The sequence below is a fragment of the Musa acuminata genome, chromosome BXJ2-4, assembly GCF_036884655.1.
Source record: "Musa acuminata AAA Group cultivar baxijiao chromosome BXJ2-4, Cavendish_Baxijiao_AAA, whole genome shotgun sequence".
NCBI lineage: Eukaryota > Viridiplantae > Streptophyta > Magnoliopsida > Zingiberales > Musaceae > Musa > Musa acuminata.
This window is the reverse complement of record NC_088341.1, coordinates 2,972,501-3,088,549: the sequence shown is the minus strand read 5'-3', so window position 1 is coordinate 3,088,549 and position 116,049 is coordinate 2,972,501. Positions and strand designations below refer to the sequence as shown.

At 38.3% G+C, this 116,049-nt stretch overlaps 15 protein-coding genes and 2 long non-coding RNA genes across 25 annotated transcripts in view; 6 read left to right on the top strand and 11 right to left on the bottom strand.

The window, feature by feature from the left end:
- The first annotated feature begins 10,770 nt into the window (after positions 1-10,770).
- Positions 10,771-14,728, top strand: LOC135609504 (protein EMSY-LIKE 3-like). 5 transcript variants are annotated; one of them, XM_065102843.1, is made up of 11 exons: positions 10,771-11,118; positions 11,211-11,268; positions 12,313-12,515; positions 12,619-12,728; positions 12,845-13,085; positions 13,174-13,401; positions 13,482-13,550; positions 13,620-13,865; positions 13,957-14,025; positions 14,119-14,180; positions 14,346-14,728. In XM_065102843.1, the coding sequence occupies exons 3-11, from the start codon at positions 12,390-12,392 to the stop codon at positions 14,425-14,427; spliced, it is 1,233 nt and encodes a 410-aa protein (XP_064958915.1). In that variant the 5' UTR covers positions 10,771-11,118; positions 11,211-11,268; positions 12,313-12,389; the 3' UTR covers positions 14,428-14,728. The 5 variants fall into 5 exon arrangements, with proteins under 5 accessions (XP_064958915.1, XP_064958916.1, XP_064958913.1 ...); XM_065102844.1 differs by lacking the exon at positions 11,211-11,268 and having other exon boundaries at positions 12,350-12,515; XM_065102841.1 differs by lacking the exon at positions 11,211-11,268 and having other exon boundaries at positions 10,772-11,118; positions 14,372-14,728.
- A 781-nt stretch (positions 14,729-15,509) lies between these two features.
- On the top strand, positions 15,510-17,587 carry LOC135608905 (protein neprosin-like). The gene is made up of 7 exons (XM_065101965.1): positions 15,510-15,669; positions 15,757-15,843; positions 15,939-16,139; positions 16,271-16,438; positions 16,594-16,638; positions 16,708-16,854; positions 17,047-17,587. The coding sequence occupies exons 1-7, from the start codon at positions 15,520-15,522 to the stop codon at positions 17,419-17,421; spliced, it is 1,173 nt and encodes a 390-aa protein (XP_064958037.1). The 5' UTR covers positions 15,510-15,519; the 3' UTR covers positions 17,422-17,587.
- A 1,096-nt stretch (positions 17,588-18,683) lies between these two features.
- LOC103980475 (protein neprosin) lies at positions 18,684-20,938 on the top strand. The gene is made up of 7 exons (XM_065101964.1): positions 18,684-18,835; positions 18,922-19,008; positions 19,104-19,304; positions 19,512-19,679; positions 19,969-20,013; positions 20,092-20,238; positions 20,432-20,938. The coding sequence occupies exons 1-7, from the start codon at positions 18,686-18,688 to the stop codon at positions 20,804-20,806; spliced, it is 1,173 nt and encodes a 390-aa protein (XP_064958036.1). The 5' UTR covers positions 18,684-18,685; the 3' UTR covers positions 20,807-20,938.
- A 1,260-nt stretch (positions 20,939-22,198) lies between these two features.
- On the top strand, positions 22,199-27,251 carry LOC135609503 (protein neprosin-like). The gene is made up of 7 exons (XM_065102839.1): positions 22,199-22,817; positions 22,892-22,978; positions 23,075-23,287; positions 23,835-23,999; positions 24,215-24,268; positions 24,338-24,484; positions 26,631-27,251. Exons 1-7 carry the CDS (start codon positions 22,614-22,616, stop codon positions 27,006-27,008), a joined length of 1,248 nt encoding a protein of 415 aa, XP_064958911.1. The 5' UTR covers positions 22,199-22,613; the 3' UTR covers positions 27,009-27,251.
- Positions 27,252-27,766: 515 nt separating this feature from the next.
- Positions 27,767-34,307, top strand: LOC135581755 (uncharacterized). The gene is made up of 4 exons (XM_065102838.1): positions 27,767-27,932; positions 28,080-28,130; positions 30,951-31,230; positions 33,237-34,307. Exons 3-4 carry the CDS (start codon positions 30,953-30,955, stop codon positions 33,298-33,300), a joined length of 342 nt encoding a protein of 113 aa, XP_064958910.1. The 5' UTR covers positions 27,767-27,932; positions 28,080-28,130; positions 30,951-30,952; the 3' UTR covers positions 33,301-34,307.
- Positions 34,308-34,573: 266 nt separating this feature from the next.
- LOC103980476 (dehydrin Xero 1-like) lies at positions 34,574-35,225 on the bottom strand. The gene is made up of 2 exons (XM_009396917.3): positions 35,013-35,225; positions 34,574-34,866 (listed from the first exon to the last, which is right to left on the bottom strand). The coding sequence occupies exons 1-2, from the start codon at positions 35,175-35,177 to the stop codon at positions 34,669-34,671; spliced, it is 363 nt and encodes a 120-aa protein (XP_009395192.2). The 5' UTR covers positions 35,178-35,225; the 3' UTR covers positions 34,574-34,668.
- Positions 35,226-36,356: 1,131 nt separating this feature from the next.
- On the bottom strand, positions 36,357-37,865 carry LOC135609502 (bZIP transcription factor 11-like). The gene has a single exon (XM_065102836.1). It carries the CDS (start codon positions 37,084-37,086, stop codon positions 36,634-36,636), a length of 453 nt encoding a protein of 150 aa, XP_064958908.1. The 5' UTR covers positions 37,087-37,865; the 3' UTR covers positions 36,357-36,633.
- Positions 37,866-43,522: 5,657 nt separating this feature from the next.
- On the bottom strand, positions 43,523-49,903 carry LOC135581742 (mitogen-activated protein kinase 4-like). Of its 2 annotated transcripts, none has more exons than XM_065102835.1 (3): positions 49,496-49,903; positions 48,575-49,025; positions 43,523-44,434 (listed from the first exon to the last, which is right to left on the bottom strand). In XM_065102835.1, the coding sequence occupies exons 2-3, from the start codon at positions 48,995-48,997 to the stop codon at positions 43,757-43,759; spliced, it is 1,101 nt and encodes a 366-aa protein (XP_064958907.1). In that variant the 5' UTR covers positions 48,998-49,025; positions 49,496-49,903; the 3' UTR covers positions 43,523-43,756. The 2 variants fall into 2 exon arrangements, with proteins under 2 accessions (XP_064958907.1, XP_064958906.1); XM_065102834.1 differs by having other exon boundaries at positions 48,575-49,000; positions 49,496-49,901.
- Positions 49,904-51,270: 1,367 nt separating this feature from the next.
- On the bottom strand, positions 51,271-59,536 carry LOC103980143 (mitogen-activated protein kinase 9). Its single transcript, XM_065102832.1, has 11 exons — positions 59,197-59,536; positions 58,132-58,540; positions 57,906-58,033; positions 57,747-57,806; positions 56,315-56,464; positions 54,162-54,315; positions 53,909-54,048; positions 53,756-53,829; positions 52,951-53,052; positions 52,578-52,824; positions 51,271-51,639 (listed from the first exon to the last, which is right to left on the bottom strand). Exons 1-11 carry the CDS (start codon positions 59,212-59,214, stop codon positions 51,565-51,567), a joined length of 1,557 nt encoding a protein of 518 aa, XP_064958904.1. The 5' UTR covers positions 59,215-59,536; the 3' UTR covers positions 51,271-51,564.
- Positions 59,537-60,804: 1,268 nt separating this feature from the next.
- Positions 60,805-64,797, bottom strand: LOC108952700 (uncharacterized). The gene is made up of 2 exons (XR_001977801.2): positions 64,548-64,797; positions 60,805-60,984 (listed from the first exon to the last, which is right to left on the bottom strand). It is a non-coding gene; the product is annotated as an uncharacterized LOC108952700 (long non-coding RNA).
- A 554-nt stretch (positions 64,798-65,351) lies between these two features.
- LOC135609500 (uncharacterized) lies at positions 65,352-66,041 on the bottom strand. The gene has a single exon (XM_065102833.1). It carries the CDS (start codon positions 65,931-65,933, stop codon positions 65,496-65,498), a length of 438 nt encoding a protein of 145 aa, XP_064958905.1. The 5' UTR covers positions 65,934-66,041; the 3' UTR covers positions 65,352-65,495.
- A 13,992-nt stretch (positions 66,042-80,033) lies between these two features.
- Positions 80,034-80,631, bottom strand: LOC135608904 (uncharacterized). The gene is made up of 2 exons (XR_010485639.1): positions 80,497-80,631; positions 80,034-80,366 (listed from the first exon to the last, which is right to left on the bottom strand). It is a non-coding gene; the product is annotated as an uncharacterized LOC135608904 (long non-coding RNA).
- Positions 80,632-86,610: 5,979 nt separating this feature from the next.
- On the bottom strand, positions 86,611-90,719 carry LOC135609496 (protein DETOXIFICATION 12-like). Its single transcript, XM_065102829.1, has 7 exons — positions 90,454-90,719; positions 87,798-88,342; positions 87,618-87,704; positions 87,484-87,540; positions 87,167-87,405; positions 86,851-87,056; positions 86,611-86,735 (listed from the first exon to the last, which is right to left on the bottom strand). The coding sequence occupies exons 1-7, from the start codon at positions 90,586-90,588 to the stop codon at positions 86,673-86,675; spliced, it is 1,332 nt and encodes a 443-aa protein (XP_064958901.1). The 5' UTR covers positions 90,589-90,719; the 3' UTR covers positions 86,611-86,672.
- Positions 90,720-94,089: 3,370 nt separating this feature from the next.
- LOC135609497 (26S proteasome regulatory subunit S10B homolog B-like) lies at positions 94,090-99,160 on the top strand. The gene is made up of 10 exons (XM_065102830.1): positions 94,090-94,371; positions 94,476-94,595; positions 95,802-95,938; positions 96,076-96,237; positions 96,425-96,511; positions 96,592-96,678; positions 96,897-97,034; positions 97,857-98,048; positions 98,140-98,238; positions 98,857-99,160. The coding sequence occupies exons 1-10, from the start codon at positions 94,272-94,274 to the stop codon at positions 98,929-98,931; spliced, it is 1,197 nt and encodes a 398-aa protein (XP_064958902.1). The 5' UTR covers positions 94,090-94,271; the 3' UTR covers positions 98,932-99,160.
- A 319-nt stretch (positions 99,161-99,479) lies between these two features.
- Positions 99,480-100,769, bottom strand: LOC135609499 (probable ribose-5-phosphate isomerase 2). Its single transcript, XM_065102831.1, has one exon. The coding sequence runs from the start codon at positions 100,650-100,652 to the stop codon at positions 99,780-99,782; it is 873 nt and encodes a 290-aa protein (XP_064958903.1). The 5' UTR covers positions 100,653-100,769; the 3' UTR covers positions 99,480-99,779.
- A 7,569-nt stretch (positions 100,770-108,338) lies between these two features.
- LOC135609495 (LOB domain-containing protein 41-like) lies at positions 108,339-109,651 on the bottom strand. Its single transcript, XM_065102828.1, has 2 exons — positions 109,268-109,651; positions 108,339-109,171 (listed from the first exon to the last, which is right to left on the bottom strand). Exons 1-2 carry the CDS (start codon positions 109,455-109,457, stop codon positions 108,543-108,545), a joined length of 819 nt encoding a protein of 272 aa, XP_064958900.1. The 5' UTR covers positions 109,458-109,651; the 3' UTR covers positions 108,339-108,542.
- Positions 109,652-111,190: 1,539 nt separating this feature from the next.
- Positions 111,191-116,049, bottom strand: part of LOC103980150 (caffeoylshikimate esterase) — a 5,342-nt gene continuing 483 nt past the window's right edge. The window contains exons 2-8 of one of the 4 annotated variants that reach the window (XM_009396433.3): positions 116,017-116,046; positions 115,230-115,359; positions 114,999-115,145; positions 114,779-114,909; positions 113,665-113,802; positions 112,229-112,327; positions 111,191-111,570 (exon numbers count right to left, since the gene is read on the bottom strand). In XM_009396433.3, the coding sequence (XP_009394708.2) occupies positions 111,352-111,570; positions 112,229-112,327; positions 113,665-113,802; positions 114,779-114,909; positions 114,999-115,145; positions 115,230-115,359; positions 116,017-116,046 (894 nt within the window). In that variant the 3' untranslated portion in view covers positions 111,191-111,351. Of the gene's footprint in view, positions 111,645-112,228; positions 112,328-113,664; positions 113,803-114,778; positions 114,910-114,998; positions 115,146-115,229; positions 115,360-116,016; positions 116,047-116,049 lie in introns of all 4 variants that reach the window. The other 3 variants (XM_009396434.3, XM_018824177.2, XM_018824176.2) reach the window with 3 other exon arrangements.

The window sequence follows — 116,049 nt, the reverse complement described above, 5'->3', positions numbered from 1 at the left end:
CATCTCTCTTCAATGCTCACTTTTTTAATCTTTAAGAGAATAATGGCAGGGCAATTTGGATGGCCTTCATGGCAACCGCTGCAGCCATGCCTATATCTTAGGATGGGATTTGGGCAAAAAGAGGGAATATCTGCGGTCTGTTCTTGTGATTGACAAAGATAAATCTGAGCTTCCTATTTCTTATTTCATAATGATTCTTTTGATTATTTTGACCATTTGAATGTTTAAAATCATTTAATGCCTGATCAAGGTTTACTACACCTGTTTTCTCCATTTCTTTCTTTTCTAGGATCAATTATTTTTAACGTATTCGTGGCATATTTGTTAAGTTGTGTTATTCTTTCTGAGGATTGGATGGAGTCAATATAGAAAAAAAAAGTTATTTGTTAAACAAAATGTTATGTTAATTTGATTTTTGTTTCAGTATTCATTTGACATTCTTAAATGTTTACATGTTTTATGTGCTTTCATAATTTTGTTTCCAGTTTTTTTTGTTCTCTGAGATTTGCATCACTTTAAGCTTGTATGAGAAGTTTACATGTTATCTTCAACTTTATGTTAATTTTAATACTTTTAAGGATTATGATCACATTGTTAAAAATCATTTTGAGAAAAAAAAAATAGCACTGAGGTTGTACTTAAAAATCATGTTTAGTACATCAATATTGTTTGAAGCAAAGAGGCATTTAATGGAGAGCGCATGTAGTTGTTAGGATTGTTATTGCTATTTTCGATATTTTGTTTCTTTTGTTTGCCATTGTGCTACTAGTTGTACTTGGTTATTCAGAGCTTGTATGATATGCCTCATACAACAAATGATTCCTTGTACTGTTTGCACTTATGTTTGTTCAGGTAGTAGGGATTTGGATTATGTAAAACGATCATTGTCTGCTGCAAACAACATATCATTCTCTAGTTTTTTCCTTCCCTTTTAGGATTCTTATTTAGTTGATCTGAAAATGTGGATGGTTGCATCAAAAGATAGAGATATATTGGTTTTAGCAACATTTTGGCATTTTATGGATGTTTTCTAGTAAGTGTTTTTCTTTGAATGATCGTATTCAATTATGCCACATTAGGGATTGTTTTGAACACATCCATGACTGAATGTGTAGTGATGAAACTTAGGAAAATAATTCATCGAATTTATTGTTTGGGTTTACATACAGATGTTAAATTCCACTCCCTCATGATTGTGCAGGTGAGTTAAGCTAGTTCGTGTATTACATTTATTATTACTACAAAAGTAATCTCATATTAAACGCACCTCTTATCATCCATATCATGTGGTTGCTATATAATGGTTTGTGTCAAGATGTTTGATCGCCTTAGGATCTCAAGAAATATTATTTTGTGCATTTTGTTGAAATGACGTCTGGGCATATTGTGTGACAATAGAGGTCTTATTTTACAATTAGTTATGTTATGTGCACATGTTTGATATTAGTCGGGCTCGTCAATTTCTCGGTGAGAATTTTTGTGCTACCCTAATACCGTTAGAACTTAGTATGGAGTTTGTTGTGTGCTATACTTTGATATTGATTTGGCCTTATATAGAAGTTACGCATTGACTATAGTATTGAATGAAATGTTATTTGGATGAAAGAGCCTAGATAACTTTAAATAATAACAGTTATTTGGATGAAAGGCGGTGTGGGGAGTCTTAGATTTGTCATGGATAATTGCATATTATCCCCTTTAGTTGATTAAGATTAGCATCTCGATCTTTATATTTTAAATAATAACATTGAGATTTTTACTTATGAAAGTAAAACATTTAAACCTTAATTCTCTTTATGTCATCAATTTTGTCATGAATGGAAAGGGTAAAAGGAAAATTTCATTTAAGCTTTCCTCCCTATGGACAGCAGTGGCATCGGTGGGGTGTGAGGCCGACAACGTTGGTGGCATGAGAGTCTAATGTCTGAATCTCCTTTGAAATGCTACTCTCGTGTGCCTTCAGTTGCGCAACAGACGACACACTAACGACAATGTCGGCGGCGTATGAGGTCGATGCTCGGATTTCCTTTGGAATGCCATCTCGTGTGCTTCTGGTTGTGTTGTGGATGGCAGACCAATGGTGGTGTTGGTGATGCATGAGGGTGGCATTCTAGAAGAGATCCAAGCATTAGTCTCATGCACCATTGATACCATCGTTGGTTGGTCGCCCGTAGTGTAGGCACGCAAGGCTAGCGTTCTAGAGAGATCCAGGTGTCAGCCCCACGGCTTATCGATGTCATCATTGGTTTGTCGTCCGCAATACAGTTAGAGGTGCGCAAGGGTGGTGTTTTAGAAGAGATATGAGCATCGGCTTGATCTTGGACATTGTCGTTGGTCTGTTGTTTGTAGGGGATGGAAGTTTATATGAAATTCTTGGAAATTGATTACCTTATTTGTTAACTTTTCCACTATCACCCCAAAAAAAACCAAACTCTAAAGTTCTCGGAGTATGATTAACCTTTCTTTTTACGGTTGACAAGATTAATCCGAGCCTCCCATTTGTAATTGTTTAATTGTTCTTTCTTTTACCTTTACCCATTTCATGCCTGATTGATATCTACTATTCTTGTTCTCTATTTACATGTGCTTTTTCCCGTGTTTTTTCTTTTTTAGGAATGTTGTGATGACAACTTTTTGAAAAGTTTGGTGCGAGTATTATTATTTACTTGTCGGTTTAAAACTTTTTTGTTTTGTGGATTTTGCTGAAAAAATCCTTGGTAACTATTGTTTACCTTATGTTCACCATCAACATGTTAGGAGTTTTTTCATGCTGAAATAGTGATAAAAAACATGTTACAATGTTAGTTTAAAAATCATAGGGATTGCGTGGCCGGACGAAAAAATTACTTTTGACCGAATCAATTTACTTATTAAATCATCATCATTTATAAACATATCAAATTCATAATTATAAAATTTAGGCCAAATTGGTTGGTTGGTTCTATAAGAATCAAGAATTGGACTCTTGATCAGCTTGATCTATAAATCTTTAATTTTTTTTAATGTTTTTACCAAAGTTTCTTTAATTGTTTATTGTAAGAATAAAAAAAAATGCTATTATATATATATATATATATATATATATATATATATATATATATAATTCTTTGTTTCCTTCGACATGTCTAATTTCTTGTTGTTGCCTATTTGACCAATGTTCTTTATATTTATTTTTATAATATTATTTGTATAATTTGTATATGTGTATGTGTATATTTATGTGTATGTGCAGTGCATGTATATATTGTTTTCTAACCACTTGGATCAACTTGGCTTTGTAATCTTTTCAAAATTATATATATATATATATATATATATATATATATATATATATATATATATATATATATCTCTCTCTCTCTCTCTCTCTCTATATATATATATATATATATTCCTGTATTACTTGATTTCTGATATTGTTACGGTTGATATCTTTTTAATGTGTTCTTAGATTCTAAGATTTTTGTTTTATTTGGTTTTCAATTTTATAAGTTTTTAAAACAATTTTAACATGACAAATAATTTTGCGTTGTTATACTTTAAAATATTTTTAAAAATTATGTCGGATAAGTTGATCCATTGGTCTAATAAAGGGACATTGTCTGATCACAAAATTAACAAAATGTGAGGTTGAAGAAGTATAAAAGAGATGAGAGAATAGTGCATATACCACATATCTCGTCATAGTTTTAAGGCAACACAGCTTTTGAATTGATTATAAATTCTGTTTTTTGGCCTGTGTGCTGTTTCTGCTTTAAACAGGTTGTGCATCCGACCCAAAATTTGTCTCAGATCTTTTCAACCACCAATCATCCGCAATCATCTTGATCAGATGCTTCTCGCTTTCATGAAATAAAATGCAACTAGATCGAAACTTGATCAGAATTATTCTATACCATACAACACACCCGTTTGGATCTTGGAGTTGCTTCATAAGTCGGATGCACAACCTGTTTAAAGCTGAGTCATCCGGTTTGCGTAGAAACTTGTCACTGTAGAAATTTTTCTTATGTAGTCAAATTCAGTCAAACTGATTTTAATTCTTGGCTAATATTTCCATAGGTAAAATAACACTAATAAGTATACTATACCTTGCTTCTAGCCTTGCTTTACTTGCTTATGAGCCTGACACTGCTTGCTTTGAAACCAACACTATTACTAAGAATAATTAAATAAATGGGACTACCGCGTCACATTATACGTTACTTGGTGGGAAACCAACTACCAATTCTGAGGCTTTGACTCCCCTCTCTTAGCCCGGCACTCCTCGATTGAAGTCTGGAACCCAACATACACAATCAGGCTCTTGCCTTGCCTTCATTCTGTATGGAAAGTGATTTTATGAAGGGAACTAGGTTGAAAAACAGCAAGTGATTTTGAATTGAATTAAAGCAATGGAACAGCTCTACTTTGGATCTTAATTAAAGCAAACAAACAGCTCTACTTTATTCAGAGATAGGTCGGTCGGTTGGGCAGGGCAAGCTTATAGACGAGGCCGGGCAAGCTCATGGACTGACTTCCATCCCTGTTCGCTCAAGCTTATAGACTGACTTCCATCCCTGTTCGTTGTTGTTCGACTTGCCGTGGTAGGTGTGTTTACGTTCATTGACGTCGACGTTGACCCTAATCAACATTGCCCGGTCCGCTCAAAGAATTATGGGCACATGGTTGCTCTAGCTCTAGAACGAGTGGGTTTGGCGCATGGTTGCTCTAAGAAGGAAACTTGCAGAATGATTGTTTTGACTTGAATAATTAGTGGTTATGCTTTACGGTCGCATGGTAGTTATAGGGTTTCGTCCGAAGACGGAGTTACCCTACGTTAAGAATCAAATAGGTAGTATGTTACCCTACGTTAAGAATCAAATTAGTAGTATCAATACAATATAGCACATGGTCAATGCTGACCAGGCTGCTCTCACCATGTTCACAGCTGCATGGGGAGGAATCTTGTCTGTGTCATTGGGGTCACTGAGTGGTAGAAGTGAAAGAGGGAAAGCTGCCATGAAACAACCCTCAGTTCATGCACACAGAATGAGACATTAAAAGGTGGAGAAAAGAAACTGAGTGGGAGGAGGATGGTGTGCAGGCAAAGAGGAGGATGGTGTGTTTTTTGTTTCGAGGGATGGATATCATAGATCTCTGTTTCGAGGGATGGATATCATAGATCTCTCTCTCTCTCTCTCTCTCTCTCTCTCTCTCTATATATATGTATATATATATATATATGTATATATATATACATATATGTATATATATATATATGTATATATATATATATGTATGTATGCATATATATATATATATGTATATATATATGTATATGTATGTATATATATATGAATGTATATATATATATATACATATATATATATATACATACATATATATATATATATACATACATATATATATATACATACATATATATATATATACATATATATATACTCTTGATCCTTTCTCTTTTCTCTTTCTTAGATACATATTACATAACATTTTTAAAAAAACGTCTGTTTCAGCTCCTAGCAACAAAATTTTAAATAAAAGTAGCTTAGAAATGGTCAATCTTTATAAATGTGAATTAGTGCTCTCAATTAGTGCTTAGAATCAAATACATATTACATAATCTTTTTAAAAAAACGTCTGTTTCAGTCTTTAAAGCTCTCAATGGAGGTTTCAAAAAACTAGTAGAGTCCAGCTTTCATATTAATATTTAGAATAATCATTTGTTTACATATATTCCTCGATAAATGGTCAATCTTTATACTTGTGTATTGATATAATGGAGTATCTGAGCTTTTGGAAGGGTCATTGGAATCTTTGAGTTCCTTGAACCTTTTTCATCCTTCACTTATTTGTTAGGAAAGCAATCGGCACTAAGAAGGGGGGGGGTCATCCTTCACTTATTTGTTAGGAAAGCAATCGGCACTAAGAGGGGGGGGGTGAATTAGTACAGCAGTAAAATAATGTCAGTTTAAAAACTTTCGTACGATAATAACTGTTTCCGACGAAAAGTCATTTCGTAAAGATAATAACTTTGAAAGTGTATTCATAAAGATAACTAGAATGCAGTAAGCACTTAAAGAGGTTTGTAGTAAGGTAATAGCAAGAATAAATGCAAACCAGAGAAGACGACAATTTATAGTGGTTCGATCAATCGTGACCTACATCCACTCCTCCGATTTCTCTTCCATCGAGACCACTAGCATCCACTAGAGGCCTTCCTTCAATAGGCAAAGGCCAAGCACCTTTTACAACTCAATTCTTCTTTTACCGGGTATAGGAGATAACCCTTACACCCCATTCACTCCTCTTTCAAATTATTCTAACACTTAGAACTAAGAGAGGAGCTCACACAAGATTACAGCAACGTTTCTATACTTTTTTACTCTCAATACTTGTAGTTTTTAACCATTGATGAGAGGGGTATTTATAGGCTTTAATCAAACTTGGAGCCTAAAAATCTCATCCCGAGTTCCCCGGGCATGGGCGGTACCACCGCCCAGTGTCAATTTGGTTGACACAGTCCTAGTCTGGCGGTACCATCGCCTGGGAGGCTGTGTTGGGTGGTACCACTGCCCAGACTGGCGTACCACCGCCTGGCACCCTGTTAGTGGCGGTACAACCGCCCAGACTAGCGGTACCACCGTTTGACATAGTCTCGAAGACTGTGCCACGATGAGAATTCTTGGGACACTATTTGGGCTTCTTATTGGGCCCAACACAATTCTTATATGGGCCTAGCTGACCCTTAATTGGGTTGGCCCAAATCGAAGCCTAATTACGTGCTAACTACGATTCCTAAGACATATTCTAAGCTAAACACGTTCGTAAGTCTTGGTTCTTCTAGCGATCTTCCGACGAACTTTCGATAATCTCTCGGTAATGTTCCAACGAACTCTCGGCAAGCTCCTAGACTTCACGACGATCTTCTTGGCGAGTTCCAACGAACTTCTTGGCAAGCTCCACGACTTCTCGGTTGGTTCCGCCAGAACTTCTGAACTCTCAAACTCCCAACGATGTCGCGTCCTGGACTCCGAGACTTCATTTTGCTTTATGCTTTGCTCTTATAGTTAATCCTGCACATGTAAAAATATACTTTAATTTAGATAATTAATATTAAGCATTAATCAAATTGTCCGGCATGTCATTGGTCATATTAAGCATTAATCGACGCTTTGTTCGATTCTTCGGTGCATCGTCCTCTCTTGCGGCCTATTGCCCAATCGACCAGTTGACTCCGTAACTCCGATATCCTTAGCGTAATATCCGCTCTTCTTGGCCCGATTCTCGAATCTACGACTCAAAGCCTTTTATCGATACGTCAATCGATCCACCGGCCCGACGTTCAATCTTCTGACATGTTCCTCCGGCCCAACATGATTTTTTCTGTTTTAATTATCTCATCCTGATCGAAGTATCCTACGTGACACAAAACGTAGATTAAAACATAAACACATATCAATTGGTTTCATCATCAACATACGATATTCAACATTATTAACTTGATTAAAAATATATATTCCTTTTAAGAACTAATTATGATCTTTGGATTTGATCTTTTCATCCTTTATGTATTATTGTAACCCAAAGTGTTTATACTTGCAACATCTCGGAAATATTTAATTATAATGACAAAAGAGAGGTTGGACGATAAAGTGGATAAGGTTTCTTCGGAAATCAAAACTTCTCTTTAAAATTTTTATGGGGGCCTCCCTACCTCACCTTGGTTTGCCAAGATTTTTAACTCATATTGGCAACTATTTTAATATATATTGTAATAGCAATTTTTCTTCCTTCGGCAATTGGCATGTAGGGTCTTAGATTACTAAGAGGCATGACCTTGACAAAGATTCTACAAGTAGATTACTTGCACTACTAATTTTCTATGGATTAGTTAGAAACACCAAAATGAAAGCCACTTTTGCAATCACTTTGTTAGCAAATGGCTTAGAATCCTATGACGAGAATCCTTCGCTTGTTGAATTTGTGGATTTTACCTCACAAATGCACCTGGATGACTTTTATCATACACCTTTATCTTATCAATTTTCTCTAGAATACGTTGCTTCCTCGGTATTTTCTATTGCAATCGCAAATTTGAGTTTCATTTTAAGAGATGTAGATGGAAAAATTCTTTAGGCATGATGCAGAGTCCTTACAATTTCATTCAGCTCTTGAAGGAGAATTTCAAGTAATATTGTTCGGACTTAAAATGACAACTAGGATTGGATATTGTAATTTATGGGTTAATTATTTAAAGCTATCAAATTTTTGAACAAACGCGAAGACACTATCCTTTTAATAGTTTGTTGGTTGACAATCAAATAAACAATGTAAAACGATGTTTTTTTTATATTGAACCCAAAACAAGGATGCTCATTAGGCTATAATCCACAATGTTTTCAATTCTTTGAACTATTAGGACTCCAACTATAATGTATTCTTTGGCATCTTGAATGCCAATAGCTTAATGCAATATTTTTTCTTTCGTTTTGTTAAAAGAAATCAAATTTATAATCAAATTTATAATCGATCAATCGATCTGGTCTGGATTCAGCTAAATCTTGGAAGGTGAGCTGCAATGGAACGACTTCATGGGGTTTGTGGTGCTCGGTGAGGATGGATGTTGTTGACTTATAAATGATCCGCAATTTCCAACCTCACGCAAATACAAGATGACACCGAGGAGGCCACAATACAGAATCATTTTTGGATTTATGCCATAGATCGATTTCGGGAGGAAGATTGTTGGCTTGACCTTATCAAAACTTAAATTAATTTTTTTGGTAGCGTTAAGTGTCCTAGATCCGTTGTCGGTGGGTCGACATTTATACCTCTCCCCAAGGGTCGATCACACGCAAGTTGTCAATGACCGTCGTACTCTAGGCGATCGGTTAATCTACTCCGGACGACACAAGCCAATTATTTCAGTTCTGCACCGTGTGGGCTTGCTTTGTACGATCTTGGACACAGTCCTGCTTCCCTTCGAGATCTTATTATGTGTATATGCCACGTCGACTTTGAGACACTACGTTGATTCTGAGATGATTGTCGGTTGTCGCTATGGGGTGTAACCAAAATATTCTTTATCAGGATCTTCTTCTATCCGGTGAATCGGAAGCTTCTCCATCTCTTAAGAAGGTACATCTTATTTTTATTATTGAGATTATTTGGTTCACTGTAGACATCAAATGTAAAAATAGATAACTCTATTTTTCTTTTTAATGTATTAAGACAAATTGTTTTATCTTAAAATTCAGAGCATACTAAATCAATTTTTTCTTAATTTAATTTGATTTAGACCAAATAACGGAGAAGACTTAGAAAGTTGCCAATGAAAATTGCAACTATTTGTGTTTGACAAAAGTAATTTTTTTCTTGTTAATCTTAATGAACTTGTCCTGTATTTGCTTCCCAGAAGAAAATATTTCAAATCTATAATTATTGATGGCTTAAAGAGTTGAGCATATTTCACTTTGGAACCTTCAAACGAGTATCTAATGAACATCAAATCAGTGCTACAGAGAAAGAAAAAGGCTACAAAAGGTTAGAAAAAGAGAATTTTCTTTGTTGCATCAATGCCCATGCAAACCACCAACTTGAAATGTAAATTTATCTCTTTAAGTTATATTATTAATACCCAAATCTATATGCAAATTTTATGAGATTTGAAGTTTGTATAGGAAACACTAATAACACATGTATGTGAGCACTCCCTCATCTCAAGAATTCTCTTAAGTGTGACTAAAGAAGGATCAATGCCAAAGTAGTGTATCCATTTTACTATTCTCATTCATACTCTGTAGATACATGTCTATTATTTATAGTCAAGTTTCAGTATCCAATCCAAAATTTCACTTTCTCAACCCTGAAGAGACTACTATTCCTGGTCTCAAGAAATCTCTCTTTTTGCCATGAATATCGAAGGATTGATTCAAAGTGGTTGATTCATTTGAGTTAGATAAACATCTTCTCCATCAAATCAACTTATATTGGTCACCACCTGCATATTCTGGTGAGAAAAAAGACTGATTTCTGAGCACTGATAGAAGTCCTTCTGTACTAAGCTTTTGCTTCTCTTGAGAGGCAAGTTAAGTAACTTGTTTGTAGCCTTGGCAATATGTGAAGCTCTTCATCTTTGTGACAACTCTGTGATTTGTATTCAGCAGCAGGAACAGCAGTGTTAATTTAGTTTGATGGAGATGTTTCCGAGTTCACATGGGCAGAAGAGAAATCCAATGAGGGCATCAGCTTCCATGGAAAGCTTGCACAAAGCTTGGGCAATGTCAGCTGTGGACCAAAGCTGCCTTCCTCACCTGTATCTGCATGTGGAGAAGATGCCAAATTCCATGCATGAAGAAGAAGAGCTCACCTGACCTGACTGAAAGAAACATCAGCACACACCTCACTTTATTTCTTTTGGTACAGAAGAAGAGATGCATTCCACAGTCTCCTTTCCATATCATGAAGGCTTTCATCAAAATTTGGATTCACTGATTAATCTCACAGTCTCGTGTACCTAAAAAAAAGGTCATACGTAAATGTGTTGACAATGAGAACAATGAATCGCCCATACGTCGTTCCTTTGTCAATTAGTTTATTTTATTGCGGGTACGGGCTAAGCAACGGCGGCCCGAGTCCGAAATTATCGGATTTTTGGCCTTTCGGAGCCCCACTTAAATATGATCCGATAACGCGCTGAGACTCCCGCAGCCCACTCGATGCGGTCGGAACTCAAAACGGATTTTACTGTAAAAAGCTCCTTTTTAAATCGCATTTGGCGTCCGACGGGTACCCCCCTTTCCCCTTCATCTTCCCTCCTCTGCCTCCCTCCGGATCTTCCGAGCACTCACCGATTTCCTCCGGCGCGACTCGATTTCTCGGTCCAATTTGGTCTTCCGTCCCAAGATGGATCGCTTTCTTCAATGGTTCGACCAAAGTGGTTGTGGAAGTGGCGGATCTCTCGTTTTCGGCCTGGATTTGTTCTAGCTGGCGAAAAGAGTCTCTCTTTACCTTTGAGGTGGTTTCAGTGCGTCCGAACATATTTCATCTCGTGAGAGCATTTTCTTGCCTGAGAAAGGTGATCCATGGAGTATGGCCCTTATGATAGTAGCGGTAAGTGGCATTGAGGTTGCTCATCTTGCAATGGCGATTTCTTATGCTGATTCTCGGTTTTTAGTGTAATTTGGATCCATCTTCTTATAAAGGTGTTCATTACTTGGGGGAGTTGGGTGTGGAGGCTTGCTTGATTAGCTCGGATAGTTAGTAAGTGATACAAGATTGAGAAATTAGGTTTCTAGCTTGATTAACCGCATTATAGATTGAATTCTTTTAGTTTCACATGGAAGTTCTGTTTTTATGTGTCTCTGCTAGTTTAAATGCTTCGTTGTGAAGCCAGAATGGAGTAGGCTTCATCTTCGAATGGGATAAGGTTGGCACTTAGCTTCCGCATATTTCTGTGCCTCTTATGCTGAATGAGGATCCAACTTCCCCTTGGTGTGGAGTAAATTCAAGTTCTTCGTGGACGTTGAACAGTTGAAGTTGTTTGGATGTATCGTCATTAGTAAATTCAAGTTCTTCGTGGACGTTGAACAGTTGAAGTTTTAGAACATTTCCAAAGTGGAAGTCGGTCCCTATAATAGATATGATTATGGACATATATTTGATCTTGACCTGATTTTATCCTAGGAGAGAAAATTATAAAAAATTCTAGCTTCGGTTTAGTCCCTTAAACCAAATTATGTTTTCATCGGTTCTTATTTAACTTGAAATCTTGAATCATGAGGTCAAGTATAATTATATAGAGGAAGCACATATAGTATTTCAGGAGGTAAAATGGGTCGAGCTTGCTGTTGATGACAATGAGGCTATAACATCAAACAATGTGTTACATAGCAAACTGGTCCTTTCAAGTGTTGGAAGATGGCTGTTAAGTAGGACTCCAACAATATGAAGAGTAGTTCAACTTAATATTAATAGGCATTAAGAACATTTAGAGTGGCATAAGTGAATAGAATGTTGATTAACCAAGATAAAACACTTAACTAAGAAGTGTGCTCATCCTTAGTATCGTAGAAGAGCTTAGATGAAATCTGTAGATACTTTCTTAAGTCCTTTGGAAGTTGACATTATTGCATAAGTTGCAATAATATCTGTGCTTTCTACACAGTCGTGCAAATCTATAGAGGCCATTTTTCCATGACCAAGCACCTTATCTATAAATAAAGCTAATTGTCATGCTTCCTTTAAATTTTCTTTTGTTGAATTCTCAATATGGTTTTGATTTTATTAGTGCTGCATTGGCTGCAGGAACTGATGATGATCTTCCACCATCTCATTATAATAGGGGTGCAAGAGGAGTATGTGTGAATGGGAATGGAAGAGCGATGATTGGTGCTATTCCATATGCTAACATACCAAATGATATGGAAGTTCAAATACATCGGCTCGAGCAAGATGCATATAGTTCAGTTCTTCGAGCGTTTAAGGCTCAATCTGATGCCATTACTTGGGTAGTAGATAACCTAGATTCCACATTAATGTAACTCTGTCGCTGCCCATTAATTTACTCTTGTATCCTTTTTTATTGATGTATCATGAAAAGTATGTGTTCAGGAGAAGGAAGATCTTATAACTGAGCTCAGAAAGGAGCTGAGAGTATCAGATGAGGAACACAGAGAACTATTGAGCAGGGTTAATGCCGATGACATTATTCAGAGAATAAGGTCTGTAACTGAATGTGTTCTGAGTCTATATTTACAACTATCTAATTAAAACATGTTTTTAACTTTCTTTATGCCATCCTCATTTCTTGTGCGTGCTGTTTGCCAACTTCGACTAGAGAATGGAGGCAGGCAGGTGGACTCAAAACTGGAATGCTTGGTAATGCTCAACCAGATGTAGCAGCGCCTAATGTTTCAGCATCTCAAAAGAGGCAGAAGATATCTCAGCCTATATCTACTGTCTCAGTAGGTGCACCATCTCCTGCACTGCACTCACAACTTGCTGCTTCCATGCAGCCTTCATCATCAATTGCAAAAAGGGGAGCTGCTGCAGGAACCAAATCCAAGAAGCCTAAATCAGTAAGTTTTTGAGTTGTAATAGTAAGTTATTTCTTTAATCATCTTTTTTTGTTTCAATGTTCTTCTATTAATAATCTCTAAGTTTTAGGGTTGGACATTATCCGGTGCATCTTCGGTGAAATCCATGCAGTACCCTTCTGCAGGTCCTAGTGGAAGGGTCCAAATTTCCAATAGGAAATATTCTGTTGCTTTTGCAGCAGGTGAAACTCCTGAGCCAGCATCACTCGATCCACTAATTGGGCGGAAAGTCATGACTAGATGGCCCGAAGATGATAATTTTTATGAAGCTGTTATAACTGATTATAATCCACTTGAGGTGTGTTTATTAGTTGTATACATTTTATTTTATATGATAATGTAATAGTCGTCCTCATCTTTTTTTGGGATTGTTGCCAGGGTCTGCATGCTTTAGTTTATGATATTGGCACGGACAATGAGACATGGAAATGGGTCAATCTCAAAGAGGTGAGCTAGTAATCGTATTACCATAGTTTATGATATTAACACAGATAATGACAGTTTTGATTGTTGCAGATTTGTCCAGAAGATGTAAGATGGGAGGGTGAGGATCCAGGTATCACTCATCAGTCTGGTCAAGGTCCACCACATCATGGGGTTAAGAGGACCACAGGCCACGGTGGTGGAATTCCAGGTGCAGGAAGGGGAAGAGGATCCCTGAAGAGTCAGACGAAGAGAGATTTTCCCCCATCCCAAAATGGCAATGCGAAGAAGAGCACTGGTGATATTGAAATACTCCACACTGAAACTCTAATAAAGGAAGTATGTGCTTAGAAACTGACTGGGATTGTTGATCTTGTCAGGGAGAACACATCTGATATATTTTTTTTCATGTCATTCTTGTGCATCCCAGGTAGAGAAACTTCTTGGTGAAAGTCATATTGATACTCTCGAGATTGACAAAGCCAAGAAAATGTTGAAAGTATGTGGTTATAATTATAAAAGAGAACTTTACTACTAATGAGCAGTTATCTGTCTCATGAAAAACTAATCAAGGCATTTCGTTTGCGTGCAGGAGCACGAACAGGCATTGATGGATGCAATTGCAAGGCTAGCAGATGCAACTGATTGTGAGAGGTAAATTCTCAATTCCATCCTTCTGTTCAATTTTCCATGTGATTCTGAACATGTCAAAAGTCCAATTTTATTTTACAGGTTAATCATATTTCCTGTGTGCATCTTTAAAGCTTTCTAAAGGTTGATAACAAAGTAGATTGATGCTGGTTACATTACTGCTTTGAGCCCCATTGCGGCATCTTGTTTTGCAGAAGAGGCCAAGCACCAGTTCTCACATGGCCAACCCGTCGACCGTGATCGAGAATGAACCGGAAGAACCAACATGAAGCTAATTACAACAATGACATGGCTGTCAATTGCAGAGAAAGATATGAGGACGACTGAATGGTTGCACGCTGCGCTGTAGCCTTTGGTTTACCAACACGATGGCAATGTCAGTGACATGTAACTTGTGACCAACCAGTAACGAAGCTACCACCACCTAGGATGTCGAAGGTGGCCCTAGGTAATGTAAAACGCCCTTGCTATTACGCATGGACTATTAATGGTGTCTTCATCTTTCGAGGAACACATTTCTCGTGCAAGGGATTGTCTTTTTACCATCGCAAGTTTCTTTATGCGTTGCTGGGAAAATACGTGCCTCTGTGATGTTCAACCATGAATTCCAATTCCTCGCATCTCGATAGTAATAAGGAGACAGTTGCTACGAAATTTTAACGAAAGCACTAAGATCCTTACAAGACACAGGAAAAGATGAATATTCCGAGAAGTTTGCTGACTAAACCAGTTGTCGAGCAAGGGGAGTTCCCACCGTTGACTGAAATTATCATTGACATCTTCCTTCCACGACAACGCTAAGATCTTTCTTTTCTTTCTTTTTGCCGGTTGAATTAATTAGTAGCTGAGTTGGCCCAAACAACTTGCGCTAATACTAATAAATGGTTTTGATGTTGGGATAACATCGAGTATTGTTTGTTGACAATTTATGCAACGTCTTATACTTTCATGTACACTTAATGTGATTGGAGATGCTAACGAAGGTCATGTGGAACACAGCCTTTGTTTAGGTTTAGCAGAAGGGGTTTCCACACATCTATAGAATTCCGGTGTGAACCGAGTAAGAGTCTTGGCATCCCATATTCTGAGCTGACCAGGACGTCTACGAAGGGGAAGAAAGTATTAGGAGGGAGCGCTGATCACGTACGCTGCAATAAATTACGACTTCTCGAGTCTTTTCACAACAGGAATTGACTTTGTCTTGGTCCAAATAGAAATGGTCAATCTGCCGTGGAGAGCATGTCGAGAGAGAGAGAGAGAGAGAGAGAGGACGCAGCCTCGGCGATCAGTTTTTATATAAGAACATGGCCACAGGAGGAAGACAAGCAACCCGAGAGTTGTCATGGCTTCTAATGGATGCAGGCACTCTCTTTCCATCCACGCCATCGTCTCTCTCGTGCTTATGTTGCTTGCTGCCGCTGCTACCTGTCTCCCGGCTTCAGCAGCAAACAGCCCAAAGCAGTCGAACAAGCCTTCTCTGAAGACAGTGCAGGTACTTAGTTCTCTCGTCCTTCGTCTTCTTCTTCTTCTTCTTCGTTTGGTAGGGAGCATAGTAATCCTGTTTCTGCTGTTCTCACAGAGTCCAGATGGCGACATCATCGACTGCGTTCCCTCTCATCTCCAACCGGCATTCGATCATCCCAAGCTCAAAGGACTGAAACCCTTGGTAACCGACACGCATATTCAAGCACGTAAATAGTAATCACATGCATTCACCTTAGGGTTTCATCAACTCTTCCTTCTTCTCAAACGTTTACACAGGAACCGCCTATGAGACCCCAAGGCCGCAAGGCCAAGTCCATGGCCGGTGGCATAACCCAGTTGTGGAGAGCCTCCGGGGAGACGTGCCCACAGGGAACAGTTCCGATTAGAAGAACCACGGAAGAAGAGGCTCTGCGAGTGAGGAAGTATGAGAGGAAGCTTGTAGAGGGTGCAGGAGAAAGTCCCTCCACTAATCATGAGGTTAGAATGGTTGGTGTATTGGTCGTTCATCAAAAACTAATATTAGGAGGAATCTTTGAGGAATCAAAAACATATATATATATATGTATAGATGTGGTGTTTATTATTCATATACAATGTGTGTGTGACAGTATGCATTTGGCACGGTGGAAGATGAAAACTTGTACTACGGTGCAGAAGCCACCTACAACGTGTGGGCGCCGGCGGTGGCCAACGAAGGCGAGTTCAGCTTATCACAGTTTTGGCTCACGTCTGGCACTTACGCCACCAACCTCAACACCATCGAAGCCGGGTGGCAGGTAACTATTTCCTCCAAACCACTTCTATGTATACACATATTTAAATGAATTGACACCACTAAAAAAAAAGTAGATGATATATATAGGGTGATTGTTACACTCATAGTGTGTCTTCTTCGATCCATTTTTGTGATGCAACATATAATTTTTCTCAGGTTCTATACGGGAATAGCTATCCAAGATTCTTCATTTACTGGACGGTATGGCCTCCTCCTCCTCTTTGCCCCTCCAAGTGAATTAGAGATTCCTTATATCCTCAAATATCGTAGGCCGATGCGTATCAGTCCACGGGTTGCTATGACCTAACATGCCCTGGTTTCGTCCAAACCAACAACGATATCGTTGTCGGAGGTTCCATCAATCCAACATCGACTTACGATGGCCAGCAATCCGAAATGAAGCTACTGGTTTGGAAGGTAATTGAATTATGTTGACTCGTCGCGCGATTGTAAATTCATTTTCACGAAGATTATATCTGAGATTTATCTCATGAACCCCCCTTCGACGATCAAATCAGTGTTTATTCGTTCGCTATAGACGAAATGCATGAGGGTTTCGGCTTAAGCGCTATTAAGAAGAAAATCGTATATGCTTTGATGGTGCAACAGGATCACAAGGATGGGAACTGGTGGCTGGAGTGGGACTCCACCGTGGTCGGCTACTGGCCGTCGTCCTTGTTCAGCCACCTCGCGGACAGCGCAACCTCGGTGCAGTTCGGCGGCGAGATCGTCAACAACGGCACTTCCGGCGTCCACACCGCCACCCAGATGGGCAGCGGATACTTCCCGGAGGAAGGCTACCGCAGAGCTGCTTACACTCGTAACCTACAAGTGGTGGACGCCAACAACACCCTCTTCCCGGTACAGAGCCTCAGCCTCACTGCCGGAAAGCCCAACTGCTACAACATAACCAAAGGCGTCAACAGTGACTGGGGAACGCACTTCTTCTTTGGAGGCCCGGGAAGGAGCGATGTGTGCCCTTGAGCAACCGGAGCATCTCCTCTCTCATCTACTGCTCTCTTCTCCGATGGTTGCGCCTGTGTCTTTGTGTGGAATAATGGTGGTCTTTGTTGTATTTGCTTTGGTCTAATACACGCAGATCATGCGTATACTACAGTAATAAATGCATTATCCAACTGGTTCTTTAGAATCTTTCCCTCTGTTATATATACTTCAGGAACAAATATTACGACTAACCCTTCAGCTGTTGAACGATCGGTTTTGCAGAGACTTGAACTTTATTTCGAAATCATTGACTTCAAAGGAAAAGAAAAGAAAAAGAGAGAGAAACATGATCAGTTTGCATAAGAATGGATCGAAGAATCTTCCGTCACAAGATGGACATCAGATGCCATGTTCGTAATCGTCGGTAGCTGAGTGTTCATTGCAGAAAAAGCAACAAGTGAGAACCGTGGTGAGCTGACGTTTTTCACCTTTATTTGGCTCAGCAGTAGGAAGATACCACAGAAGCGCAACATGCTGGTTTCGGGCATGGAAAGACGTTGGAAAACAGCCGTCGGCGGCAGGGGGAGGGGGGCGGAGAGGAAGCAGGGGAAGTGGCCAAGAATAATCGGTCGACGGTATCGGATACGTAACCTTCCCGACAAGCAGATTGTGAGATCGAGGTCCTAAAACTATGTGATTTTTAACCAAAAAAATCTAAAAATATATATAAAGAGGAAGAAAATAAAAAAGTAAAACAAAGAAAGATAATGTATTATAACTTTGTTTAGGGATTCTTACAAGGATGCATCGTCTTAGAGCGAGAAAATACGGGAGCAGCTAAACAGACAGAAAAGGAAGCATGAGCCTAAAAGCGTAGGTTAGAAAATATTCGCTGGCGTCAACCTTTCACGAACACGCTAAGATCTTTATTTTCTTTCTAAAGTAGCAGATGAGAAAGGAGATGTATCACCGCCTAACCAAATAACACGCGCTACTCTTAGTGGTTTTGATAGCGACAACATTATATGTAATGGCTTATCCTTTCAAGTGACACTTGAGCGATTGGAAATGCCAAAGAAGGCCATGTGAAACACAACCTTTGTGTAGATTTAGCAGAAGAATGCAAGAGGGATCTCCACTTAGCTGAAGTGGTGGTCCAAATAGAAATTGGCATTGACATTGTCCAAATAGAAATGGTGAATCTGCCGTGGAAAACGTGTAGAAAGAGAGGAGGCAGCCTTGGTGATCGGTTCTTATATAAGAACATGGCCGCAGGAGGAAGACCAGCAACCCGAGAGCTGTCATGGCTTCTAACGGATGCAGGCCCTCTCTTCCCATCCATGCCATCGTCTCTCTCGTGCTTCTGCTGCTTGCTGCCGCTGCTACCTGTCTCCAGGCTTCAGCAGCAAACAGCCCAAAGCAGTCGAACAAGCCTTCTCTGAAGACAGTGCAGGTACTTAATCCTCTCGTCCTTCGTCTTCTTCTTCTTCTTCTTGTTTGGTAGGGAGCATAGTAATCCTGTTTCTGCTGTTCTCACAGAGTCCAGATGGCGACATCATCGACTGCGTTCCCTCTCATCTCCAACCGGCATTCGATCATCCCAAGCTCAAAGGACTGAAACCCTTGGTAACCGACACGCATATTCAAGCACGTAAATAGTAATCACATGCATGCACCTTTGGGTTTCATCAACTCTTCCTGCTTCTCAAACGTTTACACAGGAGCCGCCGGAGAGACCCAAAGGCCGCAAGGCCAAGTCTATGGCTGGTGGCGTAACCCAGTTGTGGAGAACCTCCGGGGAGACGTGCCCACAGGGAACAGTTCCGATTAGAAGAACCACGGACGAAGAGGCTCTGCGAGTGAGGAAGTATGAGAGGAAGCTTGTAGAGGGTGCAGGAGAAAGTCCCTTCACTAATCATGAGGTTAGAATGGTTGGTGTATTGGTCGTTAATCAAAAACTAATATTAGGAGGAATCTGTGAGGAATCAAAAACATATATATATATATATATATATATATATATATATATATATATATATATATATATATATATATATATATATATATATATATATATATATATATATATATGTGGTGTTTATTATTCATATACTATATGTGTGTGACAGTATGCAGTTGGGACGGTGAAAGATGAAAACTTGTACTACGGTGCAGAAGCCACCTACAACGTGTGGGCGCCGGCGGTGGCCAACAACGGCGAGTTCAGCTTATCACAGATTTGGCTCACTTCTGGCACTTACGCCACCAACCTCAACACCATCGAAGCCGGGTGGCAGGTAATGTATCATAGAAGATGGTGAGATATAGAGATCATAAGGTCGAGTGATGATGAATAAAAATATTTCAATTTAATGCTCTCTTTTCAGTTTAATTAGAATACACTTTGGTCGAGTAAACACACAAACAAAAGTGCTTTAGAGAAAACGTACGAGTTAAAATAAACGTTATTTTGTTGCTTTAATGTTGGATTTCATGAGAAAAGAAATTGTTATATTCATTGTGTCTTCTTCTTCGATCCATTTTGTGACGCAACCTATAATATTTCCCTCGTTTGATTTTTCTCAGGTTCTATACGGACAGAGCTATCCAAGATTCTTCATTTATTGGACGGTATGAACTCCTCCCAAGTGAATCTGAGATCAATTTAGAGATGTCTTATTGTGTATGCCATGTCCTCAAATATTGTAGGCCGATGCATATAAGTCCACGGGTTGCTATAACCTACAGTGCGCTGGTTTCGTCCAAACCGACACCAATATCGTTCTCGGAGGCTCCATCAGTCCAACATCAACTTACAACGGAAAGCAAATTGAAGTGGAGATACTAGTTTGGAAGGTAATTAAATTATATGGACTCATCACAGTAGTGTATGAAAGTCGAATTTGATCGTCATTTTGATAGATGAAGATTTCGTTTAAGCTTTATTTGATAGAACGGTGAAGTCAGTGTTTATTCTTTCATTATAGACGAAGAAGTGTAATTTGCTTGAGGGCTTCGGTTTAAACATGATGAGTTGATGGTGCGACAGGATAAAAAGGATGGGAATTGGTGGCTGGAGTGGGACTCCACCGTGGTCGGCTACTGGCCGTCGTCCTTGTTCAGCCACCTCGCGGACAGCGCAACCTCGGTGCAGTTCGGCGGCGAGATCGTCAACAAAGGCCCTTCCGGCGTCCACACCGCCACCCGGATGGGCAGCGGATACTTCCCGGAGGAAGGCTTCGGCAGAGCTGCTTACATTCATAACCTACAAGTGGTGGACGCCACCAACACCCTCGTCCCGGTGCAAAGCCTCAGCCTCACTGCCGGAAAGCCCAACTGCTACAACATAACCAAAGGCGTCAACAGTGACTGGGGGATGTACTTCTTCTTTGGAGGCCCGGGAAGGAGCGATGTGTGCCCTTGAGCAACCGGAGCAACTCCTTTCTCATCTACTGCTTTCTTCTCCGATGGTTGTGCCTGTGTCTTTGTGTGGAATAATGGTGGTCTTTGTTGTATTTGCTTTGGTCTAATACAAGCAGATCATTAGTATACTACAGTAATAAATGCGTTATCTCATTAAAGCAATTCTAATTTTTTGATCATCAACCCATACTACCGTCTACAAAGCTCGATGATTCAGATCATCAACCGATAATTTCATGAAGCTGTCCTCTACGACATACCTATCTAGTAAATGTTAACCTTATTTATGTAGAGATATAATTTTTCATTCAAATAGTTTTTTTTTCTACTAACTTAAATATCGGAAAGATCGATATCGCATATGCTTTATTTTGACTAGGTTGATAGCCGTATGTCAACACATCAATCTAAAAAAGTCGGGGGCAATTTATATAGCAAGAACTATAGAAATATGTTTTCTCAGTATTATTGAGATTTTTTATCTTAAACAAAAAAAAAAAGAAGCCCTATCGCATGCACTAAGACTTCTTCTATTATTAAGCTTTGTGAATGGCAATATTTGCAGGTGAATGACACCTAGCTAGGTATGGTGTGGCGCGAAAAGAAAGGAAAAGGAGGGGACAATATAGCTTAGAATCCTACCGAGTTGTAGCATTTCCGGGTCATAATAATTGACTGTTTGGTCAACTATTTCAAGCTGAAGTAAAAGAATAAAATATTTTTTGTTCACTGTTCGGTGGGTATAGAATCTAATGTTACAGAGGAGAGGTGCAGCAACTGCAATGAAATCTTGTACTTGTGACTCTAATGAGTGAGGACCATTTTTCCAGTCATCTATGCACCTTTTCGTATGCTGCATTGGTGGTTTATGGGTCATGCACATGATCGAAAGGAAATTCTCAAGACAAAGATAAAAGGAGGGGTTCATGGAAGTAGCACTCTCCATTGCTGGGATCCACTACAGCAAGCTTAGGTCCCCCAGTTGATGCACTCACAACAGTCGACTGTTAGCCAACATCATGTTCTTCCATTCATTTCTGATGGGCTCAATCAAATCTATATATAGAACATTGTAACCTGCTTTGTTCAAATCTCCTCTGAGCAAAAAGTAAATAGAGGATGGTGGGCATCTACAGTGAAGTAGCTTTAGTTTACTGTTGAGAATGATCAGGAATCAAAGCACAACACCTGGGAAACTGAGACATGGAGAATGAGAGATGAGGAATTGGCTCCTCCTGGAACAGCAGAATGAATGAGAGGAACCACAGGTGCACAAACGAGGGTGAAAAGAAGAGTAGAAGGGCTAAAGATTGAATGCTTGGCCTCCTTTTCTCTGCCCACCTATAAAATCCATCATGTCAGAGGCAAAGGAAAACCAAAGAGAGAGAAAAAGAACAGACCTATTGATTACTACTCTTCCAGCCTACACCCACATGGATGGAGTTCTATAATAACAGCTGCATACCAACCCGTCCTTGTTATTACCTCAAGCTGGAGAAATATGCCCATCAGAACTTGGCCATTCCACACCCTGAAGCTCGCCAGAAGAGAGGGGAGGGAGACAGGATATAAATAAGGGAGAGCTGTTCAGAGACAGTGTAGTAAATTCCGCGAATACCTAATCTGGTCTCTCAGAGAGAGAAGGGAGGGGGGAGAGGGAGAGGGAGAGGTGCAAGCTGTGTTTCTATGGGGATACAACACGAAGGGGGCCAATCTGACGGCGCAGGAAGAAGACAAGCACACCAACTCACTTAGATACGGACAGCTGATATAGAAGAAGGATCTCAGTGCTCCAAAATCCCACACAGATGGCTTCTAGCGGCCGCGGACCTTTCTCAATCCATGTGGTGGTCGTCGTTCTTGTGCTCCTTCAGCTGCTTGCTGCCGGTGCTCCTGTCGTCTCGGCGTCAGCAGCGAACAACACGTTGCGTCCTGGCGAAGAGCTTCCCAAGTATCGGAGGATAAGAGCGCATCTTAAGAGGCTCAACAGGCCTTCTCTCAAGACAATTCAGGCACTCCCTGATCCACTACTTCTTTCCTTCTTCTTAGCGGGGTACAATAAGCTTGGCTTTTGCTGGCTGCACAGAGTCCGGATGGCGATCTCATAGACTGTGTTCCCTCACACCTCCAACCGGCATTCGATCATCCCATGCTGAAAGGATCGAAACCTTTGGTACCAGCAATTTTCTCCAACATATACATATCTCTGAACACTTCACAGCGATTGCAGATCATGTTTTCCTCAATACATAGGTTCAAATGTTTGCAGGATCCACCGGAGAGACCCAAAGGCCATAAAGCCGGTGTCCCGACCGACGACAACATCCAGTTATGGAGAACATCGGGAGAGACATGCCCAGAAGGAACGGTTCCGATCCGAAGAACCAAGGAAGAAGACATCCTGCGAGCCAGCCCTGCACGAAGATTCGGAAGAAAGCCAGTCTCAAGAACACGGAGAGATTCCGAGGGCAGTGGACATGAGGTGAGTTTGGGACTTTTGATGCTCAAAAGTAAACATCTTTTTTACTAGGATGGAAAGCAATAGAAGTAGAACAATACAACCAAGATGGACATCCGGCGGACCGACGGCCAAACACGCATCATGTCCTCCCTACCAATCCGCTGCCACATCATAAATCAGATATTAATGAACTCAACAACTCCTACGATTAGCTCCTTTTCATTTTCTTTTTTGCTTTTATGAGCATTGAAAAGAGCTCACCTACTTGATTAAAAGCTGAGGACTTCACATTTTCTTTCACCATTTCTGCAAACTCCTCCATAACGATAACAACTACAAGAAGAAGATCTACGACTCAACATAAGATCTAGATGTCCATCTTCCACGGCCCAACATGTTTAGAGAAAAGCCAGTTGACTTGAGTTCATTATTCTACTGCCGTTACAGTTTGCAGTCCGAGCTTGACCAAGGAAACTGGATCGGCTGCAGTTGTCTGTGGATATTGACTTAAGATGACACACCCACCAACACGAGATCACAAGCTGATTACAGGCTGTTGTGGTTGCAGCATGCTGTAGGGTATGTCGCGGGAGATCAATATTATGGTGCAAAAGCCAGCTTGAATGTGTGGGCACCGCGGGTGGCCAGTTCTTCTGAGTTCAGCTTATCACAGATATGGGTCATCTCCGGATCATTCGGCAGCGATCTGAACACCATCGAAGCTGGATGGCAGGTACTACTACTAACGAGTCAAACTCTTCCATCTTTTCTATCCAAGTCAAAGTGTTGCCCTTTCATCCACTTCGATGCATAGGAACTGAAAAGAACCCACAAACCCAACAAAAAGATGTTCGGCTTTAACAGCCTTTTTCTGCATGGATATACTATTATTTTCCTCGTTATTTTTTCTTTATTCCATCATTTTCTTTCTTTTCTTGTTTCTCTCAGGTCAGCCCGCAGCTCTATGGAGATAGTTCTCCAAGATTCTTCACTTATTGGACGGTAAGCACTCTTGACCATGAATCTATGAGACACACTAGACTCAAACTATGCTTGAATTCTGTTCTACAGACCGATGCGTATCAAGCAACAGGCTGCTACAACCTCTTGTGCTCGGGCTTCGTCCAAACCAGCAACAGGATTGCTGTTGGAGCTGCAATATCTCCCACCTCGAGGTATAATGGGATGCAGTTCGATATCAGTCTACTAATTTGGAAGGTATGTTGCGTGAACTCAGACCCTATACCGAAACATAGTCCTACATATGCTAGCTAGGCCTACATTGGATGTATAATTCTTGGAACCTTGGCAAAGATGATAGATCGAGTGTATAGATGAAGGATAGAGTGTAGCTCACAAGTTGGATAGCCACATGGCAGCTGATCTTTTTGAGGGAGTTGATTAGGTCACACTAGTACAAAAGGTGACGATGTTGTCATGGCAAGAGACATGCAAAACTAGCAAAGTTAAAGGGCTGTCTCCCTTTAATGCTGAGAAGATTTGGTGGATGAGATAATTACTGAAGGACTAACCCAGTGGACAAGGAAATATCTCTAGAAGTCTTACAATTGACTTTACATTTAGTAATAAATGTGTTATTCCATTGTAAAAGAAATTTTCTGACTTATTTTTGTTGGAAAATGATGTCTTAAGATGATTCATTTTATCTTCTTGAAAACCTCATCAAAGGTGGTGGGATTATTAGGTTTTCAAGTAAGGGTTCTCTACATATCTATCCTTTTATATCTTGGAAGTAGTATATGTGTCCCTATAAAATTTAATATGACATTTACATTCTTCAGATGTTTAGATCCTTTTTCATATGGAACTCTTGTTAACATTTATCAGTAAATTGATTAATTACTAGAACTGTGGTTACCAATATCTAACTTGAGTTAAAATTACAAAAAAAAAATAAAATATTCAAAATATCTTTTATTATTCTTATCGTTCATTTTATTTTCTTATTTCCTTCATCACATTAGAATTTTCCTTTCCTTTTTCTTTTTTCTGTTTCATTGCATGTTTGCATCTCTAAAAACAAAACGGTATTCCAAGAATTATTAGATCTTAAAAGTTGCAAACTTAGATCTGATTGGATGCATTATAAAACAAGTTTAAAACCAAATTAAACTAATAGTAACATTGATATGAGTTTTAATGTCATTGTTTGATCCATCAATTGATGAATATTAACTAATATGCCAAAACCATAAGTTTTTGCATTTTGCATTGGATATATAACATTTAAACTTAAAGGGATAAATACGAAGATTACTAACTTTGAATGTATACATAGAATAATTAAACTAATATTAATGTCGATATGAGATTTAATGTCATTATTTGATGAACAATAACTAGTATGCCATAACAATAAGTTTTTGAATTTTGCATTAGGATATATAAAATTTAAACTTCAAGGGATAAATATGAAGATTAATAACTTTGAACGTGAGGTTATGAACGGAATATATATATATATATATATATATATATATATATATATATATCGAGACCAAAAATTTCAAATAAAAAATAAAAAATATAATAATTTAAAAGTGTTTTTTGTGTGTAGAATCCAAAAGTTTTATATGCATAGAGAATGTTTGAAATTGTCATTTTCTTACACAATAACTCCACACATGGTCCTTTATTGTAGTCAATAAATATGGTGTACTTTGTTTTACTTTAATATTTAACCTTGTAGTAATTTGAAGTGCCATCATCGATGCATGTATTTTGCTACCAAAATATGGAGCTCATGATTATTTGTGGAGCCCAATCCCATGTGCTATCCTGCGAATATTTAGGTTGGAAGTGGTTCCAATTGGAACTCACTTTCAATAGTGGATCCCCACACTTGTTTATGAGTCTCATAATTGCAGTCATCTCCCTTCCCATAAGACTTTGAAGTTAACTCTCTAGAGAGAGCTGGTGGTGTACACTGCTGTCAGGGGATTGTGGTGGACCTTCGAGAGGGAACAAAGGATCCATCCCTCGGTGCACTCTTTGGATTCCACAAGCCACTTCTGACTACCTTTACCTTTAAGGATTGGTCTGTGGCTGTCAGATGTCACTCGTTCGTGCATTAAACTTAATCTTCTTTTGCTTTGAGGACTCTTCGTATCAATCAGATTAGCTAGCAATCTTCAATGCAGCATATCATTTCTATTGTAATGATTTCATCTACAACATGTAGCAGAATCATGAATTATTAGACTGAATGTGTTCAGCAAAGTAGAAGATTAAAATACACTTGATGAGAGAACTCAACGATGATCGACTTCTTGTAAGTAGCTTCTGGCATGGAGATACTATGTTCTTTTTCCGACTTAACGTTTGCATGCTACAAAAACTGCAGGATCCAAAACATGGAAACTGGTGGCTGGAGTTCGGCTCCGGCGTGCTGGTGGGCTACTGGCCGTCCTCCTTGTTCAGTCACCTGGCCGGGCAGGCCACCATGGTGCAGTTCGGTGGAGAGATCTTTAACACCCACGCTTCGGGGTTCCACTCCTCCACCCAGATGGGCAGCGGCCACTACGCCCAAGAAGGATTCGGACGAGCTGCTTACTTCCGCAACCTGCAGGTGGTGGACTGGGACAACAGCTTGATCCCGGCGGCCAACCTCAAAGTCCTCGCCGATCACCCAAACTGCTACGACGTGCAGGCGAGGCTCAACACCGCCTGGGGAAACTACTTTTACTTTGGAGGACCAGGAAGAAGTATCAGATGCCCTTGAGCGATCTCCTTATTCTTTGCCTGAGTGGGTCGATGCTGTTCCTCTTTGTCAACCTACAACTTTTAGGTTCTTTCCAGAAAGCATATCTTCTTCCCAATGATTCTTCTTTACCTTCTCACCTGTACAAGTGTGTATCAGATGCCTGTAAATTCCGAGAAAGGTTAAGGTGAAAGTATACAACCAGTTCTGCACTTAAAACAACTGCGTCCAGTTCAATTCTTTTCCTTGTGATTTAGACTTGCATTTCCATTCCAAACCAAATAAATGTCCTTATCCATGTAGTCGAGAAGTCAAGTATGGATCCTACAACATTTATTTACTACACTTAATTCAAACTTCTCCACCAAACTCTTTGTGGCACTCTGTCTGCAACAAAATGATAGATGACAAGAAAACCTCTCATTTCTTGCCACTGCACCAGTTTTATTTACCACACGGTCTATGGTTCATAGCCCGCTGTCACTGCAAGCCAGTTTGATTTACCACAACGCCTATGCTTCCCTCCTATTGGTTGTCATTCTAAAGCAATCTAGCTCAGGCCCTTACACTAGCTATACCTCAAGGCAAATGCACTAAAATGAAGGACAGGGCTAAACTTAACATTGACGATTCTCCTTCCTCTTTGCAGGACGGAGAACTTGGTTTTGTCTCGCCTAACTATGTGGGAGCTTTCTTAGGAGTGAGATATATCAAAGAAGGCCTACTTATTGTAAAAGAAGCTGATCTTATATATATATATATGTCGAATCAAACCGGATCTTAATTTTCCGGTCGGGTCGAGACAAGACAACCGGACCGGGGCGAAAGGCAAATGGGGTTTCTTTCTCCCGTCTCTGACCCCGTTCGTTCTACAGCTCGAGCCCCCTTGTAGCACCTCTGGATACTCTCTCTCTCTCTCTCTATCTGTCATAACACAGCGAATCGGTAGGCAATTGTTGTCACCGCGCGAATTCTTCGACCTTTCGTCGGATTCTTGCCCAGAAGCACTCTACGATTTTTTTCTGGTTTCCTTTTCGTTCTGAGTATATCTTGATCAAAATCCTTACTTTTCGTGTCTTCTGTTCCCCACAGGGAACCAACTTGTCTGCCATAACAGAGCTCAACCACCAGAGCGTGGGCAGCGTGCGTGTTTGTCTCCTCTCTCTAATTCGTTTTCTTTTGTTTAGCATCTTTGTATGTTTATGGTTCAGTGATGCCCTTATCTGGAACTAAAAAGTATCCGAAAAATGAAGTTTCTTTGACGTATTTCTTTGGAATCGGTTGATTGCATGACACGGTCGATAGTATGTCTATGCTACTTTTAATTGATGGTGGCGGCAATGGGATCGAAGACAACCTGTGGAGACTATAAAGTTGGGATTTTTATGTTGGCTGATAATGTGATATGCGGAATCGTCATTTTCAGTTGTTGTTTTGTTGGAGGAGTGAGGGATTGAGATGTCAGTGATTGTTTGTTCTAAAGCATTATCTGTTGGAAAATAATTCTACGAAGAAATCCAGTGTCATCTGTATTGGTGTAGATAGTGTTATATAAGGCATAAGATGAATGGTTGATAAGGATTGAATCTAATATTGACTCATTAGATCCGAGAGATAAATATGTTGGAACTTGGAATTCTTCCCAGTTTTAGAAGATTCATAGTCTGTCCTTGATCTGCTTGCAATGGATAAAAGTCCTGACTGTAATGAACTCATAACTATAATGAAGGCTTCAAAGGTTCTCACAAGTTTGGTGTACTTGATCATAGTTCTGACTTTTTTTCTCACTCATTCAATTCAGATATTACATAATACACATAGATCTCTTGACTGCACACAAAACACCTTAAACACTAGGATATCTCCTCAGACGTGTATGCTTGTGTGTGTCTATGTTTTGCTTTCGAAGCTCTTGAGGTTTCCAATATATCTATTTCACAAGTAATGCCCTTCTAGGTGTGCATACTGTATTGTTTTATTTTCCTCCATCTCATTCTTCTTAGCTATATGAATTAAAAATCTCTTCTTGATATCCGTGTTTTAGAAGTTGGATGCCCGTATATATCGGTTAAGACAAAAGCAAATACTGCATGTAGCACTTATAGGTGAAGTTGTATGACTATCTGATTACAGTTGCTACTCGCATTTGAAACTGAGCTAGAGGAGCTGATGGCAGGTGCTTGGAAAGGAAGAAGAGGTATAAGAAGGGGTAGGATGTACCTGAACACAATTTAAACTTGCAAACTACTATGCAAGTATGACATACACCATTTTATATCACAAATTTGCTTGTAACATAAAAGAGTTAGTTGCACATATACATGCCACAAGTGACTTGCATGCAATCAAATATGAATGTGGTACTTGCTGCAAAAATATTTCTTACTCATGGGCAATCCAATGCCCTGTGCATCAAGGTGATATTCCAGCTTTTGGTAGATTCTCAAAACATTTTGTGCCAAGAGGACATTGGTTCAAATGCTTTGACCCTTTATAAATGCAGCTTGAGCTCCATTTACTGACTGCTTCCATGTTCTTTTGCAGATTGTTTGTGATGATCCCTATGGTACATTTATAGCGAACAAGCGATGGGCATATAATCTGCAAAAGTTACTGGGATGTGGTAGATATAGAAGAGATCTTAATGGAAGTCTGGTGTAGCTTCAGTGAATATAGCTTTAGTGAAGCCCTCAATAGCAGGTCAAGCTAAACCCTGAAGAAGCCATCTGGGATTGGGGCTGTCCCTTTTGATTGCAAATAAGACCTCTTTAGCTTAAAGGGGAATAACATCTGTACTAAGCTAATGTCTTACCTCTTCGTAAATGACAGAATCAGCTTGAGCCCTTGGAAGAAACCTGAATGCCAAGCAAATTTTGGTAGAAAGAGATACACTCTACGGCTACATTTGCCTCATCGATTAGTTTGACTCCTCAAGAGTGAACATGAAAGTATTATAGTGTCTCTTAATGCCTTAATAGAGGTAATTATTATTTTCCAGATGTAACCAATGGATTCTAAACTTCTGCCTAATTGTGCTCTCTTTGGCATACAGAGAAGAGTGTATTCGTGTTAAGCATTTTTTGTCCCATTGATTACAACTCGATATTGTCAGGTATTATGCCGTTTCTACTATAGTGGAACCATTTCTGTTTTTTCCCTGTTTGACCTGTTAAATATATTTGACTACTTGTTAGTGCCAAGTGTTTTGAAGCTATGATTCAGCTTCCTAAGCTTTTGGGTTATCTAAAACAGTTTGGTGTCCTGTGTATCCTCACCATTCCAATAATCTAAAAATTTTGGAAGAAATTTAGTTTCAGAATCACATGAATAAAAATCCATGATCGATTGACTAATTTATACCCTGCTTCCTATACTTCAGATCAGTAGCAGACCGTTTATTTGACCATGTACGCTTTCAGCTCTTGTACTACTTTAAACAAACCTTTAAATTGTTGATAAAAGTGTCATTTCCTGATCCAAGTTCATCAGCCTGAGAATTCAGTTGTAATCCCCATTATGATCACAGGAATATTGCATAAGATAGTGATAAAGTCAGCCATACTGGTTCTCTTGGATTTGGTGTGAGTTCCATGGGCAACAATCACAACATATAACTAGGAGCTGAATGCTTAAAACTTGGAATTGGATCTACATATGGTGATCTTGTTAAACTAATCAAGATCTGAATGACATCTATCTCTCAGTTGTTGGTAGGTAAATACATAATGTTTGAGAGTTGAACTTCTTGAAGAGAACTTGCATCCATAGCTGCAAAGAGTATCTGCAAGCCTTTAAACATGACAAGTTTCTATCCATACAAAACTTGATTATAGTATTGTTTTAGCAATGAAAGCCATGGATGAGGATCATGTATGAAATTTCTATTTATTTCCATCCAGTAAAGCACTGCTACATAACAAGTATATGGATGGGCAACTTGGTCTTCTCTGATGATTAACACAGTGATGGAGGTTGCAGCTTGTGATGGACCACCTGGAGCTGAAGGCACGAAAGACCAAAGAAGAGCATCTCTTTCCATGGGACAAAGGGGACAAGGCATGAAAAGAACCACTGACCTGGGGTTGATGGATGGAGGAAGACAAGTGGCACAGCAGAGCCTCTACTTAATCTTGTCATTCTCAGATCATGATCTCTTCTTCTTGGAAAGGAAGCCTCCTCCTTGTTGGTCACAGGGACCACGAGACGACGACGACACTACTACGGAATGGAAGGCAACAGGCAGGTTCGTAGATTCTTCTTCTACTTTAAGCACAGCAGAGGAATGAAGACTTGCTACCAAATTATTAGTAAAGTTCATGGCACTAAAAACGTTAGTGTCAGCATGTTTAACAAATAACTGTTGTATCAATTTTAGATTGATAACAAAAACAACAGAAGTAACAGCAACAATAATGACATGATGATCATATTAGTCTAGCTTAATAGTTTTCTTTGTTATCAATAAAAACCATGCTTTCATGTATGATATAATCAAATAAAGTAGTGAAAAGATAATAAGAATGCTTATACTAAAGCAAAATCGAAGCTCGAATATAGTCAATCATGCTCTAAGCTTGTAGAAAGTTAATAATGGATAACAGCTAGCAAACAAGATCTTCCTGATCTGTTTATCTCAATGACTCTTGTATCAAGGTATCATTCCTGCTCTTTGTTTTAGCTTCCAGCTTTCTTTCATGGTAATAACTTCTGGTCATGGAAGATAAGATTTGCAGAGGCATCTTAAGGTGGCAAGCTAAGGTCAACAACTAATCCATCTGCTTATAACCATGTCTATCTTCACAATAATGATAGACACCACTTAAGCACAGTTTACAATGTTTATTTCCCTTCTGCTATAGTGATTACAGTGAGGACCTAGACTGAATAAGTCATGAAAGACTTGTTTTGACTGTTTGACACTTGAGCTGCATGATTAATTTCTTGAGGCAATCAAAGGAATAGAGTGCTGGCCATGATTAACAGATCCAAAAATTACTTAGCCAGCATAATGAAGGATGATTCAGTTGACATTTAATGCACAGTAAGAGTTCAACAGCTTTGTGGAAATCCAATTCAAACTTGGTGACTTAGTGAGGAAACAAACAAACAGAGCTGCAGATCTCACTACTGCATGAGGCATTAACTAGCAACATCCCTGTATTTATCCTTATATGTGTCTCAATCGTAAGTTAGATCATAGTGTCATTGCAAGTGTTGAACTCAGGAGGAATACATGCATTACAACAGATCAGCTTCAATGGATAAAAATATAGAAATCCATATATATAGATATAGCCATAAGTAGCTATAGAAGATCAATGAGATGTTAACAATCTGAGTTGGCAGACAACCATGCAACTTAGAAATAGGACAAGTATATCTTCACCTCAAAATAGGCCACAAGCCCTATCCAAGGCAATATAAAACAATGTCTTGCCTTTGTTTTCATATGGTAGTTTCCTTTAGCTCTGGTTTCTGTAACTCCAAAGAGGAGCTAGCTAATATGATGTTCCTTCTCACAAGGAAGGAACATACAAAAGCAGCTATATAATGATTTTTTTCACTTTTCTTTTCTGAGGGAAAATGGACTAGCATATGTACTAACTGTTTCTGGCACATCTGTAAGTTTGATGTGATCAAATCACAAAATGGTCCTTTGGCATGCTCAGCCAGATTTGCCGATTGATGTGGTATTGGCATATTATGTGTACTGAAACAAGGTGGAGAATAAAAAATGTTGATCTTGCATATAATTAATTTTTTTTTGAAATATAACTAGTTTAATTGTGTATGTGGGTGTGGTTTTCAAAGAAATCTTCCATTGATTTCTTATGCCACCATAAATCCAACTAATTGCAACTAGGTGACACAATATCTAGAGAATGATATCTAGGCCAGCACAATAATTACTTGAAAATATTTTATGGTGGTTAGCCAGAGCTTAGATAAACACCAAGATCAGGTCATTCCTGACATGATCAACTATGTTTAGAACAGGGTGACAGTTTGAGACCATGGCATCTGTTCATATCCACAGAAAAAATTCTTAGGTAAGGGAACCTTTCATTTCAAGAAGATGTTGTAGCACTCATAGTGTGGAGACTGATACTATTCGAATTGTTGTACAAGACTGTCAAAGAATGTTCATTTACTCTCTCTCTCTCTCTCTCTCTCTCTCTCTCACCTCTTCATCCAACTTCAAACTTAAGTATATTGTGTTCATAATGAAGTTAAATCCTTTGCTTTCAGCCTTTTAAATCCTCCAACCTCCTCAGACCTCTCCACATCCAAGGGGCTCATCCAGAGATACTGAGACGGCATTAATTGCAGTCTCAAGCAGAAGCCAAGGAAAGGCTTGTGGTCTCCCGAAGAAGATGAGAAGCTTTATAATCATATCAATAGATGTGGAGTTGGCTGTGGGAGTTCTGTGCCAAAATGAGCAGACTTGTTTCAGCTCTTCCTTATTGCTGAACTTTTTCCTTCTCTACACTTGGATTTCCTCGATATAGTTCAGAGCCTTCTTTTCTTAATTATTACCGGACTGCAGTGCTGTGGGAAGAGTTGCAGGTTCAGGTAGTCAATTACCTGAGACCAGACCTCAAGAGAGGCAGTTTCTCTCAGCAAGAAGATGAGTCAATTATAAACCTGCATGAAGTTTTGGGCAATGGGTGACTACCGAACTTGAAGGGAACCTCTTGACCAACTCGTAGTGCCGAACTCTCTCATGTTATGTGATTGCTGGTTGTCCAAAATTGCGTCACAACTGCCCGGAAGAACATATAATGAGATCAAGAACTTTTGGAACTCATGTCTCAAGACAAAACTCAGATGAAGGGGAATCGACCCGAACACCCACAAGCCACCGAGTGATGGTGAAGAAGCACAAGTGGCGGTGGCCGGAAGAACACATTTCTCAGTGTGCTGGTGCTGCTTTCGACCAGTTACCTTTGAAGCCAGTCTTCGACTCCTTCCCACTGATGGAAGCACAGACATTGCTTGGATTCAGTAGGGAATACCGTTGACATATACGGCCAATTGCACCAGACTTTTAATCTACTTGGACAGAATGAAGGTTTAGCCAACTCAGGTTTATTGGATCATAGCAGTGCGTTGGATGCTTCAGAGAACTTTGGACATGGGGAAGGCTCGAGCAGCAGCAACAGCATCTGGATCTGCCATGGTATGTGGATCAATTGGGCGTGGGACTCCAGAATACAAGTGTGATACTCGTCTTCGTGCGACTATGTAGTGGCAGTGATCAATGTAAGTCCTACTTGTTCTTCCAAATTCTTTCATGAAAGAAACCATTAATTCTTACAAGTATCTGTCAGATTCTTCTAAATATGGCAGTTGTATTACTCTCATCAACTTCTCTGCTATCCATTCAACTCAAGCTGTTCAAGTTATGCGCTAACATCAACAAATATGATCCGACTTTGTGGTCATTAGACATGGAATTAATCTTTGCTGGATATAATCCAATCTCCCTAGTCACACAGTTATACGGGAGAAATCATTAGCTAATACCGAAACGGATGTAACCTCTAAATTTAAACTTCAGGACGACCAAACGTCTGAACAGGAAGGAGACGAACAGTTACTTTCTTACAAGATGTAGACAATAACATAAACACAACACAAGGAACAAACGGCTAAGTTTACGACTACAATGTCAGCTGATCTACTCCTTGTGGTGGCCGGGCAGCTTCTCCTTGATCTTCTCCATCAATCCCTTCTTCTCATGCTGTTCTCCAGTGCCAGTGCCGGTCTCCGGCTCCTTGTGCACCTTCTCGCTCTTGTGCCCACCCGGCAGCTTCCCCGTGACCTTCTCCTTCAATCCCTTCTTCTTTCTCCGACCCCCTTGCCCATCGTCCTCAGACTGCCAATATCATGTTAATCCACGGCCTCAACCAATGCATGCAAGTAAAGCAGGAATTCTTCGCATCTGTACTCTGCTTTCTCCGCCTTAGAATGAAAGGTGCATGCCGCTTCGATAGAATCAGTGTAGAGAAGAGGTGGGCTTACCGAGCTGGAGCTGCCGGAGCGGTGGAGACCACCGGTGCCGCCACAGTGGTGCTGCTCCTTGGTGGCGGCGCCGGCGCCAATTCCATATCCTTGGTTCACCGGCAGCGGGTTGCCGTACTCGTCCGTGCGTATCGGGTTGCCGTACTCGTCCCTCGTATACTCCATTCCCTTCCTCGCCTATCTTCTCTCGTCGGACGGAAGCTTCGGTTCCTCTTCTTCTGCGTGTGCTTGTGTCCGGGGGCGGGGGATATATGGATCCGCGGGCGCGACGTGGATCACAAGCCGAGGGCACACCTGCGTCAGCGGGGTTGTTGGGTGCAGGATGTTGACACGTGTGAGAGGTGGCTTCATGGAGAGGGGTGACGACGTCCCATGTCTGGATACGCATGCAAAGTGGTCATGGCACGTGGCCGCGCAATGGATGGTTGAGAAGATTCTAGACGCCGTGTTTAATTATATATTTCAGACGGTTCCTTATAAATAAAAAATTCGTATATTTAAAAATCGATACGATAAAATCAATAAATATACTAACAAAAAATATGTTCATTATTTATGCTTGAAAAGAAGGAATAGAATATAAAATTAGATAACGAGGAGGAAGACGAAGACGTCTTTCTTGCCTGAAACAATTCTATCGTCGACGATCTTAGCGTGAACTCGAATAATTGATTGATCTGACGGTCCAGAAAGACGATAGTATTCGATTAGAACATGTCCCACCCACAAGTGGTGGGGTTTGTGGACTCCCATGCGATCTCGGTCATCGTCGCCATCTACTGCAACCATACGGTTGCCCATCGATCCACCACCCTTTTTGCCTTGCTTCTACCGAAGAACAACACCACAGTATCATTCAGATCTTAGTAAAGTGCATGGCGGATGAGATCTGCTTCGTTTTATATGCTGCGTAGATGCTTACTTCTTTCTGAAACACCACTTATCTAATGCTCTCTTGTTCAGAACAAGGCAGAAGCATCGATCTTCTTTATGAAGCAGTAGAAAAGGCCTTTCACCGCATGTATTTCGACTGTCACAGTCTGCATTTGTTGTTATGTCGATGTGCATGGGCTTGTGAGCGTACCATCGGATACCATCGAGGTGTGCAGCGAGCGAGTGGGGAAGGGCAGACATCAGCAACAATGATGGACTGATATTAATGTGCACGGTAGGAATGCAAGAAAACCTTTTCTTTCAGCTCATTGATTGAGATGTCTACTCTCTCTTGTACTATACTTTTCCAAGCTCAAACAACCATGAAGGAATTCTTGAAGCTTCTTCGCCCTGGACCTAACCATTCAAATCATTTTCTATAGTCTTCATGCTGCCATCAATGGTCACATCTAGTAAAACCATAGTCACTACCATATATTATAGTTACTGATCAGACACACTTGGCATAAAACTAAGAGTCTTAATAGTTAAAAGACACTCGAAAGGTCACATTACTTTGGGCACTTTGAAGCTCCAAAGGGCTTAAATATCTTGACCGCATTCCACCCAAACACACAAAAGTACAATAGATACCAAGATAGACAAAAGTCCTCCTCACTGACGAGCACAGCTAGCAACAGCAGAGCTACCAGCCCCCCTTTGACAGCAATCCATGGCTTCTTATCTATCAATGCTGAAGCAGGTTGTCTGCTGCTGAAGCCATGATGGGCTGGTTCGTGCACGTGGAGCTCCATGGACCGGTGAGGAAGCCATTGCGGACGATGGTGTTGCTTCCGTTCAAGAAGAGAAGGATCTCATTGAGGGATTGCAGCCTGTTCGTGAGCTCCATGATTTGGGTGCGCAGAACGGAGTTGTCGGCCTCCACAGCGAAACACTGCTGCGTGGTGAGGGTGAGGGATGACAGGATCTGGCTGTTCTCCTTCCTCAGCTGGTTCACCTGCGCCGTCAGATCATCCAAATGCTTCTGCTTGCGCATCCTCGACCGCCTCGCGGACTCACGGTTCGATATCATCCGCTTTCGCTTCTTCTGGTCCATCATCAGAGCATGCAGATCCTCTTCGGAGCCCGAGGTCGGGAGCAGCAGGCTGGACCCAGAAGAAGTCCCACTGGGAGAAGCCATGGAAGCTTTTTGCGTCTTTTACAGTAAAAATGAGATCTTTCTCGGCAGTCTTTTTTTATAGATTTAAGTGCTGCTGCTTCAGGCAAGACAAGATCTTGGGTGGAGATATGCTGAAAGATCAACGCTAGCAAAAGAAGATTGTACTTATATGAGAGAATGGACAGGGCCCGAGTGCTCGGATCTCAGAACAAGCTCGGAGAAGACGTAGAACCAGTAGAGAAAGACCACGGAGAAGGACTGAACAAGATGGGTTCTGTGTCGAATGGTGGAGTTTATCATACACCCAGAGAGAAGGATCTCACTTAGGATAGGCGACATCAATTAGAAACATCAAGAGAAACAGATGCTGCATGTGAAGAAAACAAAAGGAGAGGCGGAGGAGGAGGATTCAGTACAGAAAAAGATCAGAGCTTGCAACTGGGAAGAAGAATCCCTGCAGATTTCAGCAGCAAGGTCGTATTTTTACACCGAGGATCAACCAAAGGCCAGATTTTGAAGAGAATTTTGGCAGAGTTTCCCCTGAAATTAACAGCAGAAGATATCCCAAAACGACAGCAAATTAGTCAAACTGGACGCGAAGGACTCGACTTTTGCCCAACACAAGTGGAACAGCAGCAAGAACAAAGTATTCAGCTCTTGGGGTTTCGATTTTGGATCGAGAACCCAAGAGAAATTTAAGAAGGCAGGCCACGGAAGAACAGAGCAGCAGAACCTCAAGATCGCCAAGCAAGGAAAAGGAGGAGAGGGGGAAAGGGAATTGGAGCTCAGGGGAAGGGTAGAATATATAGACAAAAATCCAATAAGAAAACTTGGTGAGAGAGACAGAGAGAGAGAGAGAGAGAAGAAAAAGGAAGAGAGAGAGATTGGAATCTTGTGTGCAGTCGTTGAGAGATGTGGTCCTTCCAATCTGATTCAATCACAGGGTAGAAATGGAGTTTCATACAATTAAAGCATATGCTTGCAATGCTTTAAACAGTGCTGCATACTGGATAATAGTTTTCTTTTAACCAGAAGGAGGACAAATCCTTCAATCAAATGATTGTTAATGTCCACTAAGACTCTTCCTCTCCCACAGTACATCTTGGTAAAGGGGAAACAATATAGACAAATAGTGAGATTCCTCAGTTTTTACCAAAAGCTCCTTTTGCAGCAGGGAAATCAAGTGGGCATCACATAAAGGCATCATAAAGCAACCTCTGGTATATTCTTTCTCCCCTAAAATATTCATTCAGAGACAGATCTTGGGTTGTCTTCCATTTCAGACCATAGAATTAATTACTCCCTGATACTGTTGACATTTTTAATGGTATGGTGATCATGAGTTGGAGGTTGGAATAATATCTCTGCCCTGTAGATTTAAGCCAATATAAGAGTAGCTATTTACTCTTTTGGTTAATTTACATCTTTGGTGCTTTGCAGTCATTCCCCACAGCTTCAAAACATAGCAGGTATCACAATTGCACCTGCTTACACCACTAAAACTCTTACTTCTTAAAGATGTTCCAGTGATTATGTGGGATTCAAGAGGAGTAATTGGAAGGATGTTTGGCTTTCATAGCCCAGCATATGTGCCAAAAGCTACAACTGGAAGTTCAGAAACAGAATCAGACTAAATTTTAGCTCATGGTTGCTTTGCACATTGGCTTCAACTATTTGCAAGAGAAAAAGGACAGCAATATATGCATTCATTTAGTGCTTTGCAAAAGAAAACACAAAGCTGGGGACATAGAGTTAGTCACAGTAGTGTGGTGGGGGACTAACATGAAGGAAGACCTTTAACTTGGCTAAATAATACAAGATCTCAAGTTATAAGATAAAAAATATATAAATTATGACCTTACTTTTGATGGTATTAAACAAATGAAAGTTAATATGTTATTATCTCTATTTTATGAAGTAAATTATGTTGTAGCTCTAGCAAGATGAAAATTAGTAGTCCATTATTTTTGAGAAAACATATAGTTCACCACCTATTACCATATGATCCTTTTCTATCAGTGAATTTGAGTAATTCATGTTGACCTTTTTTTTTATCAGGACATTACATGCTGACTAATCTGTATTAGGATTGGATTATGTCTGAAAACCATCAGATACCACATCAGCTAGAAAAATAAAAGAAGTTTCAACTTTCATTGGATCCAGTTAAATGACATTTCTTTGTATTTATGATCATAGATTTGGCAAGTTTGAGGCCTGAGTTGTGCATTAAGATTGATGGCTGCTCAATATCATGTTCATTGGCAGTGTCAGTGGTAGATCTACAATGTAATTTAGCATTCAGACTGAAGGGTTAAGTCTCCACTGTCACAAGAAAAAAAAAAAAAAGGTGCTTGGACAACACTGCTAATATTAGTAAGCTCACATTTTTGGAGAAGCCAAATTAATGGAGACTGATCCTTTTAATCTTGTGCAGAACCTGTCAAAAGCTTGCATGTGCTGATGACATTGTTTTATTATCCATCTCAAAAAACCTCTCACATGTGGGGGTTCTGTATCCATATAAGTCTTTGGAATTTGCATGTAAGCTATCAATCTTTGCATTTCAAAGCATACTTTACAGGGTATTTTTCTTTTCCTTTCTGAAGCTCTATTTTCACAAGAGAGCCTGCATCATCTTCTAATTATATGTTGATCATGATTTTTTCTTTTTTCACTGCAAACCATCTAAACTTGATGGTGTGAAGGTTAGGTGTTTCCAAGTTAAAAGATACCAGGCTATGCCCCACAAGACAACCATGTGCTTGTGCCTCAGAGGCATGGGGATGCCCTGTTGCCAACTTGTATCACTTGGGATGAGGACAGGAGCTTCTTTGCATTCTATAATTCTTTGAAGCCTGGGTTTTTTACAGGTATTAAGTACATAGCCATGCAGTCTTATGAATACCATGAACAGCAGAAGGCAATGTTTCTGCTTAGCATGTGGACTGCTGACTGCAGTATATCATGGAAAATACTATCAGATGATCCTAATTATTGATTATACTGATAACTCAGAGGTGAAGTTTCCTTTTAATTTTATAAAACACAGTATTTTCAAGGACATCTTTTCATAAGACACACTTCTTTGAATTGGTCATCATATACTAAGGAGCAAATACATGTGTGAGAACTGTAGCAACATTTTTTTTTACTGAGATCTGATTCTAGCAAGCTTTATTTGTTCTTTTACTATAAGAAGATTGTTGTTTTCTTGTCAAGCATGATGAAGTGCTGCCTACAGATCCATGGCACTACTACTCTGTGACCTTTAAGAGCAAGAAATTTTATTGTGATGAACACAATAAATTTCTATTATGAACTTTCAAGAGTATGATTGTTACATAAAGGCATTAAGGACTATAAAAGACAAATAATTTCCTATCAAACTGTTGGTACTGAAGAATTCTTCTCAAGCATTGAGAAGACAGCTTTTGAAGAACTACTACTGTTATTATAAAAAGTATTTTCAAGGACACCTTTATTGTTGATATGACAATAAAAGCATCAATGGCAACAAAAGACAAACAATTTCCTATGAAATTGTTGATATTGAATAATAATTCTTCTCGAGCATTAAGAAGACAGCTCTTGATGTTTTATTATTAGTATTATTATTTGCAGCAACCTTGCACTAGTTTTGTCCTTGGTCCTTGGTATTACAAAATCCTTCATTAAATTATCCTACATGATGCAAAGCATACATCACCCACTAAAGGGAACAGCTAGGGAAGGGGATCTCATGAAAGATAGAATAAAAAAATTAATCATACACATGCCAACAAAATGCTCTTCTTATCTTTTTTTTTTTTTATGATAAGTCCATCAAAATGTTGTAGATGGAAGTTGCAAATAAAACAATCATTTAAGTTGTTTGACACTTGGGATGGTAAAGACATCATATGAGATCTTGACTAAGAAGATTGATACCAACCATATCAAGAGTAATGAGTTGCTGATGCTAGAGACCAAAGAGAAGGTGACTGTCTTTTTCTCAAGTACAAAGTCATATTAATTATTTAAGAATCATCACCTACCTATCTGTATGGAGATTTGGAACCTTAAGCTCATTTTACTCATCTCACATCTGAATTGTCCAACAATATTGATCCTTTTCAACCTCAAACTAAGATGATGAACCCCAGAATGAGAAGTGATATGGTTGAAATGTGAGATGGAGATAGAATTAGCAAGTTCCTTCTTTCCATAAGACTGGGAAAGAATGATTAGTAATCTTTTAGCAGGAGGTAATCTGAAAAAATTGGATAATTGGCTGCAGGAGGAAAATTGTGTTAGAGAGAGAGAGAGAGAGAGAGAGAGAGAGAGAGAGAGAGAGAGAGAGAGATAGTTAAGTTGATCATCAGATTCAAACCATTACAGTTTCAAGGATAGTCATCCAAGATCATCACCTAACAAAATTATTACAAAGACAAGCACATGATGCTCTGATCAAAGAACATGGTTCTCTTAGTGCCTACGCTTAAAGCAAAAGAACTGTTTTGGCAAATCATCACTGATGAAGGAAGATTGGTGAACCTTATTATTATCCATGAGAATATGTTCCATGTTCTTGGGAGTAACCTTGTCGGCAATGCCAGCTTTTCTGGTGCTTAATAACATATAATATGCCAGTCCTCTAAGAGATTCCAAATGTGCCTTTTAGACCCCTCTCATTCGGCACTAATATCTTCCTTCTTGGACCCCTCTCATTCACAAAATACTAATGACAGCTTATGACTCCATAGAATGTGAAATATAAAATTACGAAATAAGATTTGGCAGACATAAAAATCATCATTTACTTGAACTTAATTGCTTGTTTGTTTGGTGGGTGTTCATTTCTAGTGATCATATGAAAAAAGACTGCACACAGATGATGAGCACCAGCTCAATGCACCTGCATCTCACAAGCATGGATCTTCTTTTATGTGGGTCATCCATTTGATGGTCTGATATTATAAAAAAAATCTTGTTATTGCAAAGGAACTTAAAGGCTAAAGATGTGACCAATGGGATAATATCCTTTCCACTATTTCTGTCACAAGGAACAAGCCAGGAGAGAAAGATGAGGACAAGTTTCTCCTCTTTCACTGGTACCTATCTTTTACTTTTCACTTTCTAGGACATGTATGAATGAAAACTTCTCTTATTTAGACAATTAAGTATTCCTCTTTCCTACAAATTGTGGTATAATCCACAGCAAACTGGTATCTAATTGAAACTAGACTTTGCAGATTGGACAATTCCTAGCAACAATGGTGATGATCCGAATCCTTGAGAAGTTTGGCCACTTGTTCATTAAGGGCCAGAAGGAACAATTATGTAACATCATTCCTCACTTGACCTTTGTCACCTGAAAGGTTTGATGTCACACCTCAAAGAAGAAGGGCCTTCCAATCTCCTACCTCGCTAAATATCTTTTGTTAAAGGCATTGGGCAATGCCTTCTTTTACCTTTTATCAGCCACTACCATCTCCACCTCATCTTCCACTCCATTCCATGCAGTGACCATCATGTGCCCCATATTGCAAGAGCATGGGGCAGTGACAGCCACAGCTTTATCCTTTGCCCAACCCTACAAGAATCAACTCCCAAAGGAAGCTAAGCATGCATGCATGATATGTTCTGAAGCCACAGTGTTACATTCACCTTTTCCAGGGAGAAAAGAAGAAGAGACCACAACCTTAGTGATGAAGGTTTTCTGAGGACATGTGAAGCAATGTAGCATATGATGGTTTGGAATCACCATTCTGATCATATCCTTGCTTTCAATGCCACAGAAAAGAAACAAAATCATAGATACTAACATTCATCCTTTTAATTTCCATTCATCATATACTCCATAATGAAAAGAGTGTCATTCAACTTAACTGTCTTTGCTCTTTAGACATGATGGCCTCATGAATCTAAGATTGTCTTTGCTCTTAGATTTCCAATTAGAGAGAACATCAAGCTTCACTTGGATGTTTAGGCATAGTACATCTTGAGAAATTAGTGACACCATTTAGAGAAAACTAACTAAACCAACAACTCCTTTAAATAAATTCAGGAACATAAATTTGAAGTCAATGATATACATTCCCTGTGCATAATTATTTAAGAAAAACTTATATAGATGGGTCTCTTGAGAAAGAAAGTAGTTACCTTCATGTTTATACCCACGAAACATCAACCAGCCTCTGAAGCCTCCAGTTGTAATCCTGCAAGTATTCCTAATAGACACTGAATAGAAAAAGATCAGCCAAAGATGCCACAAATTAGATAACATTACCATCGGATTAAGTATTACCGATAGTAACACCAAGCTAAACCTAGTCATGCAAAATTGAGCCAAAGTATGAGATTGATTTAACTAGAGTATTATTCCTGCCACATAGGTCATCCAAAGTAAGTTCTGACCCAAACGTAGACACTTTGTATCTGCATATGTGCATCCAATGTGTACACAGAAAGATCATCAAGATTGGCAACCACAGCTACCAAGAAAGTCTCAATGCCTAACGAGGTCAAGTCATACAAGCATTAATATCATGAGCTACATCAAACTGCATAGACCTAACAGACAGTACATTAATATTTACACCGTTGAGCGTGTCTCATAACAAGAGAGCAGCCGCAGCAAAATAATAGGAGGCCTTTATAAATTTTCAGAAAGCTTGGAGTCTTCTCTGAGATCAAGCACAAATTCTTATCAGTTAGCAGAAGCTTCTGGATGATAGAAAACCATCTCCTTCCAGATCATCTCCCTGATCATATCTTCTCCAAGATTTTCATCAATGTCAAGATCGATAGGAACCTCAGCCGGGGGGTTGGCACTGGGGTCATAAAGAGATGACATGTAAGGGTGCTCCAGTGCCTCAGTGACACTAATCCTCTTAGATGGATCAAATACAAGCATCTTCTGAAGTAAATCAATGGCTAAAGGATTGGCCTTTGGGTAAAGATGGGCAAGAGGGATGCCAGGAGTGTATGGCAGGCATTTGATATATTTGCGGGCCTTTGGGTTATCAATGAAGCCAATATCAGCATCACTCATGGTGCCAAGTACACTGATAATGAGCTTCAGCTGGTTAAGGCATTCCGTGCCTGGGAAGATGGGTTTTCGTCCAAGCAACTCAGCAAAGATGCATCCAACTGACCAAACATCTATGGAGGTACCATAATAGTCACAGCAAAGAAGTAGCTCAGGGGCCCGATACCAGCGGGTAACAACATACTCAGTCATGAACTGGCCCTTCCCACTACTTGTACGAGCCAGGCCAAAATCACAAATCTTCAAATCACAATTAGCATTAACAAGAAGATTCCCAGGTTTCAGGTCTCTGTGGAGTATGTTTGCAGAGTGGATATACTTCAACCCACGTAGCAACTATAAACAAGTGAGACAGTTCAATTAAAAGACAACCATATCCATCATTTATAAAATAGAGATAAAGTATGCAGGCTGCATATCAAATGCTCTTCTATGTTGGCAAAAAAAGTTGAAACAGAAAAGAACTGATGCTCTCTTAATGGGAAAACGAATATTTTGTTGTCATCAAACATAAGACTGTATCTACCTGAATTTAGAGCACAAATTGTACCAAAAAATGAATCTACAGAATTAACAATACTGATAAGATGTTGAAAAGGGTAGCTGCCAGAAGAATCAAATCTAAATAATCTAAAACTCAAAACTGTCTATAAGTTTAAGTTATAGTCAATGAACATTTAAAGTCTTTCTTCAGCTTATCCAGTAATCAAATCTGCAAGAGACAATACTTGATATTGCTCCTTTCTTCTTTTGTAAACAAAGTAGTTGCTTAGAACTCACAAGCATGTACTAAACTATAACTTGACAATTGTGCCTTCATTTTAGATTAATTAAAGAATTCCCAGCAAAGCTAGCTACATACCATGTTTTGCCAACTTTTACTTGATTATATTTTTCCGTAATTTATAAACACAAAAAAGAACTAGAAGAATGTTGTCCATCCATGATTTCCTAAATCTGGTATTTGACCTACTTCTCAATCACCATATTCTGACCTCCATTTCCATTACTACATCACTTAGTATAAAAAAATCCTGTTCATCTGGAAGTTAGACCAATCAAAAGGGTTTTATCAATCTCAAATTTCAGTAGCAGTGGTATCAAAGGGGAAAGTATTGACTGTAACAATACAAAAAACTAAAAAAAACACTAATCAAGCAATATTAATCATTTAATCTTATTAATGATCCTTTTGAAATTCCATAATGAAAAGTTACTCATTCCCTATATGATACATACCACCAATTCTATCAATAAATACATATACACACATATCCGGAACTGTCAAGTTGGCAAATATCTGCCTCAAATTGTCTGATCTTAGCCAATTCGAGATAATCTTATCTGCTGCATCAGCCAAGTCAAAATGTTCAATCAGGTCATTGATATCTTTAGCTGATCCTATAGTAGAATCAGCTTAGTTTTTCAATCATGAAATAAATGAGACTCTAGCCACAAATGAAACAAATCGATAAAATTCTAGATCTAACCTTAATTGGAATGTATGAATGCAAGAACGATTGGACTTGTTGCAATATACTCAATGTTCTTTCTGGATCTCAAAGCTCAAACTATGTATATAAGTCTTGTGGGCATAAGGACAATAATGTTGTTAAGGCAGCTTGTTATGGTTCTTCTTCTCATCCTTCTTTTCTCTTCCTTCTTGTATATCTTCATTATCTTTTAGTTATTTCTTTTCCTTCACAGCTGTTTTATACCTAAGGCCATAACATTACAGGTTCATGTGATAATTACAAGGTTCAAAGTAGTAATACCTAAATCTTCAGGTATAAGGTCTAATCTTTGTCCATAATAATTTTGATGATAACTAGAATCCAGAGTAGAGATAAGCAATCATTAGAATCCTAAAACATTTTATCATGAGTAACCTGTAACTTTGAATTGGCTTTAACTAGCCATAAATTCTTTATATGTACCATTGCACAAAAGAATTGACATTATAATTATATCAAGACCGTTGAACTCCAACGACTCTTAGTGTTCTCCAAGGCAACAATTTTGCTGTTTCAGTAAAACTTTAAATTAATGAGCATATATAGTGAGCATTTGTTTCTTAACTACTTTCTAGTTGTAGACACATTCATGTTAAATTTTGTTACTCAGACATAAATAACAAAGATACTTTTGCTGCTATAAGTTTGAGGTGATGTACTAAAAAAAGTACACAACAATGACTGTCAAAATTGAACAAAACATAAACAACTCAATAGCAACAAAAAATGCTTGATTGAGCTTATACATTCCTCTTTTTTGAACCTAAAATGTTGGAATTCATCAGTATTAACGAAAAATCTTCCTTATGTTTGAAATTCAATAGTATCTCACTTAAGTAAAAGAGCAGTATATGAAGTATATAAGAGGGATATTTATCAAGCTTGCACCAATAACTATAAAAGAGAATTTCTGTGCTGATTCTATACCATCATCAACTTGGATAGATTCCATAAATAGGTAGAACGTCATAAACAAGTATTGTTAGTGGTCACTTAAACTGTCTAATAAATCATCATTCGCTCTAGTATAAAAATTCCTATAGCAAGGCCATTATGATTTGAAGGGTATAGAAAATTTAACTATGACCAGGCATGGAACTTCAGAAAAAGTCAATAAAATTTTACCAAAAAATCTCTTAAATCACACGATCACGAATCTAATTAAATAGGCAAAGGAAAAAAAAACATATAATGCTGCTAATGTCCAATGGCCAGAGCTAGCAAAATACAAAGAAAATATCCATTATCAAGATTTTTGAACAATCGGTAATGTCACGAAACTCACGACTATTTGGGATTGGCTACATGAATTTTTTGTCATCATTGAGTTCATAGACAACAATACGTTTAGTTAAATTAAGATCAACTAAATCATTATTTGTTGTTTCTAGTAGGTCTTCTTAGGTCTCTCTTCCTTTCCTCATTTTAGAATTGTAAGAAAAGAAAAATTTTCCAAGTCACCTCTAAAATGAAAATATTTCTTACCATCTTATTAACCTTCTTACAAGAACCAATAGCTATCATGGTCCCATCATCTCGGATAACACAACAATCATGATATCAATGCATAGCTTAGAATCACATTAAAGATTTCAATGCAAGGAAGAATGCTTAGTTCATGGTCTCTCTAGTAAATACATTCAGGCAACTTCTATAATCATGCCCAAATCCCCTTAAATCCAACCAGTAACATCCAGTTGTCTTGGGTTAATCGCCAGTAGATTAGTTTATGGTTCTACACCAAAGCTCCAACCAAACAACAATGAAGCATATATACATATACATTAGGAAAATTTAACTTGTATCCTTCAAAAAGTGGGTAATTGTGGAGTTATGCCACAAAATGTTGGAATTACTTGTACATCCCTCTAAAACTAAAAACTACCTGAATAACAACACGAAGGACTCTTTTAAACTCAGATTTCCGCTTCACGATAAAGTAAAATGCATAGGCACATTTAGTTCTTCGATACTCGAGACACAACACTAATCAAAGCACCCAATTAATTGGTACAATATTTGTGGGACTAAAATATTATTAGGAGTTACAAGCAAGATTGCCTATACATGACTTAAATAACCTATAAAAGAGAATAATAAATAAATACGCCTAATTATCCCCCAAAACAGTCAAAACATCATGGAGTTGGATTTCAGGTAGTGTCGTCCTGGAAAGAAAGAAAATCAATCGGTCCATATCGATTCAAAGAAAGAAGCCAAGCCATAAGATATTAGCTTGTGATTAGTACTTCCGTAACTTTATCTCACAAAAATAAAAAATAAAGACTCTCAAGGCAGTTCAAGAAAAAAGAAGAAAAGTAATAAACATGAAGCTTATGAATACTGAATAGTACCATACAGGTTTTATTGTTAGAAAAAAAAAAACCAAGACATAAAAGATCCAAATCAGAAGAGGTTGACTTATGCATAAAGAAGCAAATACAATTTTTTCTAATGGCAAAGACAAACTATAAAAAATCAACTCGTTGATGAGGAGGCAATTTATGGATCCAAGTCATAGGAGATTGACTTATGGATAAAAAGCTAAGATATCAAGTCGAGACATAAGAGGTTGATTTATGAGGAAGATGAACCATAAGAGCTTTCTCAAGAGGAAGTTAAGCATAAGTAACTGGCATATGAATACGTGAGAAACCAAGACACTTTTAGTGGAGAAGAAGCCAAGAACTTTTAGTATAGAAGAAGCCAAGACATAACACAACAGCTCATGAATAAAAAGCAAAGTCATCAAGCAATAAGAAATTGGCTTTATAATACTATCATGGTTGAGGGGAAAAAATCTAATGATTCTTTATTAGTAAGAGGCTCAGGCATGAGAACCCAAACAATGAGAGGCTGGTTTAGGAATAAAAGCTATTGCCAACAAGCCAAGTCATGAGAGATTGGACAATAAATAGTGCACTTGATTCTTTTTTAGTAGTATGTATAATTTTACTTATACCTGAAAAAGAAAGTACTGACAGTGGTCATTGGAAAGTGCTTGTGACGATTTGATAATCTGATGCAGATCAGTATCCATAAGTTCATAAACAAGGTACACATCCCTAAATGTCCTCCTTTGGGCTGGCATCATAACATCCTTCAAAGCAACAACATTTTCATGTCGAATGTGCCGAAGAAGCTTCAGTTCGCGCAAAGTTCTAAGCGCATCTACACGGTTACCAAAGACATTGTGAATTTTTTTTATAGCAACCTTTTCATTTGTCTCATGGTTGATTGATGAGCAGACAATCCCATATGCTCCTCTCCCAATGGGCTTGATGGGAACATACTTTGTGTCGATCTCAAACAAGGTTTGCCACATTGAGAAGTAGTGTTTTCCTTGATTTCCCACACCATTGGGAGGATCAACCAGCATAGCCATTTCCTATAAAGAAAAACAACAAACGAAACTGCAACATAAAGTTCAGCATTCGGAAAGTGACTAAATTTACTAGAAGAAGATTAAGAAAGCAAATCTGATAGAAAACAAAAGCAAGGAAGGCCTTTTTTTTTTACATCAAGATCGTACATTTCCCAAAATAACAAGTTTAAGAAAACCTAGATGGGAGTTATCTAATAGAGGAAACTTTTGAATTGAATAGGACATCAGAGAATATGGCTTTCAAGGCAGCATCATCATTAAAGACCAATACAATTGTAACATTACTAGTTCAATGACCTTTCAAAGAATCTTCATTGATACCATAACATCCTGAAAATGAAACATATAGTTCAACAGGCTCACAAAACTTGAGACCGAAATGACAGAAGCCAAAGTAGGAAAAATGCAGGAAAAAACCAAGAATCAAAGATCCAAAATTCAGAATCGAATGATCAGGATTATATAATGAGATCTATCAGAAGCAGATACAACGGTTACCTCAGTCAAGGAAACTATTTTCGTGAACCTATAGATGATTGCAGAGAATTAACCAACTATTACACAAGGCTTCCACGCTTTCAGCACCAAAGATCTCAACTTTCCGGCTTTCCAACGTTCACTACCCAAGAACAGAGCTCTAAAACCCCAAATATCCCAAAAACCCAATCCGCAACATGCAGATCGATGCAATCCATCGGACGTACGACTCCAAAATCTCCATTTCTCCTGCCAATTTCGTCCAGCTCGCGAGACCCATGTCTCGGATCACAGCCTACACTGCTCCCATCTCCCAACCCGGATCGGACCGACCTCCTCACCGTTCCTACATCCAACCCACGAGAATCCCATGCCCTAAACTCCCAAATCGTCGGGCCTCAGATTAAGAGAAAGGAGCGAGGGCGACTCGGGGTTCCGAACGGGCCCATCGTGTCCCGCCTTGCTTACGTTAAACCGGCGGTATACGTTACCAGGAGCGGACCGTCGGTCTAGATTTGCAGTCGTTTTTGCAGCGTCTCATCTGTACCGTCCGATCTTGGGATTCCGAGCACAACGAAGGACCATGATCTTGACACGCTGTCATAACAACGACCCTTGTTTGTTTGCCACGTGCTCGTGCGAGGGGATGGATGGGGTTACCGGCATCGAATGGTGGATGGGGTTGGGGTCCACAGATCTGACGGCTAGGAAATTTTTATTATTGAGCTCATATAAGGTAGTATTTTTGACTAAATAAATTTATATATTTTTTTATAAATCTTATTAAATCTTTCAAGAGAAGCCATTTTTCCTTCACCGATCAATCCATATAATTAGATCACAGTCTTGGCTGAAAAGATGACGCCTTGGTGGACAAGTGGCACAGGGGAACAGGGAGTAGGTGCCCAGCTCGAACATGCGGCCGGTGGGCCAGGAGGCGGGGATTCCTCGGACGACAGAGCAGGTGCATGATCCTCGAGGGTGAAGAAGAAGCCTTCGAGCTCATTGAGGTCGACGTTTTCGAGCGGGAGCCCCATGTCGCAGAGGAGGCATGCAGGTGCGCATGCATGCCGACGTGCTCCTCCACGAGAGACTCGAGCGAAACCGGTGGTCGGCGAAGACCTTGCAAACCTCGAGAAAGAATAGTGTCGGACTCCCGACGTCTGCCACCGCCGGCGGAGGGTTCCCGTGTGATGAGATGGGCGTGTGTAGAAACTCCCCGATCTTGCAGCGATTTGAACTGATGAAGAGAGAGTACTAAATATGTTTTGAAGCCATCTTTAGAAAATGTTTTATTTTTTTGGGTGTGTCAACTACAGATGGTGCAGTTCATTAATCCTGATTTGAAGCTGTTTTATGCGAAATTAATCACTCTATATAAGTATTATTAATTCCTTAATGAACAGTTTGGTCATCCAAGAAGCAGTTTCTTGAGATGACATTTAGCAGATGTATTATTGCATGGTTAATACAATTTGGTCAGCTAAATAGTGCCTAAATCTAATCAAAATTTGCTGTTAACTGATGCCGCTGTCTTGAACTAAAAGAAAAAAGTACTTCAAAAATGGAAAAAAAGAAATAGCTCAGATGTCACAAATGAGAAGTAAAGAAATTCACAGCGAGCAAACTATGTATTAAAAGGTTGGAGTGATTAATATAAAACAACCATAGTTGCTCTCATCACAGCTTTATTTACAACTTTATTTTTGGAGAATCACAACCTCCAAATCAACATTGCATCAAAAATTTAAATCAGCCTACTACTGAGCTTAGGAGGAATCAAACGGACCAGTCAATCAAATCAAATTAATTGAAAGCCTTGTAACATCTTTTTTCTGAGTGCTACAAGCGGTTTAGATCATAATAGAAATGCTGATTTCCAGCAATAATGTTAACAGAATACAGTTGAAAAAATAAGTGGGTGAATACAGTTGAAAAATCAGATTCTGGGCTGGCTGACTCAGCCCTGTAAGAGATAATAGCAGGGTGGTTGTCATCAACACTGTGCTCTGATCCGATCTGAACTTTGAGTTAAGGGGCTTGTGCGGCACATGTCGACAGCATTCTCGCAATTCTCCAAAGAAGATTTTTCAAGAATGTAACTGGGTGAATTTGTGGGACAAACCATCAACCGCCCGATCCGTGGTTTCAGTAGCTGATTCATCCTGAAAATGTAGATTCATTATGCAAATAATTTCTTATAATAGCAGTAAACCACATGCTAATCTCATTACTCTTGAATAAGCCTTCTCTTTCGGTGCACATGTCAACATGAATCTAGCTTCCTAGTGAATGCAGTTAATGTTGAATCAGCTTTCTTGCCCAAAAAAAAAAAATGTTGAATCGGCTTTCTCTGAGAAATTTAGCTTCCAGCTCACATGTCAACACTAATTTTGCTAGCATCTTTATGAAATTTAAAAGCTCTAAACTCTAAGATGAACATAATGATGCTGTTGGAAGTAAACAAGACAATCAAATTTAAATAGCCACCTCTCCAGTATGCAGTCTGGTGACATATATAATGGTATGTAGTTTTAGGGATGTGATCCACGGAACTACACAATACAAGATAAGTCGTCAAAACATGAAAAGAGCCTAATATTGTTAAGAAATAAACACTAAGCTACTCGAGTACATTTAAGGATGCCAGACTCCTTCGAGTGTCATGACTGCCTGATCCGATGGAGGAGGTGGGCTTAGAGAAAGCCCAGTCTTCCAACCAATCCATGTATTTTCATTTTCACGGTAACAATGTAGACCGTCAAAAAATTCCCTCATGATGCAAACCCTTTGCCATCATCTCTCTCTATTTGTTCCAACCCATCAGATAATATCATTTAAGAGGTTAGGGAGCAGAAGAGACCTTTTGTGAACCTCAGATAAAGTAAAATATTTGGATCACATATCTAATTAATGAGCAGGAGAAAATAAAAAGGCATTTCTATTCCTGCACTGACTAGGAAAAGTTGTTTGGTTAGACCTGTTTGGAACAGTAGAATCCCTAATGAAACTAAAACCACATTCATTTAATAAACGTTATCTAAAGACTTCTACTAATTCTGCCAATAAGTAGATGCAGTAATAAATGTCATTGTGCACTTACTTCTTGATCCTTCTTCTGCTTGACAACAACACACTTGGAAGCACTGATGCTTTCACTCTTCAACAAGCTACGTGCACTGTATTTTGACTTGCTTAGTCCATCAGTGACCGATGCATGATCTGGCCCCTCACCTTGCTGTGACCTAGTAGGGCTTTCAAGGGCACTGCGAACAAGAGATTCAACACTACGCCCTTCAAATTCATTCTGTTGGTCAGGATTGCTATCTTTATTTGCACCAATCCTCTCCCTAGAAAAATGAAAAAGCATGCATAAAAAACATGCAAAAAAGTCAAAATTTACATGTCACCATATTATTATACTTCAAAGAAATTCAGAGGAAGAGCCAATAGAATGATTTTCTTAACCTGGTTACCTTGGCAAAGAAGCATGTTGCCGTAGGAGTGGAGTGCTTCGCTCACCTTTACTAGAGTGCTCTTCCAGATGAGCAAATTGGCGCTTGAAGCGGTCAACTCCACTGATAGAAAAGTAATTGGTTTAGGTAAATTCAATATGATCCAAAACATCTCCATCATTATTAGTTACGACATGAGTATTCTCAAGGAAAAAATGTTTTATCTGAAAACAGTGAAACATACTTACATGACTACAGTCACTTAAAACTCAATGTTATATAAGACAGGCAGATTTTAAGATTGAATATATCTTAACTGCTTCGGCCAAATTAAAATATGTAAAAGGCGAAATAAAAAAAGAAACCACAACAATTTGGACACCATGGCACAAACAACTGTTGATAAGGCATGCAAACACACATTTGGATGTGCATCTGTCACTTGGAACTCGATGTTATATAAGAAGGCAAGTTCAAAATTGAAATATATCTTAACTGCTTTGGCCAATGTAAAATATGTGTAAGGTGAAATCAAAAAAGAAACCACAGATCCTTGCCTCTCCTATCACAATGCTAACTAGTGCAGTAGCAGCCTTGTGTGCATGTCCAAGTGTCAGATCCTTGTTCCAAGAAATCTAATAATGGATGCACAAAAAGCATACCTACAATGAAACCATCTGAACGTAGAACATATTGAGTAGAGAAGCATTGTCATTAAATAATGTTTTATTTTCATGGAACAACAAAATTACTTTGAGCATCATAATGATCATTAGATATATTCAGCATATGCGATTCGTAAAATTTTAGATTCATAATAACTAACCTAGGATACATAAAGCTAGCTTGATCTCCACCACGTAAATACTCCTGCAGCATCTGAGGATGATACTCCAAGATCTGTTTGATGTAAAAACAATTCACTGTTAGTGGAACAATAATTCATGTCACTAACAGAGCTACATTTTTGCAGTTGTACCTCTCGATAAATTAACTCTCGAACATCATCTTTTGTCAATTTCCTCCTTTCAAACTCAAACTCAAGTTTTGAGATAGGTTGTGTTGAAGGTTCACGGTCAACATTTGCCAAACCTCGAAAATAAGGATCACTTAGTGTCTGAATAGATTAAAACAAAGAAGAATCAGAATACTTCTATAAAGTTCCATTCAAACCATAAGAACAATTGTGAACTTATTTGGAAATAGGTCATCAAGGTTACTGAATCCTATCTCTTCAGCAGTAGGCCGATCTTTAGGATCAAATGCAAGTAGGCGCTCAAGTAGACGGAGAGCCAAAGGATCTACACCAGGAAACTTCTGAGTGAACGGGATGGGTGGTTTCTTCCGCATATTACTTAAATATCTTCTAGCCTTCTCATTTCGGATCTGCATTGTTAAACAACAATAACAATTAGAGATCCAAAAAGCAGATCTATATCTTTCCCCACAGAATGAGAATGTGTACATAGAATTCTGGGCAAGAGCAACCCTTATATATGAAAGGCTTTAAGTTTTAAAATGCTAAGTTCATTTGGGACGATTAAAAACAGATGGCCAAGTGTACAAGGATCCCGTCAATGCTGGATTATATAGGGTCAATGCAATGTAATAAATTTCAATACTCGTAAAAAGTAATAGCATATTTTGTCTTGGTCCTTATTTGCTATCGTTCTAAAATTCTGTTGGGAATTAAAATTTGAAAGCAGACCACTATAAATTAAATAACTAATAACAATTTGCTTTGGCTTAAAGCCTTAAAAAAATATGTTCATATCCATATAATCATCATAACTGTTTACCTTATATCAGATCATTTCAGCCTCATAATTGATTAGCTGACTCCTAGCTAATCATTAAACAGGCTTGTTCATAACAATTTCCTCTGGCTTATAGCCTTACAAAGATATGTTCATATCCATGCAATCATCATAACTGCTTACCTTATATGAGATCATTTCAGCCTAATGAATTATTAGCTCACTCCTAGCTAAGCAGCAAACAGGCTTGTTAATTGTAGCAGGCTTGTTAATATTCAACTTCCACATGCCTCTATGACGTATACTATAAGCATTTCAAAATATATTTGATCTACATCTTAGATTTAACTTACCTGGATCTTCATCTCATATATACCTGGAACAAATATATCACAACCAGCAAACAAAGTTTATGTACCCCCCACCTGAAAATTTACTAGACACATCCTTTGTTCACATAATTATTTTTAACACAAAGAAGATGGAGCTCCTCTTATCTTTCAAATTGATATTTGTTCCTCTAAAAGGATCAACTAGACTAATAGGTGGTTCCATAAATATTTGGAATGTTTAAGGACCAAGAATAACCTCATAATTAGTATAATCCATGTATTCACATACAAGAACATGTTTTGAGATAGAATCACATTAACATATAAAGTTAGTGGTGAAAATATCAAGCTGATGATAACCAATTTGGTCTAAGAAGATAACAAAAAGAATATATTAAATATGATTTTAAAAGCATATAACAAATTCCTTCTTCAGAATTAAGGTAAATGAGATAACCTTGTCATGCGTAGCAATACTCCTTGAATACCATAAGAACTTTAAATTATCATCTTTATTTTAAATATGGAGTACATCCCATTAGGTAATTCTATCAATAGAAGACTTCCGAATCAATTTACAGAAGTAAATGCATCTCTTTGGGATCACCAAGATCATTCAATGGCTAAAATGTGCTGAACATGTGTCTAAAAAAGTTCAGATTGGCAGGGACTCTAGCATCTGACCTATTTGTAATACAACTAGATAGTTCACAGCAATGTCATGCCTAGGCAGTGAATTAGGGAATCATGTAGCTGGTTTATGGAATCCAAGTTCATGAAAGACACTTTGAGCTTAGACTATTAACATGCGGTAGACTAGACGTCAGGCAGAATCACTATCTTCAGAAGCTTACTTATTAAGATATCCGTATGCTTCATTAGAAAGAAAAAAATATGATAAGACTGTATGAACTCTTTATCAACATATTCAATAAAAATGAAAGGGCACGATAGTATATAATAAGAAGCTCTGTAATGCAATAAAGTAGTTCACAACATATATACGCACCACATTTCCATGTACATTACTTTCATTGACAATATATAAATGCTGAGAATAAAACATTTTTCTTATTCAGTCTCTATTAGATGAATGAGTTATTTTGCAAGCCAATTTGTTAACAAACTATTTTCTTATATACTTTAAATTTTCTACCAAAGGTATGGGATCCTTAAAGAAAAGGAAACTGATGGAGAAGAATAATGTAGAATATGGTAACAATAAAAGCAAGGATTGTAGGTTTTCCAGGAAATCTAGTTGATGCCTGATAACACCAAGATAAAGAAAGGACAAACCCTCGCAATAGATTCAGCTGAAGGTGTGCCGAACAAATCAGTCATGAGATCCAACTGATGCACGACATTCTTTCCTGGAAATATAGGTTTCCCTGTTAGCATTTCTGCAAATATGCATCCTATGCTCCAAATATCAATCGCGGGTGTGTACTGCAGATATTAAAAATTGTAGATCATAATCAGTAATGAGAAAGTATAATTCATTTGGATAATCATAAAAGTAACACTTTGTAGTGGTGAAATGTTTTTTACAAACCAAGAAGGTGATGTTGCAGGAATCAAAAAGTTACTTACCGACAAGCTGAGTTCAATTTCAGCTAAGAAACAAGGTGAAAATCCCTTCATACTAAACCTAAAATATAATATAACTAAACACCAACCTTATATTTGTGGATTGAAGTACAAGAAGCACATTATGAACACTGTACTAGCAATGTCCAGCTTCACTAGTAAGTATATCCACTAAATTATTTTGCTTAGATAGGTCCATCTTGTGGTGGATGTCACAGCATTCTTTGTTCTACCAAGGTCATCTAATCCATTGTCACAAATTACAAGGTCTTGATGACTCAGCTCTGAACGGGATGATATTTTCTAAAATCTAAATAATAAAGCATATATACTTAAGTTCCATCAAAGGTTTTCAGATGACAAAGGCATGCTTTAGTAAAAGAAAACTTCAAGGCCAACGGCAAAAGGATATGTAGAAGAAACCTAGCAATTGTTCGGATGACATCTAAAGAGGCTTTAGCATAAAGTGGAAATAACCATGGAAAGTTAGCTCAAACAAAAATTTCAGATTAATAAGTGATAAATTTTAATCTCAGCTTTATGATTGATGGCCGATCTGGATAGTTTTCATTTCAATTCTTCGACTAAACGAGGTAGCCGGAGGGTTAATAGACCTCATAAACTTGGTTGCACTTTAGCAAGAGGGTTTAAAAAGTATAACTGCTTATATAACAAAGTTAACATAAATTGCTGAAAGACTGAAACTTTTGCAGAATGAGAACATATTTTTAATTTTAAGTAGACCAACATTATCAACTTTGCCTTCTTACAATTAATATCAGATTTAGATGACATGGAATAGGATCAATCATATAGCAGTACAAAATTTCGCATCAGAACAACAAAATCTTTTCAGACGCTTCTGGTATTTTCTTGATTTCAAAGTGGCATTGGCTTTACACATTATAAAGTCACTTTTTCCTTGGCGGGCCTTCACATTTAGTGGTCCTCAGATGTTAAAGTGAATCAACTTGACGCATCAGTTGTCTACAAAACATGTCTGATTGAGGACAGTCATTTCGCATCTTTAAGCTTTCAGTGACTAACTCTGGAAGCTACACATTATGCATCATAGGTTCGATGAAAAGAATAATATAACATAGATTTCAGATATGAGATCAGAAATAGCAAAACATCATACTTTAGAGAAAAATGAGCCACATAATTCAGGAGCACGATACCACCTTGTTGCTACATAGTCCTAAGGAAAAGAAAGAAACAAAATTATCAGCATAACAAGAGTGATTAAACAACATTACCGCCCTGACAGTTTTGGATTAGAAAAAAAAAATGTACATACAGTCCAAAATATAGCAGATGGAGCATCATTGAAAGCTACTCGGGCAAGGCCAAAATCACATATTTTCAGCTTGCAATCTGCATTGGCAAGGATGTTTTTTGGCTTCAGATCTCGATGAAAAACATTTGCTGCATATTAAGAAAAAAGAAGAAAGAAGATAAGAATGATGTTTGAACTATAACCCAAATGCAGGGTGACAATAAATGAAATCAGCAATGGTTTTAACCTGCATGGATATACTTAAGAGCTCGAAGAAGTTGGTATAAGAAGAACTGATGATGTTCAGGTGTGAGATCATCATTTGCCTTTATAACCTGATGAAGGTCTGACTCCATCAACTCGAAAACGACATAAATATCTTTGAATTCCCTTCGAGATGGAGGGAGCATTATATGTTTGATTTCTACAATGTCAGGGTGGTGGAGCAGCCTCAGCAGCTTGATCTCTCTTAAAATGCGAGTGGCATCAGAAATATGTTCAAAGACATCGTTGATCTTCTTTATTGCCACCTTCTCTCCAGTATGGGTGTCGATTGCAGCCCCGACTACCCCATAGCTTCCTTTGCCAATGACCTCTTGTATATGGTAACGGCTTGCTTCACCATACTCCGTAAAGAATTCATTCTCTAGCATGCTCTAAATGAATCGTATGGATTGAAAGGCTAAACTTGATAAGAGAAATTGAATGAAGAGAGATAAAAGGCATAACTAGAATAATTGCAAAAGAAGATTGTAAAAGAAAAGGGCAGTTTAGTTGTGAACTGCCAACAAGTTAATATAAAACAATTTACAGGTTAATTGAATAAAAAACGAAGAAAGAATATAAAACAAAATCAATCTTTGCAAGGCATTTGGCAGATGTCAAACAATTACAGGTTAATTGAATCGTAATAGAAAACACATAAGATATTCGTGAATACAGTAATCTGGAAAGAGAAAGAGAGCCCAAAAATGTTCAATCCATCCCACCTATAATATCTTCACAAACAGGTCAAGAACTACATTCTTGAAAGAAACATGTTCAGCTGTAACAGAGGAAAATATTCTTGAACGAGAGAACCTAAAGCAATAGAAAACTAAATAAAATTCAATCCAAACTTCTTCATGTTCTTAATAACGGAAAAAGGGAAGGTCTGCATTCAAAAAAGTGCATTGAAAAACAAGGAGTTGGATGGCGGTATACTGAAGAACAGAAGCAATTACTTAAGAAAAAATAACGAATTTGTTATCGATTATATGGAAGAAGATTTAAACTTTACAGCTAAATTAGAAAGGGGGACAAATTAACAGACCTTCCTTTGAGGTTCCATGGCGACTTCTTCTCTCCTCTGGGCAACAACGATGAACCTGAGGCCAAAGAACCCAAACTCCTAGTTACCTACAAACAGCTCCTCCTCCTCGACTATCGGATCGCGTTCTTTCGTTAAAGATGAGAAACTGACGACGCGGCGGAAATGGCGCGTAAACAAGCGACGGAGTCTATCCACGAGGCGCCATCTCCCCATATAAAGGCGACGGTACCGCAGCTGCAGGTACGAGGGAACGTGGGCGGCCAACGCGGCATCGCCGGCTTTACTCTCTCCCGCCCCCGCGGGCGAGCGAAGACGAGAATTCCCACCGCTAGGCCATGAAACTTACAACTACTAACCTCCACTGTGACATATATATATATATATATATATATATATATATATATATATATATATATATATATATATATATATATATATATATATATCCTTGAGCAGTCTGTAAATAACATATTTATTTTTACAAATATTCAATACGATATTTATCCTTAGTTTATTAATGTATATATAGAAAAACCCAAGTTAACCGATACTAACCATGGTAATTTGGTTAAGTTAAATATACAATATGTAAAATAATTTTAATATCCTAACATTATGATGAGTTTTTAAAGAATGTTAAACTAAAATTTCGGAGGATACATAAAAACTTACAAACTCATTGGAATTGGAGACTTTGCTTAAATATTATTTAATTGAAAGCCAAAAATTAACATTGTTAAAGTTTTTTGTTTGGATCACTTCCATTTTCCAAAAACCCATTCCATGGCATCAGAATAGCTTATACCCACGTGAATTTTCTTTTACATTCATTAATTTTCTCTATATTTTTTTAATCTTAAATCTTACTCGCCAATAAGTAAAGGGTGGATGAATTTTGGCGTGAAACTTTCACATGCATTTCCCCCAAAATCTCAATTTTACATTTATCTCAAAAATTTGACACATGGTATGCATCACTTTAACGCTTATTTAATTAACTAACTAATTTATTGATTGAAAATAAGTTATTTTGTTGTTAAGATTATGTGTTTAAGATTCTAGAAAATTAGACAATAAACTTTGCATTTTGATACATTTAACTAAAAATTAAAAAAAAATAAAGCATATATATTTAAACATTCACTCATGAATGTAGTACACAAGTCTCCTGTCAATATGAGATTTAAGAAGATTCATGATTTAGAACTTAATCATCTATAGGTCATAATGAAGTAATCTTACTGTTATATTAAAATTTGCTTGACTTCAATCCATGAAGGTAATCTAATTTTTGGCTGAATAATTTGTAGCCCTGATAAAGAAAAACGTATTTTTAGCCATTACCCTAATGGGGCAACTAATGAGGAAACTGTGTCACTTATGTGATGTTAGCACCACTAGAATTTCTAGGGAGAATGGTATAACTGTAACATATGATGTTTAATTATTTATGGCTCATGCTTCTTATACACCAATATCAAGTATTGGCATTGATGTATGGCATTAGTGGTAACCATGTTTTAATAGGGGGAATTATCTACTGCTACTTCCTTGCCACCACTATCTTGGCATGAGGTATAGGAATATATTTATCAATTCTGCAAGAGATGACAGTGATAGATGAGTTGTTAAGAAATGTTCCAGCTTATAAAAGTCTACCACTGGGCCCAGATGGAGTAATATGTCACCTCCTATATAAATCACCTCAGAAACATATTTACCCAATCACAGTGTTGAAGGCCAATCACTTCTTCAATAAAATCTTTCTGGATCCTAATAGTTGTGTCCCTGCAAGACAAGTGTGAATCATTAGTCCACATAAAAAAGCTCACAACCCATGTCTCAGGACACTAATCATTTAAAGTTCAATATTGCATATGGTTATGTTCAAGTTCACAACATCAACAGAGAATTGCCTCCAGATGTTAATTTTTGGTCAAGCTATCATTCTGCAGTCTAATGAATCTGAAAGTTTGTATATTTGATAATCCAGCATCTTTACTTGGTTCTCTCATATTTACCAACCTGTGAGAAAGTAATCAAGCCAAATCAAGTTCATGGTAGTAGTAGTAATAGTAACGAGTCCTCAGCAATATTCCTCAACTTGCTTCCCTTATTTAACATCATATTCAACAGATGAGAAGATTAGCGAAATCAGATCTAGGCAACAAAATAATATATCATCAGGCTTCATCATCAAATCTTAGACTTGATATGTTTTAGTGAAAATTTTCACCTTAAGACAGAATCATGAACACCGTCTTTGAAGTTGTTTGTATGTGGTGAAAGGAAGTAAATGCAATACCAAAAACAGAGTCAAGTGTGGGTCTAGATTCAAATCGATTATGAGTCCTAAGTTAATTATATAATGACATTCAGTTTGAATTGCTTTTTAATGTTTTAATTGGATAAGTTGTGGTTGTTAATTTTGGGAACATCTTGCAAGAATTATCTTATTCAAAAACAAATAGAAAGTAATTAAATCTCTACAGAACCATATATTGGTCTGCTTATGTTAGTACTGTCTTAGTTCCATATTATGCCAACACTTGATACACCAAAAACATAAAGAGAAAACACAAATAGGAACTTGCCAAAGCAGGGGAAAAATAAAAAAAGGAAGAAACCTTTGTTATATGTGAGAATCTAAAACAGAAAAGAAAAGAACAAATTATTCTTTAACAAGATAATCGTTCCAGCCTTTGCATGTCCCAACTTGGATGGAGCTGTGAGAAGAAGTCATCAAGAACAGAAGTGGTGGCTCGGCAGATACACGGAGATTGCCAGTGCTGCCATAGGAGAGATCAAGAAGATAAAAAGGGATATATAGATGGCTTTAGCTTGGCTGATATTTATATCATTGCAGATCCCAGACAAATTCAATCTTGTAAGTTATTAGTTGCCATCTTAATTTGCAAGTCCTAAATACGAGTCAAATGGTGTTTAAAAGGGTTCATTTTCGGGTAGGTAACACAGCTAAGACTGAAGAAAAACTAATTACAATGATTTACATCCCCAGTTTGTAAATATCAGTGGTTTTGGTTAAATTACTAATTAAAAGGGCTAAATTACTATAATGCACATCTGATTTAATTTTTTCCTAAAATTGCAAGCATCATTTGGTTTACCCAGATTCTTCTCCTTTCTAGTTTGTGTGGGCAAAACTCCGATTCATCAAATTGTAATATCATGCTTTATCTACTTGTTATGTAATCTTGTGACATAGTATAGCCATATAATAAAGATAAAGATCTGAACAAATTTATATGATTTTTTCAAAATTGTAAATGTTTGAAACATTGTATAACAAGTTAAAATTCATAATATACAAGAAAAAAATGCCATTTGGTACTAAAAGGAGGCATAGTTTGGATAAAAAGTCGTAAAGTAAAAAAGTAAGAAAATGATCAATTATTTTTGCGTCATTGCCCAATTAATCAAGAATGGTTATGACAACTAATTCATATCACGAATCAACAAAATGCTTGATATTTATATCATCTATGAACTAACAAACTAGATAATATCATATGAACCACGAACTAGATATATAACTGAAAAAGAAAATTACGGATGATTTGGTCTGACACCAAATTTGTTTTCAAAGTAAAATCAGACTGAGAATTTCAAGGTCAAAGCCAATTCCAAAAGAATTGTCCCACCTACCCACGAAAGACCTCACCCATCTTTTCCAAAGCCACTAGCCATGAGCATCTCCCTTCCTTCTTACATGAGTACCATAAACCAAGCTACTCATTTAATTTTGAGAGCTCTTGTCTCTCTCTACATGTGGTTCCTCCAAATGGAAATAAAGATAAGGTTCCTTAAAGGGAGTTAAATTGAACTTTTTAAATTTGTAGCCTTGTCTCCAAATCTCTCCACTTAAAGAGTAAATAAGGTTACTCCCATTCATCATAGGTCTCAGATGTGGAGCCTGCATCTTCCATTATGCAGTATAATATGCAGTACCTTATATATGTCCTAAACATGTCTATATATGTTAATGTAATTTACCTGGTATCACTAATCATAGGACTATTCATTCGTGATCAGCATATAACAACGATATTTCTTGTTCGTTGTATCAAGCAATATATTAATTTATCTATAAGTTTCTCATTTGATATACGATCTTTGCTTACAACTTACTGATCCCAAAGCTGTAGAATAGATCAATAGACAGTCTTAAATTTTAAAAAGGTTCTTTCTTTGCTTGTGACCCATCTGTTCTATGGAAAAGGATGCATGGAAATTTTAGTTTTACCTTTGCTGTTTCAGGTCACTAGATTTCTTGGATGATTTTGCAGAAGAATTTTGATGATGACATTACATTTCTTTTTACTAAGGAACAAACAAGAGCTGCATGATCAGGTCAAATGAAAATTGGATTTTAAAAGAAGCGCTAACTTCCATGGAGAAGAGAAATATCCAAGAGACAATCATTATAGGGTTGTAGACTGCTGTACACAGAGGCAGCGATCTCCTCCGATAAAAGTGAAATCATGGACAAAGGAACAAAAAACAATGACAAATGTCTCAGATCAAACACAGGTAACTAGGAGAAGAATTATGTAGATTAATTTCACCATATGAATTTTTATATCAGCCATGTTTAATGGGTTTCTACCTTTGATATTGAAGGTTCCAAAGGGGCCTTCTGACAAAACTACAGATTAAACACTGAGGTCAGGACGTGATGTAGAACCCACATTTTTGCAACAAAAGAAGTAAGAGTTTATCAAGGGTGCTGCATCTGCTGCTGGAAAATACAACAGAATATATAAGGTTTTCTCAATTCTTTTCAGAATAATGTATATGTTGCCAACAGGTGGATCTACTAATTTAACAATTAAAAATAGATAATCTTTCCCTTTCGTATGAGACATTTTACTTCTCCTTTAATCTACCAAATCTACCTAATAAGAAGATCACATATGAAGCTGTAAATGGTATATCTCTTGTTGAAAGAAAGATCAAATCATAAAGCATCCAGACTCTGCAGTCTAGTCCCTTAGGTTTTAATTACCTAATAATAATATTTTCTTCATCGACACTATGAAAACTTCATGTGCAATATTTCTCCAAACCCTCAATACATTAGATCGAAAGACTTCTGCTAATAGTTTTTGCTAAATTTAAACTCAATAAAATATCAAATAACACTTATGCCGAACGAATAAAAGCATAAATCATCAATAATGTATAGGAGAATGTAAATAATCAAACTGATAAACAACAAAGGACAAGAAAAACCTAACAAGAACGGCAACCAAAAAAATGCGCACCCATGATGAACAATCACGCTAATCCTGTGAAGAAAAAAGCAATTAGCAGTCGAACTCTTTCTTTACCTTCAAGCAGAACAACGGGTTCAAAAGGAGAGCGTGAAAAGGGTCGCCGTCGAGCTCCTCCAGCTCGAAGGTAGTGAACGACGGGGAGCTGTCATTCTGTTTGGCTCCATTCGCTCAGCCACGCCCATCGTCACCGTCCGAGTAGTCGCCGCTGCCGGAGCAGACGGACGGAGGAGGAGGGAGATTCCTCGGAGGTTCGAAAAAGGAATTAGGTTATAAATAACAGCCGTTACACAAACCGTTGCCACGACGATCGCAGCTGGACGTGTCCTATTTTTCTGACATGTAACAATAACGGTTTGATCTAATTGAATTATTACTGAATATTTATCGAGTAATTTGATTGTACATTTAAATATTATTTTCAATCATTTTTCTATCACGCTAATTCTATAATCGAGTTGTCTAATAATAATATAAAATATCTTTTTTGATGTTATTAAATGACACCTGTAACAGAAAAAAGTAAAGTTTTCATGAACTATTTTCTAATCAAAATGAGGAGTATCGAAGATCCATCCTGATGACTCATGTTCATGATCTAATTTTGAGCAATCAAATTGATGTTTGTATATGTAAGCACATATATTTATATGTTTAAGCACAACCTCAATGTGACATTGTATTATAAAGAATAAAGTCCCCATCGATGCTAACATTGCAAAGGGATTTGGTCAACCCTTTCATATTCACAGGTACACGCGATTGCCGTAATCCATCGGTCATCAACCACGACTGTCTTCACTTCGCCATGGTTTCTTCGTTACAGGTATCTAATAGAGAATAAGGCACGAAAAGACGAACTCGATGAAAACCTACGCACTCCTTCGATCATTTGCACAGTAAAACATACTTCCAAACAAAGAACCAATCACACCGCAAGCAGAGACGAAAGAAAAAGGAGGGAGTTGAGATGAAGCCAGCATAACATAGAGGGATGAAGGATGTTCATGGAAGAGAGACTTCTTCTTCGTCTTCTTCTTCGTGGAAGGCGAAGGAAGTCATCGGGGTACGGAGCGGCGTCCGCGGTGACGACAGCTGCCTCCCGGAACTGTCGTAGTGTATCGCCCCTGAGAAGTCGAGCGGCTGACACTTCTCCCCCATGAGTATCGTCTTCTGCCACACGCCGCCCGCCTCCTCTTCCCCTTCGCCGCCGACATGTCTCTTCTTGTCGTCAGCGATTCTCTTGTTGCTGAGGAAGGGGATCAAGCTGGCTCCGCGGTGGAGGAAGGGCGCACCGCCACGCCCACCATCCTTCCTCGTGCCGACGGCGGTTAGCTTCGAGAGGCTTGGGTGCGACCGAAGCCTCCTCGCCACATGCGACACCTGCTTCTTGCACGTCTCCATGAGAGCCGACATGGTGTGGAAGAGATCGCCGATCGCCATGATCGCGCGAGAGCAGTGCAAGCGTTTGGTTCTCCTTTAAAGGGTGATATGCTGTTATACTTTTGTGCCACAGATAAGGGGGCCGAGGGTGACCAGACTCTTTGACTTGGCTAGCTTTTGAGAACAGTATTCTTCTTCATGGTATATGTGTGTACATATCTAATAATTGTCTGTGTTTCAGAATTGTTTGTGCAATGATAATGAAACTTGTACATAATTACGTATTCCAAGTTCAAATAACCATATTTACATTACTCAATTGGTTTTTTATTTTTTTCTTAGTGAATATGTTGGTTAAAATACACTTATTATCTTATAAAACTCCATCTTAAGTATGAAATTTGAGGAAAAAACATGCACATATGATTCAATTGAATTGGGTGTGTTCCGAAGGATGGATGGGAGTCGACATAGTGGAAGATGATGGATACCCATCAAGCAACGGTGGCCACACGGTGGCGCACTCAAGTCTTTGGTAGGACCCGAGTCCAATAAAAAATCTGCAGCCTTCTTTGAACTCCATCTCCATTTGTGGAAACGATTGCTTGCTTTCTTGATTGTTTTCTTCCTCACTCGGGTTCAACTTCTTCCCAATAAAAAATCTGCGGCCATCTTTGAACTCCATCTCCGTTTGTGTCAACGATTGCTAGATTCTTGATTGTTTTCTTCTTCTCTTGGGTTCAGCTTCTTCCTTTACTTCTTTCTCAAAGAGTCAACGGTCGCAAATAACTTGTCTAGCAGGGCGGAAGTCATGGAGGTTTGATCCATTCAACGAGTTGACTTGAGAAGTCGTCCAATTAAGTGGAAGCCCAAATCTAGCGTAGATCTGAAAATTCTTGGATTTGGGAACAGAGGATTCTTTTTTCTTTCACGGTGCAGAGGATCCTTGGGATGAAAAAGGCAGGGAACAGAACCGAATCATGGCGTTTCTTGTGGTCTAAAGATGAACAGATCCAATGTTTTCATCTTCTCCTTTTATTGTTTATCATCAATTGCAACATGACAATGCTACCATATAATTTTATGACAGTAGTGTAATTGGAGGCAGAAGAACTGTGGCAATGATGTCTTTCTTTTTCATAGAACAAGAAATTATTTGTTTCGCTGTCTAGCCAAATTATCTCTTTCTCTCTCACGACACAGTTTCCATCACAGAAGGGTAGCTTTGCTTGGGATTAGTTCTTCAAAGGGACAACACAAAGCACCTACCTGTTTGCTGAGCTGCTGATACTTGTTAGTTCTGTTGTCTTTAACTATGGATCATCCATTCTTATATCTTAGATTCTGCAAGCATAACTTTTTAGAGCAAGTTTTCCATCATCATCATCAGCATCAGCATCAGCATCAATTCTAGCTCAACACCAAAGCTCTCAACATGCACATAAATCCATCCGCTAGTAATAGTACTGCATGTCAGAGTCCACAACTGACGCAGACTCATGGAGACAGGGATAAGACATCCTCCCCTATTGCGAGGTCAAGGTACGGTCTCTCCAACTGTAGCTCTCTTCTTTAAAGCGACATAAAGGAAGACACAAATGAGCCCTAAGTTTGACAGGTGCAAATCAATCTCAACTCTGTGAATATTCTCCCCTGTGAGGAGAGTTAAGAGCAATGCAAATTGTCCAAGGCAGCCATTGCTAATGTTACAGCAGTTATCGAAGTCTTAGCTACTACATGACGAGTGTAAGTGATGCATTCTTAGCATCAAATCCTTCCTTTAGACTTAGAATGCGTCCCTTACATCCATCTTCACCCAGAGGGAAAGAAAACTACAGACATTGAGAGATAGAAACACACAGAAAATATATGCCACCTAGAGATATCGGACCACGAACCTCAATTCCCCACAGTGCAACGTGAATCTCCCAAGAGCCCTGCTAGGGTGGGAAGTAGAGCAAAGGAGACGGCAGCTGCACAGCTTTCGAACCACCACTTCGTTTGTCTTCACGAGCTTGATTTCTTCATATGGATACGAGATGATGCTTTATGCAGCATCTGCATCCACCACCAGGATCACCAAACTTTGGCCAGTAAACCTTAGCCTCCATGAGGAGGAGAGCCAGCTGAACTAAGAGGAGGAAGTAGCACAGCTCAAGTTCAGCTAAAGAGCAAGAGGAGGAACGGTGTTAGGCAGGAGACAAAGTAAAGAAGATATATAAAGGAATGAATGAGAGAGAGAGAGGAATGGTGTTAGGCTTTGTTTTGGACCATAGTGTGTGGATTTTCAAGGATTCTTGGGTTGGGGGTGGGGAGCATGTCTGTGGGGAATGCAAACGCACTTGCTCGGCGTCCAAAGCACGTTGGTAGAAGAGGAGAGAGAGAGAGAGAGAGAGAGAGAGAGAGATCATATGTATGTGGGAAATAGTATCTTAAAAGGAACTAAACTAAACCATGAAAGGGAAGACATAATGGGACTTGTGTTGACTGAACAGCTAAGATTCACCCACCTTTTCATTCTGCTCAGGCTGTTGATTTGCTTCATGCATGGCTCAGTATGGCGATAGCTAATCTCGGGCGATGAGTTGCCTTTTCCCTTTCAGAACAATCTCCAGTGTAATTATGGGCAATGAGTTGTTAATTATGTGATGCTATAGTAGTACTACAGAGAAACTTGAGATTCTACTCGAGTGAGTGCCACACAACTGTCCCTTCAGAGTTGCATGACAACTCCGGTGTCTATTATATACCTTATTTGCAGAAGAGAAGAAATGCAGTAAGATTTTGTGACCTGGACTCTGCATAATTGCCATGCAAGAAGACCTTATCCTGAAAATTTAAATGCTAAACAAGGCAACAAAAATCAAGAAAAGGAAAACAAAAAAGAAAAAGGCCAAAGATTCAGCATCTAATCAAACAGATGTAAGACAAGAGATACAATCTTATGTTCACTGTGAGGCCCACCCTGGTCTCTTCTGCACATAAAGCATGCAGTCCTAGGAGTGTATGCATACAAGCCGTAGCACTGTGGCTGGAAGGATAAGTCCCTATCTGAGGACAAAAAGACTTGGACTAGTGGTCGAATTGAGAGATTCTCCCCCTCCCTTTGTTAAATCCAACACATCCCTCTTACCAAGTCCAACTTGTTCGATGGTCTCCACCACCACAATCTCATGCATGGCATGGCATGGCATGGCATGGTGTCGCCCCTTTTAATACAACTTTGCCCACCCTTCACGTCATGGGCACGCATCGTTCACGTCAAAAATGGAGTCAAGAAGAAGTAGTGATGAAAGATAAGGAAGAAGGGGTGGGGGAAATGTGTAATGTAGTCGATCATTGGGTATTGACAGGGGGCCCCAACCGGAGGAGGAGGCCTTTGGAAGCGCGCCACGTGTTGCGGGGTGCCGTGCCGCGGGGGCGACATGGAGCGGCGCGTGGGCGCTCGCGTCGATGGGCGGTGGGGATCGGTGCGCACGTCCTCCGCCCTCGCCCGACGGTGGTGGCGACCACTCACTACACTCCCCCCTAAGCCGGCCCAGATGAGGAATTTATTTTTATTTTTTAATTAAGCCTTCCATCCAAATATTATTAATATTTGATTTTTACCGTACTCCAACTTCTGAACAATGATATTAATATTATTAATATTTTTACCGTATTTCAAATAATATTCTTATGAACAATGATATACAAAAATTAAATTATGTATCATTATAATATTTTCAAATAGTATTTTTATGGAGGTATTAAGCATATTATAATCTTATTAAAAAATAATATAACTTATATAGTAGTTAACCAGTTGGCCTTATAGACTGGATCAAGACCAATACCAAGACAGAAATTTTTTGATCTATCTTATAAAGACATTTTGGGAACACATGGAAAGATGAATCATTGATGGAGAAAAATAAAAATGAGAGTAACAATCGAGAAAAGTCTAAAATGAGAGGTTTTTCTTCAGAATTTATCTAATAAATATATATTTATTATTTACTAAAAATTCTAAAAAAAATTGATAATTAAACTTATTCAGCACCCTCCATCACAATTAAGCATATTTATGTAAGAAATTACTTTTACATTTCATACCAAGAACAAGAAAAAAAATTAAAAAAATAAGTGGGACAGAAATAAGAGAAAGAAAGAATTAAAAAATATATATATATTATTTATTATATATTAATTAATTCGTATGGAGTTTAGGTTCGATAATCCAACAGTCTGATGGAAGAATTATGATTTTTTTTCTATGATAAACATAATTTTAAAAAAAATTAATATATTTTTTTATTGTAATTTTAAAGTATCTAAAATGAAAAGTTAAAATAAAAAGACGATTGCTCGGAAGTTTTCACATCACGAAGTGTGGACATCATAGTTGTGATCAAAGTATGCAATACCGTATCATATCGGTATTTCGAGGTTGACTCGGTACGGCATAGTATCACATGTACCGTACCGATACAGTACTATAGCACGATCCGTCCGGTAGTGGACGATCCGCATATTGATAACCTATCGGATCGATACGTACCGCTCATATCGGACAGTACGATTCAGTATGACAGATCTTGGTTGTGGTAACCTTGCTTTTCCTCAATAGACAACGAGAGAATGAGAGAACGAAAAGGGAAGAAAAAGGAGAGAAAGAGGATTGAAACTGTAGAAGTCAGAAATGGATACTCAGAAGGAGAGTGAAGGAGCAAATAAAAATAGGTGAAGGAGCAAATAAAAATAGGTCTACTTAAGAAGAGGAGACTTAAATTAAACTTAAAATTAAGAAAGAGATATATTATAAATCAAGTGAATATATTATATATATATATATATATATATATATATGTATATAAGTGTTTTTTGAAATATTATATTATATTGCCTGCCTTAAAATGTGGTTCTACTAAAACATACATAAATTGTGAGCTTTTGAAGTCTTAAATCAGGACGCCATTAATTAAAAGCTTTTGATAGCCTTAGGTTTCAAGCGACTCTGTCGAGGAACTCCTTGTATTTGGAATCAAAAGCATGCACTCAACTGTTCCATATATCTATGATCTGATGCGCTCAACTCATTTAGCAGAATCATTTTTATTTTCCTAGGAGAACATCCTTTGTGAACTGATAACACAACAAGAAACGTTTATTAGAATCACCGAACATGAAACACTACAATCGATACACCCTTTTAGAGAGATAGAAGCAACATCAACACGACGGTGTAGTCTTCAACAAAGCATGAAATATTGGTGCAGTACATGATCGATGGGCAGCAGCACGGCTTCAGGGATTGTTGAAGGGAGGGTCAGGGTGATGGTTGGCGTCTGGCGCCGGCGGTGTCAAAGGAGACACCCTTGCAAGGCCGTAGATGACACCTTCGGGTTGCACCGTAGCCCCATCTCGACCTGAACGAACACATGAACAACATCAACATTTTGAGCAGGACTTCCATCGAATACGTGGAGGATATCGCCATGAATCTGATGAACCATGATACGCAATGCATGTTGCAGATTGAGAAAGATACCAACCTTTCTCTCGCACGCCATGGGTGGGCGTCTCCCGGGAGCTCGTGGTGGTCATGGAAGCGAAGAGAAGCCCGAGGACAAGAAATACGATGGTGGGAGAAGAAAGCTTCATGCTTGAGAACCTGTGGAACCGCGCTTAATTTGTGTGCTTTGGTGATGGAAACGCTTTGGCCCTTTTCTGGTGGTGTGGCTTCCGTGATGCGCTAGGAAATGAAATGGTAAGAATAAATACTACTTTTCCTGCCCAATTAAAGAAGAAGAATTCTTCACCTTCTTCTATTAGCATTTAAGATGTGCTTTGGTGTCTAATGGTGAATTTTAACTTTATTCTGTTTACACTTTTTCTAATTTAGGAAGTAATACATTATGATTGTGTGATATGTTAGACAGCTCGAAATTAATCAGATTTCGATTTTTGAACTGATAGAGAACTCTAATGTCAAGAATGAAGTGGTTCGATAAAGTCTCCAGCAAAAACTTAAAGATTATTCTGATGCTTAAATCGATCGATAGATAAATCTAAAATTTTAAAAATTAAAACGATTATTGTATGTTGAAATTAGCTCGAGAAAAACACCTAATAAGTTTAAAACGAGGGATGACCATCAAAACTAAATGAATAAAGCAAGACGATAGTTTAAAACGTGAAATAGTATAATAAGTTGATTATTATGTGTACGTGGAAAAAAATTATGTAATCTTAATTATTAAATGTTAGTCAAGGTGCTTGTAAATTATATAAAAAAATTGTTGGCAAGTCTCATTACCTTAGAATAATATATTCTTATAAAAGGTAATAGTATTAAGGACAATATCCTCTAATTGAGGAGATTTCTGAGTCTTTATTTGATTCTAAATATAAAAAACCCTTATATTAACGTTTGGAAAAGGCTTATAACATACTTTCTTGTATTGTTATGGTTTGTTTTATTAATGTGGAATCTTGATTTTTATGAAAAAAAATAGTGAATGGACTAGATAAGGAGATCTTTTATCCTTACCTTCCTATTTTGATTATTAAATTCTATATAAAATAAAATTTTTAAATGTTTACGAGAGTACGAGGATCAGTGGTTGATTCATGCTAATGAATCTCATGACACACTTCTTAAAGTCATGAGCGTTAGAATCTTAGATTTTGATGACGAAATCAATTGATGAATTTATGATTTAATCTATGTTTTAAGTGACACAGGACTATCTTCAATCAGAAAATATAAATCGATTAAAGTAGGAAGAATCAAATGTTGGGTCGGAGTGAACATGTCAGAAGATTGGACGTCGACCCGAGGATTGATCGACTTGTCGACAGAAGGACTTCGTGTCGTGAGTTCTGGCATCGGGCCGAAGGATCGGATATTGTGCCAAGGAGATCGGAAGTTACGGGGGTCAACATGCCAATTAGGTAATACGTCGAAGGATCGGATAGAGCATCGGATGAACCAATGACATGCTGGACAATATAAGATTCAAATCAATTATGTCTAAATCAAGTTAGTTTAGAGTGTAATTGAGTCTGTTTTTGGGTGTAACTATACTAATTCAATTAGGGGCTCATTGGGCCTGAGTTAAGACTCTTTTGGGCCAAAGCGGAAGGCTCATTCGGTCATCCAAGATTAGGTAGAACTACCTATGAGCTAGAAAAGTTAAGAGCACACTTTTTCTAGTTATTGGGCGGTAGTATCGCCAGACTGGACGGTGGTACTGTCCAAACACAGTCTCTCAAACTATGTCAGGCAATGGTACCGTCAGACTGAGTAGTGGTACCATACAGTGTTAGTGCTGCAGGCGGTGGTACTGCTAGGACTCCATTTTTGAAGTCATTTAGGGTCTATAAATACCCCAACTATTCTTTATTGGAGTAGTAATGAATTTGAGTAGAAAAGGGGGGAAAATATACTTGAGAAAAAAAGTGTTGTAATCTATCTAAAGTTAGTGAGTATCTTCCTCCTAGAATTAGAAGGTCTCTGAGGGAGGAGTGAGGTCTAAAAGAGAGAGATGTAAAAGTTCTCTTCTGAACAAAAGGAGAAGGAGTTGTAAGGGTAGTTGATCTTCGCCCATTAAAAGAAGATCGGTAGTGGAAACCGATGGCCTCGAGTGAAGAGGAATCGGGAGTGGATGTAAGTCACGATGATCGAACCACTATAAATCTAGTTTGTATTTACTTTAAGCTTTTTATTTTCATTACAAACTGATTTTTAACATCTTTCTGATATGATTTCATAGAAAGAAAATTTTAAACCGACGTGATTTTATATAAACACTAATTCATCAACAAACATATTGAACATTGAGGAATTGACAAGTTGTTCCTGGTAGGGTAATCCTTATTAGTTATATGTTATTTATTATACTAATAAATTTTCTTCTTGTTACAAGAAGATTATAAGGCATTTTCTACAATGGCATAACTAAGACAATCTTGCTTGCAATGAAAATGCTAAATTAAACTAGTGAGGGTTAGGGTGAAGTCTTCATATTTTCAAGTTTTTGAGCATTTAAATATTACTGCATATAGGTTAAAGTTTTCACCAAAAATATGAATACATTTTCACTTGAAAAAAATAATTTTCAATTAATTATTACATATTTTTAATTCCATTTGTTGCATTGGTCCACTCTGATACTAATTATCATAACCCAATTTGATAAGATAATTAACTAATTAAACTATTTGGCCAAAATGCTTGGGTCTATGCTTTTTATCCACTTTTAACATGGGAGTAAACCAAGGTGTTACATGAGGAAATATATTCAACAATCCAATACTATCCATCAAATTTTGGATCTATGAGATCTTCAACTTGCCATTATTCACCTTCTTCTGTGAGCTTTTAGGATGTCCCTTGGTGTTTAATGGGGAAATTTGATTGTATCTCTAATTAAGGAAGTTTAGAATTGTTATGATATATTATAATTGTCTGATATGGCAGATAGTCCAAAATTAATCCCAGTTCGATGTTTTAACCTATTAGCAAACCAAAGGGTTAATATAAAATTGGTTCAACAAGTTCTCCAACAAAACTAAATTAAAATCTCTGAAATGTATGTCAATAGAATGAGTGTGTATGTTAAAACTACATTGATAATGACACTTCAAACTTTTAAAGTGGGTTTTTTTTTGTAATAATTTAAAATGTGGGAAGGTCCGATGAATCGCTAGACATTATGATTATCATCATTGTGACTTGCGTTAATAAGATAGAGAGTACAATCCGTATATTGGACTGGATACTCGAGATGGTACCATAATGATCGATTAAGTATCATACTAATAAAATATCTAACATGACACGACATGATACTAGATCATCAATATATTAGACAACCTTATCAGATTGAGGAAGAAATATAACTTTCTTAATTTTACAACAAATTTTAAGCCTTTTTTGGTTGATTAATATTAAATAGTGGATCACCATCAAAACTAAGTAAATAAATGAAGGTTATCGTAATGTGAAAATATTATAATAAGTTGATTATTATGTGTAGGAGAAAAGATTTTATGCAATGTCACTTATAAAATGTTAGTCAATGTGCTTGTAAATTACATAAAAACATTATTGCCTAGTCTCATTGCCTTATAATAATATATTCTTATAGAAGGTATAACTCATAAAATTTCTCAGTCCTCGAACTTCTCATACCTTCACTCTTACCATTCCTTACAACCATAGTATTTATTTATAATGGAATCAATTTCATGGGAAAGGTATGTCTTTTTGGGCTTTTATGATTTTCTTTTTTCAAAATTCTCTTGATAAGATACTAAAATAATTTCTCGGATTAGATAGATGCATAGTATGTATCAGTCTACGTGGCATATCTTTGCCAAAAAGGTTCCAACACAAACTACCTTACCAACCTTGGTGAAGTTTCAGGTATTTTTACAAACAATGACATGTAAAAAAATTAATTTTTATACCATTAAATAATTTAAATAAGGTTATGGTGTTTTGATGGAGGTACCAAAAAATATTGTCATACGATTCAAAAATAATATAAGTTGTATTGCAGTAAACTAGTTCACTTTATCTTATCATGGGCATTTTGGAAACACATGGAATGATGAGGCATTGATGGGGAAAAATAAAATTGAGTGTACCAATGTATCTTTTTTTCTTCAAAAATATTACTTCAAAACATACTTTATAACAATTAAACATATTCAGCACCCTCTTTATTTATGTTATGATTAAGTCAGACACTAAGAGGGGATAAATTAATACTTTTAATAAAAATATCAGTTTTAAAAAATCTTAATTTGATGAAAATGATAATAAAAGTATAATTGACTTAGAGTTAGTAAATGAACTAAGTAATTAACTTAGAATGTAATAGCAATGAATCGTAGAAAGAAAGTACAAACCAGATTTATAGTGGTTCGATCGTTGTGATCTACGTCCACTCCCAATTTCTCTTCTGTTGACGCTATCGACATTCACTAACGGTTTTCTTTTAATGGTCGAAGACCAACTATCCTCTTACAACTCTTTTTCCTTTTCACAGACTTAGGAGACAACCTTTATAAGCCTCACACATCTCTTATACTAAACTTGAAACTTAAAAGGAGGAGGATAATTTTGTTGAATCTCGTATTTTGATGATGAAACTACTTGATATATGTTTATGATTTAATCTGCGTTTTGAGTGACGCAGCATGCCTCGATCAGGATGAGACAGTTAAAGCAGGAAAATCATGTTGTGCCGGAGGAACATGTCAGAAGATTGGACGTCGGGCCGGTGGATCGGTCGACGTATCGACAGAAGGCTTCGGGCCGTGGACTCGGGCATCGGGCCAAGAAGAGCGGGTATTGTGCCAAGGATATCGGAGTTGCGGAGTCAACTGGCCGATTGGGCAATAGGCTGCAGGAAAGGACGATGCGCCGAAGAATCGGACGAAGCGTCGAGGGACCAATGACATGCCGGACAACTTGGTTAATTGCTTAGGATTAATTGTCTCTATCGAAGTTTTTGTTTTGAGTGTGCAGGATTAACTACGATGAAAGTTAGACAAGCAGCAGGAGTTGCGCCGGAGTCAAGTTCATGATCACGTTGGGAGTTCGAGAGTTCGACGGAAGTTCGGACGGTCGTCGGAGGTTCTGCGAGAACAGATCCGAGAAGTCCAGAAGCTTGCCAAGCGAAGCTCGTCGGAACTTGCCAAGTGGATCGTCGCAAAGTCCAGGAGTTTGCCGGAAGTCCGCAGGAGCATCACCGAGGGTTCATCGGATGATCGACGGAAGTTCGCCGGAAACTCGCCGGAAGAAGCGATTGACGCACCGAAGCAAAGCTGCAGAAATTGTCTTAGATCTAATCGTAGTTAGCACGTTGATTAAGTTGGAAAATGGGAGGTGATCCCATTAGCTTAATCTTGGGGCAATTGGGCCCCTGAAAGACTGAAATTGGGCCGAATGGAGCTAACCATTCGGACCCTGATTGCACCAAGAGGTGGCACCGCCTGGGCTAAGCCTCCCAGCGAGACTGGGTGGTGCAACCTCCCCAGCCAGGAGGTGGCACCGCCTGAGCTCAGTCTTCGAGCTAGACTGGGCGGTGCAACCTCCCTGACAGAGAGGTGGCACCGCCTGAGCTCAGTCTTCGAGCTAGACTGGGCGGTGAAACCTCCCTGACAGAGAGGTGGCACCGCCTGAGCTCGGTCTTCGAGCAAGACTGGGCGGTGCAACCTCCCTGACAGAGAGGTGGCACCGCCTGAGCTCGGTCTTCGAGCTCTGGCAGAGAGGTGCAACCGCCTCAGTCAAGAGGTGGCACCGCCTGGGCTCAGTCTTCGAGCTCTGCCAAGCGGTACAACCTCTCCAGTCAAGAGGTGCAACCGCCTGATCCCGGAATTCCGGGATTTGATCATTTTGAGCTCCAAATTTGAATTGGGTTGGGGCCTATAAATACCCCACCCATTCAGCACTGAATAGATACAGATCCACACCGAATTCTTGATCTTTTCAGTGATTCTAAGAGCTCAAATTTGTGTAAAGTCCAAAAGTTCTCCTCTTTTCTGTTCTTCAAGTCTTGAGTTGTAAAGAGAGGAGAGAAAGGATCTGTAAGGGTTGTCTCCTTAGCCCGTCAAAAGGAGAGAAACTGTAAAAGGGCAGTTGGCCTTCGCCTATTGAAGGAAGGCCCCTAGTTGACGTCGGTGACCTCGCCGGTGGAGGAAGCCAAAAGTGGAGTAGGTCAAGACTGACCGAACCACTCTAAATCTCTGGTTTGCGTTTATTTTGAGCACTTTATCATTACTGCAAACCTTCTACATAGCTACTGCTCTCTGCGCTTTTACGAACAAGTTTCTAAGTTCTAATCTTTCTGAATCTGCATTCAGACGTCAAAAGGTGTTTTCGTACGATCTTTACATTGCAGCTTACATTTACGTCTTGAATCTGTTTATAACTGCGAACTGTCTTCTGCGCTTTTACGAACGAGTTTCTTTGCAGTTTACATTTACATTTTGATTCTATTTATAACTGCAAACTGTCTTCTGCAATTTTACGAACGAGTTTCAACATTTAGACGTAAAACTGCATTTAGACGTAAATCGGCTTTCCTCGCACAATCATCAGATTTCAGTTTACGATTACGTCTTGATTTCAACTGCATACTGCCTTCTGCGAGTATACAAACGAGTTTCAAAGTTCAGACGTAAATCTGCGTTTAAGACGTAAATCTGCGTTTAGACGTAAATCTGCGTTTAGACGTAAATCTGCTTTTTGCAGATTACTTTTTGAGCTGTACAATAGCAGCACATTATACTTCTGCTTAAACTGCGCTTAGACGCAAACTGTGTTTAGACGCAAACTGCGCTTAGACGCAATCTGCGCTTAGACGCAAACTACGCTTAGACGCAATCTGAGTTTAGACGCAATCTGCATTTAGACGCAAACTGCGTTTAGACGCTAACTGTGTTTAAACGTAAACTGCACTTAATCATAAGTAATCTTAGAATCGGCTTTTGCATCAAAATAGTTTTTATCGAACGAACGCAGCTTTCGTTTTTAATCGCTGAAAAATTTTCGCTGCACTAATTCACCCCCCCCCCCCTCTTAGTGCTCTCGATCCTAACAAATTTAGTACTTTTTCAACTCAGAATAACAATGTTTTGTTTTCTTACTTATTCATGCAAGACGAGCTGGGGTATTTATAGACCACAAATGGTTTCAAAAATAGAATAAAAAAAGGTATCATCCTGGGTTTCTCAGTTCCTAATGGTACCACCATCATTATTGGCCGGTACCACCTCTTGACAGATTGATAACTAGCGATACCACCACTTGTTAGTCTGACACTGGGCATTATCACCACTCAGTCTGACACTGATATTAGGTGGTATCAACACCCAGTCTGACGGTACCATCGACACAGTCTTAAAGACTATTTGGGTAGTACCACCGTCGAGACAACTTGAGAGGCCGAGTCCTAAGCGGTGCCACCACTTGGGCTTGCTGCATGGGCCTCACTTGGCCCAAAACAGCTTCAACTTAGGCCCAATGGGCCCATAATTGAGTTGAAATTGTTTCATCCCAATACCAACTCAATTAGACCTAAACTAACTCAATCTAGGCACAATTGATTACAAACGCGAATCCTATGTAGTCCGGTATGTCATTGGTTCATCCGATGCTTCGTTTGATCATTCAGTGCATCCTCCTCTCTTTTGGCATATTGCTTAATCGGTATATTGGCCCTTGCAACTTCCGATCCCCTTGGCACAATGTTTGATCATTCGGCCCGATGCCTGAACTCATGAAACAAAGTCATTTTACCGGTACGTCGATCGATCTTCCAGCTCGACGTCCAATCTCCTGACATATTTCACTCTGACCCAATGTTTGATTCTTCTTGTGTCAATCAATTTAACTTTCTTTGATCGAGGTTAGTCCTATGTCACTCAAAATGCTGATTATATCATAACTTTATCAATTAGTTTCATCATCAAAATTGCACATTTTATACATGGAATTAATCATATTCGTGAAACAATTTACCTTTACGTTTCATACATGTGGATTAAGAACAAGAGAAAAAGTTTAATAAAAACAAGTGGTAAATAAATAAAAAAAATAAAGAATAAAAAATATATACTTATTTATTATTTTCTAAATATTTAATAATAAAAAATGATAAAATATCAAGGTATAATAAAGTCTATCAACGAGTGTTTGGTATAAATGAACCAAGGTGATAGGCAAAAGATACTATTTATTTCGAAGACATATAGACAATTCTAGGTTTTTTTAAAGGAAGAAGATCATGTTGTTCATGCTTCATCAAGCTTTAAATTTGAAGGGAGAAGATCATGTTGTTCATGCTTCATCATACTATTTATTGCGAATGCTAGGTTTTAAATTTGAAGGGAGAAGATAATTGAATTAGAAGATCATGTTGTTCATGTTTCATCATGCTTTTTTTAAAATTTTATGTATATATATATATATATATATATATATATAATGTTTTATTGAAAATTATATTGCATGCAGTGCAATGTGGTATTACTAAAACGTACATAAATTGATAGCTTTTGATAGCCTTTGCTTTCAAGCGACTGTATCGAGGAACTTGTCTTTGGAATTAGATGCGTGCACTCAACTCTTCCATGTATGTATGATCAGATGCGCTCAACTCATTTAGCAGAATCATTTTTATTTTCCTGGGAGAACATCCTTTGTGAACCGATAACACATCACAAAACAATTACTAGAATCACCGAACATTTCCATCAATACACCCTTCTAGAGAGAGAGAGAAAGAGAGAAGCAACATCAACACGACGGTGTAGTCTTCAACAAAGCATGAAATATTGGTGCAGTACATGATCGATGGGCAGCAGCATGGCTTCAGGGATTGTTGAAGGGAGGGTCACGGTGATGGTTGGCGTTTGGCGCCGGTGGTGTAAAAGGAGACACCCTTGCAAGGCCGAAGACGACGCCTTCGGATTGCACCGTAGCCCCATCTCGACCTGAACGAACACATGAACAACATCAACATTTTGAGCAGGACTTCCATCGAATACGTGGAGTATCGATATCCCCATGCATATAATGAACCATGATGAGCGATGCATGTTGCAGATTGAGAAACAGACCAACCTTTCTCTCGCACGCCATGGGTGGGCGTCTCCCGGGAGCTCGTGGTGGCCATGGAAGCGAAGAGAAGCCCGAGGACAAGAAAGATGATGGTGGGAGAAGAAAGCTTCATGCTTGAGAAACTGGAAACGCTATAGTTTCGGTGATGCCCCAGGATTTGACATGTCACGAATATATACTACTTTCGCTAACGTTGCTTGCCCAATTAAAGAAGAATTCACCTACCTCTGTTATAATATTTTAAATAGGGTTATGGTGTTTTGATAGAGGTACCAAAAAATACTGTAATACTATTCATAAATAATATAAACTGGTTCACTTGATGAACTGATCAAATAGAAAGGCACAAGTTTTTTGGTCTGTTGGGCATTTTGGAAACACATAGAATGATGGGGCATTGATTGGGAAAAATGTTTTATATAAAATGAATGATAGTTAAACATAATTCAGCACCCTCTTTAAACATTGAATTACATGTATTGGTGAAACAATTATTTACTTTTATATTCCATACATGTGTACTAAGAACAAGAGAAAAAATATTTAAGAAAACAAGTGGCATACAAAAGCGAAAAAGGAAGAATAAACAATATATATATATATACTTATTTATTATTTACTACATGTTTAATAATAAATAATATGATAAAATATCTAGATATAATATAGGCTATCAACGAGTGCCTCGTATCGATCGACAACGACCATTGAGACATTCAACAACTCTGGTGAATGCTAGGTTTTAATTTGAAATTAAAAGATCATGTTCTTCATGTTTCATCAAGCAATCTGTATATATATATGATAGCCTTAGCTTTCAAGCGACTCTATCGAGGAACTCCTTGTATTTGGAATCAAATGCGCGCACTCAAACTGTTCCATATATGTATGATCTGATGCACTCAACTCATTTAGCAGAATCATTTTTATTTTCCTAGAGGAACATCCTTTGAGAAATGATAACACATCAAGAAACATTTATTAGGATCACCGAACATGAAACACTACAATCAATACACCCTTTTGGAGAGAGAGAAGCAGCATCAGCACAACGGTGTAGTCTTCAACAAAGCATGAAATATATTGGTGCAGTACATGATCGATGGGCAGCAGCACGGCTTCAGGGATTGTTGAAGGGAGGGTCAGGGTGATGGTTGGCCTCTGGCGCCGGTGGTGTCAAAGGAGACTCCCTTGCAAGGCCGTAGATGACGCCTTCGGGTTGCACCATAGCCCTATCTCTACCTGAACACATGAACAACATCAACATTTTGAGGAGGACTTCCATGATAAGCAATGCATGTTACGTATTGCGAAAGAGACCAACCTTTCTCTAGCACGCCATGGGCAGGCATCTCCCGGGAGCTCGTGACGGTCATGGAAGCGAAGAGAAGCCCGAGGACAAGAAAGATAATGGTGGAAGAAGAAAGCTTCATTCTGGAGAACCTGTGGAACCGAGCTTAGTTTGTGCGCTTTGGTGATGGAAACGCCCAGCAAATGAAATGGAAAGATTAAATTCTGCTTCTCCTAACGTTGCTTGCCCAATTAAAGAAGAATCCACCTTCTTCTTTTAGCTTTTAAGATGTTGTGCCTTGGTGTCTGATCTAATGGTGAATTTTAACTATTTATTTTGTTTATGTTTTTCTAAATTAAGGAAGTTCGGAATTGTTACGATAGATTATAATTATGTGATGCGGTAGAAGACAGTCCAAAATTAATCCGAGTTCAATATTTGAACCTAAAAAAAAAACTCTAATGTCAAGATTGAAGTGGCTCGACAAAAACTACACAATAAAAATATATATAATGCTAAAATCAATAGATAAATTAATGTGCTATTGTTATCCTTAATGTGACTTGCATTAATGAGGTGAAGTGCAGGAGCATGTGTTGGATTGGGAACCCATCTAGTTGTTGTTGATGTTCGTAAGACATGATGGTCGATTGACATGTTAGATTAATGAAACATTCGACGTGACTTAAATGTGGTATTAGATTATCCATGTGATAGATACTCCAATACAAAATAAAATAAAATAAAATAATTAAGAAAGGAATATATATTTCTTCTTTTTATAAATTTAAATTTTTTTAAGCTTGTTAATATTAAATGGTGGATCATAATGAAAAATTTTATACAATGTTACTTATAAAATATTAGTCAATGTGCTTATAAATTACATAAAAACATCATCCCCTAATCTCATTTCCTTAGAAGAATATATTCTTATAAAAGGTATTTTATGAAGGACAGTATCATGCTCCAACTTCTCATCCCTTCACTCTTCTATTCCTTATCACTATAGTATTTATAATCAAATCTACTTCAAGGGTAAAGATGTCTTTTTGGACTTTTTGATGTATTTTCTCCTTCAAAATACTCTTGAAAGGATAATAAAAAAATTTCTCAGGTTAGATCGATGAATAAGATATATCAGACTACATGATAATTTTTTGCAAAACCAGTCTATAAGAGACATAAAATTCAATGCAAACTACTTTACTAACATTTGTAATGTTTCAAACAGGTATTCTTATAAACAATGGCATGTAAAACATTAATTTTTTGATGGAGATACCAAAAAATACTATAATATTATTAAAAAATAATACAACTAGTATTGCAGTGAACTGATTCAATTTATAGACCGGTCCAATAAAAAACACAAGTTTTTTTGGTCAGTCTTACCATCGGCATTTTGGAAGCGAATGATGGGCATTGATGGGGAAAAATAAAAATGAGAATACCAATCCAAGAAAAAAGAACAATGAGGTTTTTTTTTCTCAAAATTTGTTTTAAAAAACATATATATTTACTATTTTATAAAAATATATGACAACTAAACATATTCAGCACCCTCTTTAAACATTGAATTAAACATATTTGTGCAACAATTTACATTTATATTTGTGGATCTAGAACAAGAGAGAAAATTTAAGAATAACAAGTGTTTCAGAAATAAGAAAAAGGAAGAATAAAAAAATATACTTACTTATTATTTATTAAATATTTAATTTAAAAAATTTGATAAAATGTCTAGGAATAATATAGGCTATCAATGAGTGTTTGGCATGGATGGGCAAGGACTATTGAGGTTGCACCCGAAAGATGTTATTTTATAGGACGCAGGCAACTCTAGCGAATACTAAGTTTTTAATTTCAAGAAAGAAGACAATTTGAATTAAAGATCATGTTGTTCATGTTTCATCAGTATTTATTATTACTATTATAATATATATATATATATATATATATATATGTGTATATATATTATTTATTTATTTATATATGATATAAAATAGAAATAAAATTAAAAAAAAATATTACTAAAAAGGATTCTAGCAAACTAACCTTATAAGGGAGGACGAGGAGAAGACCTAAATCATAGACTTAGATGGGGCCTTTATTTATACTAGTTTTGGACCTTAAAAACTAGTTAACTAGCAATGTGGGATAAAAGAAATACAAAAATAATAATTGGATAGGATCTTTAAAAATTATTATTTTTTGCTTGTTCCACATTAATCCCCTCCTCTTGAGAAAAACTCATTCTCGAGTTTATGTCTAGATACATTGGATCCTCATTTGAAAAATAATCATACAAGTCTATAATATTGAAGGTCTTTGAGATCCTCCAATTATTTGGTAAATCAATCACATAGGTATTATTATCGATTTTATTTAAGACCCTACAGAGGCCATATATTTTTAGCTTTAATTTGTTGTAAGTGCTTATAAGAAATCTTTAACAATCATTTGGTAATTTTTCATTGGGTGATCTATATGAATTCTTCCAATATCGATTTTAATTCATTTAGAATCTTTACTTTGGATGACTTTTCTCCTTTCACAATTAGATTATAGCATACTCTTATTTTTTTTATCGTGAGAAATAAATTCTTGCTCAAAGTTGGAAATGGATAAGAAAGACTTCCTCTCAAGTTTTTGGATTCACCTCCCTTTTTATTAGTCGATAGAATGACAATCTTCTTTCGTTCAAGATGACACGCATCCATATCAACTATCTCACAGATAACTTTCTTATTATAATTTTTTCCAATTGAGAGAAGAACTCTATAGATCTAGCTACAATGGCAGTTGACCTTTCTTTAATTCACCTTAGCTTGTACGGTGTTGGATAAGTATTCATATGCAATTTTACATGTTTTGCCGGTGCTTTGGATACAATATTAGCATAGCTTCTATTGTTTATAATCAATGCAGAGACTTTGCTATTAATATTACATCAAGAATAAAAAATTTTCTTACACTAAGATGAATTTTCTTACCTTGGGTGAGTAATAATCTTTTTACAATATAAGAACACTTCCTATGTTATTTTAGTATTGTTAATGTCATCAATTACATCATTTTGGGCATCTCTGTTTTTTTTCAAGTCATATTTATGATCTATAACATCAACATTTTGAGGACTTCCATCGAATGTGTGAAGGATATCACCATGCATATGCATATAATGAGTAATGCATGTTGTAGAAAAATACCAACCTTTCTCTTGCACGCCATGGGCGAGCGTCTCGTGGGAGCTCCTGGTGGTCATGGAACCGAAGAGAGGCCCAAGGACAAGAAAGATGATGGTGGGAGAGCAAAGCTTCATGCTTGAGAACTTGTGGAACCGAGCTTAATTTGTGTGCTTTTGGTGATCCAAATGCATTGACCCTTTTATGGTGGTGTAGTTTCCGTGATGCCATTAGAAATGAAATGTTAAGAATAAATACTACTTCTATTAACCATGCTTACCCAATTAATAAAAAAGAATTCACCTTCTTCTGTTAGCTTTTAAGATGTGCCTTGGTATCTTATGGTGTTAGTTTCTTTGTGATCCCAATTATCTTGCTCATTTCAAGCACGACGATGGTATAAGTATCTCATCTCTGTGTAAGTTCTTATCACTTGGGTACCACACGTATTAGGTAATTTCAACTAAGAATGTGACAAAGTGATATTAGAGTAGGTTAAACAATTACTAGAATCACTGAACATAAAACATTACAATCAATACACCCTTTTATGTGTAAACCTGAAAGACTTTAGAGAGAGAGAGAGACAGAAGAAGCATTAGGAGAACGGTGTAGTCTTCAACAAGGCTTGACTGATTGGTGAAGAACACGATCGATGGGCAGCATAGCATGGCTTCAGGGATTATTGAAGGGAGGGTCAGGGTGATGATTGGCCTTTGGTGCTGGCGGTGCAAAAGTAGACACCCTTGCAAGGCCGAAGACACCACCTTCGTGTTGCACCGTAGCCCCATCTCTACCTGAACACATGAACAACATCAACGTTTTGAGGAGAACGGACTTCCATCAAATACGTGGAGGATATAGCCATATGCATGTAAAGAACCATAATGAGTAATGCATGTTGCAGATTGAGAAAGAGACCAACCTCTCTCTCCTACGCCTTCGGCGGGTGTCTCCCGGGGGCTCGTGGTGGTCATGGAAGCGAAGAGAAGTCCGAGGACAAGAAAGATGATGGTGGGAGAAGATAGCTTCATCTTGCTTGAGAACCTGTAGAACCGAGCCTTAATTTGTGCGCTTTGGTCCTTCTTTGGTGGTGTAGTTTCCGTGATGCCATAGGAAATGAAATGGTAAGAATAAATACTGCTTCCGCTAACGTTGCTTACCCAAGTAAAGAAGAATTCACCTTCGTCTGTTAGCTTTCAAGATGTGCCCTCCTGTCTTACAGTGAATCTTAACTATATTCTATTTAACCTTTCCTTAATTTAGGCTGTTTAGAATTGTTACCATAGATTGATTACAATATGTGATCTGATAGATGGTTCGGAATTAATCCAAGGTTAAAGTACGTGATATGTTGACAAGGTCTCCGATAGGAACTATATCGGAGACGATAAAGATCTCTTAAATGCTCAAGTCAATAGATAAATCAAAAAGTAGAACGAGTATCATATGTTGAAACAGAGTTTGAGAAAGGTACCTAAAACTTTTATTGATAAAGATCTCTTCAACTTCTACTGTTGCAATAGTTATTTGATTAAATAGCAAACATTGTGCATTTATCATACAAACAGACCAAAGGTGTATTGCTTCCTCACAAATTGATTACAGCAATCATATGTAGACTGAGGCAAAGTTAGGTGCAGAGTAGCTAAGTCAGTCATTTGTTTCCTCACAAGTTGAAATAATACTCGGTAGCTGCCTCACTGCAATCCATTCTGCAAGGGTAACCTTTCATAGAATATTCGCTCTCTCGCGATGATTGCCTGAAAGATCAGATTAGAGATTGAAGTTTCTACTACTGCTCTTCATCATCAAGATCAAAAAAATTGCAAGACATGTAGGTTGAAGCCATTTCATAAGCGACAGCAAAGAACATACCTGACGTCGCCAGTTTGTGAAGCATGTTATCAGCACAAGGAGGACAGTCTGTGTTGTCGATCCGCACAGTATACCAATCCAAAGGCCTTTTCCTCCTCCATGCAATAGGAAACCCAAAACAACAGCTGCCGGAATACCAACCAAATAAAAGGCTCCAAGGTTGACATAAGCACCCAAGTGCTGCCATCCACATCCTCTAGCAATGCCTGAAGCAGGACATGGTTCAAACATATTGCGATAACTTTCATGCTTTGTGTAGTGCCACAATTGAGCTTGATTCAAATAGAAAGAACAGTAAGAGGGGGTTACAGATGACCTGAGAGCACCCCTTGTAGATTGTCAGAAACTACCGAGAAGCAAAACAGAGGAACCATTTCAGTAACATAATTTACCACCTCCTCCTCCTCGCTGTAAGCATAACCAAGGATGTGGCGTGCAGCTAGCAGAGTCACACTCACAAGCACAGCCTCAGAAACAGCAAGAAACATTGAGACACGTACTGCTAACTGAGCTTCTTTCGGATTCCAAGCTCCTAATTCATTCGAGACTCGAGTACTATATGACAATCAACACATCATGATCTACATATGATACTGTGAAGAAGCATCTTTCTGGTATGGGTTTCAGAGATACCTTGCAGCACAACTAAGCCCATACGGTATGCAGTAAAGCAATGAGATGCTATTGAGGCTGTTGGGAAATGAAAAGCCAACATTAATACAATGATTATGTACCAGATCAATAACTGAGCTGTGAATTCTCCTCACCAAATGGAAAGGACAGAAGTTTCGAGCTTTGCATTTGGCAAGAGACCCGAAAGCAAGACAAGAATCTCAAAAGACCACCACTCAAGACTGCAATAAACATTGGTTAAAGTGTTAAACCATTAACCAAAGATGATACAAGGAATAAGAAAACATACTATTGCAACAAGCAGCACTAATTACCATATCATCAGTGCTGATGGTAGTGCCAGACGTAAGAACTCATTAATGCCTCGAAATGCCTCCTTTGAGATTGGTGCGCGAGTCGCTCTGCAGGAAGCCGAGTACCTTATGTACATCACCAGTATAAATACATTCAACCAGTATGATATATTTATCGAGAGTGCAGCTCCAACATTACGTAAGCCTGACTTGAACACAAGCATCCAGCATAGAGGGACATGAAGGCACAATGTCAGCAGAGAGCTTAGGAGCATAGGAAGAAGTAGGCTTTGAGACTGAAGAAACTTCATTAGAGGTTGAGCAAAGGCATAGGCAAACAGGCCAGGAATCATCCACATAGCATATCTTCCAGCTACTTGAGATATTAAGGGGTCTTGACCCATTAAGAGAAGAAGCTTTTCCATTGAGACCCATATGAGAGAGACTGGAAAGCAGACCACTAAAAGAGAGAGTATGGCTCTCCAGGTTTGGACTCCTAACATCTGGTACTGTTCTGCTCCATAGGCTTGGCCGCATAAGGTTTCCAGAGCACTTGCCATTCCTACCTGTAGGTAAATTGAAATAGAAAGCCTATACTGAGGTGATAAGCACAACATCAACATATTCAAATAATTGAACAAAACATAATTCAGACTATAAGATAATATCGATACTGTGAATATTTAACATAATGCAAAGTTGAAAATACCCAAAATGTACACCTTATCTTTTAGGCTTAAACAAAAATCTTTTAGTCATCTGCTACACCAAAATTTTCTGCCATATTTGCCTCCTTTAAAAACTTGGTAGAACCTTGTTAATTGTTTTATCATTTTTTTCCGAAACAATGTAAAACATGAGAACACACATTGAGTGGCCAAAACAATGCAAAACAAGAGAAAACACATTGAGTGGTTGGAACTACAAGTGTAGAAATGTTGCAATAACCAAGAAACGAAAGCAAATTGATGTGTTTGGTCTGGTTTGAATTTATTCTTAAATGAATGTTTCAGTTTGATTTTTCACTAATGATTATTTCTGTTTGTCACAGAAAAGCAAAAAAAAAAGTTATATTTGTGAAACTGTACATAGTCTATATATATTATACACAAAAAATTTTCATTCTCATACATGATATATATTTTTCTGCAATCACATATGACATAATATACAATGTAAGTATCATATACATCAACCTAATGAATGTGACATATTTCACATGAATTTATTATATATTTTACAATATAGGTTCCTTATACAATACAAACTGGAAAAAAAAAAAAACCCAATCAAGGTCAGTAATTTCATACAAATTCATTTAGGTTTCTAGCTACAGTTCAATTTGACTATTTTCAATTTCTAAAAAATTAACAGAAGTTCAATCATGACCCAAAAATCCTGCAAAACTAACTGTTCCAACCTATGTGCACTCCCTAGATGGCATTTTCTTCTTAATCATTAAGGAAGAATAATATTAAATATATTTTAGCATTCATGATTTTGGCGACTTCTTGCGTGCCACAAACTTTATTTCCTCTAATCTACCCCTCTCTCAGAAAGGAAGTTCTTCATTCTGACAGATGGTTACCACTTTAGATAATGATGCAATTGCCAGTTGAGGGTTGTGACACATTATATGATTTAGAAACGAGTAATCACACTGAGTTGAATATGAACATCACTTTATAAACTTACAATTTATATATATATTTCTGTTTGTCCATGAACAACTCTTATCATGGACAAAAACTTGGCAACAAGAGGCATAGATTCCAACACCAAACTATAATCTCTTTCAAATTCTTGATGCATGTTCTTACTGAATGGAAAAGAATGAGGTCCTCCTATCACCTGTAAACTTTTTCAACAATACAATCCAAGAAATTTATAACAAATCCAACCTCTTCAATCCATCAATCCAAACACTGCAGCAAACCATCCCTCGTTAACATCCAATTACTGAGTGTACCATTTTAACTCTCATCACCCTTGACCCAATTGTAAACAAATAATTGCACATAATTTGTTTACTAACCATGCTTGGGTACCCACTCTTGTACTTCCTAACCTGAAATGTTTCCTTGATACACAATATTTGATAGCTGCATGATGACATTACACAAGTTCCACTCTCACAAGAAGCATAAAATTCTGAAACCAGATTGAATCCTTCTTCCTTCTTCCTTCTTCCCATGAAAGCATTTTCTGCAATACAATACAGAATTGTGCTACAACAAAACCAACCATGACATTACTTCCCGTCCACTGACCCGTAGGCATTGGTAGCAACGTAATCTCCTTCGTTAAATAAACATTAGTGAGTGTACCATTTTAGTTGTCCAACCGGAAGGACACATTTTGCTCATACTCCATCATGCAAGCCAATTAAGAAAACAGACGAAACATGCATACAGCCATCCTGTAGAAAGTGGAATCGGTTCGTCCAAAATTGTATCGAGATCTTCATGCACCTTATCAAGCATTTACCATAAGATCGCAGATAACTTGTTTCCACCGGTCGTGAGACTAATCTGAAGCAAACCCTCGGCACTTTGAAGACCACAGAGGGGTTCGGTCTTCCCATCACTCCGCTTTACCGGGAGGTGGACTTACCGTATATACTTCAGGCAGAAGGGAAAACTAGAGGTGGGTGGGGGAGGGGAGGAAGTGGACTTACGAGGAGGCTGAAGCCGGTGACGCTTGCGAGGGAAGTGGCGATGGCGGCTCCGGCGAGTTCAACCTCGCCCAGGTGGCCCACCATCATGCTGGAGATCACCGGCACCAGGAACTGCGACAGAGTCACGGCCACCATGGGGGCGGCGAGGCAGCCCAGCCGCCGCGCCTCCTCCAAGAGTTCACTTCCTGCGTAGCCCCACACGAGTCTGCTCACCTCGCCCGTCTCTCCTTCTCCGCTCTCCCTCGTTAACAGCGTTTCCTCCTCCATCTCTCGGCGCGTGCGTGCGTGTGTGCGTGCGTGACCGCCGCTTTGTATGTCGACTGCTTGGCTGTCATACACAGTGAAAACTGCCGTCTCCGATTTCCGCGGGCCCAAATAGTAAGTAGACTCACATTTTGACTTGGAGACAAATAAAAAAACAAAAAATAGGTAATATTTTTTATTTATCTCTTCAAATTTAAGTTATATATATATATATATATATATATATATATATATATATATCTTATGTATATATGTCACTATAAAGTATGTCGATCCGTTGATTATTGGCATAGCGGCATTAATATCTTTTAAAAATATTACACATATATTTGCTTTTGAAATAATATTGTTGATAATTATCTTCCCAAATGTAAAATTCAACACCAAGGATTCAAATTAATGATGAAAGTGACAACAGATATTTAAAATTAAGTAATTTCAAATCCAATGAGGAGAGTATAATAAATAATTGGAGTCACAATAAAGATTGAGTGATTTTCTGAAAATAAAAATTCTTTTTGGGTTGTTTTCGATTATATCTTTCCCCGTTGTCACCTCTGTTGTCTCCATCCCGTCATAGTCTTTAAAAAGAAAGGAAGAGAGAACAGAAAAAAAGATAGACAGAGAAAGGAGTATTAGGAGAGAGGAGGTAAGCAAGAAGGGAATTGGTAGAAAAATGAAGGTTAGTGATGATGAAAGCAACGACAATCGACAACAAGGAAGATTATGTTCAGAATTATATAAAGAAGAGAGAGTGTTAGAAAAATATAAAAAGAGGAGAGTGTTGGTGTAAACAACTTCAAGCCGTTGTCTCAGGGCCAACGCGCCCTGGTTCGGATCCGGATGGTGGGGGATCCCCTTGGGACGTTCCTCGAGACCGTTGAGGTGGCCGGTTGTGGTGTTTCGATCGAGACGACATCGCTATTCCCTTCGGGAGAAGGACTCCTCGCCTATGCGTTTAGTGGACGACCTTCGCCTCCGCACCTGCACAAAGGTCGGGTCGGGGAGCTCGACCTGACCCCTCCGACGATCAAATTAGTGGATAGTCACAGGGGTTTCTTTAGCTAAGTTGGGTCTTCTTGTCTACCCCCCCTCTCCCTCCGGAGCGCGAGAGTTTTTATAGTGAGAATTATCGTTGCCTGATGTGCTGGCCCGCAGGGAGCAGGACCGTACTTCTGGTAGCGTTTGACGTTACCGTTGGCATGGCGTGAGGGATCGACCCTGAACAGGGCGTTAATGTGCCTTGGCAGGCGTTTCGGTCCGCATTGACCATGTGTTTTGTCAGGTCAATAGAGGCGTGAGGCGTCATCTGGGGCAGCTGATATCACGCGAGTCTTATCGCATTTATTACCCTTATCGGATAGCACCTTACCGAAAATACCCAAAAAAAAAAAAGAAGAAAAGGCTTACAGTAAACTAAATCTCATAAGATCATTACAGGTTGCCAAATGGTAATAAAATGTAGAAGAGGTTTACTTTTCTATATGATTTCACAAGTACATTTTGTCAGCATCCTAAGGTAATATTATTTTATTTATTAATGTGTATAGACTTTATGGTGAATTTTTAGAAAAAACTTCTCTTTTTGAATTTAACCATTTGTAGAATTATCAAACATAATCATCTTTTTTTTTTTTTGCTTAATACATAGAACATTGTTTTTTTTCTCTCTTTTTCTATAGACATGTCCATAAGGTGAACTATATGCTAGTTTCAATATTTGTACACTGTGTTACAGTATTTTCAGTAATATATTAAACATAGTATAAAATTACTGTTACACAGTATTTTTTTAATAAAATATTATGTTTATAATGTTATAATATTTTCAACAATACTAGAAAAACACTATAACATAATATAAAAATAATATAATATAGCATTTTATTAGTATTATGGAAAAACTATAATGTAATGTAAAAATATTATAATTGGATTGACTTATCGGATCGGTCCGTAATAATAAAACAAGTAAAGGGAGAGAGAAAAAATGACTAGAAATTTTTTAGATGGTCAAAAAAATATTATTTGAGAATTTTAAAAATAGTATTTTTAATAAAATATTATGTTTATAATGCTTTTAGACTATGTTATAATATTTTCAACAATACTAGAAAAATACTATAACATAATATATAAATAATATAACATAGCATTTTACTAGTATTATTGAAAAAACTATAACGTAATGTGAAAATATTATAATAAGATCGATATTATAATCGGATCGATTCATCGATTCAGTTCATAATTAAAAAAAAGATAAAGGAAGAGAAAGAAAAATGACTAGAAGTATTTCATATAGTAAAAAAAGTATTATTTAAGGATTTTAAAAATAAAGGATATTTTTCGCAAAAAAGCACAATAATTTTGTTTCCATGAATTTGAATCCTAATCACAGTAATTTTTATCCTATCATGAACATTAATTAAGACAACCTTAGACTTATAAAGATGTGAACACGGCAATCGGTGTCAAACTTCATTTTTGAGAGGTCGACGAAAAAGAAGAGAATTGGGAAAGACTTCGTTCTCGTCCTAAACATGCTTCCCGGAGAATCCAGACACTCCAAAGAGAGAGAAAGAGAGACAAGACGGCAAACTTGTTTCCTCCGTTTGAGTCACCGTTCTTGTTGGCTGTTGTTGATGTGCGTCGGCAACGCTGTTCATGTCAGATGTGGGAAATGAGCGGTCAAAGAAAGGAGACATGAATGACAACAAACAAGCCTCAGAAGATGATGTTTGTCCTTCCAAGATTTGCCTCCACTGTACCTACCACTCCCAGGAGAATAATCTATCTTCAAACATGCATTGAGACTCCCTTAAAGCCTCTGAATAGCCTACGAAACATCTAACTCGGATGAGGATGACAGATTCTTAGAAGGTGAGCTTGTCCTGCTTTGACCGAGCTGATCCACCTGGTGTTGCGTGAGAGACGGTCCTGATCGAATCTCACTCGCTAAGTTCTTTGATGTGATCTCTTCTCGGTGTTAATTTTCATCGATTTGGGAATTATTCACCTTGTGAAAGTTCCACGGGCGATATGGCACCCTGGTTTGTGGGACCCGCATGCATGCCCCACTCCCAGTGCCCGCGGGTGCTGACGTCGTCCTCTCAAGTTTTCCTGGGTGGTTCGGTACGTCGTGCTAACGGGTCCCACCGAAAAATCAGAGTCTGTGTTGACAAATCGTAACGCGGGTCGTGCTCACCGAGTCGAAACTCGGCTCGAGTCCGACGAGTTGCACCTTCTCGGCCCTTCGAGTCGAACTCGTCCTCTTTGGACGCGTGGAAACTCGGGTCGAGTCCGACGAGTTGCACCTTCCTCCCCTTCTCTTTCGTATATTTAATCGGTTTTCTTGCAGTGAAAGCAAGCGAGGAAAGTCTAACGGACGATCGCCTTAGGTTCGCGACGCCGTCCCTCTTCTTCCTGCTTCTCCTCCATCCTGTGCCCATAGACTAGAAACCATTTGTGGGGTACGGATCGCGAGCCTATCGCGGCGATCCGAGGGGCACGAAGCAGAGGACCGACAACAGGAGGAGTAGGGGGAATCGAAAATGAGCGAGGCGGAAGATGCTGTCCGGCGGCGGAACGCCTTGAGCGAGTACCGCAAGCAGCTGCTCAACTGCAAGGAGATCGAGTCCCGCATTCGCGCAGGTTGGTCCCGTGATACCGTTCTTGTTAGGGTTCGTGATTCCATGAAATTCTCTGATCATTTTTCCGGTGATTGATGGCGTTTTCCGGATTTGTTGGACGTGCAGTGAAGGATAAGTTGAAGGCTGCCAGAAAAGAGTTCACGAAGACGGAGGATGATTTGAAGTCCCTTCAGAGTGTGGGTCAGATTATTGGGGAGGTCCTTCGGCCACTTGATAACGAGCGCTGTAAGTTCATATTGGTTTTTGACTTCTATAACCTTTATTTTAATCTCTAGTACATTGTAGGTTCGAGTTGATTTTAGTAATGCATTATAAACATTTTCTAGGCTGATGCATGTTCACAAGGGACTTATCTTTCATGACCCAATTGCTTAGTTCAGGTAAAGTTCCTAGAGCTTATGCTTCGAGGATCTTATGATTTAGTGGTTAGGATCTTTAAATAAAATTTGGAATGATATTGCTGTAAAGTATCTGTAAGGATGCTATCAGATTTTGACAAATAGGTGTATATATTTTGGGTAAAACAAATACCTTTGATCATCAGATCCAATTTGATTATTTTATTTTGTATTGATCAACTGTGATTGTGATCTGTTAAAATCTTTCCATGTTTTATATTAAATTACTTGATAATTAAGTATATGAAATATCATTAAAAAATTGATTATGTAGTTGAACTTTTAAGTGTAAAACAAAATAATATTTACTATCTTTGAAGCTTTAATTAGACTTTTTGTTTGAAATTTTATAATAATATTTTGATGAAATGAGGTATTTTCTCTTAAATCATCATTCAAAAAGAAATCCTGGCAATTGTTTATTGATCATGCTAGGTTGGGCATGGAAAATGTAGTCTTTGGGGGTCAGTTCTCTTAAAATAAAACATGCATACTACTTACAAGTCCTTTCCTTGATACCTCATTGTTCTCCCTTGATGTTTGAAATGAACATTGTGAAGCCTAAGTTGACTGTTTGTGAATTCCATCACTATACACATAATCAATCAATGTCATGTGATTGCCATGCTGGATATAGTGTATCTGGTATCAGATGCCCACTATTAATGTTAATTAGTTTGGATCTTGTGCATCTGGTGCAGGATGCCCACTTCAATAAAGAATCTTAATTAGTTCGGTATATAAGCATTCTGAAGGATAAAAATTGTGTTGTTCCCAAAGAAGTCTATTCTTTTGGATCTTATGATTTATAAATTCATTCACTGTTACAGGTCTAAGCATTCTTAAAACTGTTTATCAGATTATACATTTTTGTCGGATTTTGTGTTCCAACCAATGCAAACATATGATTCTGTTATATTTGAAAATGTTTGTCATATAGTGCGATTGTCCTTTGTTTGTGACGATCTTTATGTGTTGATTTCTTGCACAGTTGTTTTAACTTTGAATCATTGTTTTCCCTTTTTTTTATCAGTTATAGTGAAAGCTAGTAGTGGCCCGAGATATGTTGTCGGTTGCCGAAGTAAGGTGGACAAAGAGAATTTGATAGCTGGAACGCGTGTTGTTCTTGACATGACTACCCTTACCATCATGCGCATTCTTCCACGTGAGGTACTCAAGTGCAATAATGAGCTCTAGGATTTTCAATAGTAAACAAATGAACACCTGGAGATTGTTGTCAACTTAGACTTCCGTTTTTGTTTATTCTCAAAACAAAAGTATCCATTTGTTGTTACTTTTCTTCCCAGGTTGATCCAGTTGTGTATAACATGCTTCATGAAGATCCTGGCAATGTCAGCTATTCTGCTGTAGGTGGATTGTCTGATCAGATTAGGGAACTAAGGGAATCCATTGAGCTCCCTCTCATGAATCCAGAGCTTTTTCTCAGAGTTGGGATTAAACCTCCAAAGGTAATTGTTAGGCTTGTTGATGGCACTTTTTGGAATTTTGGCCTCTAAATGTGATATACTTGTTTCTGGATGTATGAAATGAACTTACATAAATATGCTATTTAAACAACTTGTTAAATTGGTGAAGAATCATACTACACATTTCACATAGTCTATGTTAGCTTTAAAGCATCTAAAAACATTTCAGGGTGTTCTTCTTTATGGACCTCCTGGAACTGGGAAAACTTTGTTGGCTAGGGCAATTGCCAGTAATATCGATGCCAACTTTTTGAAGGTACAGCTTCATTCTTTATAAAGATTAAAAATAAATGGTATCTTGGGGATTTATAGATTTACAAACAATTCTTTTTGCAGGTTGTATCAAGTGCTATTATTGACAAATATATTGGTGAAAGTGCTCGTTTGATCAGGGAAATGTTTAATTATGCTCGTGACCACCAAGTATTGTTCTTTTGTCTTTTGGTTTTTGGCCTTTTCAATTAAAACAATAGATTTTGTGCATCCTATGATGAATTTTGTACTTCCTCTCCTGTATCTTCTTTTTTACTTTTATGTTGCATGTGATAAATTCTACTATGATATATTAAGTTTTATGTTATAATGGCACTTTAGCACTTATGCTATTTTACTTATGCTATTTTTCCTCTCATATTATGAAGCCATGCATCATTTTCATGGATGAGATTGATGCCATAGGTGGGCGTCGTTTTAGTGAGGGAACCAGCGCAGATCGTGAAATACAACGGACATTAATGGAACTTCTGAATCAGCTGGATGGATTTGATCAGCTTGGAAAGGTACCTTCCTCTACAACTTCTTCAAAATGTTCTGTACCCAACTGTTGTTATTTATAAGGACAGCAAGGAGATTATGACACAATTAAAAGTACCTCAGGTTGAATGTTATTTTGCATTCCTTGGAGATTGACACGTTTAGTTCGGAATGTATTATTAGTATTTTTTTTGTTTGTATCATTACCAAGTGTATTTCTAAGATCAGCAATAGCATTATAAGTTGTATTCATCTTTGAGTTATATTTTGGTTATAGATGTTGGGAGATCCATTAACCATTAATTGTGCTTGGGGAGTTCTAGACATATCTTTAAACAGAATTTTGTGTGACTCTGAGATTTTCATGAAAAGAAACTCTTCTCCCATATTATATGGTGCATTGTAAGTCACCAAGGCTGTCTTGTTGGTAATTTCATGATTGTAATCTATTTATTATAGTTTTGGTGACAATTTTTTCTTTGTAAATTTTGGGAGATCATTTCTCCCTGAATTTATTTTCATCAGCCTGTAAATGATCGAACAGTTCTACTGAACAAGCCAATAGATACTGGGGATGCATATGCATAAGTTTGATGCAAAAGGCTCTGCTATTTGTGTTATCCGAAACAGGTTTTTTTCTATCAGCAGTCAAGTGTCCATTGAATGCGCTTGCGTATCCATAGGTTATTATTGTTGTTAAATACCACTGTTTCATTACCAATTATATGCTCACTTCCTTTCATAAATTTAGAACCGTACAACTGGATCTATTATTCAGTCACGTCATCTCATTCACTATACATAATATTTACCATTAGGTCTTGTGTTTTTTCCTCAATGTCTACTAGGTTAAAATGATCATGGCGACAAATCGTCCTGACGTTCTGGATCCAGCACTTCTTCGTCCTGGCCGGTTAGACAGGAAGATAGAGATACCATTACCAAATGAACAAGCAAGGATGGAGGTTCTGAAAATTCATGCTGCTGGTATAGCCAAACACGGTGAGATAGACTATGAAGCAGTTGTAAAACTTGCAGAAGTGAGTATCTATTTTATCTTTTGAGAAGTTTCATGGATTATGGTCCTCATATCATTTGCTTTATGATTTGGACATCGCTTTCTGATTTCAGGGTTTCAATGGTGCTGATCTGCGGAATGTCTGCACTGAAGCTGGAATGGCGGCTATTCGTGCAGAACGTGACTATGTCATTCACGAGGACTTCATGAAGGTAAAGATTCTTTTTCTTATTCTTACTTGGTAGGCCGGGTAGGGATACTAATACTTGCTTCACGGTATCTATCTTTTGTGTCAACTTTGTTTCAGGTGAATCTTTTACAACTCAATGTAGGAACTAGTTCTTTTTTGTATAGTTTTATTAGATACATGAATTGGAAGAGAGATTAAAAAAAACATTCTAGCCTTTGTATTTTGGAGTCGCATTGTGCAACAAACAACATAATTTGTTTTTGTTTGCTTTTGTACACAAATTGACCATACGTTGAAGTTCATCGATGCACCAAGAAGTGTAGAACAATTAGCACATAAGGATCACTATCCTACAATTACACAGGAATCTGGAGTGTTTCACTGAATAGCCATTTTTGCTGCATCATTGCTAAATTTTTAATTTCCGTGGGTAAGACCAGATATTATTTCTGCAGAATATTTATTTGCACAAGTTATTTCTTGTTCGGTACAAAGTACAAACTCTTCTCATATCATGCAATGCGTCGCTTGCGCTTGCTATTGTTTATGTGCTTTTTGTTTAATGTAGTACGACCATTCAGCTAAACTGAATGGCTTTTACAGTTAGTTGTCTAACCTTTTCACTCTTTCTGTGTTTCAGGCTGTTAGAAAACTGAATGAAGCAAAGAAACTGGAGTCAAGTGCCCATTACAGTGCCGACTTTGGAAAATATTAGAAGGGGCAGTGCCGACTTTGCAAATCCACGTTTCCTACTGTTTGGAATCAAATTGATTGGTGCCAAATCATGCAGTTGAACAGAGACGTCAGGCATGGTTTCTACTGACCATCCTTGTATTTTGGATCGTCCAGGGTATCTGTCTCTTTCTCCCAGCGTACGCTTTGTGTGCAATATTAACTCAAACTTGCTACCGTGCCTCGATCAATTGATTAGATTTTGATGTGAACCAGTTTGCTGATGTCTTAGTATTAGTTAAGCTTGAGAACCCTCCTCGGCTTGGAACCTTGTTCAAACTAGCAGATTGGAGATCCTACCTGGTGAGTCAAATAATGCTGTCAGCTTTAGGCATCGTTCCAACCCAATTAGGAGAAAGATTGCCTACTTTCTACCTAGTCCTTGGCTAGGATGATAGCATGTGTTTAAGGTACCATTGCAGGAAGGTTGGTTTTAGAATGTCTTGGGAACCAAATGCGTCATCAGAAGTTTCGGTGCATAACAAGAGCTTACTCGACATCATCCATCATACTCGAAAAGGGCTCACAATGGGAAATTAAGTAAGGCTTGATTTCAGCTAGAAATCTTTCACATGAGCGAACTTAATAGTTAGTCCCCAAATGTATAAATGGAACCGAACAATTAATTAATTCATGGGACATTTGGGTCACACTAAAATCTTATCAATTTTGGCTCTTAACAGCCAATGTTTCATGGAGACATTCTCCACTTGTTTGATGACTCTTCAGCCTACAACAATTTAATTGCCACAAAGTAATCTTGATTTCTTCCCTTGATACCAAAGGGAACAACATAATTTAATTAGCCTAACTAGAAGTAAGATATTGCACTTATATACCATTTAATTTCTTCTCCATCATCGCCACCCCACCATCCTTCCTCGCCACGATCACTGATGATGCCAATCCGAGGAACATCCCGTGCTCCACCACCCCGGTGATCCTTAGAATCTCGTCACTGATCAGATTGAGATCACCATGGATCCCATCCTCGAAGAACAAATCCACAATGTAATTCTTGTTGTCCGTCACAAATGGCTCCGGTTCGAACACGTTCTCATCGAAGCTGTTGGCTTTGGCGTCGGTGGCGGCGGTTCTGAGCTTGAGATTGAAGCCGGGCATGCCCTCGAAGAGGCTCCGGAGACGACGGAGGGTGAGGGTCCAGCCAAAAGGAATAACCTCCACAGGGACGGCGAGGCCGCTCGCCCCCAGGCGGGGCACCAGCTTGGACTCATCGACGATGACGACAAAGCGGCGGCTGGCGCCTTCCACCATCTTCTCACGGAGCAGGGACCCGCCGCGGCCCTTCACGAGGTTGAGGGCCGGGTCTACCTCGTCGGCCCCGTCGATGGAGAGGTCCACCACGGGGTGGGCGTTGAGGTCGGAGAGGGGGATGCCGGCGGCCGCGGCGCGGGCGGCTGCCCACTCGGAGGTCGGGATGCCAACGATGTCCCGGAGGGCACCGCAGCGTAGAAGGTCGCCGATGCGGTCGAGGGCGTGGGCGGCAGTGGAGCCCGTGCCAAGGCCGAGGACCATGCCTGACTGCACGAACTCCACGGCCCGGTGGGCGGCGACGCGCTTCAACTCGTCCTGGGACCGGGCGGCGCAGCTAGGCGGGGACGCCGCTGGTTGGGACCGGTCGTGGTGGAGGAGATGTGGAAAGGGGATCGCCATATCAATAGTCCGAGAGCAAGCGGCCCGCATCGTGTCACAGAGAAAAGCTGATCTTTATACCAAAAATTCTCTCCTTTGTCGCCGGACAAACTCTAGGATTGGGGTTCGGAGAAGAAGAAGAGGGGGAGCCGAGCGACGTTTCCGAGTCGGAGCGCTCTATAAAAAGAGATGGCTGAGGGATTCTCTATCAACTCTCGGATGGGAAACGTCAAATTTTCCACGCTCTATTAGCCACGTCTTCTATATGGGCTCGTTTATAAATGGGAATCTACGTGTCCCATGTTTACGCTGACATCTAATCTGCTGACGCTGCATCGTTACCATCGAGTGGGAACGAGACCACCGTCGCACGCGAGGAGGCACGGAACACAGACGACCGATGGGACCAGCAGGCAACGGTGAGGATTTATCGTCAGAGGTAAATGGACGGAGAGGATGGTGATAGGGCGGGACGACAGAGGGATGGTCAAAGACGCACTCCGGTGGCGGTCAATGGACGTCCGCCGCGGGTCACGCAAAAGATACGAACGTGAAAGATGGTTCGCAAAAACACTTCTTCCACCCATTTCCTTACTACGCAGTCATTGAACTTCCCAGTAATTGGCGAAGACAAAAGGATTACGCTGCAGGCACCTATAAAAAGCCAGGTAGAATTTTGGGTGGCGGAGTAGGAAAAGCAGTTAAGAAATGGGAATATTGGTCATTGGTAAGAGAAGACCACGAGTCTTCTCGCCACAATAAGCATCAATAAATGAGATTTACCGCACATGCCGGGGTCATTTAACACAAAATTGGATAGTCTAAGTTTACAAGTCAAAATTGTTGACTACTTTTTAAGTTCATGGAGGAAACCCGTCGCGAAGGTACTAAGTTCGTCCAATGTGTTAAGCCAAAACAAGGGAAACGAAGGAAAGAAAGAAATCCTGTTGATCCACAGAGAATGCACACGCGGTTGATGTCATCCATCAACTTCTGAGAAGGAAAAGGTAAAAGGCCGAAACAAGCGGAAACTTGCAGGTTGGTCTCCCATTGCATGCTCTACACGAGGGAGGGAGCAGATGAGTGCAGGCGTTACATGTGTGAGAGACAATGTCACGTTGTTCTTCTGATGGTGGAGAGGTCAGCCGGTGGTGGCTGCTTACGATCTGGAATGGATAAACCATCCCCAGCAAACCTAACAAAGCCTGGTGATCGACTGGTTCTGATGAGTTCCTACAGCACTAGAGATTGCGTTTCCCTGTATGAATGGATAAACCATCCCCAGCATTCCTAACCAAGCCTGGAAACACCATCAAAGCTAGCTTCTGTGGAGAATCCAGAAGTTGATCATGGCGAGAGGTTGCGTTTCCCTTTTGTCTGTCAAACTGACACAAAGATTTCAGTCTTGTAAGAGATCAGAAGCCACAGCCACCATCATCTATTCCAAAACTTGAAAGAAGGTAAGTGGAAGGTTACCGAGGAGGTCTCAGAAACTTCATTCTCAGCTCTGAGACAAGCATCAGGCTGAACAATTTAGACATCTTTGCAGACTCGATCGAAATACAGGTAGGTTTCTCAGACTTGGATGCTTATCTTTCACCATATGTTTCACGTGAGTTGAAGAATTTGTGTCACACTTGGATGTATCCAAAAGACAACTATTTTGTCTATACAGTTCGTCCAGTTACCATCCTTATCCATTGGATGAGGCAAAAGAAGGATAGAAAAAGATGTCTAAAAACTGCGTGAATGCAAAAGTAAATATTTCTCAGCAGCTTATTTCGCCCTGTTTTTGAGATAAAATTCAATAGTAAGTGTGTGTGTATATACATATATATATATATATATATATATATATTGATGAGATAAAATTCAATGATAGACAAAGCATGAACCTTAAGATATTTTTGAGATTGTAAGATGAGAAATCATATTCCAAGCTGAGGAAGAAGTGTAGTTTTTGTTTTGACAAGGTTGCATTTATCGAGCATATTAGTTCCTCCTAGTATCAAGAGTCTATTAGGTCGGTTGGATATAGGAAGATTTTCAAAAATAACAACTCTTTTTTTATATAATATTTATATTAATAAATATATAATTTATTTGGGATGATAAGTTTTAATGAAACTTCTAAGAAACTAAAAAGAAACTAATTAGTGTTGATACTTGAGTAAGGTTCTAATCGACACATTGAAGTTACGATTGACACTCAATAGCCATTTGGTCCATACCTTAATATTGTTTAAACGACACATGAATGTTACATGACCGACACACCTCGATGTTGCATGATCGAGACATCGATGTCACTTGGGCTAAAATCTCGATATCACTTGATCGACACTTTGACATCATCTAGCTTACTTGGCTAAATCGTTATCATGTTTTAGAGCTCAACAAGATACGATCATAATTAGAGCCGAGAGAAACGTACAACTGCTCCATATAAGAAGTGTTAATCATGAAATCGATGCTCTTAAGAGACCACCAAAAAAATGCCTCATAGGTACGTTGCTCGTAAACTAAAACATACTTCTAATAATCTTTATTGAATTGTTTGAATCCTAAACTAACTTAAATATTGGAGGAGTATTTATTTGGAACAACCCTTATATAATTTTGCAAGATTCAATTATCTTGAATTCGAACGTGTTGATGCCACACTAAGTTAAAACTAAGAAAGATACAGAAGAAGCTTTTAGTTGGCTCAGCAAGGATCTGATCGGACAACAAAAAATTATCTTAACGAGTGTGTCTAGGTGAAGAATTTATAGTATATAATATTGCTTCAATTCTAATCGATTATTATACTCATGGTTTAGAGTTTGCTATAATTTTAACATTGAAAATTTGGAGAACTATTTATATGGTTATACTCTTGAAATACTAATAGATCATCAAAACCTCGAGCATATCTTACATAAGAAAAATAAATAAATACAAGGCAATAAGGATAGTTAAGTTTTTCTAAAAGATTATAATTACAATATCAATTATCATCCTAGTCCAGTTAACGTGGTCACTAATTCAGTTGCTTACTTGTTCAAAGACATTTGTTTCTTCTTCGATGGTGCAATCTCTTTTGCTGCTAAGAATGAAATAAAAGTCAAAAATAAGATGCATTCTTCATTCAACCCATAGCTTAAGGTTTGAGACCAAAACTTTACTTTGACAACCGGAGGATGGTTCAATCACATTCCACCATTGATTATATGTTTCAAAACCTCATTTGCTAAAGCAACAATATTTTCGAAACACATACATTAGGAAGTACTACTCCTATTGACAAAGAATTATCAGTATCTTAAATCAATTTTGTGGACCAAATCTTTAGAGGGAAAGGAGGGAGAAATATATGCATATCTGTTCTTATGGTAAATAGAATTTATGGTATCAAATCCTTAAATAAGGAAAAGGATTAGAAGTGACTACATCTCTTTCTTTTAGGTAACTAATAAAATTTGTGGACCAAATCTTTAAAGGGGGAGAAATGTGATCACCTTAAATTTTATTTTCTAACTAGCTGACATGTTTTAAAATGGTTCAACTGGTTATGTTCAATTCAATAATTATGAAGCTTGATGAAAATAATGTACCTGATAAATCCATGGTGTTGATAGATATGGTTAGAATGAAGTTAATTAACAAGGAGACAATAGCATCCATGGTGTAAATCTACTTTGCCTACCTTTGGAATCAATTTGATAAGTCCCAAATAATGGTGTTATTAAACACACATGTTATTGACCATCCAAATAATGGTGCTAAGGATGTATTTGTGTTTTAACACAGAGTTGGCTTCTATAATTTTTTGTCTTAAAGATTTAGAGGCACTATTTACATAGTTAGACTTTTGAAATACTTATAGATCATAGAAACATTGGGTAAATCTTTATACAAAAATAATTAAATACAAGACAATGAATAATATGATTTCAATATTAATTATCACCTTCTTAATAAAGCCAGCATAGTCTTTATGCTAAGCAAGAGATACAAATGTCCTTATGTACTTTGTGTATATAAAGAGTCTATTTAAGTATTTAGAGAGCTTCAAATGTGGATAGAAACTGTTGAGTAAGACACATCATGGACTTCTTGCTTATTTAAGGGTGCAATCTTTCCTATGCAAAGAAATAAAGAAAGTCATACATTCAAACCATCAACTTAAGGTTTAAGATTAAAATTTCGACAACCAAAGGATGATTCAATTGGACTCAGCCATTGATTATATGTTCTATACACTCATCCTATATTTTTACAATTAGAGTAAGACTATAGAATAAGACCTATTATACTATATAAAAAGTACTAAAATATATTATGATTTATTGGTAATAAGACATGAAGCCATCTCAAAGTATTAGTTTGCCAAAAAAAAACTTATGAGAGGAAACATAGGTAATATTAAAGAATGAGAATTTCTCATATCCCAATCAATTTAGCAACAAGTTAATATTATCTCAAGGATCATAGGTTATTGTCAACAATATAGAATCAACTATTAAAAGGTCATATAAGTAAAAAAGATAAAAATCTATAATTTGAAGTTAGGGTTCATATCATCGTGAAGGTATCACCTACAAGATGTGTCATGAGATTCTAGCAAAAACAAAAATTAGCTTGTAGACATGTATTGTATAGGTGCTTTTAAAATGTTACAAAAGATTTAATCTTTATGTTTAAGGTGTCAATACTCCAAAAGTAGATGTTCCGTGTCCTCTAATATCAACTTCTCTAGTTGCGAGATGATGCTATCTATTTGGAGCAATCGATTCAAATCTAAGAAAGAAAATAGTATTTAATACCTTTAGTGAAAGTCCATCGTATGAAAGATGATTTTAGAAAGAAGTATCAATATCTCTTTCTTGAAGGTATTAAAAACTAAATCGTTAAGGGGAAATCTTTCTTTAGGGCAAATCAAATTTGAGGAGCAAATATTTAAGGAAAAAAAAGGTACTCAGATCTCTTTCCTTAATTTAGAGACCAAATCTTTAAAGAGAAAGAAATATAATCATCTTAATTTTTGTTTGTTAACTAAAATGCTATTATGTACTGTCTAATATTATTACCCTTACAAGGGATTTTATTTCATCCATTAAAACTTTTTTTTTTATCTTGAACACACATATAAAAAATAATTTTATTATTTTTTTAATAAATACAAAATGAATATAAAATTATATTTTTATACCTCATTCAAAATTTCTCGATCTCCTATATAAACCCGTGAGGACTCTTTCCTTTTCATCTATATTGGTGTGAGAGGTGATCGCTCGCTCGTGACGAAGGATCGGTAGTGATCATCATTCTAGGAAAACAATTGGCTTTTCCTTTTCTTATTTTAATTTTTAAAATATTTAATTGATGTTTTAATTATTTAGTATTATATCAATTGTTGATTTTGATCAATTATATATTTTCAATGTAACCAAATGGTATGATCCATATTTTAGATTCAATTAATTGCTTTGAATTTTGTATCACGACATAAAAACGAGGAAAACTAATTAATAATTTTAATAATATCGGCATATTAATGTATTATTTTAGATTATCAACTAATATTAATTTAATTATTTGAATCATGACAATAGCATTAGTAATCTCTATTTGATAATATCATGATGTCCAAGCCAACTCTTGCTCGAGTCCAATCTAAAATAGATTCGACTCGGTTGAATCAATTGGCTAGAGCGGTCCAACTCCAACTTGGGTCTAGTTTAACTCAACTAATACCATGATTCAATCTACGTAGATCTATATAGTTCAACCTATATAACTCATATGGTCGAGTGTGATCTTATCAGTTATTGTTCCATATCACACCTGGGCTAGCCCGTCCGATTAAGAAAAATTGAGAATCCAACATAATGTTTTATAATTATTAAGGTAAAATTATTACCATATAATCCAATGATATATTTAGTTCATCAGCTTGATGAACCTAAAATGGAAGGGAGAACATTCCCCCTTGTATGATGCTAAGCCTCAACAAGAAAAAGACTCTCAAAAAGAGAAAGAACTAAGAAATGTTCGAAAGCTGAGACTGCTGGAGTTCAAATTAATACGAGCAGGATCATGTTGTCAAGAGAAACACCTTGGATAAAGAAAAGAAAAGGATACATGTTTGATTCTTAAACTAACCACATAAAAAAATTTGCTCTCCCATACCAAAAGAACGAGGAAGTGGGTGTAGAAAGATTGAGAGCTCCCTTCACTCCAAACATCAAGGATCAGCTGGGTTGATGCAGCTCCTGAGTTCTGCAAACTGCAGGCCTATCCCAATACGGTCTCCATCTTTATCATCAGTTGCAGCAGGAAAACATGGAATAGGACGGTGGAATCCATAAGCCAACAGTTACTAAGATCCCTATGAGATGGAAGATTAGTTCAGATAGGTATATCATTATTAACTTCAGTTTAAATATTTTAGTTAATGATTCAGGTTCGACAAAGTTAACTTATCCCATAGGCTATCCATAGACGAAGCAAAAGGTCACGACGTAGATCACTACCAAAATATGTTTTATATGTATCTATTTCTTTTGTTTTACCACCATCATCATTGTCTCCATTTTTTTTTCTCTTCCTCACGTACCTCCGCTTAATAATTCAGTTTCATATCAATTTTTATTTATTACAATTATCCTATAAATTTATATATCTTATTAATTTTATGAATAAGAAACACGTATACCTTCTTCTAAACCAATATGACATTGACTATGTGCAACCAAAATGGTATTAAGATTTATAAATGATAAGTAACACAAGTAAGATGTGAGTTTAAAATCTTATATGTCAAAATCTTTACCAACTAAATTAGTCAAACGATTCCACTGTCCTATTCCCTGTTCTCCTCCTGCTGCAAGTGATAACAAAGATGGTGACTGTTTTGGGATAGGGTTGTGGTTGGCACAACTCAGGAGCTGCATCATCTCAGCTGAGCCTTGTTTGGTATGAAGGGAGTTCTAAATCGTTGTACACCCACTTTCGTTTGATTCCTCGGTATGGATGGAAGAACAATGCAATTTTTTTTTTGTGAGGAAATATTTTGGATAGTTACTTTTAGAATCAAAACATTATCTTTTTCTCTCTTTTTTATTCAAGGTGTTTCTCTTGATTAATGACAAAAATATGCTCCTCACATCTTAATTATCATGGAGATCCAAGAAGATGACAATAAGACATGAGAGTGGCCCCATCACCACCTCCCTCGACAGCAGCATCAATTGATTCTTCCTTTTTCTCCCGATTGGTTTGTTTGTATGCAAATAACATATAATAAAATGTCAAAATGTCGACATAAAATAAATAAATAAATAAAAACCTTAAAACACTGAGTCTCTCAATTTATTGTTGCTAAAGAACTTGAGTCAAAATCTTGTCTCCTTTATTTTGTTGACCAATTTTGACAATTGGGATCTCTTCCTCTTCCCTTTCACATTTAGGTTTGGATATGTGGCTGCTTCTCATTGGCTCGAGAAGCATTGTCCGCTGTGCCAAATTAGCAGCACCTGACTTTTACAACCTAACTACTAATATTAATATGACGAAAACTATGTAGCACTTGATCCGGCACATGTCATGCACGTGTGCGAAGGTCGTCGCCATCTTCGAAGGAGTGGTGGTTCCTTTGATGTCTCCTCCCCTCGTTAGTTTGGACTTGCATGTCGCCCAGCTTCCTAAAACCAGACTTGTACGCCCTACAAATGGTTGCAGAACAGCATGGCGGAACATTGACCTCACCTTCCCTCCCCTGTGATTCATTTGTTTCATGTGATATATGTGCATGCAGAGATCAAGTTTACATCAAGGGAGCAAATTGTCAAAGCCCCCTAATCCTCTCTTCTCAGGGAAACACAAAAAAGAGAATAAAAATGAAAATAAAACAGGGTCATCTTCATTCTCCACCGTCGCCGCCTGCTTTGGTTTATGCTACGACGCCAGGCCGAGATCGGTCGTGCACGCGTCCGGGTCGTGGACGCGCCGCGCCTCGTCTCGATGCGACCGGGAGAACGGTCCCGACCCGAGGGTGAGCTCCAGACCCACCTCGTCGTCCTCCTCGGCCTCGGCCCGGTCAGGCTCGCCTTGGCTCACGTGGGACGACGCCTCCGCGATGTCCGCCGAGGACATGCTCTCCTCCACCTGGCACTCTTCGTCCCCTCCTCCGCCCACGCCGGCATCGGCCGCCGGCTCGGTCGAGTCGCTGCCCGTGGACTCGTGGAATTCCAGAGGATGGATGGCGGCCGGACGGGCGGCCTTGGCGCCGGAGCGCTTGAACCGGGAGCCAGCCTTGTTGACCTTGTGCAGCTCGGCGGCCGCACGAGCGCAGCCGCCGGCTCCGGGGTCCTTGGAGATGTGCCGGATGTCGGAGGCCTTGAGCGGCGGGGTCGGGGTGGATGCCGCCGTCTCGGACGGGATCTGGACGATGGGGGCGCCCTTGAGCACCGCCTCCACCGCAGCCTGGGTGAGCTGCCAACTTCCCGACAACAGCAGGCCCACGGAGCCGTAGATCGGATTGACGATTCGGCCGCAAGCCTCGTACAGAAGAGACCGGAATATCGCTGCAAGAATCCAAGGATGTTTCAGCTTATCATCATCCGCAACGAGCAGAATTCTGTACCAGTACTAAAAGTAGAAGACGCGGTAGTTGTACCGACCAGGGCGGAGGTGGTCGGGGCCGGCGTTGATGAGGTTCATGAGGCCGGCGCGGCCGTAGAACTTGGCGAGGAAGACGGTGGCGTTGGCCTGGGACTCGGGGCTCTTGATCCACCGCAGGCAGGGCCTGATGCTGCAGTCGTCGCTGCACCCCTTTCGCAGCACCCGACAACCGTTGCAGCTCATCCTCATGGCGTCGATCCTACCTCTCTATCAATACAAGAAGCGAAGGCGGGTGAGACGTGGGCGAAGAGAGGAGGAGCAAGGGGGGGCCTATATAAGTGGTTGGAACTCCATGGGAACACCAGCCGTGGGTTTCAAGTATGGCCACTGGTTTCGCCAGAGACTCGGAAAGCGGGTTTGCTTTGCCGACGTATCATCATCATCAACATCATACCATCGAAATGGTCCATTTTACCATCTCTCTCTCTCTCTCAGTAGATTTGATTGCAGGAATCTTTTGGGAGAGAAAAAAAGGTGAAGAAAAAGGGCGACCAGCGCGTGGCTTGCACGTTCGGAGGACACATAATTGCGGCTGTGTCGTCGTAGCCGAGTAAAAGAGGACGATGGGAATGCTATTCGTGAAAACAGTGAGGAAGGGGAGAGGAAGGAACAGGAAAAGGAAACCTGGTGATGGTGGCAATGATAGTACTCCCGGTTTTGTGGAAGCAGTACAAGGACGGCTTGACCGGTTTCCTGGTTTTGGATCGTCTTCTGTGGGCGGCGACGCCGGGTTGTGTTGGGTTGGGTTCTTGTCACCGTTGCTTGTCTGTCGTCCCCCACACACCAATGGAGTCAACGTGGCATCTCTTGACACACTTGTGGCGCAGGAGCATGGAATTGAGCCCGACTTCTCCTGCCGAGAAACAATTCTTGCTCGTGTCATTTACCTGCCTCCGATTGGTGGTGAAGGGCGCCCCGTACATGGGCCCGCGAGGAGATGGAGACACCTAAGGTCGGAGGGTAACGGGAACCGGGTACCAAAATAAATATTGCTCCTTGAAAGATTGCTGCTTTTTGAGCTGGAATATATATATATATATATATATATTCTTTTTCCTAGCTTTAAAATGTTAGGCCATTATTATTATACAGCAAAAAAATATAAAGACATATTATAACACGAGTGAACTTAGATATATGAATCAGGAAATTTTAATCGTGTAAGATTAATCTTTATCTCATCCTATGATTCTTATCTTTATTTCACGTGTAAATATTTTTCTTCGTTCTGAGTAAAAAAAGGAAAATAAGAGTAAAAAAGATAAAAGAAAAATAAGAAGTGACTAATTTAGCAAATTAAGGGTTAGATTATTAATTACGACAACACTAAAGTCGTGCATTTGATGTGACTAAACAATGATGTTAGCCGTGTCGACTAAGCTAATGGTACCCCCCCAAAAAAAAAAATTCAACAGTGAGAACAAAATTAGATGAATAAGAATAAAATTGATCAAAATGAGGAGAAAAAAGAATCCATCATGAACTTGGATGGTGGTTGATGCTGATTGAAACAGTAAATTTAGCTGTGTTGTGTCAACTCCATGAATTTGTTCCAAGGGATTGAGATGGATGGAAGCAGACTCAGGAAATCTTAGCTGAGTGATGGGATTTGGTTTAAGGGAGTTGGCAATCTTGTCCTTTTCATCCTCCTTATTCATGCATCCCTTATCAGGAATCGCAACTGTGCCAGCAAATCACTACTTGATAATATCCTGGTGATGTTGATTATTATCATCATTATTTTGTGATCATTTGTGAAAATTTAGGTAATATGTTTTAAGTAATTTTTTCACAGATGGCCTCGGATTGGTTCGATGGGATCATAAAATACATTACCTACAGAAAGTGTCAGATGAGAGTATACTAACAGTCTTGGATTTGTCATGCAGGGATGTAAAGATGGCTTGATAAGGTTGCTAATGTAATCAAAGAGCCAGAAAATTAGAGATATATTAGCAGTAAATAGTTTCTTAGACACTGTTTGATTGTGACAAAACATCAAAAGATGCCGAAGATACAACAAAAGTATTAAGTATTTGAATCTGCACTCTCTGCATCAGCAAAGAATAATACTTAAGGGCAACTAATTCTTATCTGAATGAGAATCTAGCCATGATATGATATCATTAATGACACTTGAGATCCTTCCATCTGGCTCTCCCTCTAGAATACAGTGAAAGCCTTCTTCATACAGCTTGAGGGTTTTGTCATTTGTATTAGCCATATTGTAGAGGATTTTGCTCACATTTGGATCCGTGACTTTGTCTGCAGCTCCGTGAAGAATCAACAATGGAGAACGAACCTGAAAGATTTTACGAGTGATCAGAATTCTGAATTTTGCTTCAAGTACGCAGGCCATGGTTCTTCTGATTGTTCCTGTTAGCATGGACAACATAGCATGCAGTAACTATGAAAAGTACAAATGATTTATCATTGTCTAAAAGGTGAACAAAGCAATAAAGCAGCTTGAAGAAGAGTATATTTATTGGTTTGAAGAATGAATGTGGATGAGGGAAAGGAGGGATTTTGATGGTCAACATAAATGTCCTTCACAGAAGAAATACAAGGTCAGATTAGACATGGATTTCCATGCTGGCTAATCATAGAATGCCAACAGGGTATCAACACAAGTCGCCTCATCATGCCATCACAGCGGTGCACCAAAATAGAAGGAGGGTCAAGCTAGGTTTGTGCTGGCCAGCACACCACCCAGCGCCATGCCATAGCAAGTATTACCAGACCACTAGGGGATTTGCCATGATACTTTGATCTTGGATTAGTTTTATAAACAAGGAAAGGATGCTCTCTTACATGCTACCTCTAGCGCATCAATGCACACATTCTTTTGCATCTATTTTTCACTTTTTGATGCCGCAATTATAGTAATTTTGCACACCCAGTTAAGATAAATGTTTTTGCTACGGTTGCAAAGTAACTAAGAATGCACATAAGAAGCTGACCTTCTTCAGTTGTGACTCAATATCTTGCGTAGCCTTTATTAGCTCAACAGCTGTTCTTAACCGCATTTGGTCAGAATATGAAATCACATTTAACTCGGCCTACAAGTAACAACTGTGACTTAATATTAAAATCTTTGATAAAATACATACAGTACAAATTCAAGCAGTAATCCACACAACTTTAAGAAAGCGGATCTATAAACAAGGAAAAACAGATATAAACAGCTGTACTAGGAGTATATGGTGACAAAAGTTTGTACACAAAATATAGTAAAAGGACAACAGATAACTACGCGTTATCACAGAGGACAACCCCTGAATCGAAAAATGAAGAGGCTCTCTTTGGTACCTCATCAAATTTTGGGGAAGAACACGTTATTAAGCAACTGATAAAAATCAGCATCTAGCATGGTTTTATTCCTAATATGGCTAACCCTCATGGTCATAGAGGACGATCCCCTTGAGTATAAAAAGGGAACGAGAAGGAGAGCTTTTAGATTAAGAAACATATGCAGTAAAAGTAGATTATAAAATCCCATCCATTTGGACAGGCGAGATAAATGCTTTAGAGGGTTAACCTCCTGCAATTTCCCAATGAACATAGCCAGGAGTTCAGCTAGAAGTTATTCTTTCAGGGATAAGGAAAAAAACATTTGAATAAGAAAATTCATGGATCTGTCATAGGTAGCTGGAACTTCTTTTTATAGGTAAATAAAACTGGATAGATTAATGATCCAGCCTAAAGCTGCAGTCTGAAAGTTACTTGCTACTTCACACAACAGAGAACTTGTTGAAGTTTCAGACAAGTAGTTACTTGCTCCACTTATTATTGACCACAAATATATTAATTTATGGTTGAATGCATCACATGCAAAAAAAGAGAGCTCCTAGGTTTGCTGTTGTGTCACACAGTTAATTTCCTGACTCACAAAATCGATGTCCTCGGTAAGCATTTGAACAAATTTGTAGAGTTAATTTGTACAATATTGTGAAAATACTAGTCTGACTAATAAATTAATTCTAATGCAAAATGTAAATTATTACTACCTTGACTGGAATCTAGGATGATTCCACATAGGTCTCTGGTGATGCAAACAAGATTTATCCATAATATCTGAATATGCACTTGGAATAATGTTTTTTCACAATAAGTTGGCATAGCAGAGATTAGAATAGATTTATGCCCTTTAAATTCCTCAATGCTATCAAATAAGTGAAAGAATATAAAATCATTTCTACTATGATCTTTTTCAAGAAGAGACTGCAGGAGAACCTCACCAGGCTTGATTCAATAAACGATGAAAAGAATAGAAGAGGTAAAAAATGAAGAAACACAGGACAAAACAGATAAAACAAGGAAAAAAGAAGACAAATTTTATGACTTTCAATTATATTAAAATAGTTTTCATACTGTAAGACAGTGGGAGAAAACAAACCACTTTTCTTTTCGTTGGATCTCTGAATGACAAGACTCCTAGATCTTTCTGCGGAAATAACTTTGCCTCAGGTAAAACATATGACATGAGAGTTAGTGCCTTCAAAACAGGTCCTGGTGGTGTCACCTCTTCTGCAATCTTACAACCTCAGAAAAATTAATATTGTATTGTAATTAAGGTATTGCCATCACACTAGCATAAAGCTAAGCATGGATAACATCAGTCTCAGATTGGACAATTTCCTTGCTTTAGTCATTTCTGGTTCTTGTCATTCTCCAACAGAACTTTAATAAAGACAAAATTCCACAATGATTGACAATCAATGCCACCCAAAATTCATCACTAAGTCTCATAGAAGAAATTTCATTTTTGTGTTGTGTTGTAACTGTAGCTCCATATATCTCTGCCTGCATTTATGCAAAACATAATCTTGTCCTCTATAATAATCTTAGTAAGGTACTATCTAAACAGTTGCCAGCAGCTAATCTACTAGGATATGTTAGGGCATAACAAACTGACAAACAGTATAATAGACAATTTTGCTACTCAAATATAAATTGCCACAGTGAAGAGCACCACAATGAAACAAATTATGGTACTGATTTGTTATGTTGTACAGAAATCTCTAAAGATGATATGCCAATTCATGTTAGAATTATTCCAAAGGGTCCAAAAACAATTATGTCACCTATTTATACAGCATGCAACATATACATCATAGAACCAGCACAGAATCATTTTACAAAAGCCTATGACAACTTCTAATCATAAATATGATTGTCTTGTTCGAGTTGTTCTCTACAATTTCCAGCTTCCAATGAAATTATAAAACTTGCTCTCTCATCGCTGCTTATAATTTTATCTTTTCCAGGTACTCAGGTATTAGCTTAACAGCAATGAAATTTCACAAACTACAGTAATAGCATCCTCTTTCTTTTTTGTATATAAATCTATAATAAAATATGAATCATGAAGAATTGTGGGTCAGAATTGCAGAAATCTAATAAACTAAAGTCACCAAGGGGGGAATATCTAATATTTATTGTCAATAACCAAATGACTAAACGAAATTCACATATTTAAGTGGCAAACATTTATGTGCAAGACATCTTACTTTGCACATTGGTGCCACAAGAAGCACTCCATCCCACTCCTCTGGCTGCTTCAAGTGGATTTTAAGTGCAACAGCTCCACCCATCGATTGCCCCAAGAGGAAGTGACGTAGTTCTCTAACTCCCTCCATAGCTGCACATGACCAAAAAACTTGCACCAAGATCAGCCTATCCATCTACAATGCTGAATGGAATATACCAAAAGAAGTATATGATATTGACCTCTGATGGCTGCATATTGCTCGATAACATGGTCTACCATTCCATCAAAACTCGGGATATAGCCATGCAAGCCCTGCGAGAGCCCAAAACCGGGGTAGTCCATGGCAAAGACTGCATAGCCTGCATCTGCAATTATCTTTGCAATCCCTGAAACTTCCCTTTTGTGTTAGATTCAAGTCAGAGGTATGCCTGAAAATCAATATACAACTTTGATAAAAGTTTGCCGCCAACCCTCAAAGAAGAAGGTGCAGGTACTGCCGTATCCATGGCAAAAGAAAAGAGCAGCCTTGGTGGTGGTACCAGGCTTCGGCAGCCAGCTCTTCCAGAATACCTCTACTCCTTTAGAATTCATCTCGTATCTCTGCCACATGGCGCAGCACATTTGGAAGCATTAAACTCTGCATTGCATATTTGTCCAGAAGTTCTAAGTTCACGATACATTATTCCAAAACTGGTGGAATTTCATATAAAGATTTGAATATGATTTCGTGTGAAGTGTTTAAAAACAATGAAGCAACTTCTTTAATGGTTTCAAACTAATAGTCAGAAAAAGGGGATCTAGTATCACTGCATATTGTGCTGATATCATTTGTGCCATAAAAGGGCACAAAGAACCCATTTCTGTTCCCTTTTATGTCACAAAAAAAAAAAAAGGATATTCAAACTTGATCACCATACTATCTAGTTTCACAGTGTCTCAGTCTATGCCATCAACATCGATTTTGTAGATGCATTGCTCAAATTCATGAAATGAAATATATTTCTAAGTCCAAACATTTCAGGTGTAATTGACGGTTCAGATCTGAGTACATCGTATAGTCGTCGCTCTATGCTTCTCTAATCGTCGCAAGAACGAAAGATGAAAACTTGATCCAACTAATTTCAGGTCATTGCAGGATATACAGTAAAGATCTCAATGAAGTAAACAAAACATTGGAAGGGTACGCCGAACTAAATGATTCCAATGATGTAATGCGAGCATAAAAATTGCTAGGATAATAGAGTCAACGACACTCACCTCCTCCATTTGGATTCCTGTCGGAGCTATCTG

Bases quoted from the DNA above. Each gene is read 5' to 3' on its own strand.
- LOC135609497 (XM_065102830.1), top strand. From the start codon at position 94,272: ATGAGCGAGGCGGAAGATGCTGTCCGGCGGCGGAACGCCTTGAGCGAG. The intron at 96,238-96,424 runs GTAATTGTTAGG...AAAACATTTCAG, and splicing joins TTGGGATTAAACCTCCAAAG to GGTGTTCTTCTTTATGGACC. The intron at 96,679-96,896 runs GTATTGTTCTTT...CATATTATGAAG, and splicing joins ATTATGCTCGTGACCACCAA to CCATGCATCATTTTCATGGA.
- LOC135609495 (XM_065102828.1), bottom strand. From the start codon at position 109,457: ATGAGGATGAGCTGCAACGGTTGTCGGGTGCTGCGAAAGGGGTGCAGC. The intron at 109,172-109,267 runs GTCGGTACAACT...GGATTCTTGCAG, and splicing joins CCCCGACCACCTCCGCCCTG to CGATATTCCGGTCTCTTCTG.
- LOC135609503 (XM_065102839.1), top strand. From the start codon at position 22,614: ATGGCTTCTAGCGGCCGCGGACCTTTCTCAATCCATGTGGTGGTCGTC. The intron at 24,000-24,214 runs GTACTACTACTA...TGTTTCTCTCAG, and splicing joins CCATCGAAGCTGGATGGCAG to GTCAGCCCGCAGCTCTATGG. The intron at 24,269-24,337 runs GTAAGCACTCTT...TCTGTTCTACAG, and splicing joins GATTCTTCACTTATTGGACG to ACCGATGCGTATCAAGCAAC.
- LOC135581742 (XM_065102835.1), bottom strand. From the start codon at position 48,997: ATGGCTATGCTGGTTGATCCTCCCAATGGTGTGGGAAATCAAGGAAAA. The intron at 44,435-48,574 runs GTATAAGTAAAA...ACTTGTTTATAG, and splicing joins GTCAGTACTTTCTTTTTCAG to TTGCTACGTGGGTTGAAGTA.
- LOC135609500 (XM_065102833.1), bottom strand. From the start codon at position 65,933: ATGGCGATCGGCGATCTCTTCCACACCATGTCGGCTCTCATGGAGACG.
- LOC135609499 (XM_065102831.1), bottom strand. From the start codon at position 100,652: ATGCGGGCCGCTTGCTCTCGGACTATTGATATGGCGATCCCCTTTCCA.
- LOC135608905 (XM_065101965.1), top strand. From the start codon at position 15,520: ATGGCTTCTAATGGATGCAGGCACTCTCTTTCCATCCACGCCATCGTC. The intron at 15,670-15,756 runs GTACTTAGTTCT...CTGTTCTCACAG, and splicing joins CTTCTCTGAAGACAGTGCAG to AGTCCAGATGGCGACATCAT. The intron at 16,140-16,270 runs GTTAGAATGGTT...TGTGTGTGACAG, and splicing joins GTCCCTCCACTAATCATGAG to TATGCATTTGGCACGGTGGA.
- LOC135609502 (XM_065102836.1), bottom strand. From the start codon at position 37,086: ATGGCTTCTCCCAGTGGGACTTCTTCTGGGTCCAGCCTGCTGCTCCCG.
- LOC135609496 (XM_065102829.1), bottom strand. From the start codon at position 90,588: ATGGTGGCCGTGACTCTGTCGCAGTTCCTGGTGCCGGTGATCTCCAGC. The intron at 87,705-87,797 runs GTAATTAGTGCT...TGTTTATTGCAG, and splicing joins CCATCAGCACTGATGATATG to TCTTGAGTGGTGGTCTTTTG. The intron at 86,736-86,850 runs GTATGTTCTTTG...CTGATCTTTCAG, and splicing joins TCACAAACTGGCGACGTCAG to GCAATCATCGCGAGAGAGCG.
- LOC103980476 (XM_009396917.3), bottom strand. From the start codon at position 35,177: ATGGAGTATACGAGGGACGAGTACGGCAACCCGATACGCACGGACGAG. The intron at 34,867-35,012 runs GTAAGCCCACCT...TGATATTGGCAG, and splicing joins GCTCCGGCAGCTCCAGCTCG to TCTGAGGACGATGGGCAAGG.
- LOC135581755 (XM_065102838.1), top strand. From the start codon at position 30,953: ATGGAGGTTGCAGCTTGTGATGGACCACCTGGAGCTGAAGGCACGAAA. The intron at 31,231-33,236 runs GTTCGTAGATTC...CTTTGCTTTCAG, and splicing joins GAATGGAAGGCAACAGGCAG to CCTTTTAAATCCTCCAACCT.
- LOC103980143 (XM_065102832.1), bottom strand. The intron at 54,316-56,314 runs GTTTGTCCTTTC...TTAACAATGCAG, and splicing joins CAGCTGAATCTATTGCGAGG to ATCCGAAATGAGAAGGCTAG. The intron at 53,053-53,755 runs GTTAGTTATTAT...CTTTTCTATCAG, and splicing joins GCTAGCTTTATGTATCCTAG to TGGAGTTGACCGCTTCAAGC.
- LOC135609504 (XM_065102840.1), top strand. From the start codon at position 11,091: ATGGAGTATGGCCCTTATGATAGTAGCG. The intron at 11,119-12,312 runs GTAAGTGGCATT...CATTGGCTGCAG, and splicing joins TGGCCCTTATGATAGTAGCG to GAACTGATGATGATCTTCCA. The intron at 13,402-13,481 runs GTGTGTTTATTA...GATTGTTGCCAG, and splicing joins CTGATTATAATCCACTTGAG to GGTCTGCATGCTTTAGTTTA.
- LOC103980475 (XM_065101964.1), top strand. From the start codon at position 18,686: ATGGCTTCTAACGGATGCAGGCCCTCTCTTCCCATCCATGCCATCGTC. The intron at 19,680-19,968 runs GTAATGTATCAT...GATTTTTCTCAG, and splicing joins CCATCGAAGCCGGGTGGCAG to GTTCTATACGGACAGAGCTA. The intron at 20,239-20,431 runs GTAATTAAATTA...ATGGTGCGACAG, and splicing joins TGGAGATACTAGTTTGGAAG to GATAAAAAGGATGGGAATTG.